The following is a 134,934-nucleotide window of genomic DNA, read 5'->3' on the forward strand; positions in this document are numbered from 1 at the left end:
CGCTCTGTCACCCAGGCTAGAGTGAAGTGGTGTGATCTTGACTCACCGCAACCTCCGCCTCCTGGGTTCAAGAGATTCTCCTGCCTCAGCCTCCCGAGCAGCTGGGACCACAAGCACCTACCACCACTCCCGGATAATTTTTTTTTTTTTTTTTTTTGCATTTTTAGTAGAGAGGGGGTTTCACTATGTTAGCCAGGATGGTCTCAATCTCTTGACCTCATGATCCGCCCACCTCGGCCTCCCAAAGTGCTGGAATTACAGGTGCCCCCCATGCCTGGCAGCACTATTCTTATGATTGCATCCATGTCATGTTTTCTCCAGCCTTTGGGATCTTCAGTAATATCAATACTTAACAGTGATTTTATGCTAATTTAGAATAACTTAAAGGGTAGAAGAAGCCATGGCTGCCTGGATGGCAAATGTGTCTCTTCTTCTGCCATTGGCTGGTGTAGGTGGAGTGGCTTTACCTGTCACTTGTTTCAAGAACTCAATGAGATAGCTTTGGGAGCATATGCAAATGTATGCAAATTGCACACAAATTTATATAAAACAGCCTTTTGTGTGTGCCTCCGCAGGTACTAGAGAGAATTCTGGTGGCTTTATACCATTCTACCTTTGGATTATGCCATTTTCTATTCTGCTGTCTCAGCAAGACTTACCTGGAAGGAGGGAGGTGCGTGCACGTGAGTGTGTGCTCACGTCTGCAGGATGGGCCAGGGGAGGGCAGGGGAGGCCAGTCATGACAGCAGAAATACTGCTCAGCAGCCAGCATGACAGCGGAAATACCGCTCAGCAGCCAGTCATGACAGCGGAAATACCGCTCAGCAGCCAGTCATGACAGCGGAAATACTGCTCAGCAATCAGATATGTTTGCTGAGCAGTGTTTCAGCTGTCAAATTTTTATTGATCCAAAATAAAATGTAAAATTCCAGGCTCTGAGGCCCTACCTCTAATCAGTCAGTCCATGCGATCAACAGCCCCCTAATAACCTCCCATCATTAGATAACCCTATGCGGTAGGCCCCAAGGGCAGCAAAAGGAGTACAGGAAACTTGCCTTTGGGTTTGAAATGTCAGGTATCCTTAGGGCTACTCAGCTGCCAAAGGGTGAGTAACCAGCCACCCACCAGCGGTTTTTGTAAAATGGGCACAAAGATGCGGGCCGACCAGCCCCCGACACAGCTGCTCTGAGGCTCACTTGAGAGCATGGGTGTGAGGGGTCTCTGCAGTGTTGCATATGGCTGTGACAGTGCTCAGGTCACCATCGTTATTATCAGGAGGGGAGATTATGAGCAAGGAGGGGAAGTCCCGAGGCCACCTTCTGCGGTATTTGTGGGGTTAAACAGATCATCACAGCAGCAGCATCACAGAGACCTGCGCCTCTAGAGCCTTCCAAGGCAATCCTGACCTCAAATGCTTTGTCTACCGATCATTCCACATGGCAGAGGTATTTGCTTGTCACACATGCGCTCATTCATTCATTTGGCAAAGATGCCTTGAGCACCTGCCCTGTGTGGTGTCCTATGCTGGGTTCCCGGATATAAACACGGAGAAGACATAGTCTTTGTTCAGGAGGACCTGTTCTTTCTCATACTAGAGCCGAGTAATAATCCAGGAAGGGACAGAAATACGTTATCAAGAGATACCACACTGCATGCGAGGGACAGTAACACAACGGAGGAAAGATACAAGGGAGGAAGCAATTTGGCTGTACCTGGGAAGGTCAAGGCTTTACGGAGGAATGCAAGGCATTTTTGAGAGTGAGCAGGGGCCTGCCAAGTGGACTGGCAGGGAACCCTGTGTGCCGGGGTAGAGAAGCATGAAGCTGCATGGCCGTATGCTCCGAGATCTGATTCGGAAAATACGGTCTGCTATGTCAAGATGTGGCTTTCTCCAATCATCCTGGCCCAGACATCCCTGACTCCTCCAAATGCCTGTGACATTTATTAACCCACAGTACTTGTTTGGCAGTTACTGTACAGAACAAGTCCTTCCTGTGTGTGGCCTGTCTCTTCAAGGAGGTTGTGAGTCACCTGAGAACTGAGGCTGTCTACTCTATCTTTGTCTCCTGGGGACCCAGTTGAATGCCTTCCTTTGGAATATTAAGAAGGCAAGAGAAGTTTTTTTGCTGGAGGTATCCAAATGGATGAGAATGTTCCCACCTTCAGATGGTACTAGGTATTGAGAATCCCACAGGTGCTATGCCAAATGCTAATTTGTCTATTATCTCATTGAATCTTCACGATAACCCTATGAGGTAGATACGGTGAGTCCCCGTTTTGCAGATGAAAGGTTTATGGCGATGACTTCACTTGCAGAAGAACAGCAGCTCAGAAAGGATGGAGCCAGGATCTGAATACGGGCTAACTGGCTCAAGGGCCAATGTTTTTAGCTCTGACTCTACCCAAATGTACAGCTTCTATTTTGATATACTTAATAACACTATATGAATTCGAGTTTTAGAGACCAAAACCTAAGTCCCAACTCTAATAAAACAGTGGTTATTTCTTCTTGTGGCTGCCTCTTGAGCCCTGAGCTCCTTGAGCATGAGGCTACACCTGTGCCCTCTCTGTGCTCCATACCTAGCATAGCACTTATTCTCCTGGAATGGAGAATAAAGGGGACCAGGGAATTGTTCAGGGTAATTCTAGAAGGACTTCCTGGAGGAGGCCAAATTTCCTTAAGCAAACTGGGAACATGGTGAGAGGCAAGCCAGGAAGAGGGTATGCATAAAGGCACAAAGGTGGACGTGATGACATCATTGATGGGGTGCCGCATGCTTTTGATGAAGAGGAACTAGATATGTGTTTGGGGGAGCCCCAAACTCCCAGGCTACTTCAGGGGTACAGTTGGAGTGCTTTGTGCTCCCCATGCAAATCTCATTCCTTCCAGGGGAAAGAAACCAAGGCCGTCTTTGGAGGAATGAAGTTCCTTGCTCTACCAGAAACGATGAATGAGCTTCTCTAGGTGAGATGCTGCTGAGAAACTGGTAGCCTAGTTGACAGGCATCATTTACAGGTGACAATTAGTTAATTAATCAATTCTTGAGTGTTCTGGGGCTGATTCTAGGAACTGGGATGAAGCATTGAGCCTGATCTGGCACAATGGTTCACATCTGTAATCTCAGTACTTTGGGAGACTGAGGCAGGAGGATAACTTGAGCCCAGGAGTTTGAGACCAGCCTGGGCAACATAGTGAGACCCCCATCTCTACAAAAAGTAAAAAAAAAAAAAAAAAACAAAAACTAGCCAGGTGTGATAGCATGTGCCTGTAGTACCAGCTACTTGGAAGGCTGAGGTGGGAGGATCTCTTGAGCCTGGGAGGTTGGGACTGCAGTGAGCCATGACTGCCCCACTGCACTTCAGTCTGGGCAATAGAGTAAGAACCTATCTAAATAAATAAATAAATACATAAATAAATAAAAAGAAAAGAAAAGATAAAAAGATTGGCCCTTATAAATGTTCCATTTTAGTGGTGGAAGGTAGTGTGAATAAGTAATCAAACCAGCAAGCTGGGTAATGCCAGGGAGTAATAAACATGTTGAAGCCAGGAAAAGAAGGGAAGCAACTTAGGGAGACAAGGGAGAGTGACTGGAGAAAGATAGGAGTGAATGCCAGTTTGGGGAGGTGACATTTGGGCTGAGAACGCCCAAATGACCAAATGGCACCAACCATGCCAGGAGCTGGGAAGGAAGCACTGCCAGTGGAGGGCACAGCAAAGGGCAAAGGTCTGGTGGTGGAAACAAACATGAGGAATTAGGTGTATGAAAAGCCTAGAGTGTGGTGAACCAAGAGAAGAGGGGTCCCAAATCAGGGGGTTAGGGGAAGGAACATGGAGCCAGGTCACGCAGGATCTGGTGGGCTCTTGTTCCAAGTTCCTTTAGTGTATCAGTTAGCTATTGCCGTGTAACAAATTACCCCTTTTTAGCAGTTTCATACAAAACACATCTCAAAGCTCACTGTTTCAGGAGTCTGGGCAGGCTTTCTCTGGGTCCTCTCCTTCAGGGAGTGTCACAGGTTGCAGTCGAGGTATAGGCTGGGCTGTAGTCTCTCTGGGTTAAACTGGGGAAGGCCCCACTTCAAGCTCCCGTGGTTGTTGGCAGGATTCAGCTTCTCAGGGGGCTGTCGATCTGAGCACCCCCAACCCTGTTCCTCACCATGAGGGTCTCTCCAACAGAATAGCCTTCCTCATCAAATTGTGCAGGAGACAAATTGTTCAGGGCGATCACATAGTCTGCCGGCAAGACAGAACCTGAACACAGAACTGAGCTGCATTGCCTCTGCCATAGTCTATTTGTTAGAAGCAAGTCATAGGTCCTATCTCCACTCAAGGAATAGCTGGCGGTGGGGATCATTGGGGGTCATCTTAGAAGGCTGCCTGCCACTCACAGGAAGTCACTGGAGGTGTCTAAGAAGGGAGGTGACTTGATCTGATGTGTATTTTCAAAGGGTCACTTTGGCTTCCTTAAATATTGTGTGGGTGGGGGATGGGCGAGAGTGGGAGCCAGCTGGCCAGCCAGGGGCTGCTATAAAAGATGATGCCAGTTTGGGCTCAGGAGGTAGTGGTGGAGATGCAGAGAAGCAGAGCCAAAGGGGGTTTGCCAGTGGATCCAGAGAGGGTCACGTAACGAGGAACTGGGGATGACTCCCCAGCTTCCCAGGGCTTGCAACTCCTACCTATGGGAGGATGGCACTTTGGATTCTTGTTTTTCTCCTCCTGGGACAGGGCAAAACTCTCTCCACCCTTCTTCAACCCTACTCAAGGTCACACATTTTCTGGATGGCTGGCCAGCATTAGGAGCCCCGGTTGTGAGCAGAGAACAGATGTCTCCTTGTGCCAGGCTGAGGGACTGACCCTGTGTCCTCCGTCTCATTAGCCTGCCCATGCTCAGACCAACCAAGCCAGCAGGCCAGAAGGAGGGAAGCCGCTCCCCTATAACTGTGATCACAGAGTCAGCCAGAGCTGGAGAGGGCTCGGGGGTGTAGGGGTGTGTGTCTGTCTCAAATGGGCTACACTTGGAGCAGAGAGTGGTTCAGGGCAGGGAGAGTTACTACAACTGACCCTAAAATGTTAGGGCATCACTAGTTAGTATATTCCAGAGAAATAAACACGTAAGTTCTTTATCTGAAGAATATCCGTCTACATGAAACCTTTATTTGCTCCATGTGGATAAATAGATCATCATGCAGTTACCATTTATTGTGTTTCCACTACGTGTCAGTTTCACTGCTAAGCCCTTGACAGACACCTCATTTCATCCTCATGACAACCCAGTGAAGTAGACATTAGTATTATCCCATTTCCTAGATGGGAAAACTGAGGCTTAGAAAAGTTAAGTAACTTGCCCAAGATCTGTCTAATTTCAAACCCATGTGCCCAACGGCTACCACCATCCTGGCTCCCATTTATGCTGGTGGAAGATTCATTTCCTGCTGCCAGAGGCGAAACTAGAGGCGGGAGTTTTTCTTCTAAAACGTGGGTCCAGGCTTGCTCCAGAGAGTAAACTGCGTTGAGAGAAGCGCTCAGTTTTGAGCAGTGCAGGCAGCAGGTGGTGCCCCCTAGCGGTGGTAGCTAAAAAGGGCAGCGGCCGTACGACGGGAACACGGAGTTGGAGTTGCTTGGGTTCAGTCAGTTAACGGGCTGGTGACAAAGACACAGCTGTGTCCGTGGAGCAGGGAGCTGTTCCGTCGAGGCAGGCTGCCCCAAGTCAAGGGCTAGAGCGTGTCTCCTTTCCTGGGGCCCATGGGATGTCCTCACGCTCCCTGGCCAGGTCAGCCAGGTGCTGCTCAGAAGTGAAACATGCCAGTAACGCAAATGACATCACCAAACACCAGCCATACTCTCATCATTCAAACCTGGTATTTGCACTTCAACTTCTACACATAAAATACTGGCAGCATCTTGTTTGTAACTCGAGGCATAGGATTTTGGCTAATATAAATGTCAGTCTGGTGACCAAAGGGGGATATTCTTATTATTGAATTTTTCTTGCTTACAGCAACCGGGCATCGCAGGGTGGGGTTTCCTGGGTACCGCCTTGCACATAGCTTCCCAAGGCCCAGCCTCATGGGGAATTGGACAAGGATGGAGAGTGAGACATGACGTGCTCTGTAGCTCAGAGAACACAGAGAGGAGTGAGGATTCCGCTGGGGTGGGGGTTGGGGAAGGCATGACATCAGGTTTTTAAATCATAGGGATACCTTGGGTATTTGCCACACTCCTGCTTTGAGCCTGTTGAATAGGAATTACAAGGTGTGCTGACTCTGAGAATACATACGGAAACAGAGCTGACAAGCGGAATCTCCCAAGCTTCCTCTCTGTTACCTGCAATGTTTGTTACCTGCAGTGTTGGCTGTCAAGGATGAGAGACTCCCTTCCTGGGGAGGGGTGAGTGGGTGAATTGGTGAGTGGCGCAGGTGAGGACTCAGAATGCCTGTGTTCTATTTCCAGCACCTGTCACTGACTCATATTGTGACCTTGCTGAAGTCATGGCTCTGTTTTATTTGTCGGGGGAAAAAATTAGAGGTGGCAAAGCTTGCATTTCCCCCAAGGAATGAGAGCTCGGGAATCTGAGATACCTCCCTGCTCCCCACAAAGCCCAACCATGTCTAGTTCTGCTGATATTAATGAAAAGAATGCTTACATTTGGATCCAAGGAACTTTGGGGGACACTTGAGGAAACAAGTCGTGCCTGCCATGGCAAGATTTGTGGCCACTTTTATCTGCAATATTTCTCCAAAGACCTTTCAAATCATGTTCCCAGGCCGGGCGCGGTGGCTCAAGCCTGTAATCCCAGCACTTTGGGAGGCCGAGACGGGCGGATCACGAGGTCAGGAGTTCGAGACCATCCTGGCTAACACGGTGAAACCCCGTCTCTACTAAAAAATACGAAAAACTAGCCGGGCGAGGTGGCGGGCGCCTGTAGTCCCGGCTACTCGGGAGGCTGAGGCAGGAGGATGGCGTAAAAACCCGGGAGGCGGAGCTTGCAGTGAGCTGAGATCTGGCCACTGCACTCCAGCCTGGGCGACACAGCGAGACTCCGTCTCAAAAAAAAAAAAAAAAAAAAAAAAAAAAATCATGTTCCCATACAAATACTTCTCCATGTGGCCCTCACGTTGTCTGTGGAAAGGAAGAAGAAAGGTATTTTTTCCTTAGTTTCAGGATGAGGAAATCAAGGCTAGGAGTGGTATTTCTCAACAGGTTTGTTACCGAGAGCCCCTCTTAATATTTTACTACCATGCATTCCCCTGTTTTGCAAGCCGTTGTCAACTAAATACTTGCATTTATTAAGTAGAAACTCATCTTTGTTTTTCTTTTTCTTTTTTTTTTTTTTTTTTTTGAGACGGAGTCTCGCTCTGTCGCCCAGGCTGGAGTGCAGTGGCCGGATCTCAGCTCACTGCAAGCTCCGCCTCCCGGGTTCACACCATCCTTCTGCCTCAGCCTCCTGAGTAGCTGGGACTACAGGCGCCCGCCACCTCGCCCGGCTAGTATTTTTTTGTATTTTTTAGTAGACACGGGGTTTCACCGTGTTAACCAGGATGGTCTCGATCTCCTGACCTCGTGATCCACCCGTCTCGGCCTCCCAAAGTGCTGGGATTACAGGCTTGAGCCACCGCGCCCGGCCATCTTTGTTTTTCTTAAAGTCACCTATGAATGCCAGTTCTGCACAAAAGGACTAGCGCTACCATTAAGTTCACTGCCAAGAATTGCAGAATTTAATGCGGGAGACCTCCTCAAAGATAAAGGCCTAATTTTCACCAGACTTTTTTAAATTTGGAAAAGACCTCCTCTTCATAGTATCTGGGGACCCGGGCTGAGAAGTCCCCAGAGAGATCAAGTGGCTTGTGAAAGATTCTGGGGCCAGGGCAGACCCAGGGTCTTGATTCATACAGGCCAGTTCTCCAGCCAACCAGACCACTTGGCAGAGAGGGCTCGTGCACACACTCAGACATACAGATACACGGCATGCACATGCAAGATGGCAGCCCAGCCAAATGCGGGTGTCATGAAACAATGATGCTAAGGGCTCAAACCAGTAATAGGTTCCCCTCAGTACAGGAGGGAGCAGCCAAAGCCAAGCCTGAGATTGGCAGAGTGCAACAATTCGGTTCAGGCTGCTTTTGCAGAGTTGCAAGGGTGGGAGATGTGTTTATTCTGCCACCTGCCTGCACTTTGTGTGACTCTTCTGTAATTTATGCATCATTTATGTAGGCAGAAGCATTTTCATCCACTCTGGGAGCATTCAGACCACTCCCCCGGGCACCTGCCTCTTTAAGAGCATGAGACCGGGGTGGGGAAGCTAAGCCCTTGAACCTGGGGATGGCAACCGCAAATTGCGCACCCTGGGAGAGTGGAGACAGAGATGGAGAACTCAGGGAGGTCTGGCTTAGTGGCCTGGAATGTAAGTAGGGGAAGAGCTGCAGGACTCCAGGTGCCTCAAAGCTTCCCCCTGGGTCTCCCCCGCCTCTTCCCCAGGGCTCCTGCAAATATGCTCATCTGTTGAGCCCTTGGCTCCATCCCAGTGGATCAGTGCTTTCATCCCATGGCTCAGAGGCATCAAGTCGGCCTGTACCTTTGGAAGAAGGCCGAGGGCTTAGCTTTATGGCTTCAGAATCCGAGGCTCCACCAATCCCCAGCGCGGCCAGGGGCCAGGGCAGGGTCTCCGGGGCCCGCTGCCCAACAGCTGTTCCCTGGGTTATTTTCGTCTAGTGGGAGTCTGTCAATTCCAGGCCATTTGGACCAAAATAGCCAACAGCAGGACAATCTCTTGGTAGCTCTGTGGGGACCCCTCCCCATACAGAAGTTTCTAGAATGAGAAGGAAGGGAGTTTGGCATGGGGGTGGTGAAGAGGGAATTTTCCTGCTGGTGTCGGAGGCTGATATCAGCAGTTCTTCACTGTCCTTTCATCTCAGCCTTGGCACATTCCCGACTGCCTCCCTAGGCTATCCAAGGTGGGGTTTTGAGGGGGAGAGAGGAAAAGATAATTTTTGAACTTTGTTATTGACTTCTTGGTCCTCCCTCAAAGCTGGTGAGATATATATTACCCCTTCCCATTTCACAAATGGAGCTACCAGGTTCGGAGAGGCAGAGGCACTGGTCTGAGGCCACACAGCTTGGAAGCCAGACCTGGTGACTCCAGGCCTCAGAGCCTCAGCGGCTGGACCTGTCAGACCCGCAGCTGATCCTTGCGTGGATGCCAGTTCCATCCAGAAGTTCGGGGCCAGCATGAAAGTGCTGACTGGCCCTGGCCTTCCTTTAGGCCACAGCGGGGGCCTTGGCAACCACCTGTCTCACTCACCCTCCGGCCTAAGATGGTTCAAGTGCAGGTGGGGGAGGGAAAAGGGAAGACCAGCCACTATCTCTCTCCTTGGAATCCCGGCCAAATTCAGACCAGCAGCCCCTGGCGCGGCACCCGAGAGACTGCGGGGATTGCCCCCGGAGCAGAGTCAGAGTGACCCAGGTCCCACTCCCTTCAGCGACATGGGGTGGCGTGCAGGGAGCGTGATTTGGCACCAGGCGGGCGCGAGGGGGCGGGGCGCACGCCCGGGACACGCCTTAAGGAAACCGCTCCTGGGCTTGGTAACTGAACTTAGACGTCAAGTGCAGCGCGGCGTCTTACTTCCCGATCTCGGAAATCAGCTGCCAGGGTGGGACTGCGTTTTGGCGACGGCCACTCGGCCCCCCCTACCGCTCCTGCCTCTCCCAAGGGATTTTTCTAGCGGGTTAATTTCCTGTCCGGGGAAATCCTTTGGTGAGTCCCTCGCCCCTCCTTCCCCCCCTCCCCTCTCCGTCCCTACTGTCCGGGCTCCCCCAGTCCTTCTGCGCCGCGCTCCATAGCCCTCGCGCGCCCGGGCGCACGCCCTCCCCGCCCGGGCCGCCCTCCGGCTCCTGGCGCCCGGCAGCCAGTGCCTCACCGCGCCGCCTCGCGCCGCCCCGCGCCAGGACTCGCTCCGAGAGCCGCCTCGGTGTCGCCGCGGCCGGCGCGGGCCCCCCGGCCATGCGCCCCCGCGCCCCAGCCTGCGCCGCCGCGGCGCTCCGGCTCTGCAGCCTCCTGCTGCTGCTCGCGCCCGGGCACGCGTGCCCCGCGGGCTGCGCCTGCACCGACCCGCACACCGTGGACTGCAGCGACCGCGGGCTGCCCAGCGTGCCCGACCCCTTTCCCCTGGACGTGCGCAAGCTGCTGGTGGCCGGCAACCGCATCCAGCAGATCCCCGAGGACTTCTTCATCTTCTACGGCGACCTGGTCTACCTGGACTTCAGGAACAACTCGCTGCGCTCGCTGGAGGAGGGCACGTTCAGCGGCTCGGCCAAGCTCGTATTCCTCGACCTCAGCTACAACAACCTGACCCAGCTGGGCGCCGGCGCCTTCCGCTCGGCCGGGAGGCTGGTGAAGCTTAGTCTGGCTAACAACAACCTGGCGGGCGTGCACGAGGCCGCCTTCGAGACCCTGGAGTCGCTGCAGGTGCTGGAGCTCAACGACAACAACCTGCGCAGCCTCAGCGTGGCTGCCCTGGCCGCGCTGCCCGCGCTGCGCTCCCTGCGTCTGGACGGGAACCCCTGGCTCTGCGACTGTGACTTCGCCCACCTCTTCTCCTGGATCCAGGAAAACGCATCCAAACTGCCCAAAGGTGAGCCGGGCCGGCTGGGCTGGGGGAGGGAGGGGGCCAGGGAGAGGCCCCCCAGACCCCAGTCTGGGTGCGAGGAGCCTTGGGTTGAGTTTGGAAGAGGAGGCTTGGGGGATCCTGAACTTTTCCTGGGTCTCCGCTGAGGAAGTGGGTGGAGAGGAACACATCTGGAATTCTTTGGAGTTTCTGAACCCCGGGGCTGGACTTCTTCCCCTGTTTCTCCAGTAACTCACTTTCCCAAGTTAGGGACCTTCCCGTTCTCGGGATGCCCCGGATCATCTCCCTGGGCTTTGGGTCCTAGGACTGGTGGGTGTGGATTACTTGTAGGTCTCTGGTAAGCAGAACGCAGCCTACTGTATGGGAAAAGGCCCTATTCTCAGTACCGTGCACGGGGAGTCAGCCAGTTCCATGGGCTTTCCAGCAGCCTCCCGAGCCTAACCTGGCCTCTCAGCTTCTCAGCTCCAGTTTGCTCTTCTGTCTAATATGGGTGAGGAAGATTTCTGATGAGGAATAATGGCAGCCCATTAAAAGCCAATGATGCAGTAATGATTTGTAGTTCTCTGTGGCTTTTCAGCCAGATGTGAAAAAGCTGAACCAAAATGTAGTGGGCTGGTGCCCCCTTTGCTTTCCTGGTGCACCCTTCCAATGGCAGCATGGGCATACATACCCGCTTGGCAGACGGGAACACCAGGACAGAAGGAGTTAAGGGGCCCCATTAAGGCCCACAGGAAGGGAGCAGGGGTGGAGCTGAGAAGGAGGGGACCCCAGCATCCACAGGGATTGTACCCAGAGTGAGGTGGCAGGTGGGTGTCCTTCCCCCAAGTGGATTCCAGCCTTCCACTTGTGACCCCGTGAGCACCAGTGCCCACAGTGACCTCTCAGAGCTGAACTCTGTCTCCCACCTTGCTCCCAAGATTTCAGCAGAATTGGAACCGCAGCTGCAAGGCACACATCATCAAAGGTGACATACATGCAGATTTAGCTTCAGAATATCTTTTTTTCCCCCATTTATGGAGAAATCGAGGATGCTGTTCATCTGTGTGCTGAGCTCCTGCATTCATATCTTCATTCCCAACTGTCATCAAACACACCCCACGCTTCGGGGCGCTCACTACTCAGCAAAGGCAGGCCCCTGAGCCAGCACTTTCAGCCCAGGCTGGCTGAAATTCCGAAAACGATCTGGCCTGCAGGGTGCAGAGTCCCCACCTTTAAACTGTGTCCTCATCCACTTGTCTGGCTCCCCAGACCCTCCCCACCAGTAGACTCGGTCCTGGAGACAGGAGTGACCGGATGAAGAGCTCACGGTAGCATGGGGTGCACCTCAGTCCTGCTTGCTTCCGCCTTTCGTTTTCAGTGGGGTTGGCACCATTCACCCCTGTTGTGGGTTGGGTTGGTTTATTGGCTCCAGTTGTCTTCCAAGTGAAGGCAAGGTGTTATGAAGTCGGGAGCTGTGGGTTTGTCTCAGTTCTGCCGTGGTGGCTGTGACGTTGAACGGGCCACTTGTCCCATCTGGGCCTCAGTTTCCTCATCTCTAGAATACTTGAGTTGACCTCTAAGATCTCCAGAGAGCCCTGGATTTGGAGTCTGAAGACATGGGTTTAAGTCCTGGCCTAAAATCTGGGGGACTCTGGGTGGGTCACTCCAGTTTTTTTTTTTTTTTTTTTTTAGACAGAGTCTCGGTCTGTCACTCAGGTTAGAGTGCAGTGGCACGATCTCGGCTCACTGCAAGCTCTGCCTCCCGGATTCGAGCCATTCTCCTGCCTTAGCCTCCTGAGTAGCTGGGACTACAGGCACCCGCCACCATGCCCAACTAATTTTTTGTATTTTCAGTAGAGATGGGGTTTCACTATGTTAGCCAGATGGTCTCGATCTCCTGACCTTGTGATCCACCCACCTCGGCCTCCCAAAGTGCTGCGATTACAGACGTGAGCCACTGTGCCCGGCCGGGTCACTCCACTTTTTTAAGCTTCACCTTCCCTTTGAGTGAAATCAGGATATGGGTAATGCTGTGTAGTCCATCCGACCCAGTGGTTGTCGGGATCCAAACAAGGTGATGTGGGTGAGAGTAACAAGAGCAATCGAAGCAAAATGTTCCTCCTCCTGCTCTCTGTGATGTGGGGAAGAAACTGGACTAAGATGGGAAAGATTGGAGGAAGGATGGACAGGTTCAGAGCAAGGAGCCGTGTCCAGGGCCCTGGGAACAGGGGTTGGGGGTGTGGCTTTGTCTCAGCCAGTAGGGAGAGGATGGACGCAGCTCCAGGGTACCTCGCAGGGTGCAGTGCCACGAGCAGCTCTGATCTCACTGCCACTGTCCATGCTGTGTGGCCCGAGAGTGTCTCCTAAACTGTGAGCCAGATGCAGGGTGGGTGGTGGAGGTCCCAGCACATACCTTGAAGTGAGACCCACATTCAGGTTTGGACTCAGGTTTATAATCCTAGGCAAGTCCCTGACCTCTCCAAACCTCAGTTTCTCTGCATCTGGATTCAGAATGTGGTAACGGTGTCCTCTGCCATGCTTGCTGTGAGATTTAAATGAGATCATCTCTGTAAAGGACACTGTCTTGCTTAGCGTGCTGTAGGTGCTCAATAGGTGTTCATCGCCCCCTCCCACCTCCTCCTGCATTTGTGCTTTTTCTACTTTTCACAGAGACAGCTCAGAGCCCAGACCGGCGCCAAGCTGCTTACCTTCAAATCCTGCCTCTACTTCTTACTGATTGTGTGATCTTTTTGTACCCGTTTCCTCACCTGTAAAATGGGGCTGATACAGTACCCACCTTCTAGGCTTGTTAGGAGGGTTAAAAGGGCATTATTTATAAAGGACCGAGAACAGTGCTTGGCTTACAGTGTGTACTATATCAGTGTTTTAATTGGCGCTGTTGTTATTATCCTGTTTTGACTAAAGAAGTGATGTAGTTTGCCTTAGATCACACAGAGAGTTAAACCCAGAGCTGGGGGTGCACCAGGATCTCCTGGCTCAAAGCACCGCCTCCCTGAGGACCACCCACTTCCTGCCAGAGAAAACCAGGCTCCATTAGGGTACAAGTTCCGGGGCTTTCTAGGCAGGCCTTCTGCCTCTTCCAGGGGAGGAAATTGAAGGAAGGAGCAAAGAGGAGCCTGCCCTTGCTTTCCCTTGCCTCCCTGCCCCCTTGTCCCCCAGATAAACAAGACAGAGCCCAGAGCGTTCTCCCTGTGACCTTGTCTAGCTGTGACAGTTGCAGACATTGTACTGTCTGCCAGGTGAGCCTCCCCCTGTGGCCACAGGGCTGACGGGGAGCACTCAGCCCCAGAGCATGCAGCAGAGGGGAGGAAGAAAAGGCTGTCAAGGCCCAGTGGTACCCTCCGTCCAGGCCCTTCCATGGTCCGGGGGCTGGGGGAATCTGAGTCTGAGGACTGAGGAGGAACTGCCTTGCTGGTGGGAGGAGGGCCAACGGATGCCAGAATACCCAGCAGCCAATCAGCAAAAACCAAAACACAACAATGCAACAAACCAAAACACCCAAGATGCCCAATTAATGTTGAATTTCAGATAAATGACAAATAATATTTTAGTATAAGTAGGTCCCATGTAATATTTGGGACATATCCAAAACGTTATTTATTGTTTTTCTGAAATTTAACATGAACTGGGGATCCTGCATTTCATCTGGCAACCCTACCACCCTATCTTATGGGTACAAGCCGCCTTGTAGTTTACAAGTGCTGTCTCTTTTAATACAACAGCAGTGCCTAGCAGGTACCTTTACCTACAGCTCACCCAACAGGAAACCAAAAGAGGTACAAAGAAGTGAAGAGGTTTGCACAGGTTACATAATGGCTGAGGTGAGCTTGAATTCAAGAGTGTTGAACCCACACCCAATTCTTTCTGATACGCATAGAAAACGAGAATGAGGCCAGGCGCAGTGGCTCATGCCTGTAATCCCAACACTTTGGGAGGCCTAGGCGGGCAGACCACTTGAGGTCAGGAGTTTGAAACCAGCCTGGTCTACATGATGAGGCCCCCGTCTCTACTAAAAAAATACAAAAAAAGTTAGCTGGGAATGGTGGTGGGCACATATAATCCCAGCTACTTGGGAGGCTGAGGCAGGAGAATTGCTTGAACCTGGGAGGTGGAGGTTGCAGTGAGTGAGCCAAGATTGTGCCACTGCACTCCAGCCTGGGTGGCAGAGTGAGACTCTGTCTCAAAAAAAAAAAAAAAAAAAAAAAAAGAGGGAAAATGAGAGTATCCCCAGCACGCCCCGCCCCTGACATCACTGATCCATTTGGATGACAGTGGCCTAGTCTGGTGGTTCTCCTGTGAGACAGTGGGGTGGGTTCCAGGCAGTTTAGGACAGTGTATCACCAAAAGGACAGTGATGATCTCTTTTTTTTTTTTTTTTTGAGATAGAGTTTTACTGTTGTTGCCCAGGCTGGAGTGCAGTGGTGTAATCTCGGCTCACTGCAACCTCCGCCTCCCAGGTTCCAGCGATTCTCCTGCCTCAGCCTCCCGAGTAGCTGGGATTACAGGCATGCGTCACCACACCCGGCTAATTTTGTATTTTTAGTAGAGACGGGGTTTCACCATGTTGGTCAGGTTGGTCTCGAACTCCTGACCTCAGGTGATCGCGCCTCAGCCTCCCAAAGTGCTGGGATTACAGGCGTGAGCCATCATGCCCGGCTGATCTCTTTTTAAGTATTAGAAAGGGCTCCAGATCTGGAAGCCAAGGCAGAGCGGGAGAGTGAGGAGGGCTCAGAGGAGAACAGGAAGCAGTGCAAGGACACTGTCTTCACCTGGCAGTGATCTTCAAAGCCTTTCACGTCGTCCCATCGTCTTCTCTGCATAGCAGCCCAGCGAAGTGGGCAGGAGATAAAGACACAAAAGGAGCACCATGGTGTTTCTCAAAGTGTCACCTGAGAACCACCTGCATGAGAATCTCCAGGGGGGCTTGTGTGAAGTACAGATTGATTCACAGGCCCCTAGATCTATGACTGAATGAGGGCTTGGGGGTAGGGGGCTGAGGCCTGGGGATCTGCATTTTAGCAAGCTCCATACCTCCAGGGGATTCCTATGCATGCGAGAGCTGGGGCTTTTCGCTGGCTCTGTGGTGCAGTAACTCACTCACTGTGGGACTGTGTATAAGTTGCCTGTCTTCTGTGCCTTAGATTTTTCTCTTATAAACAAAGAGTGTAGGTAGGAAGACCATAAGGCTCCTTCCAAGTCTGAAGTTCTACAGTTTTAGGGAAGGGGAAATTGACCTGGTTTTAAAAGTTAGGAAGTCGAGGCCCCCAGGGGAGGTGACCTCCAAAGACCCCTCTGCTGGAGTTCAGGGGGCCGTAGTCTCTGTGCATTTGGGAGGGCAGAGCTCTTGGGTGCACTGGGGCTCTGGGCTCATGGGCCTGAAATGCTGTCACAGTGTGGAAGGACTTTACACATGCTGTCCCTAGCCCTGGTCCTGGGCCATAGGGAGAAAATGCCGCTGGGTTTGAGAAACCGAGGCCAGTGGGCATGAGGCTTGGTAGGGGTCATTGGACTCTGGGCTTGGCTTTGGAGGGGCACAGGGCAGCTGACACAGCCCACAGCATGCCTGGGAGTGTATCACAGGAGGGGTACTTGCAGGTGTCAAGGTGGGAGGCAGCATTCACCCAGGCACCCTCTGGCACCTCCCTTTCTAGCCGCAGCCACGTGTAGCCTGAAGGTCACAGCCTACAGCACCAGGAAAGAGATTCGAGCTGATTCTCTCGCTGTATGACCTTGATGCACGGAGGTGTAGGGAGGGCAAGGCTGGGAGGAAGGATGGACTGGGGCGGAATTAAACAGAACCACATGTCATGCCTTGGGTCTGTGGTGAACCCTGGCTCCTGGGTGGAGACAGCTTCCCAGAAAAGATCCACTAAAGAGCGTCTGGAGCATCTGAGCATTCAGGGGCTTGGGTGCCCCATGGGGCAGACCCTGAAGGCACCATCCTGTCTAGGAAGGGCATCATGGCAGGCAGGTCACATCATTTAACCCCATCAGCTTACCAGGCCTGACTTGGGACTTGCTGGGGGAGCCGCTCCCCATCTCCCTGAAGCTCCACTTCTGTTTTCTGATGTCAGACCCTATGAGGGCCTGGGTTGGTCAGAGGAATGAGGAGTTCTTGTCATACTGACAGCATAAATGGTATTTCAGCCTAAGGGACAAACCCGGTGCTTGCCTGAAGGTCACGCTGGTCCTTTCTCCCGGTGACTCTATTTCTTTTTCTTCTTTGAGAAAATAAAAGCAGCTTTATGTTCCTGTTGATAAAAATAACAGGCTCCTGTTATTAAACTGGGGAAATGCCAAAAGTATCATGAAGAAAATAAAAGGTATCCAGAATCCCCTTGCTATTAGAGTTTTGCTATATTTTATTCTAGTTGTATTCTTACATATATGTATATTTAAACGATTGATATTATTCTATACATTCACAAAATGATTTTTTTCTGTTACTGAATTGGGAGCATTTCCTGTCATTACAGTTGTCGGAGGATTTAACTTGAAATGGCCTTGAGAATAGGTCATTTTATAGATTTATGAATTGGACCCATCCCCTGTTGTTAGAAGTGTGGGTTTGTTTCCTTTTATTTTTTGTACGTAGGCAGTGCTGAGCTGAATATCCTTACACATAGAAAGTCTGTGGAAACCTCTGGTTATTTTATTTGGGGTAGAAACACAGGGTGAAAGTCTATGCTTTTTTTTATTTTTTTGAGACGGAGTCTCGCTCTGCTGCCCAGGCTGGAGTGCAGTGGTGCGATCTCAGCTCACTGCAACCTCCGCCTCCCGGGTTCAAGCTCTTCTACTGCCTCAGCCTCCACGGTAGCTGGGACTACAGGTGTCCACCACCACGCCCGGCTGATTTTTGTATTTTTAGTAGAGATGGGGTTTTACCATGTTGGCAAAGCTGATCTCGAGCACCTGACTTCAGGTAATCTGCCCACTTTGGCCTCCCAAAGTGCTGGTATTACAGGCGTGAGCCACCGAGCCCAGCCAAGTCTATCCTTTTTTTTAAACCCCTGAATGCCTTAATGGTGCCAGCTGCCTGGCACCATTAGCAGAGAGTACAGGCGCAGCCACACCTTTCCCATTGTTTGTGTTTGTTTGTTTTGAGATGGAATTTCGCTGTGTCACCCAGGCTGGAGTGCAGTGGCATGATCTCAGCTCACTGCAACCTCCACCTTCAGGTTCAAGTGATTCTCCTGCCTCAGCCTCCCAAGTAGCTGGGATGACAGGGCGCATGCCACCACACCCAGCTAATTTTTGTATTTTTAGTAGAGATGGAGTTTCACAGTGTTGGCCAGGTTTGTCTCAAACTCCTGTCCTCAGGTGATCCACCCACCTCGGCCTGGCAAAGTGCTGGGATTACAGGCGTGAGCCACCGTGCCTGGCCCCCAACATTTTTTATTCTCATTTTTAAAAAATGTTTTTCAATTTGCTGGGCAAAGCGACAACATCTCCTTATTGCTTTAATTTGCGTTATTTGCTTACCGGTCAAGTGAACATTTTGCGTGTGTTTATACCTGAGAGCGCCGTGTTCCTGGGCAGAGGCTTACTGAGGTCTCAGTTTTCATGCAAGTAAAAGCTGTCTTGCTGTTGATGAGTCGGTACATGTCCTGTGTGCCACAGTCCACTGCATGTTTAACTTGTCTCTTAGAGTTGAGTCACTGGGGTGTCACCTTTCTCACCATTATCAGTGTCCAGGAGCCAGGTGCCAGCTCTTATGGGCACTGTGGTCTGGCTTTCTGGTGCCAAGCCAACTGCAAGCTTCACCTAAGGCAGCCTCACTGAGGGGTCTGCCTTAGTTGCTCCCTGGAGAGCTCCCACAGGGTCATCCTACTCTGGCCTCAAAAACCAGATCTTTCTGAAAATGTTCCACTCATCCAGTTACTCTATCAATGAACTCAAAGGGACCCCTTTTTGCTGAACAACATAAGACAGTGGACAGATAGCCCCAGGGGAACCCAGGAGGGGATTTGGTTTGGAGAGGACAGTATCACCAGTAGGTACAGCAGGCAAGTTCCAGCCGACTCAGTTACCCAAAGTGTTAAGCCCTTTAAGCCAAGTGGCTGTGTGGTTCCTGCTGTCCTAGCGTCTTGTGGTCTGGAACATGGTTTGCAGGGATGAGGTGCTTGCCCGGCCTTATCAACCTTCGGGTTGGTGCGGGCTGTGAAAATGCATCAGGGCCAGGCGTGGTGGCTCAAGCCTGTAATCCCAGCACTTTGGGAGGCCGAGGCGGGCGGATCACCTGAAGTCAGGAGTTCAAGACCAGCCTGGCCAAGATGGTGAGACCCCATCTCTACTAAAAGTACAAAAAACTAGCCGGGCACAGTGGCACACACCTGTAATCCCAGCTACTTGGGAGGCTGAGGCAGGAGAATCGCTTGAACCTGGGAGTCGGAGGTTGCAGTGAGCCGAGATCGTGCTACTGCACTCCAGCCTGGGCGACTGAGTGAGATTCTGTCTCAAAAAACAAACAAACAAAAAAACAAAAGCATCAGGACGTCCAGCCTGCTGCTGTCAGCCGCACCCTGCGTAGGAGACTAGGAGGGTCTCAGTGGGGCTGTGGGAATGAGCGAGCCAAGGAATGCACATTCCTAAGCGTCATCCAGGGACAGGCCCAAATCACTGGCCTTTGTTTTTGTTTTCAGCAAATACCCCTCGGTGACTTCAGTCAGCAAAGCATATCTGGATTGCCTTCAGCCAAGGCAGGGCCCAGAATGCACGTTCTCAGGTTTTCTTTCCGAGATTGGGTTGTTGTGATCTTGGTCAAATCCCTGGTAGCCTCCTGCTATGCAGGAGGGAGGGAGCGGCTACTCTGCCCCCATCTGCGGGAGTGGTGCTAGGAGGGGAGAGGAGTCCTGGAGAGGCGCTGTGATGTTCTTCCCTCCTCTGCTAGGCACAGCGGGCGTGGCTGATGGACAGAGTTCAGGATGCCGAGGCCACAGGTCTCAGTTTAACCCCAGCTGAATTGGACAGCTTTGCTTATCAATTCACAGAAACAGAAACCAGCGTCATCTGGAGTAAGCAAATAGGAGAGTTACCCTTAAAGACGCAGGTTTGGCCGGGAGCCCTTGGTCCTCAACAGTCAAGCCCCAGGAAGTCGTGGGAGCAGAACTGAGGCACAGGAAACACAGCACCCCCTTTCCTCGCTGATATACTTGTCTCTGCTTCTCATACTGTTTTTTCTTTCTTTGTTCCTCTTTTCTCTTCTTCTTTCTTTCTTCTTTTCTTTTTTCTTTCTTCCTTTATTTCCTTTCGTTTCTTTTCCCCTCCCTCCCTCTCTCTCTTTTCTTTCTCTCTCTCCTTCTTTCTTTTCTTTCTTCTTTCTTTCCCCCTTCCCCTTCCCCTCCCTCCTTCCTTCCTTTCTTCCCTCCCTCCCTCCTCTTTCTTTTTCTTTCTTTCTTTCTTTCTTTCTTTTTCTTTCTTTCTTTCTTTCTTTCTTTCTCTTTCTTTCTTTCCTTCCTTCCTTCCTTCCTTCCTTCCTTCCTTCCTTCCTTCCTTCCTTCCTCTTTCTCTCTTTCCTCCCTTTCCCCCTTCCTTCCTCTCCCCTCCCCCTCTCTTCTGTCTTTTGACAGAGTCTTGCACTGTTGCCCAGGCTGGAGTACAGTGGCACAATCTCGGCTCACTGTAACCTCTGCCTCTCAGGTTCAAGCGATTCTCGTGCCTCAACCTCCTGAGTAGCTGGGATTACAGGTGTGTACACTACCACACCCAGCTTTTTTTTGTATTTTTAGTAGAGACGGGGTTTTGTCACATTGGCCAGGCTGGTCTCAAACTCCTGGCCTCAAGTAAAGTATCCCCCTTAGCCTCCCAAAGTGCTGGGATTACAGGCCTGAGCCACTGTGCCCAGCCTCATGCTGTTTTCTTATTTTCTCTTTGTGTATTGATGGGCTTTCTCTGTTTTCCTATCCGTATGGCAAAGAATATGTACTGTGGTTACCATGGGTCTGGGGCAGGGCTGGGCAGCCACCCCCAGGCGTCCATGACTGTCTGTGCTTCCATTGAGCTCTCTGATGGCAGATAAGTCCCCTGATGTTCCTGGTCCTCAGTGTCCCCTGGTCAAATGTAGGTGATAGCGTCTCTCCTTTGACCTCAAATGATAGTCATATAAAGAAGCTTTTGAGCGATTTCCTCCATCACCACGTATAGAAGCTGTTATTATTTTGTCTTTGTTTAAAGCATAGAAATGTGGCCAAATAGACCAGATACGTATACAGACTTACAAAACCCACTGAACTAAGGAATTGCCTGTCAAATCCCAAACGTATGACAACCCACGCAGACAGCAGGATCTGGGAAAGCACGTCCTCCCCGCGGCTCTCGCACTTCGGAGGCTGCCAATCAAGAGTCCCCTGGCGTCCCATCTTCTCCATCCTCCCAGCTGGATATGTGGTAAATGTCAAGGTCAGGTAGTCAGGACCTCGAGGGAGCTATGGGCCATTCAAGATGAAGGGGCAGCTTCTCAAAGGCCAATAGAAACCGAACAGACAGGACCGTGGTCCCAATCATGGCTCCAACGTTAGCTCCCGGTGGGATCTAAGAGTCACGTGCTTCTCTCGGCTTCACCCTTCTCATCTCCCAGAGAGTGGATTTTCCCAGATAAGGAGTGAAGGAGTGAGACCTCAGATGCCCCTGGGTCCGCTGGGTGAGGTTAGCAGGAGAAGCAGCCGGTTGGAGTCAGCAGAGAATATAGGTATATAAACAATTCAGAGAGGGCTGGGTGCGGTGGGATCATGCCTGTAATCCCAGCACTTTGGGAGGCCGAGGCGGGCAGATCACCTGAGGTCAGAAGATTGAGACCAGCCTGGCTAACACGGTGAAACCCCATCTCTACTAAGAATACAAAAAAAAAAAAAAAAAAAAAAAAAAAAAAAGCCAGGCATGGTGGCAGACGTCTGTAGTCCCAGCTACTCGGGAGACTGAGGCAGGAGAATGGTGTGAACCCAGGAGGCAGAGCTTGCAGTGAGCCGAGATCACGCCAGTGCACTCCAGCCTGGGCGACAAAGCGAGACTGTCTCAAAAACAAACAAACAAACAAACACTTTGAATGCTGGCTGAACTCCAAAACGTGTTCCTCCCACTGGCCACCAGTGGTAGGTGACCAAAAAGGCCCCTGTTCGTTCTGATGTAAGCTGAGCTGGGGCCTCTTGTGCCAGCCTCCTGCAGGGCACAGGATGAAAGAGTCTGAGGCTCCCAGCAAAGGTCCCCTGGGTGGGTTCCTGTGGCAATGTCCCACCACCCCAGGATATCTCTTTCAAATCAGGAGGTGCAAGAGTATGTTCCTGTCTTCATATGAAAAAATACCTTCCTCTGTGCGTTATTGGAAAGAATAGCATTGCTTTTTCATAAGACCCCAATGAGATGATGTGTGCTTTTAGATGTTACCATCATAAGTGATCATCTACATCAGAAGTGAAAGTTGAGGTGGTCGCCTGGAGGGGACAGAGGGCTTAGAGCCGAGGGTCAGGACATCCTTGTTGACTTGACAGGTCACCTAACTTCCCTGGGTGTTTGTTCCCTTGCCTGTCATCCTGAGGGTTGTCAAGAGGATCGAGGAAACACAGATGTGAAAAATCTTTAGAAGAGAATGGAGGAGCGCTTGCAAATGAGGAGGGCTCGTGTTAGCCCAGTAAAATGACAGTGGTTTATAGACCGTTCCTCATCTCCCCTTCCAAGTCACATGGCAAGCCACAGAATAACAACAGGGCAGCCAGACAAGGAGAGAGGGTGATGGTCCAGGCCACAAGAACTGCTTGCTGATGGGAAACCCCGGCTCCAGCGTTCATTTGTGTGTGCACGAGTCAGAGGGAGGAGGCGGTGAGGGGGTGAGGAACCCTCTTGGCCAGTGCCTCTTGCCTTCTTGGCCAGGGAGCAGCAAGGCTGGGGAAGCAAGCGGGGGCAGGTATGGGAGCCCCGAGGTCAGGGGAAAGAAGTAAGTTCCCTAGAAAACTGACCAGAGGGATAGATAGACAGCCTAGTGTCAATAGTGATTTTCTCTGGGTGAAAAGGTGGTTTTATTTTATTTTATTTTTTAAAATAATTAATAGACTTTGGCTGGGTACGGTGGCTCACACCTGTAACCCCAGCACTTTGGGAGGCTGAGGTGGGCAGATCACCTGAGGTCAGGAGATCGAGAGCAGCCTGGCTAACATGGTGAAACCCCATCTCTACTAAAAATACAAAAAAAAAAAAAAAAAAAAAATTAGCTGGGCGTGGTAGCATGCACCTGTAGTTCCAGCTGCTGGGGAGGCTGAGGTGGCAGAATGGCGTGAACCCGGGAGGCGGAGCTTGCAGTGAGCTGAGATTGCGCCACTGCACTCCAGCCTGGGTAACAGAGCAAGATTCTGTCTCAAAATACATAAATAAATAAATAAATAAATAAATAAATAAATAAATAAGCCCGGCGTGGTGGTGGGTGCCTGTAGTCCCAGCTACTCGGGAGGCTGAGGCAGAAGAATAGCGTGAACCCGGGAGGTGGAGCTTGCAGTGAGCTGAGATCGCGCCACTGCATTCCAGCCTGGGTGACAGAGCTAGACTCCGTCTCAAAAAACAAACAAACAAACACAAAAATGAGCCGGGCATGGTGGCGCACACCTGTAATCCCAGCTGCTAGGGAGGCTGAGGCAGGACAATTGCTTGAACCCAGGAATTGGAAGTGGCAGTGAGCCAAGATCGCACCACTGCACTCCAGACTGGGAAATAGAGCGAGACTCCATCTCAAAACAAACAAACAAAAAACCCCCCAAAAAACAAAAAAACCCAAAAATTATCTGGGCATGGTGGCGCGCACTTGTAATCCCAGCTGGTAGGGAGGCTGAGGCAGGAGAATCGCTTGAACCCAGTATTTGGAAGTTGGAGTGAGCCGAGATCACACTACTGCACCCCAGCCTGGGCAACAGAGTGAGATTCCGTTTCTAAATAAATAAATAAATAATAGACTTTGTTAAGAGCAATTTGAGGTTTATGGAAAATTCAGCAGACAGTAAAGGTTTCCCTTTACTCCTGACCCTGCAATTTCCCCTATTTTAACATCTTACATTAATATGTCACCTCTGTACCGTAAACACCTAAGTACTATCTATAGTATATATACTCTATATATATGCTGTATATATTCATATATATATTACTATGCCACATACTATTTAGTATATACTAATACATATGCGTATATATATTAGTATGCCACATCTGTACCATATATTGCATAAACCAATGTGACCGTGATTATTCACTGAAGCCCACAGCAAGTTTACATGAGGGTCCACTCTGTGTTGCATATTCCATGGGTTTTGACAAGTGGATTATGTCATGTCATCCTTCCCAATCATAGAATCACACAGAATAGTTTTACTGCCCCTAAAAATCTCTGTGTCCCGCTCATTCATTCCTCTCCCCTCCCTCCTCAACCCCTGGTGACCACTGATCTTTTCGCTGCCTCTAGCTTTGCCTTTTCCAGAATGTCGTATCATTTAAAATTGCTCTTTCGTATGCCTTCTGGCGTTCACTTTATAACCTTTTATTTTAGTATAACACTGTAAACCAAAAGGTATCTGAGACAGGTCTCAGTGAATTTAGAAAGTGTATTTTAGCAAGGTTCAGGATGTGTCTGTGACACAGCCTCAGGATGTCCTGACGACATGGGCCTAAGGTGGTCGGGGCATAGCTTGGTTTTATACATTTTAGGAAGACATGAGACATCGTCAATATATGTTAGATGTACACTGGTTCGGTCCAGAAAGGTGGGACAATTCGAAGTGGGGAGGGGGCCTCCAGGTCATAGGTAAGTAAGAGACAAACAGTTTCATTCTTTCAAGTTTCTGATTAGTCTTTTGCTGAATGTGCAATTTATAGGAATAGTCACTTATGCCACAGTCTGTCTGAGTGAAAGAGTAGGTTAAAGGAAGCAATCAGATGGGCATTTGTCTCATATGAACAGAGAGATGACTCTGAGCTCTGCCTGCCCTTTGTCCACAGAGAATTTTGTTGTGGGCAAATTGTGAGGGAGGTATGTAGCTTTTTTCTTTTCTTTTTAAATCTTGTAGCTTTTTTTTTTTTTTTTTTCCCGAGACAGAGTCTCACTCTGTCGCCCAGGCTGCAGTGCAGTGGCATGATCTCGGCTCCCTGCAACCTCTGCCTCTCAGGTTCAAGTGATTCTCCTGCTTCAGCTTCCCAAGTAGCCAGGATTATAGGCATGTGCTACCATGCCTGGCTAATTTTTGTATTTTTAGTAGAGACGGGGTTTCTCCGTGCTGGCCAGGCTGATCTCCAACTCCTGCCCTCAGGTAATCCGCCTGCTTCGGCCTCCCAAAGTGCTGGGATTATAGGCATGAGCCACCGAGCCCGGCCAATCTTTGTAGCTATCTTATTTAGGAACAGAATGGGAGGCAGGTTCACCCTACACAGTTCCCAGCTTGACTTTTCCCTTTGGCTTAGTGATTTGGGTGAGATTTATTTTTCTTTCACAATACACATACGGAAAGCGTGCATACCTCCTGCAGGCAACCTCCCGTGGGTCGCACTGTGGTCTGGAAGGCCGCACACAGCTCCAGTCCTGCTGCCTCTCTGCCTTACATAACTGCCCGCTCTCCTTATCTCTTCAGGCTGGGGCCGTAAGACCACCCCGCCCACTGGCCTGAGCCCTGGGGTACCGCAGTATCCCTGTTGACTTTCTAAATCCAGTACACACCTTTGTAACCAGCCCCTTTGTTAGACTCTGTTCAAATAATCCTGTTTGAGTGGGCCATGCCGGGATCCTGACAAAGGAAGCAAATTCCTGTAGATTTCTGAGCAAGGAGCAACGGAAAAGGATGCTCTGGGTTGAATTGTGTCTCCCTGTCACCCCCAAGTTCATACCTGGAAGTCTTAACCCTAAATACTTCAGAATGTGACCTGATCCTATTTCTGTTGTTTAGAAATAGGATCATCCGGCCAGGCACGGTGGCTTATGCCTGTGATCCCAGCACTCTGGGAAGCTGGGACGGGTGGATCACTTGAGGTCAGGAGTTTGAGACCAGCCTGGCCAACATGGTGAAACCCCATCTCTACTAAAAGTACAAAAATTAGCCGGGTGTGGTGGCAGGCACCTGTAATCCCGGCTACTTGGGAGGTGGAGGCAGGAGAATTGCTTGAACTTGGGAGGCGGAGGTTGCATAGTGAGCTGAGATCATGCCACTGCACTCCAGCCTGGGCAATAGAGTGAGACTAGTGAGACTCTGTCTCAAAAAAGCAAACAAACAAACAAAAAATGCAATAGGATCACCGTTGCAGATGTTAGTCTGAACTCAGTATGACTGGTATCCTTATAAAAAGGGGCAATTTGGACAGACATAGCGACCGACACGCACACCGGGAGAATGCCATGTGAAGAGGAAGGCAGAGGTGGAGGTGTTATACCTACAAACTAAGGAAAGCCGGAGATTCCCAGCAAACCACCGGAGCCAGTGGGGAGGCCGGGAACAGATTCTTCCTACAGCCCTTGGAGGGAACCAGCGCTGCCGATGCCTTCATCTCAGATGTTCAACCTGCAGAATTCTGAGACAAGCATTTCTGTTGTATAAGCCACCCAGTTGGTGGTATTGCATTGCAGCCACCCCAGGAGACACCTGCAGGGTATAATGCTAACAGCTCATGTATCAGAGGCAGGGAGTGGTTTACAGCCTCCAGAATGGGTTCAGCCCTCAGGTTTTGTTTGTTTGTTTGTTTTTGAGTCTTGCTTCGTCACCCAGGCTGGAGTGCAGTGGCACAATTTTGGCTCACTGCAACCTCCACCTCCCAGGTTCAAGGGATTCTCCTGCCTCAGCCTTCCGAATAGCTGAGACTATAGGTGCGCACCACCACACCTGGCTAATTTTTATATTTTTAGTAGAGACATGGTGTCACCATGTTCGGGCTGGTCTTGAACTCCTGATCTTGTGATCTGCCCACGTCGGCCTCCCAAAGTGCTGGGATTACAGATGTGAGCCACCATGCCCTGCCTCTCAGCCCTCAGATTTTATAATATCCAAATAAGTTGCTTTCCTTGGTTTGCATGTGGGGAAATAAGCACTAAAACACAAACTGGGCTCTTTTTTTATTTTTATTTTTTGGTTGGGGGTCCTCTCTGCTTCCTGCCCCAGAGCAGGCTCCTCCCCTGGCTTCATTTTGTCAATTATCTGCTCGATTCCAGGCGCTGAGCTGAAAACTCTTGGACTGAGTGGCCTGATAGAAATAGAATGCAAGCTGCAGAGATAATTCCAGATGTTCCAGCAGCCATATTTAAAACAGAAAAATGAGCAGATGAGATGATCTTGGATATTTTATTTAATCCAGCATATCCAAAATGTCTTTTTGTGTGTATATGTGATGGAGTTTTGCACTCTTGTTGCCCAGGCTGGAGTGCAGTGGTGCAATCTCGTCTCATGGCAACCTCTGCCTCCAGGCTTCAAGCGATTCTCCTGCCTCAGCCTCCTGAGTAGCTGGGATTACAGGCAAGTGCCACCACACCCAGCTAATTTTGTAGTTTTAGTAGAGACGGGGTTTCTCTGTATTGGTCAGGCTGGTCTCAGGTGATCTGCCCTTCTCGGCCTCCCAAAGTGCTGGGATTACAGGCATCGGCCCAAATGCTCGGCCCAAAATGTGATTTCAACTTGTAATCAATAGAAAAATTAATCATGAGCTATTTTTCCTTTTTTTTTTTTTTTTATATGAAGTCTTCAGAATCACTCCAGTTTATGTGGAGCAATTCCCCCAGAGAGGAAGCCAAGGTGGTCACCAGCCAAGAAGTGGCAGAGCTGAGGTGTGACTCCAGGATCTTTGTTGCTAACCATTTTGTGGCCCCTGAAATCTCACGTCAGAAACTAGAGTCTCTTAGCCATGAGCTTCCACTCTTGCTTCAGGCTAAGAACCAAACTCAGTGAGTGTTCCTGAGTCAGAACCCTGACTTGGAGGGAGGTAAATCAAAGGTAACTTGACCATATTAGTGGAAACCAGAGTGGATTAAACACGTGTTAAAAACAAATTTGACTTCTACCTTCTCCTATGAGAGCTTTTTCTGGAGCAGTGACCCCTCCCTGCTTGTCAGATATCAAGTCATGTTCCTCCTCGGCTCAGAGCTCTCCAGGGGCTCCCGTATCATGAAGAGCAGAAGTAAAAGTCCTTCCAGCGGCTCACAAGGCCTCCTGTGATCTGTCCTCCTCCTAGTTCCTTTCTGATCAAATTTCTTGCTCTTCTCCCTTCATTCATGCTGGTCTGGGCACCCCAGATTCCTTGTCATTCCCGAAGCTCATCAGGTACTTCCTTACCTCAGGGCCTTTGCACCTGCTACTTCCTCTGCCAGGATGACCTCCCTCTGGGTGTCAGCATGACTAGGCCCCTCCCTCCTCTCAGACCCTTTCTCAAATGCCACCTTATCCCTGAGCCGCAGCCCCATTGCACCCTGTACCCCACTGCCTCTGGCTCTCCTTCCCTGTCCCCCTGCTCCTCTTCTTTCTGTTGCACCAGTCCCTATGGGTCATATTATACATTTTACTCATTTACCCATCATCTGTTTCACTTAGTTATAGCCACAAGAGCATGGCCTTGTCTGTTCTGTTCAGTGTTTTAGCCACGGTGCTAGGACCACGCTTGCAGGTGTTCCATACGTATGCGTTGAAGGGATGAATAACATGGTGGGTGGATGCTGAGCCAAGGCAAAGGGAGGAGAAATGGAGAGGAATAGGCCTCCAGGACTGTCCCTTGCTGAGAGAAGCCAGTATGGTCAACTGGTTCTTGCTGGAGTGTTAGCAACTTGAGGCTTAACCAGAGATAAATGCAGTAAAGACAGAAGGGGGCTGAGTGAGGTGGCTCACGCCTGTAATCCCAGCACTTGGGAGCCTGAGGCGGGAGGATTGCTTGAGCCCAGGAGTTTGAGACCAGCCTAGGAAACATAGTGAAACCCCATCTCTACAAAACAAAATTTTAAAAAATAGCTAGGTTTGGTGGCACACACCTGTAGTCCCAGCTACTTGGGAAGCTGAGGCAAGAGGATCACTTGAGGCCAGGATTGTTTGAGGTTACAGTGAGCTAGGATCTTGCCACTGCACCCCAGCCTGGGTGACAGAACGAGACTCTCTCTTTCTCTTTCTCTCTCTCCATTATATATATATAATATATATAATATATGTATATATAATCATATGTAATTTATACATATGATATATATAATGTATATATTATATATTATATATAATATTATATATAATATTATATATATATCTGATAAGCACTGTTGATCATTGAGGCATGAGTCTGTATAGACTCTCAGACATGGTGATGCTTGGATAGGGGTGTTCGGAGAGTAGGAAGGTTGAGGCCCCCAGACCCCTTCTAATCACAATTTGTAAGCCGTTACCTGGGTTTCCAGTTCATTATAAAATGTCAGACACTCTTTGTATTCGGAGAGTAAGACTGTGCTGATACAGGACAATTGATGTTCAACTCTCAAGAGTAGAGACTTGGAAGAACATAATGCCTGTCTACAGGCGCCTGAGGGGCTGTCACTGAACACCAGAGACTTGTTCTGACCTCAGAAGATGGGCCCATGATTGGGAGCTACGGGGAAACAGAATTCGATGTACCATAATGAGAACTGTCTAACCGCATTAGGGCTCTGAAAATGGGCTGCCTTTGGGAGGTAATGAGGTTGCCATCACTAGGGGCATTCGAGCAGAGTCCAGATGACCACTTTTTAGTGGTGCTGCAAGGAGCATCACGTATCAGGTAGGATTTCTGCCCAGGGTGCTTGAGTCCTGTGATTCTTTCTGGGGTTCCTATTCTGGTTCTGCTGGCCAAAGGAGTAGGTCTTGAAGGAGGGTCCAGGGTGCTTATAAACCAGTGACTGTGCCTCCTTTGATACCCAGAGCAGTCACTCCTCTTCCCTCCCTCCCCGTCTCCACCACGTTCCTTTCTGAACCTAAATAGACAGAGCCCTTAAGCCTGCAGCAGAGGACATGCAAAGCTCCCAGCCTCTTGCACGTCTCAGGTCTCATTCTGCTCACACCGGATCCTTGTCAGAAATTGGATCACCCACCAGCAACCAGAATCGGCTTCTAAATATGTATCACGTACATCTAGTTTATGTTCAGCTACCCTTGAGCCAGAATACTGACCTTCTACAGCTCTTCCTGTGGACCTGTGCAGCCTGGGCTCCCAGACACACTGGGGCTATCCCACCGTGTATGTCACCAGCTCATCCTCATTCTTTCCTTCATGAATATTTGTCTTGCGTCTGCTCCATGCTTCAGAGAGACTGCTTCCAGGATCTTTGTCCCTGATTCTTCTGTGGTCTCAAATCGCATAGCAGAAACTTGTATCCCCACCCCCTTGTGTCCATGGCTCCTGCTTTAGGCTGAGAGCCAAACTTAGCTTCCCTGCTTCAGAACCTGGCCTCGTAGGGGCTAAACCAAAGGTGACCTGAACATATAAGCAGAAACCAGAGCAGACCAAACACCTGCCGAAAGCAAATTTAAGTCCAGCTGCCTAGGACATAGCGAGGCCGACCATGGCTCTGCCCTCGTGGAGCCAACATTCCAGAAGACACATGTGTAGACTGTAGGGTCACGTAACCTGCCTTTCTTCATTTTCAGGTAGGAAACCACAGCTCAGAGAGACCAAGTGACTTGCACAAAGTCACACAGCGAACTAGTGAGAAGCCGAGGCAAGAGCCAAGCCCCCCAGTTCCTGGTTCAGCACTGCTCCCCTCATATTGCATGGCACCCCTTAGAGGGATAGATACATCACAGTGGCTAGGAACACAGACTTTTGATTTTGATCCATCATCGTTTAAATTCAGTGCCTTTATTTACCAGCTGTGTGAGCCTGGGCAAACTGCTTCACCGCTATGTGCTTCAGTTTTTTTATGTATAAAAAGTGAACAAAAATAGTCACAAGGCCGGGTGCAGTGGCTCACGCCTGTAATCCCAGCACTTTGGAAACCAAAGTTTGGGAGGCCGAGGTGGGCGGATTACAAGGTCAGGAGATGGAGACCATCCTGGCTAACACAGTGAAACCCCGTGTTACAAAAAAATTAGCCCGGCGTAGTGGCTACAAAAAATACAAAAAAATTAGCTCGGCGTAGTGGCTAGCGCCTATAGTCCCAACTACTTGGGAGGCTGAGGCAGGAGAATGGCGTGAACCCAGGAGGCGGAGCTTGCAGTGAGCCGAGATTGCGCCACTGCACTCCAGCCTGGGCGACAGAGCGAGACTCCGTCTCAAAAAAAAAAAAAATTCACAAATCTACCATGAGGGCCAGAGAGAGAATCCCTGTAAAAAGCCTACCACATTATATAGCAAGGAAGAAATGAAAAATAAATAAATAAATAAAGTCTAGCACAGTGCCTGGCACACAGAGCACATCAATGCCACTGTTATTGTCACTGCAGTCAGTCAGTGTTAACACTCAAAGGACCCAGTTCCTGAGGCTCACACTGAGCCACAGATGTGTCTCAATGACGAACTGCTGAACATGGGTGGAACTGAGAGTGCGGACACCTGGCTCCTGGGCTCAGCTCTGCCACTGACTCACTGTGTGACCTAGGGGTACGTGTGAGTTTCTTATTACTGCTGGAACAAACGACCACGTTGTAGGGCTTCTAATGACACAAACCTGTTATCTTCCAGTTCTGGAGGTCAGATGTCCAAAATGCGTCTTTTTTTTTTCTTTTTTTTTTTTTGAGATGGAGTCTCCCTCTGTTGCCCAGGCTGGAGTGCAGTGGCGCCATCTCAGCTCACTGCAACCTCTGCCTCCTGGGTTCAAGTGATTCTCCTGCCTCAACTTCCCGATTAGCTGGGATTACAGGAGCGCGCCACCACGCCTAGCTAATTTTTGTATTTTTAGTAGATACGGGGTTTCACCATGTTGGGCAGGCTGGTCTCGAAGTCCTGACCTTGTGGTCTACCCACCTCAGCTTCCCAAAATGCAGGGATTACAGGCATGAGCCACTGTGCCCAGCCCAAAATGTGTCTTACAGGCTAAAATCACAATGTCTGTGTCCTTTTGCCTTTCCAGGTTACAGGGTGCCGGCACCCCCCGGCTCTTGGGCACCTCCCCGTGACCTCTCTTTACATCGGCATATCTCTTTCTCCCACTCTGATCCTCCTGCCTCCCTCTTATAAGGACCCTCGTGATTCTATCAGGACTGCCTGCAAATCCAGGATCATCCCCCAATCCCAAGAACCTTAATCTAATCACATTGGCAAAGCCTCTTCTGCCTTGCAAGGCAGCATATTCACAGATTCTGAGGATTAGCATGTGGACGACTTAGAGGGTCGGTCTGTATCTCCTCCAGGGAAGTAACCTCACTGCTGTGTCCCCACCTGTGACAGTAGAAGGTCAGATAATGGTGACGTCTCCTCCACCTGTGTAGCTCATTTCTCATGAAACCTCCCCTTGTCCACCCCAAAGGCCCCACCTCGAGGTCACTTCCCCTACCACAACTCTGGCCCTGGTGACAGCAGTTGCTGCAGTATTGAACCCCGCTAAGACCACCAGGTGCAGATATCTGCTGCTGGGAACCTAGGTCTACCATGGCCCTTGCTGCTAGAAAAATTATATATACAGAAACAAAACAAAAAAAAAAAAGCAACTTGATTTCCGACTTGCCAGGAAAATCGGAATTACTTTTATTGGTAAATAGTTTTGCAGCTATTTGAAGCGTAGAGAGCACTTCGTGAGCTGAGGCTGAGATGCTGGCATTCACAGGAAGATATCCCTGGAGTAACTCACACACAGCACAGACACAGAGGGAGAATCCCCATCCCAGGGACAGCGTGGCTCCCAGGGAACTCCCAAGAGACACAGGCCTCACGTGGTCAGAGGTTAGGCCTGGGTCAGAGGAGAGAGGGGAGTGGCAGAGCAGAGATGCGTTACATCTTTGTGATACAATTGTGAACGCTATGTTATGTTGGCTTGAGATCTGCTGGGTCTACAGAGGCGCCAGTCAAACAGGTCCTGGATGAGTAAGAGAAGAATTCATAGAGTTTCAGGGCTGGGTAATAGTATGTTTTTTAAAAGTGCCCCCCCGCTTTTTTTTTTTTTTTTTTTTTTTTGAGATGAAGTCTCGCTCTGTCGACCAGGCTGGAGTGCAGTGGTGCGATGTCTGCTCACTGCAACCTCCACCTTTCAGGTTCAAGCGATTCTCCTGCCTCAGCCTCCCGAACAGCTGGGATTACAGGCACCTGCCACTACCACGCCCGGCTAATTTTTGTATTTTTAGTAGAGATGGGGTTTCGCCATGTTGGCCAGGCTGGTCTTAAACTCCTGACTTCAGGTGATCCACCTGCCTCAGCCTCCCAAAGTGCTGGGAATACAAGCGTGAGCCACCGCACCCGGCCAAAAGTGCTTTTTATAAGAATGAAAATTTTCTCTATTTTTTACATTATATTTTTCCTCCTATTAAATGTAAAAACAACATATTGTCTATCCATGAAATGGATTATTGTGCAGCCTTAAAAAGCAAGGGAATTCTGACATGTACTACAACATGGATGAACCTTGAGGACATTATTCTACGTGAAATTAATCACAAAAGGACAAATATTGTATGATTTCACTTCTATGCAGTACCTAGAATAGTCAAACTCATAGAAGAGAAAGTAGAATAATATTTGCCTGTGCCTGGGAGGAGGGGGAATGGGGAGTTAGTGTTTAATGTGGACAGACTTTCAGTTTGGGAAGATGGAAGGAGTTCTGGAGGTGGATGGTGGTGATGATTGCACAACGATGTGAATGTAACAACGCTAGAGAAACTCTCCACCTGAAAATGGCTAAGATTTGGCTGGGTGCTGGGGCTCACGCCTGTAATCCCAGCACTTTAGGAGGCTGAGGTGGGTGGATCACCTGAGGTCAGGAGTTCGAGACCAGCCTGGCCAGCATGATGAAACCCCGTCTCTGCTAAAAATACAAAAATTAGCTGGGCATGGTGGCACACACCTGTAATCTCAGCTACTCTGGAGGCTGAGGCAGGAGAATCACTTGAACCTGGGAGGCAGAGGTTGCAGTGAGCCGAGATGTCACCACTGCACTCCAACCTGAGTGACAGGGCGAGACTCCGTCTAAAAAAAAAAAAAAAAGAAAATAGCTAAGATTTAAATATATCATCTTAGCCATTTTCAAGTGGACAGTTTGTTTCTCTAGCATGAAGCTACCTTCACATTGTTGTGTTATAAATTTTACCACAATTAAAATTATTTTGGGGGCCGGGCATGGTGGCTCATGCCTATAATCCCAGCACTTTGAGAGGCCGAGGCGGGCAGTTCACGAGGTCAGGAGATCGAGACCATCCTGGTTAACACGGTGAAACCCTGTTTCTACTAAAAATACAAAAAATTAGCCGGGCGTGGTGGCAGGTGCTTGTAGTCCCAGCTACTCTTGAGGCTGAGGCAGGAGAATGGCGTGAACCCGGGAGGCGGAGCTTGCAGTGAGCCGAGATTGCGCCACTGCACTGCAGCCTGGGCGACAGAGCAAGACTCTGTCTCAACAACAACAACAACAACAAAAATTTGTTTTGGCCAACCTGGGCAACATGGCTAAACCCTGTCTCTACAAATAAATACAAAAAATTAGCCAGGAGTCACACATGACTGTCATCCCAGTCACTCAGGAGGCTGAGGTGGGAGGATCGCCTGAGCCCAAGAGGTTGAGGCTGCAGTGAGCTGAGATCATGCCACTGCACTCCAGCCTGGGCGACAGAGTAAGATCCTGTCTAAAAAATGAAAAATAAAAATTTTTGAACTGGATTTAAAAAATACCCCAAGGCAGGGCATCTCACACTCAGCACATCTGCTGTGTGAGTGAGGCTGGCTACTTCTGTGTTGTGGGTGCTGTCTTGTGCAGTATGGGATGTTCCATGGCATCCTTGCCTTCCACCTTCCAGATGCTACTGGTGCCCCACCCAGGGTGACAACCAAAAATGTCTCCAGACATCGACAAATCCCCCTGATGGGCAAGATCACCCCCAGCGGAGAACCAATGCCCTGAAGGGTTGTTGGACAAAGGGGTTGAATGGTAACTGGGAAGTACTCATTGTAGTTCCTGATAAATAGCAGGAGTTTCTAGAAATGTTACTTCCCATTAGGATGCCTGCTTGACAGTGTCATGGGAGGGGACGCACACCCCTGCATATCCTGAGACACATAACACGTCTCTGCTTCCAGCGTGCCGGTGAGCCCACCATTACAGATGAACTTGGGACCATGGAGACTTTAGAAGGGCAGGCCTGGGAGGGAGCCACAGTGGGTGCCTGACCATCCAGAGGCCGTGTGGAGCTCTGAGCACCATGACAGCCTATGGGAGGTACGAGACTCATGGACCATTCCTGGATTTCCTCACACTGCCTAACCAGAAGGTTCTCTCTAACCAGATCATCTGTAGTCACCAGACACAGGTTAGTTCCCTAGTACTCAGCCTAGGGCTCAACTCATAGGAAGTGTTTATTTTGGATGATGGAGCGGGTGGGGGTGGGGGTGGACATGGGGAGGTGATGGGAGCAGCAGTGGCAGGGATGGTCGAGATGACAGGGGTGATTGTGACATCAGTGGGAATAGTGGAAACTCTTGCTTCCTTCCCAAGAATATAATTATCTATAAGGCCAGGTGCAGTGGCTCATGCCTATAATCCCAGCACTTTAGGAGGTCGAGGCAGGCAGATCACTTGAGGTCAGGAGTTCAAGACCAGCCGGGCCAACATGGTGAAACCCCATCTCTACTAAAAATACAAAAATTAGCCAGGCATGGTGGCAGGTGCCTGTAATTCCAGCTACTCAGGAGGCTGAGGCAGGAGAATGGCTTTAACCCGAGAGGCAGAGGTTACGGTGAGTAAAGGTTGCACCAATGCATGCCAGCCTGGGCGACAGAGCGAGACTCTGTCTCAAAAACAAACAAAGAAAATTCTATGATCATCCTCTGCTCATTTATTACCAGGGGAAGGACAGATTATAAAAATCACATGAACGGTCAGTCGGTTTTCCTTGCTTATGTGTGTGACTGATGTCAGGGTTTTAAGATGAGGGGTGGGACTCAGGCTAGCGTGTGGCATTCAGACACAGGTCACACCCCTGGTGCAGGGTCCCCGTTACTGCACTGCCCCTTCTACAGGACACACTCTGTGGAGCCAGGACAAGCCAGGGTGAACCCTTGACCCAAAGCTGCAGATGCAGCTTCCTCTTAGCAAAATCAGCTTATTACTCAATCAGACGAAGTGTCTGCGGTGGAGGCGAGATGGGAGTTTAATTGGGAATTTTTGCCCGATGCCACTGTCGATATTTAATGAAAGTGGTGGTGGAGAACACAGGTCAGCACTATCAGAAATTAGAGCTGGTGTTCCTGGCACCCGTGTCCCCAGGAGAGGAGCAAGCCCTGCGGTCCCCTCTCAGCTGCCTCCTTACGAATAATATTTTTCTGCGGCTTGAAGCAGCTGCAGCAGCGACTGTAGCACGTGCAGCTTCCCCAGATGCTCAGGGCGAATTAAGGACCTGGTGCCTGGGCAGAGCACTACACAGGGAGTCAGGAGACCTGGGTTCCAGTCTAGACTCCAAGTGACCTTAGACAAATTGCCCAAGTTCTCTGGGCCTCTCATCTGTAAAATAAGGGAGAGGGGTAGGGAGGGAGGGGAAGTGAGAGATACCAAAGGTGGCTTCAGATCCTCTATGATACTGTGAAACCAAGGCTGGCTGTGGCCTGAAAGGCCAAAAAGCCGCTGTTATTTCCTGGGCCTTTGGGATTGGAGTTCCTGGAGGCTGGCAGGGAGGGCAGGGGAAGGTATTCTACCAGCATAGGCTGGGCTCTCTTAGCCAGGGAGGGAAGGCAGAAGAGAGTGACGGGGAGTAGTAAGCTCTTGCCAAGAGCAGAGGGACCAATGCCCAGTGGTCCCTGGAGAACCTTCCATGTTGGTCCTTCCTCTAGGCCATGGGAGGAAGAACCTGCCTTCCCTGAAGTTGTAGCTGCAGTAATGGCTGCAGGATATTTTATTGTGTAGATGAGCCACGATTTACTCAGTCCCGGGAGGTTTCCAGTTTTCTCTCCTAGAAGCAATGCTGCTGTGAACAGCCTTGCCCACATTCTTCATGATTTCCCCAAGACACATTCCCACAAGTTGAAGTTTGTGGAAATGGGTGGGGTTGGGTGGGCTGGATCCACCGTATTTCTCTCCAATTCCCCCTTTGCACGACGGCCTCTCACCTTGGGAAGACTTGCAAAGCTCATGTCACAGCTCCTGGGCAGGCAGTTCACAGAAGGACACATCCAAGTTTCCACTAAGCACGTAATACAACGTTCAGCTCTCCTGATAACCAGATAAATGCAAACCAAATCAACAATATACCCTTTCATGGCTTATCAGATTGATAAAGATGAAAGAGTGACAAAATCCAGTGTTGGCACAAGTTCAAGGACTCACCCACAACCTTCAACTTGTGGGAAAGTATCTTAGGGAAATAATTAAGAATGTGTTCAGCCAGGCGCGGTGGCTCATGCCTGTAATCCCAGCACTTTGGGAGGCCGAGGCGGGCAGATCACGAGGTCAGGAGTTCAAGACCAGCCTGGCCAACATGGTAAAACCCTGTCTCTACTAAATATACAAAAATTAGCCAGGCATGGTGGCAAGTCCCTGTAATTCCAGCTGCTCAGGAGCTGAGGCAGGAGAATTGCTTGAACCCGGGAGGCGGAGGTTGCAGTGAGCTGAGATCCCACCACCACTGCACTCCAGCCTAGGTGACAGAGCAGGACTCCGTCTCAGAAAAAAGAAAAAAAAATGTGTGCAAGGCTGTTCATAGCAGCATTAGTTCTAAGAGAGAAAACTGGAAACATGCTGGGGTTGGGTAAGTAAATCATGGCTCATCTACACAGTAAAATACCCTGCAGCCATTAAAAATGATATAATTATATTTGTTGAATGGAAAGATGTTCCCAGTATGGTTATCCGACAGAGTGGTGGAGTATATTTCTACTTGGTAGTTTTATGTACATACATACACACACCACACACACACACACACACACACACACACACACACACACACACACAGTCTAGAAAGGTATAAGCCAAGTGTTAACTGTTTTTTTTTTAATTCTACCTTCTCTTTGATTGTTTTTATTGTCTCAGTATATATGTGAGCTTTGCCTAATAAGTGGAGTTAGGAAAACAAAAATATATTTTTAATGACAAAAAGTGCTTACCAGAGCCTGTTGTTAATCTGAGTTACGCAGTTCCCAGGAGGCCAGACGAGGGGAAAGGCCCTGAGAGATCCTCTGGCTGCAGGCCTGTTTGTTGGCAAGGGGCCGGTCCGGTGCAAGAGATTAATCTCAGTCTAACATCCGCTGTGTCACTGTCTATTTCTGGAGAATGGCAGCTCCTCACCCTCTCCAGCTCAGGTGTCAGCTGCTGGGGAGAAGGCATCACTCAAGGGGAGGGAGTCCAGACAGGTGGTGACAGGCAGGCCACCGAGCCGCCCTGCACAAGGGAGATGCCTGTCTCTTCTGAATGTGCCCTGGAAGAGAAGGAAGTCGTGGTTATAAGGGGAGGGTGCTGCGGACCCTGTTCTGCCTAGGCCGGAATGAGATGGAGCCCACTTTGGTTTCAGTGGGTTGGAGGTAGACCCATCACAAGACGAAAGGTAGGAGGTCAACTTCCCACTAGTTGAGCCTGCCCATTGTGGGGAGGTGAGCCGCATGACTCCCGCTGCCTGCCGAAGCCCTCGTGTTTTATAGAACAGCAGGACCCAGTTAAATGATCTGTGGCTGTGGGACAAAGGCTGACAGTTAGGACAGGAGCCCAACTCGTTCTTGAATTCCATTGTCCTAGAATCCATCGGTTGGGTGTCTTGAGCATAAACAGAAGCCAACTCTGTCTAATGTAGGGAGGGAAGGAATTTGTTGCAGGGATGTCAGATAGTTCACAGAACTGAAAAGAAGCCTGGAGAGGCAGGCTCAGAAGAGAATGGGGTAGCTCTGCAGGTGGAGAATGCAGAACGAATGGACAGTTTCTCCAGGGCGGGGCTGCTGGCTGGACTGAACGGGTTCCAGCCTTCTATTCAGTCAATCCACCCAAGACTCACTGTCCTGGGACAGACAGACTCTGGCTCAGTGTGGGTTGGGTACCAACCTCTATGCCAGGAGAGGGCCACACATTTTAAGAAAGTTAAGCTAGGTGCAGTGGCTCACACCTGTAATCCCAGCACTTTAGGAGGTTGAGGCAGGTGGATCACTTGAGTCTGGGAGTTCAAGACCAGCCTGGGCAACATGGCGAAATCTCGTCTCTACTAAAAATACAAAAATTAGCCCGGTGTGGTTGCGCGTGCCTGTAGCCCCAGTTACTTGAGAGACTGAGGTGGGAAGATTGGTTGAACCCAGGAGGTGGAGGTTGCAGTGAGCCATGACCATGCCGCTGCACTCCAGCCTGGGTGACAGAGTGAGACCCTGTCTCAAAAAAAAGAAAAAGAAAGAAAGAAAGATGGAAGGAAGGAAGGAAGGAAGGAAGGAAGGAAAGGAAGGAAGGAAGGGCACCAAGACATATTTAATGGGTGAGAAGTGATTGCCCCAAAAGAAGTTGGGAATTTGCCTCAGGAGAGATGAAGGGGGAGAAGCCAGGGGGCAACAGGTGGCTATGAAATATGTGATACCTATAGTGGGTTGAACTGCATCCCCTGAAAAGGCTTGTCCAAGTCCTAAGCCTTGGCGCCTATGAATGTGACCTGTTTTTGGAAAAAGGGTCTTTACAAATGTAATTAAATGAAGGATCTGGAGATGAGGTCATCCTGGATTGAGGGTAGGACTGTCCCAAATCCAATGGCAGATGTCCTTGTAAGGGAAAGGCAGAGGGAGACTTGCAAATTGGAGACTCAGAGCAGAGGCCGTGTGGAGACAGAGGGAGAGGCAGGCATAAGCCAAAGGATGTCAAGAACCACCAGAAGAGTTTGAGACCAGCCTGGCCAACATGATGAAACCCCATCTCTACTAAAAATACAAAAATTAGCTGGGCGTGGTGGCAGGCACCTGTAATCCCACCTACTCGGGAGGCTGAGGCAGGAGAATCGCTTGAACCCGGGAGGCAAAGGTTGCAGTGAGCTTAGATTGCACCACTGCACTCTCAGCCTGGGGACACAGCGAGACTCCATCTCAAAAAAAAAAAAAAAAAAGAGGAACCACCAGAAGCTGGAGGAGTCCAGGAAGGATTCTCCCCAGAGCCTTCGGAGGGAGCCCAGCCTGGCTGACACCTTGATTTCAGAATCCTGGCCTCTAAAACTATGAGATAATAAATTTGTTTTAAGCCCCTCAGTTTGTGGTAATTTGTAACAGCAGCCCAAAAAACAAACACAGCATTCAACCCTCCTAGAATGACCTTTTAGTGCTCTTTGCCCTGAGTACTCCAGGCTCAGGCCACCAATGGAGGTAGCATGGGCCCCAAACCAGGTTGACAAGACATTGTGCAGCTTTGGCATCATTATAGGACCCTCTGGGTCTTAGTGTCCTGGCAATAACTTGTGCAAGCATTCTTCTTCTTTTTTTTTAAGACGAGGTTTTGCTTTTGTTGCCTAGGCTGGAGTACAGTGGCGCAGTCTCGGCTCATCACAACCTCTGCCTCTCGGGTTCAAGCGATTCTCCTGTCTCAGCCACCTGAGTAGTTGGGATTACAGGCATGCACCATCATGCCTGGCTAATTTTGTATTTTTGGGTATTTTTGGTAGAGACGGGGTTTCTCTATGTTGGTCAGGCTGGTCTTGAACTCCTGACCTCAAGTGATCTGCCTGCCTCAGCCTCCCAAAGTGCTGGGATTACAGGTGTGAGCCACTGCGCCCGGCCTGTGCAAGCATTCTTAAGGCAACAGGAAAGGGTACTGGCTAACTGCATAGGCACTAGAGTGAGATCACCTGATTCTAGATCTTGGCTCTTCCATTCTTAGCTGGATAACCTCAAGCAGGTAACATAACTGTTCAGTTTGCTTATCTGCAAACCAGGATCCTCCCAGGACCAGCCGCAGAATTTGTTTTGTAGACGAAAGGCGTGCAGGCAATGCAGGGTGCTTAGAAGAATATCTGGCCTATGGTGAGGCTGCAGGAGAGGCTGGCTGATGCATCTCCACTCTGTTTCCAAAGATCAATGAGAATTTCCGCCTCCCAAGAGAGGAAAGCATGAAAACATACACAGCTTCTCTCTCCTCCAGAGAGTTGCAAGTTACCTGCTGGTGAATTTGGGGAAAAGAACTTTTGTCCTGGAAGGCAGGGGCCTGTGCCGGTCCAGCACCATCGGCCACTGGGGATCCACCTGTCTGATAGGGGAGCTGGCTTCAGAACTCCTTTGTGGCCACACATCTAAGCCATGTTCTCTGATCCTGTCTTTATTCATAGGTTGATTCAAAAATATCATTTACAAGTTCTAGTCCTAGGTATACAGCAGGGAACAAAACAAAATGCTGGACCTCACATAGCCGACCTGGGGGTGGGGGAGGAGCAGGGAGGCAGAAAATAAATACCTACGCAGAGAAAACTAAAGAAGGAAGGGGGAGATGGAGGATGATGGGGTGGGGAGAACACCTGCTTTGAATGGAGGCAGGGAGGCCTCTTTGAGAAGGTGACCGCCTAGAGTCGCCTGAAGAAAGGGAAGGAGTGAGCCAGGCAGAGCAGGCAGGTGCAGAGGCCGCGAGGGCACGGCCTCTGCCGGGGTGTTTGAGGAATGGCGAGCAAGGCAGAGTGGAGGGGTTTAGCAGGGATGATATGGACTGTGGATTTCATTTTAAGAGAGATGGGGAGCCACTGAGGGTGGTTGAGCAGAGGAATGACTAGAGGTACTTATAATAAATCTCTCTACACACACACACGCGCGCGCGCACACGCACACGCGTGTTCGCTCCCTCTCCCCTCTCCTCCCCTCACCTCCGCACTCCTCCCTGCTCCTCCACTCCCCGCTCCTCTCCTCCCTGTTGGTTCTGTTTCTCTGGAGCACCCTAACACGGGCACCATCCTCATATATCTGGAGTCAGATGCAGGCTCAGTCTGCAATTTCAAAAATCTGAACAATGCTAACCACAGGGTTCTTGAGTACGTGTGTGGTCAGGTACTGTGGTGAGAGCTTTTCAGATATTCCCTTGTTTCATGTTCACAGTGTCACCTCCAGGTGGCACTCAGGGTGGCTAGGCCTGGCCCAGGGTCACACAGGCACCAGGAGGTACAGTGGCCCAGCCTGGGGTCCGTCCTAACCCTAACATGGGCAGCATCTCTCCATTCTGTTTTTCGGGGCATCCAGGAAGCCCTTCTGACAAGGGTTTCCAGAAACTGTGCTCCCTGGATGCCCCATGGCTTCACCCAGCACTTTGGGAGGCCGAGGCAGGTGGATCACCTGAGGTCAGGAGTTCGAGACCAGCCTGGCCAATATGGTGAAACCCCATCTGTACTAAAAATACAAAAATTAGCTGGGGGTGGTGGCGTGCACCTGTAATCCCAGTTACTCGGGAGGCTGAGGCAGGAGAATTGCCTGAGCTCGGGAGGCAGAGGTTCTGGTGAGCCAAGATCACACCACGGCACTCCAGCCTGGGCTACAGAGCAAGACTCTATCTCAAAATTAAATAAATTAATTAATAAAATTAAAAAGATACTGTGCCTCGAAGGGGCTTGTTGGGAGGGGCTGGGCCAGGCTGGTGCAGCCCTGGGTCTCGTGCCTGGGAGAATGGGAGGCACGATGCAGTGGCCAAGCTGCAGAGCCAGACCAGCTGGGGTCAGGCCCAGCTCTGGTATTTCCCTGCTGCATGGCCCCGGGCAAGTGACTTGCCCTCTCTGTGCCTCAGTTTGGTCAGCCGTAAGATGTGGATATTTGCAGTGGCCTCCGATCGGGTTGGCCTGAGGAATAAACAAGATGAGTACGTTCTGTGAAGCTTCAAGTGTGCCAGGCACACACCAGGTGCTGTGAAGTATTGGCTTTCGTTCGCTATTCTTAACTTAGACAGCTGAAGGGACGGGTCGGGAAAAGAACATTCCAAGGTCAAGCAGGAACATTGCAGGGATCCCATCCTTACCTCCACATGCCACCTGCCAGCCCACCCTTCCACTGTCCTGCTGATCCAGCCCCCAAAGCCCCCTCTGGGCTTGCCCTTGACCTCTCCTGTGGGGCTTTGCACTTTCTTTTTTCTTTTTTCTGAGACGGAGTCTTACTTGGTAGCCCAAGCTGGAGTGCAGTGGCGCGATCTCGGCTCACTGCAACCTTTGCCTCTGGGGCTCAAGAGATGCTCCTGTCTCAGCCTCCCAAGCAGCTGGGACTAGAGGCGTGTGCCACCATACCTGGTTAGTTTTTTTTGGTATTTTTAGTAGAGACGGGGTTTCACCATGTTGCCCGGGGTGGTCTCGAACTCCTGAGTTCAGGCTATCCACCAGCCTCGGCTTCCCAAAGTGCTGGGATTACAGGCGTGAGCCGCTGTGCCTGGCAGGGCTTTGCACTTTCTACTTTAAATGTTCTCTTTTGTGCCTGTGTCCTGATGCTTCTTCTGTAAGACCTAAGCTCCATGAGGCCAGGGCCACCTCTCTCTGTCTCTCTCTCTTCCTCCTTCTCTCCCTGCCTCCCTTCCATCCTCCCTTCCTTCCTTTTGTATCCTGAATGGCATGTAGCATGAAGCCTCACCTGTTTCGCTAAATACATGAATTAAAGGAAGCCATTTAATAACTAAATGTCTATTTATTGACTAAAAATAGGTCTGTCTTAGAAGGTTACTATCTTAGTCTTCTCAGGCTGCCATAAGAAAACACCATAGATTGGTGGCTTAACAAGCAGGCATTTATTTCCTCACAGTTCTGGAAGGTGGAAGTCTGAGATCAGGATACCAGCAGGGCTGGGAGAGGGTCCTCTCCGTCTCTGGAGAGGGCCCTCTTCCTGGCTTGCAGATGGTCGCCTTCTTGCTGGGTCCTCACATGGCAGAGAGAGAGAGAGAGAGAGAGAAACAAAGAGACAGAGACAGATTGGGAGAGCTCTCTGGTGTCTCTTATAAGAATACATTAGCCGGGTACAGTGGCTCACGCCTGTAATCCCAGCACTTTGGGAGGCCGAGGCGGACGGATCACGAGGTCAGGAGATCGAGACTATCCTGGCTAACATGGTGAAACCCCGTCTCTACTAAAAAAATACAAAAAAAATTAGCCAGGCATGGTGGTGGGTGCCTGTAGTCCCAGCTACTCTGGAGGCTGAAGCAGGAGAATGGCGTGAACCCGGGAGGTGGAGCTTGCAGTGAGCCAAGATTGCGCCACTCTACTCCAGCCTGGGTGACAGAGCGAGACTCCATCTCAAAAAAAACAAAAACAAAAACAAAAAACAAACAAACAAAAACACCATAAGAACACTAATCCCTGGCCAGACGTGGTGTCTCACATCTGTAGTCCCAGCACTTTGGGAGGCCAAGGTGGGTGGATCATTTGAGGTCAGGAGTTTGAGACCAGTCTGGCCAACATGGTGAAACCCCGTCTCCACTAAAACTACAAAAAAAAATTAACGGGGCCTTGTGGCGCACACCTGTAATCCCAGCTACTCGGGAGGCTGAGGCAGGAGAATCGCTTGAACCCAGGAAGCAGAGGTTGTGGTGAGTCGAGATCGCGCCACTGCACTCCAGAGTGAGAGTCCATCTTTTGCGGGGGTGGGGAGGAAGAACACTAATCCCATCAGGACGTCCACACCCTAATTACCTAATCTCATCTAACCCTCACTGCCTCCCAGAGGCCTCACCTCCAACTACCATCACACTGGGGGCTAGGGCTTCCACATCTGCATTTTGGGGATCTAAATGTTTAGTCCATAATAGCCACCTAATGGCTGGGCCTGGTGGCTCATGCCTTTAATCTCAGAGCTTTGGGAAGCTGAGGTGGGAGGCTGGCTGGAGGACAGCAGTTCGAGACCAGCCTGGGTGTATTAGTCTGTTCTCATGCTGCTAATAAAGACATACCTGAGACTGGGTGATTTATAAAGGAAAGAGGTTTAATGGACTCATAGTTCCACATGGCTGGGGAGGCCTCACAATCATGGTGGAAGGCGAATGAGGAGCAAACTCATGTCTTACGTGGTGGCAGGCAAGAGCACAGGTAGAGGAGAACTCCCCTTTATAAAAATGTCATGGTAGTGAGACTTATTCACTACCAGGAGAACAGTCCGAGGGAAACCTACCAACCCCATGATTCAATTGTCTCCACCGTAACAGTTGGGGATTATTATAATTCAAGGTGAGATGTGGGTAAGGACGCAGCCAAACCATATCACTGGGCATATAGCGAGACCCCATCTTTAAAAAAAAATTTAAAAGTCTACACAATAGCTGCATACTTAGTAGAGCATTTCAGTCTAAAGCAGTGATCCTCAACTGAGGTGACTTTGTCCTTCCCAATCCAGGAGACATATAGCAGTGTCTAGAGACAGTTTTTTTTTTTTTTTTTTTTTTTTTTTTTTTGAGACGGAGTTTCGCTCTTGTTATCCAGACTGGAGTGCAGTGGTATGATCTCAGCTCACTGCAGCCTCCACCTCCTGGGTTCAAGCAATTCTCTTGCCTCAGCCTCCCAGGTAGTTGGGATTACAGGCATGTGCCACTATGCCCAGCTAATTTTTGTATTTTTAGTACAGACAGGGTTTCGCCATGTTGGCCAGGGTGGTCTCGAACTCCTGACCTCAGGTGATCCACTCGCCTTGGCCTCCCAAAGTACTAGGATTACAGGCATGAGCCACTGCACCGGGACTGGAGACAGTTTTGATTGTCACACTGGGTGGGGTGTGCTGCTGGCATCTGGTGGGTGGAGGCCAGCAGGGATGCTGCTAAACATCCTACAGGACACAGGACAGGCCTTATGTCAAAAAATGATCCTGTCCCAAATGTCAGTAATGGCCAAGTTGAGAAACCTTGGTCTAACCAAGGGTCCGCTAGGGGAGAAGACGGGACCCTGGAATCTGCCTATGCCAAGTCCAGAGTTGTGCTGTTGGCTTCACAGCCTTTCTAGACAGCTTTTGTAGCAATACCCCCCTCAGCCTTGTGCTGGGCTCTGTCTGCCTGGCAGACTCTCTTTGTCCAACTCTTCGTATTTCTCTGCCCTTTGTGAGCTATGAAAGCTCATCAAGTCAGTGGATCTTATTATGAAAGCTCCACTAAGCACTGCCGTTCCAAAGTCCCCACCCCGGTGGGCTTGTGTGCACCATTTTCCAAACAAGTCCATTTCTTCTAGCCACACAGAAATGTGAGATGACATTTTCTAAAACTGTCACTTTGCAAAGATGCCAAGATGAGTCTCAAGGCACCAGAACTGATTTGGGAAGTCGTGGCTTGCAAAGGTTGGATTTAAACGGCAGGCGCTGTGGGCTTACGTTGTTGGGTTGTGGTTGTTTTCCGGTTGATACCGCTTCCTGAAGATGAGGATTTCTAGAAAATTTCTCCAGCTAAATAATGATCTGTCACTTGTTTGGAGGCTGCAGATAATCTGCTGGCTTTAGAAACTGTCTGTGCTTCACACAGTCTGTTGGTGTCCATCTTATTTATTTTCGTAACGTTTTTGGCTGGGGTGGGCTGTTAGGAGGCAGGTTGATTGCTATTTTTCCATTTTTTCATTGAAGACATCAGTGTCTGCAAAAAAAAAAAAAAAAAAAAAAAAAGCCCAGTGTAACTTTGTTTTAAAGTGCTCCTGTTTTTATTTTTATTTTTGAAAAGATAAATCTCTCCTGTTTTATTCAAATACATTTAAAATTCTCAGAAGTAGGCAGAAGTTTGGCCTCTTTAAGAAAAAGAACCAGTCAAAAACAGTAATCAAGTGTAAATTGAGGAGGCCTGCAGAGCTCTGGTCCAGCTAATTCCTTGGGTATATAAAGCAGACACTGATTCCGGCAAAGAAGGGAACGGCAGAGTCTTGTTGCTAGGCAATGGTTCCCATGGGACAGAAGCATCGATGGGTTGGCTGTAGACTACATAAAAGATGGCGCAGGACAGAAGGAAGGAGGATGCTCAGACACTATTCCTCCATCTTCAGTTTCTGAGATGGAGAAGAAAAGACACACAAACCCCCCCAGGGTGGTTGCAGGCTTGCTGTGTAATTAGCAGGGTTGCTTTTTGCAGGACAGAAGCCTGCTAATTAGCGAGATGTGAAGACATCATTTCAATTTTCACATGATGCTGGAAATGGGTTAAGGGTCAGCTTTTTGAAACCTGGAAGCACTAAAAAAGAGAGTAGGTGAAGGTTTTCCTGAGAGTTGAACGAAGCCAGAGGCACGCCGTGGCTGAAGGCAGTTGAGCTTCATGTCAACATGGCGGCCTTGCATCTCTCTGGCTCTTCTCACTGGGAAAAGGGCACCTTGTTAATCAAAGGATAAGAGTAAGCTTCCACAGCCAAATGGCTGAGTTCAAATCCTGGCTTCATCACTGTGAAGCTGTATTGCTAAAGTCAAGCTATGCAAATGCTCTCAGTTTTCTCATTCATGAAATGGGCATAATAACAGTACTTAACCTCATAAGATTGTTGTGAGTAAAAACGTGTGTAGCAATTAGAACAAGATCTGCACATAGTAAGTGCAACATGACCATTAGTTACTACTACTTTATTTTTCTCTCCTCTTCCAGATCAGAAACAAAAGATCTGAGCTCTTTATGCATTCTAATACCATTCATTCTCTTATTACTGAGGTTTGTAAAATCATGGGCATCATTTGAATTTGAACATAGCTTGTATTGTGTATCAGTCAGGATGATTATGCTTGGTAACAAACAGTCTTCAGCAGCTCTGTACCACATAAGCTATTTCTTTGGTTCATGTCCAAGGAGGGCTGGTAATAGGGATGGGGAGGGGTGCTCTGTTCATAATATTTATTCAGAGACCTTAACCATCAGGGGCTTCATCTCAACACATGCTGTGTTTCTCACTTAAGCTAATGCTAAATTATCCTATGTTCACTAAGCTACCCCTGGCTACATTGTGTTCCCCAAATGCTGAGCTCTTTCCTAACATTTTTTTTTTTTTTTTTTTTTTTGACACAGAGTCTCACTGTGTTGTCTGGGCTAGAGTGCAGTGTCATGATCATAGCCTCAGTCTTCCAGGCTCAAATGATCCTCCTGCCTCAGCCTCCTGAGTAGCTTGAACTACAGGTGTGTACCACCACACCTGGCTAAATTTTAAATTTTTTGTGGATACAGGGTCTTGCTGTGTTGCCCAGGCTGGTCTCGAACTCCTGAGCTTAAGTGAGTCTCTCATCTTGGCCTCCCAAAGTGCTGGGATTGTACACATGAGCCACCACACCCGGCCTCTTTCCCAGCTTCTTGTCTCTGCCTAGAGTGTTCTTCTCATGGCTGGTTCATCTCATCCTTTCAACCTTAACTGAAATAATACCTCCTGGCCATCCCTTCTAAAGACAATTATTTGTCCCAGACTTTCTTTATCATTCTACCCTGCTGTTTCATCCTACACATTTTACATATGTCTTGAACTATTCATTTATTGTCTAAAATGTAAGCTGCATAAAGGCTTTGTTTTGTTTCCTGCTGTATCCCCAGGGCCTAGTACATGGCAAATACTCAAAAACATCGGTGGCATAAATGAATGTCTATCTTGTTGAACTAGAATTTACACTCTCTGAGGGGTAGAGGACTTAGTTGCCTTGTATATCACCAACCCCTTGGCCCAGGAAAAGTACAAGTTCAAGCCTGGGCAACATGGTGAAACCCCATCTTCAATACTTCCTTTTTTTTTGAGATGGAGTCTCACTCTGTCACCCAGGCTGGAGTGCAGTGGCGCGATCTCGGCTCACTGCAACCTCCGCCTCCCGGGTTCAAGTGATTCTCGTCCCTCAGCCTCCTGAGTAGCTGGAATTACAGCCACACACCACCATGCCTGGCTAATTTTTGTATTTTTTAGTAGAAACAGGGTTTCACCACATTGGCCAGGCTGGTCCCGAACTCCTGACCTTAAGTGATCCATCCACCTCGGCCTCCCAAAGTGCTGAGATTACAGGCATGAGCCTCCACACCCAGCCAGTACATCTTATTAAATGAATAAATGAGCATATGGAGAGCCACCTCTCATGGTGCCCAGTTTCTCACCTCTCAGGCAGGTCTCCCTTTTGATTCATATGAGTAGATGAAGGGTACAGACTCCACCTGTCTGTCATTCTCAAAGCTGCCTTCTACCGCACGTGGTGGCCGGTGGGATTCCCTAAAAGCGGTAGTTTAGTGATAAGGGAACCGTCCTCGGGAGGTGTCTCTAAAATGTTATAAGCCCATTATGCTAGGACACCACCAGCTGACTGGCAGCTTCTGTCACTGTCATGTGATGGCAGCCATGGCAAGAAAGCATCACTTTCCTGTGTCCGCATCACCTGCATCCCTGGCGCTTCTCTTCTTGGCTTTCTTCTCCTTTCTCTTCCTTTTGGAGACATAGTGGCTACAGGCCAGGTCTCTGGAGACAGATTGCTTGACTTGTAATCCAGGCTCAGCCACTTACTAGCTGTACAGCTTTGGGCAAGTTACATTCCCACTCTGAGCCTGTTCCCCTGTCTGTAAAATGGGGATGATAATGGAACATACCCCCATGGAGTGGTTGGAAGGATTAAATGAATCGATATAGCCAGATGCTTAGAGCAGTGCCTGGCCTGTGGTAAGGTCTACGTAGCATGTATATGTTAGTAATTATAAAGTTCTTGCTTAGCACATACTCACTTGTGGTCTTTTTCTAGGCTGGAGGGTTTGAAACATCTTCATAAATTAGTCAAACACTCTTCAAGTGAACTTGGGAAGACAATCCTAACATGCAACACACAGTTTTGAAGGGCTCCTCTGAGGCCAGGTGCAGTGGCTCACACCTGTCATTCCAGCACTTTGGGAGGCCGAGGTGGGCAGATCACTTCAGGCCAGGAGTTTGAGACCAGCCTGGCCAACATGGTGAAACTTCATCTCTACTAACAATACAAAAATTAGCTGGGTGTGGTGGCGCACACCTGTGATCCCAGCTACTCGGGAGGCTGAGGCACAAGAATCACTTGAACCCAGGAGGTGGAGGTTGTGGTGGGCCCTGATCGTGCCACTGCACTCCAGCCTGGGCAACAGAGCGAGACTCTGTCTCAAAAATAAGTAAGTACATAAATTAAGAAAAAAAAAAAGGGGGCTTCTCTGGTCCTAGTGGAAGTGAGTGTCCTAGAAGTTCCCAAATCCCTTCCCATCCTCCTCTTGACAACTAGAAAATAATGCTTCTTGAAGTGGGCCTCAGGATTCACACAGCATCAGAAACACCTGGTTATTAAAAATGCTTATTAAACATACAGAGTTTGGGGCCCCACCCCAGACCTACTGAATCAGATTCCCCATGGGTGGTGCCTCGGAACCTGCATTTTAACAGTCTTTAGGTGACTCCTAAGCACATGGAAGCTTCCTCCAAGCTTCCAAGTACCAAGTACTATTTGAAGGCCACCTTCAGATACATCCTTATGTTCTCCACCCCTGTCAAGGGAAAATCCTTTCGGGGTTGTGGGGTTCCCACAATGCCATGCTAACTCCCCTTTCACTTCCACTCAGAGGACAGTGAAAAGGAGGACAGTATCTAACTTGGAAAATGGCACTACCAAGTGGTGGGTCCATCCGCTAATTGGCACTGACCCATCCCACTGTATCTGCCCCAACCTCCACTCCCTGCTACTAGCCGGGTCTGGATTAGGGTCTACAGAGGTCCTAAACCTGAAACAGATAATGGTGCCCTTCCATCCCCGCACTGAGTAATTCAAAATCAAAAGAGTACTAAACCTGGCTGGGCGCAGTGGCTCAGGCCTGTAATTCCAGCACTTTCGGAGGCCGAGGTGAGTGGATCACCTGAGGTCAGGAGTTCAAGACCAGCCTGGCCAACATGGTGAAACGCTGTCTTTACTAAAAATACTAAAATTAGGTGTGGTGGTGCACGCCTGTAATCCCAGCTACTCGGGAGGCTGAGGCAGGAGAATCACTTGAACCCAGGAGGTGGAGGTTGAGGTGAGCCGAGATCATGCCATTGCACTCCGGCCTGGGCGACGGAGACTCCATCTCATAAAAACAAAACAAAGCAAAACAAAGCAAAACAGAAAGAGGCCGGGCGCGGTGGCTCACACCTGTAATCCCAGAACTTTGGGAGGCCAAGGCGGGCAGATCACAAGGTCAGGAGATTGAGACCATCCTGGCGAATACGGTAAAACTCTGTCTCTACGAAAAATACCAAAAATTAGCCGGTCGTGCCGGCAGGTGCCTGTAGTCCCAGCTACTCGGGAGGCTGAGACGGGAGAATGGCGTGAACCCGGGAGGCAGAGCTTGCAGTGAGGCGAGATCGCGCCACCGCACTCCAGCCTGGGCGACAGAGCCAGACTCCGTCTCAAAAAAAAAAAAACAAAAAAAAAACCCTGAAAATAGGTCAGTGAAGACCAGCACGTTCCAGTTTTTCCCATGGTGATCACTCTAAGGCTTTTTTTTTATAGTTTAAATTCCATTTAAATTAGTCTTTTTCCCCCCTTTATTTTTGGGAGGATGCTTGCATATTGCTAGCTTTGTAAGCACCGGCCTTGTCAACTTTTAGGCAACCTTGAGCTGCAGTCTAAACCCCTCTCTCCTCTGCCTGCCTTTTCTCAGGCCTTGATGAAATCCAGTGCTCCCTGCCCATGGAGAGCAGGAGGATATCCCTGCGCGAGCTGTCGGAGGCCAGCTTCAGCGAGTGTAGGTTCAGCCTGTCGCTCACAGACCTCTTCATCATCATCTTCTCCGGTGTGGCTGTGTCCATCGCGGCCATCATCTCCAGCTTCTTCCTGGCCACTGTGGTGCAGTGCTTCCAGAGGTGTGCACCCAACAAAGATGCAGAGGATGAAGACGAGGACGAGGATGAGTGAGCCACCTCCTCCCTCCCGCTCCTTACTCTCCAGCACCGAACCAGAAGCTCTCTCCAAGAAGAGAGGGAAATGCTGCAAATGGAAAAGCACTGGCCACTGTCCGTGAACGGAACAGAGCCTGTTCCGTGTCTTGGCCCCTGGGTACACCTGCTGGGACCACCAATCTCAGAGTTTAGAATCAACAGAGCAGAGAAGCCCAGGAAGGATGGAGGGAATTATTCCTGGAGCATAACCTGCCTCTCAGATTGAGGTGTGTGTTGGGGGAGAGGATGACCCAGTCGGGCTTCATAGCTGATGACTAAAAGCCTCCCCCAGGAGATATGAAGACTGGTAGCTTTTCAATGGCAAAGACGATTTTGCGCCACTCTTTTTCTGACCTGTACTGGGAGATCATGAAGCATCTGCCTTCCTTCAAATTCAAATGATTCAAATTCGGGTCATTCACCACAAGAGCGAGAACTTTGATCTTTATATAATAGGCCTCAGCAACCTTGGGATGTTATACTGAGAACTAATAAACTCGTGTGCAATAGACACAATGTTTATTTCCCCCCAAATTTTATATGTTGAAACTTAATCCCCAATGTGATGGTATTTGGAGGTGGGGCTTTGGGGAGGTGATTAGGTTTAGATGATGTCATGAGGATGGGGCCCAAATGATGGGATTAGTGCCCTCATGAAAGGTGGCCCCAGAGAACTCCTTCACCCCTCCAACACTTGAGGATGCAGCAAGAAATCAGCCGCCCATGAACCGAGAAGCAGGCCCTCACCAGAACCCAACCATGCTGGCACCCAGATCTCAGACTTCCAGCTTCCAGAACTGGGAGAAATAAATAAATATCTGTTGTTTGTAAGCCACTCAATCTCTGGTATTCTGTTATAGTGGCTGAAATGGACCCATGAAGAAGCTAAGAACTGGCCAGAGGGTGTCTGTTGTTAATTTTGGTAAGCTTGTTGGGAAAACTTTGAGTTGACATAACTCAAACCCTGATCTTTATCCTAAGCAGTAGCGACTTGTAGAGGAAGAATTAGTTGCTTTGTACCGTTGTGATGGTCTCTCTGCTCAGCATCATTTTTCCTTCTGAAGTACAGACAGGTTGTTCTCCATCACCCGCTTCCTGAGTCCCTTCCCAGCTACTCTCTATGTTGGCACAGTTCTGGACTCATCATCTCCAGATCTTTGGGTAAACTTGCCTGGAGGCCAGTATTCCACGCAGCATGTTGCATTGGATCAACCAAATGGTTAAACAAACAAACAAAACAAAACAAAACACTGGGACTTAGCCTCTGAAAAACTCCCATCAGTGGCCCTTAGGGTGTATGTGACGTTGCTTTGGTGCCCAGGCTATGACAGGCAGTGTTTTCCAGGATGTGGAATGCAGCACTTTGGTTCAGAGACAATACGAAACAAACAAGTCTTACGCCCCAGTGCGCTAATACAAGATAGCTTGTGTTAGCAGCATTGGATGAGGCTGGGGGCTAAGACTTGGATGAGGGGCTCACACCAACTCTCGAGATATTTTTGAGAATCATTTCTCCATTGTTTCCTATCATATGTTCCTGTTTCTTTCCTCCATTGCTCCCTTCCATCTTTGCCCTCATAAATAGCTATTGAGTGCTTGCTAAGTGCCAGGTACTGGTGCAGGCACTGTGGCTATGCATTGGATAGGAAACACAGGTTCCCTGCTCTCTTGTGCTTTACATTCTTATGGGTAGAACACACACACACACACACACACAAACCAGGGAAACAAAACTACCATTGCAGGTAAAGTATCATGAAGGAAATAAACGAGGTCCGTTGACAGAGAGTCACTGGGAGAAGACACTCCAGCGGAGGCAGTGGGGTGTGTTAGGGTTCTCCAGAGAAACAGAACCAACAGCAGACAGACAAAGAGATTTATTGTAAGGAATTGGCTCAGGAGATGATGGAGGCTGAGAAGTCCATGATCTGCAGTTGCTGAGCTGGAGACAGGAGAGCTGATGGTGTAGTCCCAGGCCAAGGGAAGGAGAAGACTCAGCTCAGCAGTCAGGTAGAAAAACAGTGGATTCTTCCTTCCTCCGCCTTTTTGTTGTATTCAGGCCCTTATTGGATTAGATGAGATCTGCTTTACTCAGTCCACCTGTTCAAATGTTAATCCCATCCAAAAACACACAGACACACTTGGAAATAGTTTAACCAAATATCTGGGCACCCCATGGCCCAGTCAGGTTGACACAAAATTAACCATCACATCGTAGAAGGCCTATGATTGGGTGGCTTTTGGGCTGAGTCCTGCTTCCCCCTTCTCCCGCCTCCTAACCTCCTCCCTTCTTGCCTACTCTCCCACTCTCTTTCTCCACTCTTCTCCCCTTCGGCCTAGAGGAGACTCTGGGTCACCCCTCTGCTCCCCAGCATTGCAGTCTCCAGTGGAAGAGACCCCTGACTCAGGAGGGCTACCTTCTCACAGAGACCCTGGGCCAGCGGAGAAGTGAGTGGCATCTTCCAGAACTCCATGGTAACCTCAGCTCCTGTGAGAGCCCCATCTATGGTCTGTGACCCTCGGTGCACATACTGCTCCCCCTGGGAGTTTTAGATGCAAGACACACAATCTAAAGTCAGCACCTCCCCAGCCTGGCCACAGATTCAGCTGAGATCTACGTGGGGTTGGAATTGCTGCCGTGGCCTGCTCCCTACCCCAGGAGCACCACTACTGAGACTCAAAGGCCTGAACCCAACTGGGTTTTGGCCCCCGCCAAGGTCATAATATGTACCTCCAAGAGTCCTGGGGACGTGGTACCCTAAGCTGGGGAAATAGCACTAGACCCTTGTTCTAGTAGGTTCTAGTGAATGAATTCCCATGTAATGAGTCTGCTTTATTCCTTCTGTCTGCCTCAGGTGATTCATGCTGGTCAGCAGGTTCAGCTGTTTCCTTAGAAGGCACGAACCCTGCGTGGCACAGGGGCCAGGGTTCCTTCACAGAATAAACGAGTGAGCAGGGGAGGGGCAGTCATTTCTGCTGGCTGTACCAAAGAATTTTGGAGTGAACGTGATTCTTGGGAAGAAGAGAAGCTTTAAAAGATGTCCAGTTAAAACAGTCCTTTACTGCCTGCATATAACATTTTTATAAAACATTGAGAATACGGGGGACCTGGGAGTGGGGAGGATGTGCAGTCAGGCCCAAGAAAATAAACTGACCAGGAGCCACAGCTCAACTGGGGAAATGCCATTTGAGACGTGACACTGCACAAACAATAGGCAATGATTTAGAGCTCTCTGACTCACCATTGGGCCTCAAGTTATTGCCGTTATTAACAGCGACAAGGCTACACACCAGTTTAGGGTCTCCCACATCTCCAAAAGTGTCATTTGGGTCTCCGCTCAAACATCACTTCCTCAGTGTCAGCCTTATCACACCACCCTGTATTATTTTCTGCACAGCTCATACCACGATCTGATCTATGTGTGTGTGCACGTGTTTATTGTTTTCCTTCCTGGACTAGAACTTGAACTCCCCAAGGGCAGACTTGGGCAGCTCATGTGCCCAGCATTTAGAACCATGTCCAGCATGGTCGGGTGTGGTGGCTCATGCCTGTAATCCCAGCACTTCGGGAGGCTGAGGCGGGCGGATCATGAGGTCAGGAGATTGAGACCATCCTGGCCAACATGGTGAAACCCCATCTCTAGTAAAAATACAAAAATTAGCTGGGTGTGGTGGCTCATGCCTGTAATCCCAGCTACTCAGGAGGCTGAGGCAGGAGAATTGCTTGAACCCAGGAGGCGGAGGTTGCAGTTAGCCGAGATTGTGCCACTGCACTCCAGCCTGGGTGACAGAGCGAGACTCTGTCTCAAAAAAAAAAAAAAAAAAAAAAAAAAAAGAACCATACCCGGCACATAGCAGTGGGACAGCCAGCATAGGTATTGGTTGAAAGAGCAAGCAAATGGTTTGCCACACTAGCTACCCCACAAACCTGAGGTCTATGTACACATCCTTACAACTCCAGGTAAGAACCACTATCATCCCAGTTTTGTAGATAAGGAAACTGAGGCTCAGAGAAAGTAGGTAGATTACAGGAAGCAACTGAGCCCAAAAAGACTTGTGGCTATTGGACTCCAAAGCCTGTGCTCTTGGTTCTGCTCATAGTTCATGTGTATTAGAGGCATTCTCTGTATGAGATGCTGGACCAAGCCTTTATGCGGATTTCCTCCTATAAACCACTCAGATTGTATGAGGCAGGTACCATTACTACCTAGTCTTTACGATTCCATCATTTCCATTTTGCCATTGAGAGAGCTGGTTTGGGTCTGGGAGTAACTTGCCGGGGGGATGCAGTCTGTCACTGACAGAGTGGGATTTGGCCACAGGTGCTCTGACCCCTGCATGCACTGCCTCTCTTAGCCACCTGCATTCCCTTCTTAGGTCAGCAGGTGCAGGCCTGGCAAGAGCAGCGTGGAGGGACATGTTTCTTGAGGCTGCATGCTAAGCTTCTGGAAAAGCAGCCTGCAGTTGCCATATGCACCCAAGATGACTTTATTCCAAGCCTCAAATCCAACATCTCAGGTCCCCCCAGTGAAGAGTCAAAACCACCAAAATGTCTTACTGTCTTGCTCTCAAGACCTTATGACTAGAGGATTCCAACATCACAATCAAATTCATCAGTAATGAATGCTATGATGACAGCGGATACCACTAGTACAGCCCTTGGACCTGGGCAAGAGGGGCGCTATCTTGGGTCCAGTGCTTTAGGGGGCCCTGCTCCAGTCCTCCTCCAGGCTTTAGGGGGCCTGGCTCCAGTCCTCCTCCAGGCTTTAGGGGGCCCTGCTCCAGTCCTCCAACTGTGCTCTTCCCTAGGGAGGAAGGAATCCATGGCCACCCACACATGTCCCTTTCTAGAACATTTTCTGGGTACTTGGGGCCCCCGATTTCTGCCAAAAATGATTGCAAGCTTAGATGTGGGCATCTTCCCAGCATCCCTGCTTTAGAGCAGGCTGAGTGGTCACACAAGATGGTGGCGGGGAATGTGAATAGAGGTTGGATGTGAGGGTGGGATGTCCACACAGGTGTGCATAGACCCCTAAGGTGCAGGATGGAGCTGGGGGTGGGAAGAGAAAGGGAGCAGGTTCCAATCAGCTCGGCTGTCCCCACAATGCCGTATTCTGCAGCAGATTTCCAATAATATAATAATTTACCATCTAAACCTAGTCTTCAAAGTCATTAAGAAGTTACTTATGTTGGCCGGGCATGATGGCTCATGACTGTAATCCCAGCACTTTGAGAGGCCGAGGTGGGCGAATCACCTGAGATCAGGAGTTTGAGACCAGCTTGACCAACATGGAGAAACCCCATCTCTACTAAAAATACAAAATTTGCTGGGCGTGGTGGTGCATGCCTATAATCCTAGCTACTTGGGAAGCTAAGGCAAGAGAATCACTTGAACCTGGGAGGCAGAGGTTGCTGTGAGCCAAGATCGCACCATTGAACACCAGGCTAGGCAACAAGAGTGAAAAAAAAAAAAAAAAAAAAAAAAAAAAAGGTACTTTTGTCAAGGTAACTGGATAGAACATTTTTTAAAAATTTATTTTTATTTTTTGAGACAGAGTCTCACTCTGTCACCCAGGCAGGAGTGCAGTGGCTTACTCCTTGGCTCACTGCAAGCTCTGCCTCCCAGGTTCACACCATTCTCCTGCCTCAGCCTTCAGAGTAGCTGGGACTACAGGTGCCCACCACCACGCCCGGCTAATTTTTTTGTATTTTTAGTAGAGACGGGGTTTCACTGTGTTAGCCAGGATGGTCTCGATCTGCTGACCTCGTGATCCGCCCACCTCGGCCTCCCAAAAGTGCTGGGATTACAGGCGTGAGCCACCGCGCCTGGCCAGAACATTTTTTTTGCAGTTTATGTGTATGTGTGACTTGTAAATATTTAGATATCAGCATCTGGAGGGCATTTGCACTCTTGTCCTGGCTTCACAGATGTTCCAGGTGACTCTGGGTACCACAGCAGGGACCAAGGGGGTGGCCACACGCCCTGGCTCTGGCCCCAGGATGCAGTAACACTTCAACCTTGCAATGCTGGTCCAAACTAGGCTTTATCCTGGAAGAGGGACTAAGAAATGCATGTGCGCAGACCGCTTTCCCTGGTGACAGACAAGGGTTTGCATGGAACATCCATGCTGCTGTTGCCACTGCCTCCTTTCACCCTCCCTCTCCTCCCCAGTGTCCCTACAGGCTCAGATGCTCAAAGTGACAGGCACCAATCTTAGGTGCAGTCACTGGCTGGGGGCAGGTGGTTTTCCAACTCTGTTACATTTAACTGGACCCAGAGCACATCCAGGCTCTGAGTCTCATTAATATCCTGCTACCGCTCAGAGCCAGCCACCAGCCCCGTGCCTTGGCCATAAACTCCTTTTTAGTGGCCTCTAGCGGCCTTGAGTGTTAAGTAATTTATTATTTGCAAAGTGGTCTGTCTATTCAAACACCTGTATGGTGAAACTTTCCCAAAGCAAACCTCTGTGGGTTTCATTTGCCCGCAATCCACAAGGTATCTTTTTGTTCTTTAAGTCCCCAGACCAATAAACACACATGCAAACTTTACATTGTTTTTCATGGAAAAGATTTTTTTTTTTTTTAATAAAAAGGAGCAGTGTTCTCTACTGTTTGCAAATGCAATCTATTTTTTTTTTTATAAACATAACTTTCCAGGGTGCAAATGAGTTATTATATTTCGGCTGGAAAAAAAATACAAGGTACTTTTAGGGTAAAACTTTATACCCACATTCAGGACCAGTAGTCATGAACTCATTTGCTCTCTGTAGTTCCACTGGAACCCAAGCTGGGAGTTGGTTTTCCGAGAATCATTCTCTCAGAGTTTGACACTCAGCACAGAGCTCTCATCCCTGTCTGAGTCTCTGATTGTGAATAACCACAGCAGGAAGCAATCGCCTGTTAACTGGTCTCCCACAGAGCCCTTCAGTGGAGCGTCCCCTCTATCCTCACAGCCGAGTGGCCTTGGACATGCTATGGATTCTCTTAGGGCCACAGGTCCTCCTCTGGTAAACAGTCACACTGATTGCTTGGCAGTCAGTGAGAGCACAATGAGGTAATGAGAGGGACTTCCCTGCAAACGTGGGTTCCCTTCTCTCCTCCTCCAGAATCCTGGTGGTGCCTCCTTGAGGATTCACAGGTGGATGGAAGAGGATGCAGTGGCAAGAGGACCCTAGCCTCAGAGCCCAATTCCCAGCATCAGATAACAGAACGGAGAGCCAGCAGCCTGAAGACCTTAGTTCTCATTTGTACTGTTTCATAATTAGTCCCCAGGCCCCCCTGCTGTTGGCTTAATGACCCAGCTGCACTGCAGTGCTTGAGAATCTGCATAAATGTCAGAGGCGGCTTTTACACACGTGACCCACACGCCCCAGAGTCCACTCACCTGGGCATACAAATGAGGCCATATGAATGTCCAAATTATGCTGTCCTGGTCATTCAACCACCTGAACGCAAGATTTCACCCCAGTGAAAGCACACCTTCCCACGCTCCACGCTCCATGCTCCAGCCCGTGGGCACTAAGGACTTCTGGGGATGGGGAAGCTTTCTTGGGCTTGAAGCCAAGCGTCACTCGTGTGCAGGGTACCTGCTGAGAGCTCACCCTTACCCTGGGGCAGTATGGCCTCCACCGGCCCTCTTGGGGTCCCCTTCCTGAAACTGTCCACCCTGCCCAGGTATTTATTTATTTATTTATTTTTGAGGCGGAGTCTTGCTCTGTTGCCCAGCCTGCAGTGCAATGGTACAATCTCGGCTCACTACGACCTCTGCCTCCCGGGTTCAAGCGATTCTCCTGCCTCAGCCTCCCCAGTAGCTGGGATTACAGGCGTGCGCCATCACACCTGCCTCATTTTTATATTTTTAGTAGAGACGGGGTTTCACCATGTGGGCCAGGCTGTTCCCAAACTCTTGACCTCAGGTGATCCACCTGCCTTGGCCTCCCAAAGTGCTGGGATTACAAGCGTGAGCCACAGCACCTGGCCCCTGCCCAGGTGTTTAATCCCAAACTGCCAATCCCTGGAGGTGCCCTCATAGAATGAGCTTCCTTTTGGTTCGTACTCACCCCACAGGACCACAGTGTTTCTCCTGGAAACAGGGACAGTGTCCCCTCCGCGAGGTCAGCCCTACTCCCTAGGCCAACCTCAGGGCCAGATTTCCTCCTATCACCCCAGTTTCCCCATCGCTCCAGTCTCTTCTCTGGACATCAAAACCTCCCTTTCATCAGCCTCCTCCACTCAGGTTAATCAATGTAAGAAATGAGGTTCCCCGGGGCAGGGAAGATCCTGAAGCCACAGCAGCCAGCCAGCTTCCTAACTCCAGAGCAGGCTCAGGTGGGACAGTGCATGGCTGTGAGCCTGCACCTCTGCTCCTTCCTGATCGTCAGGGAGGCTGCAGGGTTCTTTCTGCTGGTGACCAGAAAGCCGTGCACTCCACACATCCTTAGGAGCTGCTGCCTGAAACGGCGAGGAACGCAGGGACTGGGGCACCACGGGACATCTCCCCTCCTCCCCATGGAATCCTCTGTCCCCAGAGATGCCCTAGACTGTGAGCTCCATGAGGTCAGGACTAATGGATGTCACTCCTCAGTAAATACCAAGCCTTGATTCAGGCTTGGCAGACAGGAACCCTCGATTAGAGCATGAACTGAGGAACACGGACGCAGCTCCTAACCTGCAGAGGGCCATACCGTGTGGCGTGCCTTAAGGAAGTAAGTCCAAGGTGGGTTGAGGAGGCATGGCAGAGTCCAAGCTGGGGCCCAAGCTAGAGTTGATTGCAGTTGATCTTTTCAGAAACCCACAACGATTGAAGTGGTTCTAATAGAATATTTGGAAGTAGTGTTACCCAAGTATTAGAATAGCAGAGTAACAAAATATTCAAGCCGAATATCAGAGTATTCACATTCCACTTGAGTATTTAGGGGGCAGCTGAGCTGGGCCCGCTGCCCACCCAGCCGGCCCTTAGGTTCTGTAGTGCTGTCATGAGAGGTCCCAGACTTTGCCAGCCTGCCCTGTCCCTGTCCCCATCACTCATGTCCTTCAGCCGTGTCCTCCTTCGGTTTCTGACCCAGGCCTAGTTTGCTCCAGCCAGAGGGTCCTGGTACCTGGACATCCCCTTGCATGGGATGCTTTCCCCAGAGATCTTTGCTCCTTCTAGGCCTCCAGGTCACTGTCTTGGCTTGGAGAGGCCTTCCCTGCCCGTCCCTGCCAAAGAAACCCTCACTTGTTGCCACTCTCTGTAATGGTTAATTTTAGGTGTCAACTTGGCTGGATGAAGGGCTACCCTGGTAGCTGGTCAAGCATTACTTCTGGGCGGGCCTGTGGGTGTTTCCAGAGAGACTGGCATTCGAGTGAGTGGGCTGAGTAAGGAAGACCAGCCCTCAGCCAGGGTGGGCAGCCACCATCCGATCGATTGAGGGCTGGGACGTAACAAAAAGCCAGAGAAAAGGCAAATTCACTCCTCCCTCTGGCTTCTGAAGCTAAGATGCTTTTTTTTTTTTTTAATCTTGCTCTGTCGCCCAGGCTAGAGTGCAGTGGCGCAATCTCAGCTCACTGCAAGCTCCGCTTCCTGGGTTCACACCATTCTCCTGCCTCAGCCTCCCAAGGAGCTGGGACTACTTGGACTACTGGGACTAGGCGCCCATCACCACGCCCTGCTAATTTTTTGTATTTTTTATTAGAGACAGGATTTCACCGTGTTAGCCAGGATGGTCTCGATCTCCTGACCTCATGATCTGCCTGCCTCGGCCTCCCAAAGTGCTGGGATTACAGGTGTGAGCCACCGCGCCCGGCCGCTAGGATGCCTTCTTATCCTACTCTTAGATATCAGAACTCCAGGTCTCTGGCCTTTGGACTCCAGGACTTGCACCAGTGACCCTCAGGTTCTCAGGCCTTTGAACCTGGACTGAGCCACAGTATCAGCTTGCCTGGCTCTCCAGCCTGCAAACAGTCTACTGTGGGACTCTTCAGTCTCTTTACTCCCATGAGCCAATTCTCCTAAAAATCTCTCTCTCTCTCTCTCTATCCATCCATCCGTCAGTCATCTATCATTTATCTATCATCATTCTATCATCTATTATCTGTCCATCCATCTATCCATCATCTGTTATCTATCATCTGTCTATTGTCTATCACCTATTGTCTGTCTGTCTGTCTATCTATCTATCTATCTATCATCTAACATCATCATCATCATCTATTTACCTATCCTATTGGTTCTGTTTCTCTGGAGAACCCTAATACACCCTCTAATGCATTGTCACCCCTGTTTGTCTTTACAGCATTCACGACTGTGTGGGCTTCGTGGGTTTTGATTGCTTGCTTGTATACTGTTTTCCCTTGCTAGATTATAAACCTCAAGAGCAAAGTCCATGCCTGTCTTGCTTACTCTGTATGGCCAGAGCCTAGACCTGCCTTGAACTTGGCAGGAGCCTGATTAATATTTGTGAAGTGGATGGTGAGTGCGTGGATGAATGGATGGATGGGTAGGTGACTGACCTGTGGATGGGTGGGTGGGTGGATGAGTGGGTGGGTAGATAGATGGGTGAATGGGTAGATGGGTAGGTCATAAATGTCCTATCCTTTCCAAAGATGTGAAAGCCACACATAATGTGTAAGAAATATGACCAAGGAAGGATTTACAAGACTCATACTGAGCTCATTAAAGAAAAATTCCTCTTCTTCATCTTCCCTGGGGCACAGTTCTGAACCCAGGGCTGTAGCAACAGCAGGAGCCATTTGTGGTGTTTCCTTTCTTAGCAGTTGCCTATTCCTGTTGTACCTCGGGCTGCTGGTTACAGACGCAAACCCCAGACTTCACAGCCGCCTTTCCTGTGAGAGGCTGGGGGAATAAGCCCCTCAGTTGGATCACCATGTCTGGTCAGGCTGCCCTCTCCTTTCTGAGCCCTCCCGCCTCCTTGGCACTGCCAGCCTTGGCATCGGTGGCTGGGTACTGAGTGATTTCCATTTGTGACCATCTGACCTCTAATTACTTCTGTTAATTACTTGGACAGGCTTTCTGTGCCAAAAGGGCTTAAAACCCAGGGACAGCGGGAAGCGGATGTCCTTCATCTGTCCTTGTCCGCCACCTGTCCCTGGAGGAAGGAGGCGGTACACGGTGCAGGTTATTCAATTTCCCAACGATCTGTTCTCTCTCAGATTCTGAGCCATGACTGAGGTCCGTCTGTCATTCTGATAGGTTCCCTTGAAGAGCTTATTCTTTGACTAATCCTGAATCTTCTGGTGACTGATTGCCTGATGGGGGAAACAAGTGTGAGAGCAGGAGAAGGAGGGGGGGGGATGGGCCTTGTCATCTGTGCCCTGCGGAATTAACCACTTCTGTTGTTTTGGGGTCCCCTCTCTGGTTCTTACATCCAAGGAAAGGCCAGCGTGGAGCAACCCAGCCCACGGTACAGAAGTTCAAGCGTGGCATAAAAACCTACAGCTTCCACTACCAGGCACAGTGGCTCACGCCTGTAATCCCAGCATTTTGGGGGGCGGAGGCTGGCAGATCACTTGAGGTCAGGCGTTTGAGACCAGCCTGGCCAACGTGGCAAAACCCTGTCTCTACTAAAAATACAAAAATTAGCTGGGTGTGGTGGCACACGCCTGCAATCCCAGCTACTCAGGAGGCTGAGGCAGGAGAATTGCTTAAACCCAGGAGGCAGAGGCTACAGTGAGCTGCAATCATGCCACTCGGGAGGTTGCGACAGGAGAATTGCTTGAACCCAGGAGACGGAGATTGCAGTGAGCCAAGATTGCCCCGCTGTACTCCAGCCTGGGCGACACAGCGAGACTCTCTCAAAAAACAAAACAAAACAAAACAAACACCCACAGCTCCCACTGCCCCTCAAACCATCACCTGATGCCCGTGGTACCTGTCCCCAGCCCTCCAGTGCTTCAAGGGAGGGTGTAACAGGCACCCATGTTATTTGAGTCTTCACTTTCCCCCCATTTCCCCTATTTGTCCTGGCTAAATCCTCCTTATCCTAGATGCTTCTGACTTGAGACTCCTTCATTCATTCATTCATTTGTGATTTATTAAGTATTAACCCATGCAAGGGACTGGTCACAGAGCAGCAAACAGGACACACAGTTTCTAACCACAAGCATCTTTCTATCAGAGAAGACAAATAAACAAGCGCTCGCAACAAATGTAATGAGTTTCGATAGGAAACATGGGCTGCTTGGGGAGCCTAGAACTGGGACCATCTCAGGGTCAGGGATCAGGAAAAGGCTTCCTGGAAAGAACTGCAGAACTCTCAGCACATAACTCGATCCAAACACCTGCACTCAGAGACAGCTGAACTCCAGCATGACGCCAGCACCTCCTTGAGATGCCTGCCTAGGAAAGCCCAGGGCTGCCAGTCCAGCAACTGACATAGGACCTGGTCTCCCTTTCTTAGAGCATTTACTGAAAGGGGCTAATGATAAACTCTTTTTTTTTTTTGTCCCTTTGAGATGCATTTGTATCTCCTGCAACTCAGAAGTGTCTTTCTCCAGGACTTAACAGCCACTTCTTGAAATGTAATCAGGAAGGATGGCACCTCCAATTCCCAGACCCTGTAGGAATTAGAATCCTGACTTTAGTCATTGCCAGCCTGAAGACACTGGCCTCGTCACATTCACATCGACCAACCTTTTGTGATTTTTCACTTCTAGGTTCTACTAAGCCCATCTTTCCAAACTCCCTCACTCTGCCTTCGGAACACCCAGTCCCCTCCGCACAAATCAGGATGGAGCTCAGCCCTTTCGGCCACTGTTTGGATATCATCTATTTTCACTGCTTTAACTCACACCTGGCTTTGTTTCTCTTTGGTGCTGTGGGAGGGGCATTCTGTCTGAAGCTGGAAAGCTGGGCAGCAGTTAGTCCGGCTTCGTGGGTGAGTGTGAGGCACAGAGGCAGGGCAGGCAAGAATATTCCAAATAGAGAATAAGGGAGAAGTCAAAAGAGACTTGGACAAGCTGGAGTCAGAAAGGGGAGGAGGTCTTTGGTCCACCCTATCGGCGCAAGGCCGTCCTAGCTCTTTTTATCCCCAGTGACCGCCTCTCACCGAGGTGTCAGGAGCCTTTGGCCTCACTGGAGCTGCTCCCAACCCATCCAGCCTCCTTCCCTCTTCCCGATCAGCTCTACCCAGTAGGCTCTCAGCCAGCCCTGCCCTGTCCCTGTCCCTAACAGAGTTAGGCTGGGCACGATGGGTCACACCTGTCATCCCAGAACTTTGGAAAGCTGAGCTGGGTGGACTGCTTGAGCTTAGGAGTTTGAGACCAGCCTGGGCAACATGGCAAAACCCCATCTCTACAAAAAATACCAAATTTAGCTGGGTATGGTGGCATGCGCCCATCCCAGTTATTCGGGAGGGTGAGGCGGGAGGATGGCTTGAGCCCAGGAGGTTGAAGCTGCAATGAACCATGATCGTGCCCCTGCGCACCAGCCTGGCCAATGGAGCAACACTGTCTCAACCAACCAACCAACCAACCAAAAACCATTCCTTTGGAGCACTAGGAAGAGTAAAAAAACTCCAAATCTAGTTATGATTCACATACCATAAAGTTCATCCTTTTAAAATGTACAGTCAATGGTTCTTAGTATTCACAAGGTTGTGCAACCATCACCACTGTCTGATTCCAGAACATTTCATCACCTCAAAAGAAACTCCTACCCGTTAGTAGCCACCCCCATTCCCTGCTTTCCCCAGCCCCTGACAGCCACTAATCTATGACAACCACTGTGTCTGTGGACTTGCCTATTCTGGACATCTGTGAATGGAATCATATAGTACATGGCCTTGGGTGTCTGGCGTCTTTCACTGAGCATCACGTTTTCAAGGTTTATCCATGTTGCAGCATGGATCAGTGCTTCCTTTTAACCAAAATTTATTTTTAAATTTTTATTTATTTACTTTGAGACTGGGTTATAACACTGGCTAATTTTTGTATTTTTGTTAGGAAAGGGGTTTCACTGTGTTGCCAAGGTTGGTCTTGAACTCCTGGGCTCAAACCATCTGTCCACCTCGGCCTCCCAAAGTGCTGAGATTACAGGCGTGAGCCACTGCACCCGGCCAGCACTGCCTTCTTATGGTTGAATAATACTCCATTGTGTGGACAGACCCCATTTTGATTGCCCATTCATTAGCTGATGGGCGCTTGGATTGTTTCTGCCCTTTGGTTTGTGAATAATACTGTTGTGAACGTTTGTATACATTTATTTTTATTTTTGAGACAGGGTCTCACTCTGTTACCTAGGTTGAAGTGCAGTGGCATAGTCTTGGCTCACTACAGCTCCAATCTCCCAGGCTCAAGCGATCCTCCCACCTCAGCCTCCCAAATAGCTGGGATTACAGGTGTGCCCCACCATGCCCTGCTAATTTTTGTAATTTTGGTAGAGTCGAGGTTTCACCATTTTGTCCAGGCTGGTCTTGAACTCCTGACCTCAAGCGACCCACCTGCCTCAGTCTCCTAAAGTGCTGGGATTACAGGTGGGAGCCACCCCACCTGGCCCACTTATGTACATATTGTTATTATGAACATATGTTTTCAGTTATCTTGGGTGTATATATGGGAGTGGAATTGCTGGGTCACACGGTAACTCTGTTTAATGCTTTGAGGAACTACCTGTTTCCCAAAGTGACATCACCGCTTTCCATTCTCACCAGCAATATTCGAAGGTTCCAGTTTCTCCACATCTTCGACCCCATTGGCTATGGTCCATCTTTTTGACTCCAGCCATCCTGGGGGTGTGAAGTGGCGCACGGCTACTTGTCCCTTCATCCTCATTCACCCCTCCCTGCTTCTGGCTTTGTGTACACAGTGGTACCAGACTCCTCTCCAGCTCCTCCTGGAGGATGGTGGGAAAACCTTGTAAGTTGAAGAGAATGCCTCAACTTCAGGGGCTCAGGTTGCAACCCCCGCTCTTCTTGAAGTGCCACTGAGAAACACTTCACCAGGGCAGGTAGCCCAGAGCTGTGAGGCTGTGGGTCCAGGTTCTTTCAGGTGAAATAGGCCCAATCATTTCAGCTGAAATGAGGCCCAGGTAAAGAACCTTCTGCTGCAGCATTTCCTGTCCTCATCATCACAACCTCTCTTTAGTGGAGAGTCTGGTCCTGAACCATGCCCCAACAGGGAGGCCAGCGCTCTGGGGAAAGGAAGCAGGTCTTAGAACACCTACTTTGACCCAGGTGGGGTGAAGATGGCTTGTTTTTAGGAGGGCAAGGCTTGAGGTAAGGGGGAGCCTGGTCTCAGCCAGGAGACCCACGGAAGGGATGCAGCTGCTTCCCCTCGGCTTTCTATACTCTTACCTGATGGCACAGGCATGCACTAGCATGTAACTCCAACCACAGGCGTTGCAGCAAATGGTTGCTCCAATTCACAGTCCCTGCTGGCAAGGTGTACACTTGCCCTGTGAAAGGGCTGCCCCCTGCTCACCACTGACTCTTCATATTTTGCTCCCAAATTGAGTTCCTTGATGCTATTTCCTGGGCTGCAGTCAAGACTCCTTATTTGCAAACTCCAGCCATGCTTGTGGCTCCTCAGAATTGGCCATTTGTGTCATTGGTCTCCAGAAAAGTGACTATGTTCCCCAGTATGGTTTCAGCTTTGACGTGTTCCCTAGGTCTTGTCACCTCCTGTTGTCTAGGTGGGAGCTCTCGGCTACTCCAAGTCAGCAGAGGGGCCTGAGATCCCTCAAAAGATGGGGGTATTCTTTAATGCAATACAGTAGGTCCCCCTTATTTGAGGTGGATGCATTCCAAGACTCCCAGTGGATGCTTGAAATTGTGGATAGTCGGCCAGGCACCGTGGCTTACGCCTATAATCCCAGCACTTTGGAAGGCTGAGGCGGGTGGATCACTTGAGGTCAGGAGTTCGAGACCAGCCTGGCCAACATGATGAAATCCCATCTCTACTAAAATACAAAAAATTAGCCGGGCATGGTGGCGGACGCCTGTAGTCCCAGCTACTCAGGAGGCTGAGGCAGGAGAATCGCTTGTACCTGGGAGGCAGAGGTTGCAGTGAGCCTAGCTCATGCCATTGCACTCCAGCCTGGGCAACAGAGTGAAATTCTGTCTCAAAAAGAAAAAAAAAAAAAATTGTGGAGAGTGCCAAACCCTAAATATACTAGGTTTTTCCCTATATCTATGATAAAGTTTAATTCGTAAGTTAGGCACAGTAAGAGATGAACAATGATAATCAATAAAGTAGAAAAATTATAACAATATATTGTAATAAAAGTCGTATGAATGTGGCCTCTTCTCTCTCAAAATATCTTAATATTTTCAGACTATGGTTGACTTCGGGTAACTGGAACCCCAGAAAGCTAACTCACAGGTAAGGGAGACACTGTAGCTTATTATAACTCAGAACCAAGAAAGAAATGAAGGAGGGCAAGCAGTGAGTCCACAGTGCCACCAGAGCGGAATCCAAGCTGCTTTGCTCTTCTTTCTGAAGTGGTGTATGTAAGGTTTTATTTACTTACTTGTTTACTTGTATGTTACCGGAGAGGGAGCGCTAGAATCGCAGGGAGGCAGAATTCTTTTTTTTTTTTCTTTAGAAGGAGTCTTGCTCTGTTGCCCAGGCTGGAGTGCAGTGGCGTGATCTCGGCTCACTGCAAGCTCCGCCACAGGGAGGCAGAATTCTAATACCATCCCCAAGATTCAGCCCCTGGTGTGTACACCCTGCCTCCCCTTGAGTGTGGGTGGGACAGACAATATGATGGATTTCACTCTCAGGATAAGGATGTAGGATGTGGCCAAAGGTGGAGGGATTTTGCAGCTGAAGACTTTGGGTCAATCCAAGAGAAGTTATCTTGGGTGAGTCTGAACTATAGGGTGAGCTCTGTAAAGGAAGATCTTGAAGAGAGACTGTCTCCTGCTAGCCTTGAAGAAGCAAGCTGCCTTAAGTTGTACAGCTTCGAGGAAGTGAATTCTGCCACTGCAAGCCTCAGATGAGATCCCAGCCCTGGCTTACCCATCAGTTGCAGCCTGGTGAGACCCTGAGCAGAGGGCATGGTTAAATTCTGCTGAGACTCCCCACCTTCTAAAACCAGGAGATGATACGTGGGTGTTGTTTTTTAAGCTGCAAAATGTGTAGTAATTTCATTAGAGCACATTAATAGATGGGGGGTGGGAGGAGAAAGGCATCTTGGTCAGAAGCCAGTGAGTATCAGGAGATTGGAATCAAAGACAGTGTCTGTTCTCTGAATGCTATTTGAAAGGATGGGGAGAGTGGATTAAGGAAGATTGACTGGGGCAGATTTTTGTTGTTGCTGTTGTTGTTTTTGAGACGGAGTTTTGCTCTTGTCGCCCAGGCTGGAGTGTAATGGTGTGATCTCGGCTTACCACAACCTCCACCTCCTGAGTTCAAGTGATTCTCTTGCCTCAGCCTCCTGAGTAGCTGGGATTATAGGCATACGTCACCACGCCCGGCTAATTTTGTATTTTTAGTAGAGACGGGGTTTCTCCATGTTGGTCATGTTGGTCTTGAACTCCTGACCTCAGGTGATCCATCTGCCTCAGCCTCCCAAAGTGCTGGGATTATAGGTGTGAGCCATTAAGCCCAACCTTTTTTTTTTTTTTTTTTTTTTAAGAGGCAGGGTCTTACTCTGTCACCCAGGCTGGAGTGCAGTGGTGTGATCATAGCTCACTGCAACCTTGAACTCCTGGGCTCAAGTGATCCTCTTGCCTCAGCCTCCCAAGCAGCTGGGATGACAGGAGCATGCCATCATGCTGCACAGCTAATTTTATTTTTTTGTAGACATAGGGTCTTGCTATGTTGCCTAGGCTGGTGCCAAAACTCCTGAGCACAAGCAATCCTTCTGCCTCTGCCTCCCAAAGTGCTGGGATTATAGGTGTGAGCCACCTCGCCTAGCCCTTAACAGCTTTATTAAGATATATTTGACATGTAAAAATGTTTAAAGAATATAATTCTCTATCTATCAATCAATCAATCATCTATCTATCCCTATGAAATCATCACCACAGTCAAGATCGTGACCATAGTCCCCACCCAAAGGCTTTCCTCCTTCCGCCCTGGAATCCTTCCCTCTTCCCCATCCCATCCCCAGACAAATGCTGATCTGCTTTCTGTCCCTATAGGGGATTTTAGATTTGCATTTTCTAAAATTTTTGTGAATGGAACCATAGAGTACGTTCTCCTATTCGGGCCGAATTCTTTCACCCAGTGTGACTATTTTGCGATTCATCCGTGTTGCTGCATGTGTCAATAGTTCATTCCTTTTTATTGCTGAGTGGTCTGGAATACTCTTTGACCTTAAGAAAGTCACTCGATCTCTCTGGGCCTCAGTTTCCTCAGTGGTAAATAGACACCAGATTCCTGAGGAACCACTACCTGCCTGTCTTTCTTCCTGAGATTCAGAATACTGTATACGTCTTCCAGGACCTTCCTGTCCAGCCTGGGATTTCTCCCTGTGCAGTTACTGCCTCAGAGTCTGAAAAAAATCTCCTTGAGATCTTAATTTGTGGAGAGAGAGAACGTCGGAAAGCCCAGGGTTCTGGGGCCCTCTGTGCTGGTCGTGACCTCACAGGCAGCAGCAGCTCTATCGCCCTGAGCGGTCGGGGTGCTGGGAGGAGAACTCAGCTCCAGTGTTGCAGACACAGAGGATCAGTTGCAATTGCAGGGTCGACTGCTGTCAGCCCTGCCCTCCTTTCTGCTGCGATCCTGCATGAGGACTATAAATAGTGCAGTGGGTGATTAGGGCTGAGAGTGGGGAGGCAGTGGGGGAGCAGCCCCTGCCCTAGAAAAGAATGGAAATATGTTGTTTTTAAAGAAAAGAAAGAGAAACAGAAACAAGAAGCACTTCTGGATCTCCTTGGCCAGCTTAACCCCAAGTCTTGTTTCTAATAGTTCCATGCAATTCCCATATGGAAAGGGAAGATAGCAATTTTTTTTTTTTTTTTTTTGAGACAGAGTCTCACTTTGTCACTCAGGCTGGAGTGCAGGGGCTCGATCACAGCTCACTGCAGCCCTCACTTCCTGAGCTCATGTGATCCTCCCACCTCTGCCTCCCAAGTAGCTGGGACTACAGGCACGTGCTGCCATGCCTCACTATTTTTTTCTATATTTTGTAGAGACAGGTTTTGCCATGTTGTTCAGGCTGGTCGTGAATTCCTGGGCTCAAGCAATCTACCTGCCTCAGCCTCCCAAATCGTTGGGATTACAAGCATAAGCGCCTCACCCTGCCAAGTCTTGAATAAATATTCTTAAAAAAAAAAATACAGCAATTAGTCGGGTACAGTGGGGCACGCCTGTAATCCCAGCTACTCCGGAGGCTGAGGCAGGAGAATTGTTTGAATGTGGGAGGCGGAGGTTGCGGTGAGCTGAGATTGCACCACTGCACTCCAGCCTGGATGACAGAGTAAGACTTCATCTCAAAAAATAAAATAAAATAAAATAAAATAAAATAAAATAAAATAAAATAAAATAAAACAACTAGAACTTCCAAAACAGAGAGGACACCTATTGATGGAGGAACCCCTGGCCCTAGAGTCACCCGGGCAAGGAAGCCCTTCTCTTGAACTGAAACCCCACCCCTTTCTGGGCTACATCCCTCCCCCTATCAGGGAAGCCTCACCTGCTGCTGGGAGTAGGGGCATTGGACGGGCTGTACCTATAAGGTCTATTTTTCAAGGTGTCCTGGAACTCCCTCCTCTGGGCATCTATGCCTGTGGTCTAGTTTGAGCAATCTCTGGCTTTCTTGCATAAGAAACCTTCGCTTTCAACAGTTACCCTGCTCCATCCCCGGGTTCCTGAGGCAAGAACAGTGGCTTTCTTTGGCCAGGACAAAGGCTGTCATCCTTCCGATTCATCATAAAGCCCACTAGTGGCTTTCTGACCACACGCTGGCACAAGTTCCTTCCGTTTGTCCAGAAAACAGGCATTGGGCATCTTCTCTGCTACAACTGGCACTGAGCAGCATCCCTGGGGCATCTCCGTGACATCCACATCTTACTTTCCATCTACCTTAAGAAAATGACCCTACGAATACAGGCTATGGAAGGCTTATGTCTCAGATTGATTGGAATCAGGATTTTAGAACAAGAAAGTTACTTCATTTCTAATTTATTCCCACATTGTTTTGCTGATGTGCAAATTGAGCATAAAGAGGTAAAATGACTGCGGTAAAGTTATAAAGCTGGTTAATGGTGGCTGGGCGCAGTGGCTCACGCCTATAATCCCAACACTTTGGGAGGCCGAAGTGGGTGGATCACTTGAGGCCAGGAGTTTGAGACCAGCCTGACCAACATGATGAAACCTTGTGTCTACTAAAAATACAAAAATTAGCTGAGCGTGGTGGCGCGTGCCTGTAATCACAGCTACTCGGGAGCTTGAGGTGGGAGAATCGCTTGAACCTGGGAGGCGGAGGTTGCAGTGGACCAAGATTGCACCACTGCACTCCAGCCTGAGCGACAGAGTGAGACCTTGTCTCAAAATAAATAAATAAATAAATAAATAACGCTGGTTAATGGTGAAGCAGGAGGAAAATCCCCGTGTATTACTCAGGATTCAGTCTGGCTACAAATAATAACAGACAAGCAAACAACAAAAAATATAACAGTGGCTTGAATGAGACAGAAGCTTCTTTCCCTCTCAGACTGGGTGGTCAGTAGAGGGCTTCTTGGCCACTCCACAATTCCAGGAGCCCAGGCTTTTTTTCACTGTGGCTCTGGCTTCCAGGAACCTCATGGTCCAAGATGGCTGCTTGTACTCCAGTCATCACGTCACCATCCTAGTCAGCAAGAAGAAAGAACTGAAGGGAAAGAGGGGTAGGGAATCCCCACTCCCTTTTAAGAGGACTTCCAGTGGCTCATGCCTGTCATCCCAGCACTTTGGGAGGCTGAGGTGGGTGGATCGCCTGAGGTCAGGAGTTGGAGACCAGCCTGGCCAACATGGTGAAACCCTGTCTCTATTAAAGATACAAAAATTAGCCGGGCGTGGTGGCAGGCACCTGTAATCCCAGCTACTAGGGAGGCTGAGGCAGGAGAATTGCTTGAACTCAGGAGGCAGAGGTTGCAGTGGGCCGAGATCATGCCACTGCCCTCCAGCCTGGGTGACAGAGTGAGACTCCATTTCCCCTAAACATAATAATAATAATAAATTAATTAATTAATTAAAAAGTTTTCAAAAGAGGACTTCCCCAAAGTTCCACACAACACTTGGGTTTCTTACTGTTTTGAACTTGGCCTTCAGGCCATAACTCCTTTAAGGGAGGCTGGGAAATGTCGTTTAGCTGGGGAGTTATGTGACTGCCTGAAATGTTGTTATTGTTGTGTTTCAACTGAGAAGAGGGGGAGACTGGGTATTGAGAGGCATCCAGAACTCTCTTCTGAGGTCTCCCATCTACCAGCCCCGAGCTGCTTTTATGACTCCAAGACTGGGCATGGGGTTTAGCATTTATACACAGAGGTGTTCGGTCTTTTGGCTTCCTTGGGCCACAATAGAAGAAGAATTATCTTGGGCCACATATAAAATACACTAATGGCTGGGCGCAGTGGCTCACGCCTGTAATCCTAGCACTTTCGGAGGCCGAGGCAAGTGAATCACTTGAGGTCAGGAGTTTGAGACCAGCCTGGCCAACCTGGTGAAACCCCATCTCTACCAAAAACACAAAAATTAGCCGGAAATTGCTTGAACCCAGGAGGCAGATGTTGCAGTGTGCCGAGGTCGTGCCACTACACTCCAGTCTGGGCAACAGCATGGGATTCTGTCTCAAAAAAGTAAATAAATTAATTGAATTAAATTAAATACACTAACGATAGCTGATAAGCTAAAAAAAAAAAAAAAAGTCACAAACAAATCTCATAATATTTTAAGAAAGTTTACAAATTTGTGTTGGGCCACATTCAAAGCCATCCTGAGCCCCATGTGGTCTGTGGGCCATAGGTTGGACAAGCTTGATTTAGGACATTATCGAACATAGTCCTAATGAGGTCATTGCCCTCTGTGCCTGCGTGTGAGGGGTCTGGGATTGTCAGCAAATGACAATGAAAACTAAGGGAAGACTGGAAGTGAAGCTGAACCCCAGACATAGTTACATAATATCCTAGCTTGCCCGATACTCTAAATAATAATATCACCTGTCGAGTGCCTACTATATGCATTATGGGTACTATTTAATTTGCCACAAAGCCCTGAAAGTACAATTATTATTTCCATTTTACACAAGAGACACAGAGAGGGTAAATAGCTCATCCAGTGTCACAAAGCTCGAAAAGGGTAAATCTAGATTTTTTCTTTTTTTTTTTTTTTTGATACAGAGTCTTGCTCTGTTCCCTAGGCTGGAGTGCAGAGGTACAATCTTGATTCACTACAACCTCTGCCTCCCAGGTTCAAGTCATTCTACTGCCTCAGCCTCCCAAGTAGCTGGGATTACAGGCACCTGCCACCATGCCCGGCCAAATTTTGTATTTTTAGTAGAGGTGGGGTTTTGCCATGTTGGCCGGGCTGGTCTCAAACTCCTGACCTCAAGTGATCCACCTGCCTCAGCCTCCCAAAGTGCTGGGATTACAGGCGTGAGCCACCATCCCCAGATATAGATCTAGAATTTAAACCCAGGTAGATTAAGCTCAGAGCTCACACACTGGTCTAGCACCTTCTAGTATTTTTCTTTTTGTTCTACTGCCTAAAACAACCAGCTTAATGGAGGTACAAGCAGATGTAGTTTCCAGATAAAAGACACAACTCCCAGTTGAATTCAAATTTTAAAGAATTACTGGCCTGGTGCAGTGATTCACGCCTGTAGTCCCAGCTACTTGGGAGGCCGAGGCAGAAGAATGGCATGAACCTGGGAGGCAGAGCTTGCAGTGAGCTGAGATGGTGCCATTGCACTCCAGCCTGGGTGACAGAGTGAGACTCTGTCTCAAAAACAAAAACAAAAACAAAAACAAAAAAAACTAACTTTTTTAGTATATCTCTTCCAATATTTAAGACATACTTATACTCATTGTGGCTTTACTGGATATGAAGTGAATCAAATTTGGAAGTGATATTTTGAATTTGAATTTGGTAACCCTGATCAGATTGAAAAGCAAAGTTATGAGGCCGGGCGCGGTGGCTCACGCCTGTAACCCCAGCACTTTGGGAGGCCGAGGCGGGCAGATCACAAGGTCAGGAGATTGAGACCAACCTGGCTAATATGGTGAAACCCCATCTCTACTAAAAATAAAAAAAAAGTAGCTGGGTGTGGTGGCGTGCGCCCGTAGTTCCAGCTGCTGGGCAGGCTGAGGCGGGAAAATGGTGTGAACCCGGGAGGCAGAGCTTGCAGCGAGCGGACATCACACCACTGCACTCCAGCCTGGGCGACAGAGCGAGACTCCATGTCAAAAAAAAAAAAAAAGCGAAGTTGTCTGGCCTTCGTTGCACCAGGCCTCAGTGTGGGCATCTGAAAGATGGGAGCTAAGGCTTTCTTAGTCAATGCACAGAAAAGAATCGTCACCCATTAATTCTGTGGAGTAAGGGCAAGGTCACGGAGTTCACACTTACTCATTAGGAACATTGCCAATAGGAGGAACTGTCTGAGCCAACTCCCTGTCTGAGTTGCTGGAGGAACCTAGGGGTTTATACTCTTGGATAATCTCAGATTGGAAAACTGCCACCACCATCTGGCCCTGAAAGCGTTTACACTCGGATTTGTTTGGTTCTTTGGTAGCCAGCTCGGAGATTTCTTTGCCGGACATTGAGGTTCTTTTTCTTCTTAGTGAGCTCACTGCCTCCCAGAGGTCGGCAGCAGGGAGAACACCAAGAGAATTCTGCAGACACTGTGGCTCCAGACAAACCCCTTGAGAGGCGGGGAGGGGAGGAACAGGAGATACCGATGACACCAATACAGCCAGTTTCCTCAACTGTGAAGAAAAGATCACGCATTCTAGGGCCGGGCGCGGAGGCTCACGCCTGTAAACCCAGCACTTTGGAAGGCCGAGGCGGGCGGATCACAAGGTCAGGAGATCAAGACCACGGTGAAACCCCGTCTCTACTAAAAATACAAAAAATTAGCCGGGCGCGGTTGTGGGCGCCTGTAGTCCCAGCTACTCGGGAGGCTGAGGCAGGAGAATGGCGTGAACCCGGGAGGCGGAGCTTGCAGTGAGCCGAGATCGCGCCACTGCACTCCAGCCTGGGCTGGGCGACAGAGCGAGACTCCGTCTCAAAAAAAAAAAAAAAAAGATCACGCATTCTTCCCACTCTGCCTAACTCAGCAAGATGGCTGTAAAATGATAGGGAACCACAAGGCTCTGTCCTGAGCCTCAAAACAGAAATAATATTGTAATATTAGCGAGGCAGGGTGGCACACCTGTAGTCCTAGCTACTTGGGAGGCTGAGACAGCAGGATCGCTTGAGCCTGGGAGGTCAAGACTGCAGTAAATCGTGTTTGTGCCATTGTACTCTAGCCTGGGTGTCAAAGGGATATCCTGTCTCATAATAATAATAATAATAATAATAATAATAATTTGTTCCAATTTTTCTGTACACGCACACAAATAATAACAACAGATAACACCTACTGTGCACTGAGCATGCATTGCTCTAAGTGCTGTGTGCAATTTGTTCATTTAATTCTCACAACAACACTACAAGGTGGATTACTCTATTTTCCATATTTTACAGTTGGGGAAACAGGCAGAGAGAGGTTGAGAACCTTGGCCACGGCAAGAAGGTCAAATCCTTTCTTCCTTAGAAATAACTGTTTAGAGGCTGGGCGTGGTGGCTCACACCTGTAATCCCAGCACTTTGGGAGGCCGAGGTGGGTGGATCACCTGAGGTCAGGAGTTCGAGTCCAGCCTGACCAACGTGGAGAAAACTTGTCTCTACAAAAAATACAAAATTAGCTGGGTGTGGCGGCACATGCCTGTGATCCCAGCTACTCAGGAGACTGAGGCAGGAGAATCACTTGAACCCGGGAGGCAGAAGTTTCAGTGAGCTGAGATCGTGCCATTGCACTCCAGCCTGGGCAACAAGAGTGAAACTTTGTCTCAAAAAAAAAAAAAAAAAAAAGGAAATAACTGTTTAGACATTAATTATTATTGTTACAATCACATCTACAATCCCCTTTTGAGGGTTAGGGTATCTTCAGAAGAGTCTGCAGAGGTCCAAACCTTGCAATCGGTCAAAGGGCAAAGGGTGTTTCGTGACCACTGACTTCTGTTGCTCTGGCTTCGAGCCCTGTGGGTAGCTCCTTCTGCATTGCCTCTTCTCTAGCTCTTGCTGAAAGCCATGCCTCATCCTGGGGGATTTGTTACACTGAGAATGTGGTCACGCCTGAGTCACACTGGCCGGCAGTTATGACAGTTCCGAGCACCAGGGTGACAGATGTGATGTTGGTGGCTTCTTTGTTCTCTGTTCAGAGGGTGACCAGAGCTCTGATTTATGACACCTAGCAGATACAGGGCCAATATCTAGTCCAGACACTCGGGGTGACCCCTGCATCTTGCTCTGAGTTGGAAGTGAAGGTCTTGAAAGTAGATGTTCACCTAAGGCAGTCACGAGAATGAACGGTGATAGGCACTGGATACTCTTCAAACGCTTTGTACAGAAGAGATCCCGGCTCCAAAAATCCAAGATGCTGGGGGTATTCACTGGACCAGGCTAGCCCTTAAAATCAATAGTCCTTTTCCTCTTTGCAAAAAGCTTTCAAATTCCTTTCTGCAAGCTTTAGTTGAAACTATCCCTCGATTCTCATGTGTTCATTCATTCAACCACTCATTGATTCAGTCCAAAATATTTATGAAATGCCCACCATGCAACTGCCTTGAAATAGTCATTTGCCGGCCGGGCGCGGTGGCTCAAGCCTGTAATCCCAGCACTTTGGGAGGCCGAGACGGGCGGATCACGAGGTCAGGAGATCGAGACCATCCTGGCTAATATGGTGAAACCCCGTCTCTACTAAAAATACAAAAAACTAGCCGGGCGAGGTGGTGGGCGCCTGTAGTCCCAGCTACTCGGGAGGCTGAGGCAGGAGAATGGCGTAAACCTGGGAGGCGGAGCTTGCAGTGAGCTGAGATCCGGCCACTGCACTCCAGCCTGGGCGACAAAGCGAGACTCCATCTCAAAAAAAAAAAAAAAAAAAAAAAAAAGAAATAGTCATTTGCCTAAACTAGTAAAAAAGAAAGTTTGGGCCAGGTGCAGTGGCTCACACCTGTAATCCCAGCACTTTGGGAGGCCGAGGCGAGTGGATCACCCGAGGTCAGGAGTTGGAGACCAGCCTAACCAACATGGTGAAACCCCATCTCTACTAAAAATGCAAAAACTAGCCGGGCGTGGTGGCGGGCACCTGTAATCCTAGTTACTCGGGAGGCTGAGGCAGAAGAATCGCTTGAACCCAGGAGGTGGAGGTTGCAGTGAGCCAAGATTGCACCACTGCACTCCAGCCTGGGCGACAGAGAGAGACTCTGTCTCAGAAAAAAAAAAAAAAAGAAAAAAAAAAAAGAAAAGGCTAGGCATGGTGGTTCACACTTGTAATTCTAGCACTTTGGGAGGCCGAGGTGGGCAGATCACCTGAGGTCAGGAGTTTGAGACCAGCCTGGCCAACATGGCAAAACCCCGTCTCTAATAAAAATACAAAAAATTAGCTGGGCAGGGTGGCAGGTGCCTGTAATCCCAGCTACTCAGGAGGCTGAGGCAGGGAGAATTGCTTAAATCTGGGAGGCAGGGGTTGCAGTGAGCTGAGATCGCACCACTACACTCCAGCCTGGGGAACAGAGCAAGATTCCGTCTCAAAAAAAAAAAGAAAAAAGAAAAAGTTTGTGCTTTGCACTATAGAATTAAAAAAAATGACAAGCCCCATGTATCTTGAATTTAGCCTGAATATAAATTATGATTAGAGATTACTGTAGCAGGACACTCAAGAGAACATAATACTCTGATTTTGAGAATGCAAAGGACTCAGTGAACAGTTTGCTTTTGTGGAGATCAGTAAGTCTGTGCATTCCAGTTACCATTTCATATTTATGTTAAATTTAAGTTTATTCTGTATGTTGTCTGTTCACCAAGAGAGGAACCTCCTTCTTATAATAGTAAAAATTTGTTATGATAGATGATGTAAGGACTGTGACTTACAACCTAGGAATGTTTGTTATAGGAAACTACATGTTATAGATTTTTTTTTTTTTCAGATGGAATTTTGCTCTTGTTGCCCAGGCTGGAGTGCAATGGTGTGATCTCAGTTCACTGCAACTTCCGCCTCCCGGGTTCAAGTGGTTCTCCTGCCTCAGCCTCCCAAATACCTGGTATTACAGGCATGCACCACCACACCTGGCTAATTTTTTTTTTTTTTTTGGGGGATGGAGTCTCACTCTGTCGCCCAGGCTGGAGTGCAGTAGCGTGATCTCGGCTCACTGCAAGCGCCGCCTCCTGGGTTCACGCCATTCTCCTGCCTCAGCCTCCTGAGTAGCTGGGACTACAGGCGCCCGCCACCACGCCCGGCTAATTTTTTGTATTTTTAGTAGAGACGGGGTTTCACCGTATTAGCCAGGATGGTCTCGATCTCCTGACCTCGTGATCCTCCCGCCTCAGCCTCCCAAAGTGCTGGGATTATAGGCATGAGCCACAGCGCCTGGCCTAATTTTTGTGTTTTTGAGATGGGATTTCTCCAGGTTGGTCAGGCTGGCTTCAAACTCCAGACCTCAGGTGATCCCCCTGCCTCGGACTCCCCAAGTGCTGGGATTACAGGCATGAGCCACCGTGCCCAGCCTATGTTAAAGATTTTTTTTTTTAAACCTGTGTATATGATTAGAGGTGTAAGACATTATTTATTCTAGAAGATTCTAAAAGCTTGACCTTAGTCACCAAGTTGATGATAATGAAGCCACTGACTGGTACCTCCCTGGTTCAGTTTTAATCAACTAGGATAAATGACTACATTGGCCAGGCATGGTGGCGCAAACGTGTGTAATCACATTTTGGGAGGTTGAGGCAGACGGATCACTTGAGGTCAGAAGTTCAAGACCAGCCTGCCCAACATGGTGAAACCCCGTCTCTACTAAAAAAAAAAACAAAAAACAAAAATTAGCCAGGTGTGGTGCTGTGCACTTGTAATCCCAGCTACTAGGGAGGCTGAGGCAGGAGAATCATTTTAGCCCAGGAGACAGAGGTTGCAGTGAGCCGAGATCATGCCACTGCACTCCAGCCTGGGCAACAGAGCCAGACATGCTCTCAAAAAAAAATTAATTTAAAAATGAAGACTATGGCCGGGCGCGGTGGCTCAAGCCTGTAATCCCATCACTTTGGGAGGCCGAGACGGGCGGATCACAAGGTCAGGAGATCGAGACCATCCTGGCTAACCCGGTGAAAAAATCCCGTCTCTACTTAAAAAAAATACAAAAAAAACTAGCTGGGCGAGGTGGCAGGCGCCTATAGTCCCAGCTACTCGGGAGGCTGAGGCAGGAGAATGGCGTAAACCCGGGAGGCAGAGCTTGCAGTGAGCTGAGATCCGGCCACTGCACTCCAGCCTGGGCGACAGAGCGAGACTCCATCTCAAAAAAAAAAAAAAAAAAAAAAATGAAGACTATTAGGCTGGGCGTGGTGGCTCACACCTGTAATCCCAGCACTTTGGGAGGCCAAGGCAGGTGGATCACCTGAGGTTGGGAGTTTGAGACCAGCCAGACCAACATGGAGAAACCTTCTCCCTACTAAAAATACAAAACTAGCCAAGCGTGGTAGCACACACCTGTAATCCCAGCTGTTCGGGAGGCTGAGGCAAGAGAATTGCTTGAACCCGGGAGGTGGAGGTTGTGGTGAGCTGAGATCGCACCACTGCACTCCAGCCTGGGTAACAAGAGCGAAACTCCATCTCAAAAAAAAAAAAAAAAAAAGTGAAGACTACATAACCCTCAGAAGTAGAAACATACCTGGATGCACATATTTTCATTAAATTTTTTTTGTTTATATTTATTTATTTATTTATTTATTTTTGAGACGGAGTCTCGTTCTATTGTGAGAAAAAAAATTTTAACCAGGCATGAGTTATAGTGCTGTAGGGAAGTTCAATGTTAATGAAACAACGATATATACTAAATAAGGTATTTTTAAACAGTAACATACATAAAACAAGGCTGTGTATTGATAGATAAAAATGTGACCAGAGGCTCAAAGAACCTAGCCCTATGTTTCTACTAGGGAAACAAGTATAATATTTCATAATTCAGTGTTCGAGATGACTTTATAAAACATGATGATTTTGGCCAGGCGTGGTGGCTCATGCCTGTAATCCCAGCACTTTGGGAGGCCAAGGCAGGTGGATCACGAGGTCAGGAGATCGCGACCATCCTGGCTAACACAGTGAAACCCTGTGTCTACTAAAAAATACAAAAAAAATTAGCTGGGCATGGTGGCAGGTGCCTGTAGTCCCAGCTCCTCAGGGGGCTGAGGCAGGAGAATGGCGTGAACCCGGGAGGCAGAGCTTGCAGTGAGCCAAGATCGCGCCACTGCACTCTAGCCTGGGTGATAGAGCAAGACTCTGTCTCAAAAAAAAAAAAAAAAAAGAAGAAGAAGAAAACATGATGACTTCAAATAAGAAGAACCAACTGTGTATATACACACATATACACGTATACAGATACACACATAACCCATTTAATCCTTACAATACTCCCATGAAAGAGAAATATTTAAGCTTATTTAACAGATGGAAAAAATCAGCTCAGAGAGGTTAAGTGTCTTCCCCAAAGTCACACAGCCAATGAGTGTGCTTCAACTCAGTTCTGTTCAACCTAACTTCTCCCTCTTGCCCCTCTCCAAGCTGAAGAGGTGGGATAAATTCAAAGAACAAGATGTAAGTAGCAAGGTGGAGAATTCTGTTCTGAGAAGCTAAGCATTCAGCCCTGCTGAGCAGAGGGACCTAGAGCCCCGTCTCCCCTTCTCTCTAGCCCCACCCTCTGGAGTGGGGCCCTAGAAAAAGCGAGCAAAGCTGCCTGGGCCCTGGCAGGGCTGGTTCCGCTGCGGGTGGACAGTTATATATAACCGAGAATTGATGGCTGCTGTCTCCTCTTTCTCCTTGTGCCTCACAGAAGTCCTGCAATCCTTCATCTTTACACAAAGCCAGCAGCTGGCAGCCCATCCCCAGCCTCAGGAGCTGGCTAGCAAGTCCCTTTACAAGCAAGTCCTGACAGAAAGAACAAAAAGATATTCACCATCGGAGAATATGCAAACAGCAGACAGCAAATGCAGAAAGAATTCATGATGTTTGGTCTGGAAGAAAAGACGCGGGGGAAACGTTGAGATAGAAGCAAAATCAGAAGAGCTGTGGGAAGCCCAGAGTCAGCAAGTAGAAGATGATGGCTCTAAATGATTCTAAGTATTCCTACTCACTGGGATTTCACCCTCCCAAAGGGAACCAGCTGCTCTGCCCTCTGGATTTCTAGGTGGGGTTGGCCATTGATGATTGGTGATATGGCAGGGTTTCTGCCTGAGCACCACCTGCAACATTACTATTATTATTATTATTATTATTATTATTATTATTATTATTATTTGAGATGGAGTCTCGCTCTGTCACCCAGGCTGGAGTGCAGCGGCACGATCTCGGCTCACTGCAACCTCCGCCTCCTGGGTTCAAACAATTCCCTGCCTTAGCCTCCCCGGTAGCTGGGATTACAGGAGCGCGCCTGGCTTAATTTTTATATTTTTGGTAGAGACAGGGTTTCACCATGTTGCCCAGGCTGGTCTCGAACTTCTATCCTCAAGTGATCCGTCCACCTCGGCCTCCCACCTGCAACGTTTTGCGAGGCAGCCCATTCCAACTGGGCCCCAAACTAATTGTTATAAATCACTATAGAGATGGGGCTGGGTTCAGGCCCTGGGGATTCATATTGCGCAGATCTCTTTAATTGTATTTATTTATTTATTTATTTTTATTTTTTGAGACAGAGTCTTGCTCTGTCGCCCAGGCTGGAGTCTAGTGGCACGATCTCAGCTCGCTGCAACCTCTGCCTCCTGGATTCAAGTGATTCTCCTGCCTCAGCCTCACGAGTAGCTGGTGTTACAGGCGTGCACCACCACACCTGGCTAATTTTTTAATTTTTAGTAGATAGAGACAGGGTTTCACCATGTTGGCCAGGCTGGTCTCGAACTCCTGACCTCAAGTGATCTGCCCACCTCGGCCTCCCAAAGTGCTAGGATTATAGGTGTGAGCCACCGTGCCTGGCCTGCACAGATCTCTTTAAACCCTGGTATTCTTCAAGTCATGTGGTTATAGACGTACGTGTTAGGCTGATGTCAGCCATAAAGAAGATGAAAATAATCATAATAATAATTACCTGGTGAGCTCCTGCTGCCACAAGCCAGGTACCTGTCACACAGCTTCCAAACCTCCATCCCAGACAAGCCCTTCTGTCCCTGTTTTTCCCTTGGGGAGCGCTTGTGCTCACAGGGGAAGCTGGTGCCCAGTGAGACACATCCATTCGGAGGCCACTATACCATGCTATCCCACCATCAACATCTAGAACCACCCAGAAGCCAAGAGCTCTGGAAAGAGTGGGCAGGAAGATAGAACTCCTTGGCAGTCCTTTGTTAGAAACAGCTCCTCTGACAGCTGAGTGTGGTGGCTCACGCCTGTAATCCCAGCACTTTGGGAGGCCAAGGAGGGCAGGTCAGTTCAGGTCAGAAGTTCGAAACCAGCCTGGCCAACATGGTGAAACCCCAACTCTAATAAAAACACAAAAATTAGCCAGGCGTGCCACGCCTGGAATCCCAGCTACTCAGGAGACTGAGGCAGGAGAATAACTTGAACCCAGAAGGCAGAGGTTGCAGTGAGCCGAGATTTCACCACTGTACTTCAGCCTGGGCCACAGAGTGAGACTCCGTCTCAAAAAATAACAACAACAACAACAACAACAACAACAAAAATAGCTCCTCCAGCTCCTGGAAATGAAAGGGGGACTATGGCTTTCTGCCAATGATTTCCAACTGAAATAGTTTTAGCAGAACATCACTAAAAAAAATCTTGAATAGAACTTGATGAAGAACCTTTGATGCAAATTGGAGATGGGGGACCCAATAGAATGGGCAGCCTCCTGGCACGTCCCTCATCTCCCTGTAAGGCGTGATGGTGATGTTGAAGAAAGCAATCCCATCAGCCACAATGAGACAACAGGCACCTGGTCCTGGGTGGGGGTGCTCATTTGTCTGGCAGTCTGGCCATCATCACCCTCCCTAGCTCAAGCTCTCCCTTGCTGGAACCGGGAGAAGTAGAGCAGCATCTTACCTGGTCTCCCAGCCTCCTCTATTCTCCTGTGTCTGATGAATCCGTCATCAAATCACTCTGTCAAACACAGCAGTGGAACCTTCCGAGACTCTTCCTGTGAAGGGTCAGATAGTCAATATTTTAGGCTTTGTCAACCATCTACTATCTCTGTTGATAATTTCTCATTTTGTTTTTACAACTATTTATTCTTTTTAAAATCGCTTTATCGTTGTATGATGGACATGTAAAAAGCTGTACACACAACTTTGTGAGTTTGGGAGTAAGTGTGAACCCGTGAAACCATCACCACCATCAAGGTCAGTGATATTTCTGTCACCTCTCTAAGTTTCCTCCCAGTCCCTTTATCATTACTATTTGATAAATATATAAGTAACATATATTATGTGATGTACAGGTTGTACAGGTTGTACGTGTGTGTGTGTGTATGTTAACACTTAACACAGGACTTACCCTCTTAGCAATTTATTTATTTACTTTTTGACACAGGGTCTGGCTCTGTAGCCCAGGCTGGAGTGCCGGGGGGCTATCTAGGCTCACTGCAATCTCTGCCTTCCAGGCTGAAGCCAACCTCCCACCTTAGCCTCCTGGGACCACAGGCGTGCACTAGCATGCCTGGCCAGTTATTTTTATTTTATTTTTTTTGAGACAGAGTCTTGTTCTGTCACCCGGGTTGGAGTACAGTGGTGTGGTCACTGCTCACTACAACCTCCACATCCTGGGTTCAAGTGATTCTCGGGCCTCAGCCTCCTGAGTAGCTGGAACTACAAGTGTGCACCACCACGGCCAGCTAATTTTTGTGTTTTTAGTAGAGACGGGGTTTCACCATGTTGGCCAGGCTGGTCTCAAACTCCTGGCCTCAAGTCATCCTACCTCCTTGGCCTCCCAAAGTGCTGGGATTGCAGGCGTGAGCCACCACACCCAGCTCAGCTAATTTTTGCATGTTTGGTGGGGACGGGTCTCGCCATGTCTCAGGCTGGCCTCGAACTCTTGAACTCAAACAGTCTGCCTGCCTTAGCCTCCCAAAGTGCTGGAATTACAGTTGTGAGTCACCTCGCCCGGACTTCTTTAGCACATTTTAAAGACACAGTACAGTGGTGTTGTTAGCTACAGGCACTACGCAGTATAGTAAATCTCCAGAACTGACTCGTCTTTGCATAATTGAAACTTCATCCCCTTTGACCATCACCTCCTCATCTCCCCTCCTCCCTAGTCCATGGCAACCACCATTTTACTCTCTGCTTCTATGAGTTTGAGTATTTTAGATTCTACATATAAATGAGATCATATAGTATTTGTCTTTCTGTGTCTGGCTTTAGTTCACAGGTCTTATTCCCACAGGCTACAGGTTAGATTTGGCCCACGGGCTGTCATTGGCTGACCCCAGGCCGAGAGAATAAACTGCAGTTTGAACCTGGCATTCAAGGCCTCCTGTGATCTTCCCTGAAGCCCCTTTTTGAGTTTTATCACAACTTACTGTCCTTTCCTGTTATGCCCAGACTGTTTGTTCCCCAAAGAAGACCACCAGAGTCCAGAGTCAAAGCCAAGCGGCAAGGATCTTTACTACAAGTTCGAACTTGGTCCCTCCTTTACACAGTATACAAGAGGGCCCTGAACAATGCAAGCGTTTGCTTTTTATAGCCCGAAAGTTGTAGGGGAACAAAGAAATTCTTTTGGCTCCTGCGCTTTCAGTAACCTTGAACGGCTGTCCCCTTATCGGAGACTTTCCAGGTGGTGTTTATACTGGGCTCAGGGAGTTTTGAGCCCGGGGCTGAGGAATGTGCCCAGCTCCTTTCATTCCCCCCTTCTCTTCAGGTATCTTTAGAGCCAATCTTGGGTCTTATAAGTCTGATTCTGTTTCAGCGTTTATAGGTTGGTATTGGGCTCTGAGGACCATGAGTTGTACAGTGTCAAATTTTTCCTTAACAAATTGTAAAATTCTGTTAACAACACAAGGTCCTACGGTAAGCAGAAATAGTAGACTTAGCAGGGGTCCAAGGAAGGGGGCTAACAGAGAAAACATAGAGGAATTCCACCATTGGTCTGCAGCTGAAGCAAACTGCCATGTTTTTACTTCAGTGCTTAACTTGCGTAACTGTTGGACCCGGTCCTCTACAAGTCCTGATTTATTTATGTAGAAACAACAGTCTTCTTTTAGAAATATACATGTACTACCTTTTTCTGCAGTGAGTAGGTCTAGGGCTCTCCGGTTCTGCAAGGTTACCTGAGCTAGGGACGTGAGCTGCCGCTGAAGGGAGGCAAGGGACTTAGCCGACTCCTCTATAGCAACGGCAAATTGTTGGTATAACTTGTCACTTTCTATGACGGTGTGACCTAGGGCTCCCCCCGCCAGTCCGGCCGCAATGAAGGATGCGGTGAGGGAGATTCTTGCAATGAGGGGGAGAAATATGGCTCGTGCAGGTCTTGGTCTAGGGTCTGGGTGAATAACAGCACTAGTCTAGTTACCGGTATACCTTAGGAACTCGCCAGCAGTTAGTAGAGTCAACCGGAGAACTAATGTGACAGGGAGACACAGTAGGTTATTAACAGAGGGACTAGGTAGGTTCTTAGATAAGGTTCTATTACACCAGAAGAATATGCCTGATGGAGCCCTTAAGGTGATATTAGGGGGCGTTGCAGTGATGCTGCAGAGGCTGGAATTGGTTTCTGAGAAACAGTAGGGAAACTTTTCTTGACTGGGGTTTAGGTACAGGGGCACGTTCAGGATAGGAGCATACGAGAGGTTTCGGAGGTTGTTAGCTTGGGCAAAGGTAGAGGATCCCTATGGCAGAGGGACAGTGGTTAGCGGTGGACGCCCTAGAGTGGCGCACAGAAAGCAGCCAGACAGGCTATTTGAAAACCAGTAAAATTTAGTAGAATTGGGCTGTTGCACCTGAGGAAGGGCAATCAGCACTGGCCAATAATTTTATGGGCTTATGAGGTTGCCCAGGGTGGGTTCGGTTTTTATAAAGCCAGAATCTTCAGACAAAGGGATTATGAGCTGGTTTTGTGATTTCTCCAGCGGCCACTAGGGCGACTAACGTTAGGGTTAGACTACCTAACTGCATGTTTGCAGTGAGCTATGCTGCCGGCGCAGGGTGAGTTTTAAGGGGTTGTTCTTAGCTCTGTCCACAGTCCACTTGTCCGGTGCTTTAGCCGCTGCCGTGATTGGTCCCAGAAGATCGGAGGTTGGGTCCACTGGCTTGACGTGGGTGTAGTGGATCCACGATGCGATGCCTTTTATCTTTAGGGCGGTGGGTGTGGTTAGGAGTACCTGGAGTGGTCCTTTCCACCTGGGTTTTAGGGTCTCTTGTCGGTGTCGCTTGACCAGGACCCAGTCTCCCGGCTGGTACGGATGGGGTGTCGGCGGGGGACTGGTCTCATATAGTTCCTTCAGCTTGGGCCAGATTTCTTGATGAATTTTCTGCAAGGCTTGTAGGGAAAATAAGAGTTCAGAGACATTTTCTGTTTCGGACTTGAGCAGATCATCTTTTAGGCCGGGAACTAAGGGTGGGGGTTTGCCATACATAATTTTATAAGGAGTAAGGCCCAATCTGTAAGGGGTATTACGGGCCCGGAACAGAGCGTAGGGGAGAAGGACCACCCAATTAGCGCCAGTCTCCATAGTCAATTTAGTTAAGGTCTCTTTTAAGGTCCGATTCATTCTCTCTACCTGTCCTGAACTCTGGGGCCTGTAAGCGCAATGTAGTTTCTAATTTGCCCCAAGGATGGAAGCCAAATCTTGACTTACCTTAGCGACGAAGGCCGGCTTATTATCTGACCTTATCTGGACGGGGAAGCCATACCTGGGGAGGATATCTTCCAGGATTTTCTTTGCTACAACCTGAGCAGTCTCTTTCTTGGTGGGGAATGCTTCAGTCCACCCTGAAAAAGTATCTACAAAGACAAGTAAGTACCGATACCCGTATTTTCCTGGCTTTATCTCAGTAAAATCTACTTTCCAGTAGATACCGGGCCTGGTTCCCCTGAGCCTTGTTCCTGTTGCAGCCTGGGATTGGGGGTAGGCGTTGTTAAGCTGGCAGACTTTGCAACTTGTCACGATGTTGCTGGCCATCTCGGCTGTATGTCTGAATTTGAGCTTAGAGCGTCTGATCAGGTCTATCATCCGCCGAGCACCCAGGTGGGTGGTTCGGTGGATGTGTTCTAACACTTGTTGTCCTAATTTTTTGGTAGGATAGTTTGGTCATTAGTATCAGTCCACCACCTATTCTGGATCTGTTTCAGGGGAAGCTTGTCAATCCACTGGAGATCTTGTTCTGAATAATCAGGGAAATATGGCAAGTCCCGGGGGCCCGGGTCAGGGAGCTGGAGTGCAAGGAGTTGGCTGGGAGCCTTCGCTACCTTTTTTGCAGTTTGGTCCGCCAGAAAGTTGCCTTGAGCAGTTGGAGTAGTTAGTTTTTGATGCCCTGGGCAATGCACAATGGCTAACTTTTCTGGCCTCCATAGGGCTGTTAGCAGGGCTAGGATTTCTTGCTTGTTTTTTATCTTTTTTTCTTTAGCCGTCAGTAACCCCCGCTCCCTGTAAATGGCCCTATGTATATGCGCTGTTGTAAAAGCATATCGGCTGTCTGTATATACCGTCAGCTTTTTCCCCGCCCCTAAGGTGAGAGCTTGGGTGAGCACTATCAATTCGGCCTTCTGGGCCGATGTCCCTGGGGGCAGGGGTTCCGCCCAGATTACCTTAGTCTCTGAAGTCACTGCCGCTCCAGCGTACCTCTGGCCCTGATGCATGAAGCTGCTCCTATCAGTGAACCAGACGAGGTCGGCGTCAGGAAGTGGGCGATCCTGCAGGTCTTCTCGAACTCCGTGCACCTGAGCTAGTATCTCGGTGCAGTCGTGGAGTGGGGCGTCCAGGTCCGGGTTGGGCAGCAGCGAGGCAGGGTTTAAGGTCGTTGGGGGCAGGAAAGTTATCCCAGGTCTTCATGGAGGGCTTCATCGAACAGGGTAGGAGAGTTTTTGAATCCTTGTGGCAGTCTGGTCTATGTCAGTTGGTCACTTATGCCCTTATCAGGGTTATTTTACTCGAAGGCGAAGAGCTTTTGGCTCTGAGGGGCTAAAGGCAAACTGAAGAAAGCATCTTTTAAATCTAAAACAGTGTACCATTGATGTTTAGGGTTTAGGGTACTCAGGAGGGTATATGGGTTAGGCACAGTTGGATGTATGTCCACAACCTTCTTATTGATTTTTCTTAAGTCTTGTACAGGTCTCTATTCTTCACTATTAGGTTTTTGTACCGGCAACAATGGAGTATTCCAGGGTGAGTGACATGAGCGGAGGACCCCTTGGTCAAGGAGCCGGCGGATATGCGGGGCAATTCCTTTCTTGGCCTCTAGGGGCATCAGGTATTGGCGTACCCTCACGGGGTCTGCCCCAGGTTTAAGTTCAATAAATAAAGCAGGACGGTGTTTTGCTAGTCCTAAGCCCCCCGTTTCCACCCAAGCTTCTGGATATTGCTGGAGCCAGGTTGCTATGTCCTGGTCAGGGGCCGTTTGCTCCTGGTGGAGCCGGTACTCATCTTCTAGGGTTATAGTTAGGACGGATACGGGTTGATTGTGGGAGTTGATCACGATGGGCCCCTCAGGGAGGAAATGGATCTGTGCTCCCATTTTAGTTAGCAGGTCTCTCCCTAACAGGGGACAGGGGCTCTCAGTGATAACCAGGAAAGAATGGGTTACATTCTTGGCTCCAAGGTTTACTGTTCTTTGTGTTGTCTATGGGTATTTTTTTAACTCCTGTGGCCCCTTGTACCCACGAGGACCTGGAGGATAATTTTCCATTAGTTTTAATTAAGACTGAGTGCTGTGCTCCTGTATTGACCAAGAACTGGACCGGGGACCCCTCCACTTGCAAAGTTACCCTAGGTTCGGGGAGGGGATCCGAACCCCGTCTTCCCTAGTCTTTATCTTGAGTGACTAGTACGGGTGTAGACCTAGGGGGTCCCTGTCCTCGTTGTTTCTTTTTGGGGCAGTCTCTTACCTAGTGGCCAGCCTCCTTGCAGTAGGCACATTGGTCTTTTTTTTTTTTTTCAGATAATCATGCCTTGGGGGGCCGCCTGGGTTGGGTGTACTCTGGCTGTAGATGCTCTTTCTGTACTACTGCTGCCAGGACCTTGGTCATTTTTTCAGTGGCCTTAAATTGCCTTTCTTCTGGAGTATCTCTGTTATTGTAAACCCGCTGGGCTATCTGAAGGAGGTCCTGAGTCCGCTTTCCTTCCAAGTCTTTTAATTTTTGGAGTTTTCTTTTAATATCTGGGGCTGCCTGATTTATGAATGACATTACAACAGCTGCCTGACTTCCTGGAGCCTCTGGATCTATGGGGGTGTACTGTCTAAAAGCTTCCATTAATCTTTCTAAGTAGGTGGCTGGGCTCTCTGTCTTTTCTTGCCGAATAGAATATATTTTAGCCAAATTAGTGGGCTTGCGAGCAGCTGCCCGGAGACCTGCCATTAGAGTCTGGCGATAAAGGTGTAGCCGTCCCCTACCTTCTGCCGTGTTGTAGTCCTACGCCGGCCTGGTCAGAGGAAAGGTCGCGTTTATGAGGTCGGGGTTGGCAGTCGGTTGACCGTCGTCCCCCAGGACCAGCTTTCTAGCTTCTACCTGTATTTTCTCTCGCTCCTCCGTGGTAAACAAGATTCGGAGGAGCTGCTGACAATCGTCTCAAGTGGGCTGGTGGGTGAACATGACACTATCCAGTAAAGCCAGTAGATCTGTGGGGTTGTCTGAAAACCGAGCACTCTGAGTTTTCCAGTTATACAGATTACTGGTGGAGAATGGCCAGTACTGGAGCCTGGGGATTCCTGTGTCATCTGGGGGTCCTATTTCCCGGAGGGGTAAAGCCACCGTGGAGTCAGGCGGCTGGGGGGGGGCTAGTCCGCGAAGTACGCCTTTGCGTCCGCCCCGCCGGCCCCTCAAAGTTACTTTCCCTTTCAGCAGGCCCGTGAGTGCCGGCTGCCTCCCCTCTGCCTGCTCTCTCCTGCTCTTTCATTCGCGCGCGCTCTCTTTCTCTCTGTCATCCCGTGTCCTTTCTCCTTCACACTCAGTCTCTTTTTCTTTCTGTCTCTCTCTCTGACTCTCCACGTCTGCCGTTTCATCCCCTTTCTCTTTCCGATTTCCCTTCTCACTTTCTCCCTCTCCCGTCTCTTATGGTCTCTCTCTCACTCATTTTCTTTCTCTCCCCAGTCTCACTTTCTGTGTCTCTTTTTGTAAAGGAATGTGGGTTAGAATCCCTGTAAAGGAAATCTGCGCCGGAAGCCGGGAGCCCGGGGACCGGGGCCGCAGGCACGGCGCTGAAAGCCGGGACCCCGGGGACCGGGGCCGAGCGCAGCGCCGGAAGCGCGCGCCGGAAGCCGGGAGCCCGGGGACCGGGCCGGGAGCGCGCGCCGGAAGCCGGGAGCCCGGGGACCGGGCCGGGAGCGCGGCGCCGGAAGCCGGGAGCCCGGGGACCGGGCTGGAAGTGCGCGCCGGAGGGCCGGGGTCAGATTCAGACCGCAAGCGCGCACCCGGGGACCGGGGTCAGATTCAGACCGCAAGCGCGCACCCGGGGACCGGGGTCAGATTCAGACCGCAAGCGCGCACCCGGGGACCGGGGTCAGATTCAGACCGCAAGCGCGCACCCGGGGACCGGGGTCAGATTCATCTGTTGCCCGGATCGCGAACACGCTCCCGGCAACTCAGATCGCAATTTAAATCAGAAGAGAGCCAGGGGACGTCTCCCACCGGTCTCCACTGGCTGTCCTATAGCGCGTCCGCCAGGACTGTGCCAGCCTCAGTTTCAGACCTCGCGAGTCACAGATTCAGATTCAGAACAGACACACAGACACAGACAGACAAACGGAGACGAGCCAGCTCACCTATCAGTAGATCGATCTTAGCAGATCCGTTGACCAGGGGTCTGGTGGGCTTGGGGAATCCCGGACGGGCCCCCAGATGTTATGCCCAGACTGTTTGTTCCCCAAAGAAGACCACCAGAGTCCAGAGTCAAAGCCAAGCGGCAAGGATCTTTACTACAAGTTCGAACTTGGTCCCTCCTTTACACAGTATACAAGAGGGCCCTGAACAATGCGAGCGTTTGCTTTTTATAGCCCGAAAGTTGTAGGGGAACAAAGAAATTCTTTTGGCTCCTGCGCTTTCAGTAACCTTGAACGGCTGTCCCCTTATCGGAGACTTTCCAGGTGGTGTTTATACTGGGCTCAGGGAGTTTTGAGCCCGGGGCTGAGGAATGTGCCCAGCTCCTTTCATTCCCATGCTACGTTCCTGCCAAACCTGAGAGCTCACACAACCATAACTTCCGTAGGGCTCCCTGCACTCTTCCTTCTCCCTGGAATGCCATCTGCCAACCTCTTCCACCCACTGAAATCCTACTCTCAAGTGCCGCCTCTTCTATGAAGTTTCCTGGATTCTCCTCTGCAGGGCTTGCTGCATGCAGCTGGAAATGCCACCCCCAAGAGTTGTGCAGTGCACAACCTGTACAACCAAATGCAGTGGCCTTCTCTACCCCTAGGTACAAGTAAGCTCTTTCTCTGAAACCAAACCAATAGTCCCATCGGTTTTTTTCTTTTTTGGATAAATATAGAAATAGACCCTTCTGATCTTATAGCTTGAAACTCACATTTGGTTTATCTGAGTTCTTTCCTCCAGTCTTCTCAAAAAAAAAAAAAAGTATAAAAGAACTGAAACTCACCAGATCACTAAATCTAGACAATGAGACTCTGGACCCCTCATTCATCATGATTGCTTCCTTGCCCCTCCCTAGTTCCTGTTTTCTTACACATCGCTACATTTCTTCCTTGCTATATAAACCCTTTGTTTTAGTCAGTCAGAGATGGATTTGAGACCCAGTTCCCATTTCCTCAGCTTCAGCACCTAATTGAAGCCTTTTTCCTTGGCAAAAATTGACTCAGTGATTGACTTTCTGTGCAGTGAGCAGTAGAACCTAGGCTGAACTCCTGATGTTTCGATAATACCTCCTCCAAACTTCAAAAATAATATTTATTTTATGAAGCATTATTCCTATCTCCATTCATCGTTGTCCCACATGGGTGTTCACCTCTCTACCTCCTGTTACTACACTGTTGCTTTACTGAGGCTACCTCCTCTAAGTACCTTGCATTTCTTCCCTTCACTTTTTTTTTTTGAGGCAGTGTCTTGCTCTGTCACCCAGGCTGGAGTGCGGTGGCATGATCTCAGCTCACTACAACCTCCGCCTCCCAGGTTTAAGCAATTCTGCTGCCTCAGCCTCCCAAGTAGCTGGGATTACAGGCATGTGCCACCACACCCGGCTAATTTTTTTTTTTTTTTTTTAGTAGAGAAGGGGTTTCACCACGTTGGCCAGGCTGGTCTCAAACCCCTGCCCTCAGGTGATCCACCCACCTTGGCCTCCCAGTGTGCAGGGAATGCACACGTGAGCCACCATGCCCAGCCCTTCTCTTTTTTTTTTTTTTTGAGACAGAGTCTTGCTCTATTGCCGAGGCTGGAGTACAGTGGCGCAATCTCAGCTCACTGCAACCTCTGCCTCCTGAGTTCAAGTGATTCTCCTCCCTCTGCCTCCCGAGTAGCTGGGATTACAGGTGCACACCACCATGCCTGGCTAATTTTTTATATTTTTAGTAGAGACGGGGTTTCACCATGCTGGCCAGGCTGGTCTTGAACTCCTGACTTCATGACCTGCCCACCTTGGCCTCCCAAAGTGCTGGGATTACAGGCGTGAGCCACCACACTCAGCCCCTTCCTTCCACTTTCTGTGTTGCAGATTGAAGTTTCCAAAAATGGCTGCAGTAATAGTTCTCACCCCCACATGCCCTTCTGCAACATGGCTCTGCCATGCCCCCATGGAGAGGCAGGTCGGCTGTGGGTGTGGGGTGGCCCTGGGACGGCTTTAATAGTATACTGAGAAGTGAGGCTGGGTCAGCTTTGCGGAAGGAGACTACCTGGCCTGGCAGGCTCTGCTTCTTGCCTCTTCAAATCTGGCATCATATAAGAAGCCCAGCTATCCTGAGACCACCAGGCTGTGAGAAGCCCAGGGGGTGGGGCAGACTCTGGTGGGTACAAGCCACATGGAAAGAGACAGGAAGAAACCTGGAGCACCAAGAAGCCAGACTCGTGAGCAAAGGAGCTCCCGGACACTCCAGCACTGTATACACCTCATGGAGAAGACCAGGCCACACACTAATGGCCCCAGTGGAGCCGTGCAGGCCTCTCCACAGGAGGCCCCAGACATTAAGGACATTAAGGAGCAGAGATGCTGTTCCCACGGGGCCACTCAAATTCCTGAAACGTGAGCGTGGACGGTCAGCACGGATGAATACGATGGGTGAGCCCCTGCCGTCCTAGAGCTGGCCATCTGGAAGAAACAAGAGTGTGCATCGTGGCAAACTGAGATACCGTGGAGGAAATCAACAGGGTGAGTGGTGGGAACAGTGGAGGTGGTCACGGAGGGCTTCTCGGAAGAGGTGGCACCGAAGCTGAGACCTGGAGGACCAGAAGGAACCAATGTAGTACAAGGAAATGTGAGGGATGGTGCAGGGAGAGAACTCCAGAGAGGAGAGGTCCCCTGGCTGTCAGCTCCCCAGAGCCAAGGTTGATGCAGACAATTACAGCTCCTCGTCCCAACTCCCACCCCAACCTCCAGCAGTGGGAGATTTTATCCAGAGATAGGCAGGCCACCTCTGTCTTGCTTGGAGGTGAGTTAATGTCCCTTGCAATGTGCTACCGTGGAAGGTGACAGCTCTTTGATTTATCTCTCTCTGACACTCCTCCCCATCTGTGACCAGGTAGCACCTTAAATAGACCTGAAGTGCATTTGGACAAACCAGCCTGCATACATATTTATTCAGAAAGCAGAAACCAGTAAGGAGCTATTCGTTAGCAAAAAGAATTGCTGAGAAACTGAAAGGGTTTGTCCAAATCCATGTACAAAGCGATGAGAAGCGGGGGGAAAAGCTGACTGCTTAATTAACTTACTTATCACACTGACCAGATCCTCTTCAGTAAAGCTCCAATAAATGACAACATGGAAAATCAATTTTGAGCCCCTGCAAAAACAAAACAAAACAAATTCCACCATTACCTACTCTTTTATAATGTTCTCTGATGACACCACAATATAGGCTGAATTAGGCAAAAGGGAGTTTAAAAAAAAAAAAGGCCTGGTTGTACGGAGCACTAGATTAGAGTTCTGAAAAAGCCAACAATTCTCATCTTTTTCTCTGACCTTGGAAATGGCATTTGACTTTTCAAAGTTAACGGTTCCCTTTAACTTCTGTTACTGGTGGAGGGTATCCAGGTTCTTGGTGTTTTGAACAAAGAATTGGTCAAAACGCATAAACAAAGCAAGGAATGAATGAAACAACGAAAGCAGAGATTTATTGAAAACGAAAGCACACTTCACAGGCTATGAAACAAGCCTAAGCAAAAGGCTAAAAAGCCTTGTTATAGAGTGTTCTGGGGTTTAAATACCCTCTAGAAGTTTCCCATTGGTTACGTGCTATACACCCTACGTAAATGAAGTAATGGCCCACTATCAGTCTGATTGGTTGCAGGAAGGGACCAATCAGAGGCTGAAGTGAAGTTACAAAATTATGCCTTATGCAAATGAAGATTTGGCCCACCACCAGCCTGACTGGTTACGGGAGGGGACCGTACTTTCCATTTTTCTTGGAAAATGGAAAGAGGTACTTTCCATTTTTCTTCAGCCACATGGAAGAAGACAGTGGGGGTGGCAAAGGGAGTAGCCTCTGGTCCTTTTGTTACTTGGGTGTGGAAAGTTGGGGTTTTCGTTTTGATTTAGTTCTAGGAAGTCATCATGAATCGGCCTTAGGTTCCCTGCCTCCAGACCACATTCTCCTGCCTCACATCCCTGAACAAACCTGGCGGATAAGGGCCGGCGCGCGGTGGCTCAAGCCTGTAATCCTAACATTTTGGGAGGCTTAGGCAGGAGAATCGCTTGAACCCAGAGGGTGCAGAGGTAGCAGTGAGCCGAGATGACGCCACTGCACTCCAGCCTGGGCAACAAAGCAAAACTCCATCTCCAAAACAAACAAACAAACAAACAAAAACCTCTTTACACCTTCTCCTCCCGTCTTTGCCTCTAAGTATCTCGAATTTACTTCTTTGTCCTGAACAGAGTCACAATAAAATCAAGGATTCAAACTAGAAGAGATGGATATGGTAGGTTATGTTCCATGCTTACTAAGGATTAAAAGTAATGCACATCTCCCTTCTGAAGGAAGGAGCAAAGGGAGATAAGCAGTAAATCTTCAAAACATGCTCTTCTGTTGTCATTTCTTTTTCCTGATGAATAAGGGGTCATACAAGGCTCAAAACTTTTCGGAGAAATACCGTGGGTAGGAGCCACTCATTAAAGTCAACTGGAGTAGCTGTGCTAACTTTCTCCCTCCAGGGACAAAAAAGGGATTTGAATGTTCAAGGAGGTTGAAGCCTCTGTCCGTAGCCACATCAAAGTAGGTCACGTATCTGCTCTAACAGATTCCACTGTCAAATAGGAAGCTGGCACCAGGCCCAGCCAATGATGGAAAGTTAATAGAATATTTCTCATGCAGGAGCCCCTGGATTGCATGAAGATGTTGAGGACATGGAGTCAGACCACGGCAATGTTAAGTGGAGGAAAAAGATACTTTGTTTTGACAATGAGTTAACTTTCAGCCTCCTGTACCTTTTCATGAATACATAAATGTTTAAAGAGAGATTCACTGAGAAGTGATTACCTCCTCCACATTGCTAATTTTTTTTTTTCTTTTAGGCGGAGTTTTGCTCTTGTTGCCCAGGCTGGAGTGGAATGGCTCGATCTCAGCTCACTGCAACCTCCACCTCCTAGATTCAAGCCATTCTCCTGCCTCAGCCTCCTGAGTAGCTGGGATCACAGGCGTGTGCCACCATGCCTGGCTAATTCTTTTTTTTTTTTTTTAATACGGAGTCTCACTCTGTAGCCCAGGCTGGAGTACAGTGGCACGATCTTGGCTCACTGCAACCTCGGCCTCCTGAGTTCAAGCAATTATCTGCCTCAGCCTCCTGAGTAGCTGGGATTACAGGCACCGGCCCCCATGCCTGGCTAACTTTTTTTGTATTTTTAGTAGAGACAGGGTTTCACCATCTTGGCTGGGCTGGTCTTGACCTCCTGACCTCGTGATCCACCCGCCTCGGCCTCCCAAAGTGCTGGGATTACAGGTGTGAGCCACCGTGCCCTGCCTAATTTTGTATTTTTAGTAGAAATGGGATTTCACTACATTGGCCAGCCTGGTCTCGAACTCCTGACCTCAGGTGATCCACCTACCTTGGCCTCCCAAAGTGCAGGGATTATAGGTGTGAGCCACCAACACCACCGTGCCTGGCCTCATTTTTTTTTTTAAAAAGTGTCTTCTTGAAACCAGTTTCCCTTTGCATGTCTCAGCTTTCTCCAATGGGTTGGCCCAGGCCCTAAACCCTGAAGTGACATTGACTATTGATACTACTGTTATAGTCCTTTGTCCTGAGAACCTAGTGTCTGCTCTCTGGTCACACAGCAGTGCCCACAGAGCCTTTCCCTCAGCCAGACACAGGTTTCCTTAGGTGCAGTGAACTTTACTGTCCCATCCAGATCTGCAGGACTAGGCACACCTAACTGCTATGGGTGTGGATTGCTAATGGTTCAGTGCCCACTCCCACTTCTAGAAGATCATCCTTGGCGGAAGTGAAACCACCTTACCAGGAAGGTTATGCAGCCTCACCTCCAGGCATCCCACCACCGTAACTCACTGACAAGGGCAGCCCCCTGGCCTGCAGGTGGGACCAACTCTGCTAAGATTCATGCTCCAGAGCTCCTAGGGGGTAAGGCTGAAGCTAGCTCCAGCTCCTGGGGGGTGAGACTGAAGCTAGCTCCAGCTGCAAACCTGCCATTGCATGGCTCCTTCCTCTGCCCTGTCCTGCACCACCACTGTCCCCAGCTCTGTTCTCCTAAGACCGCCCCTCCCCCAATAAATGCTGTGTACCTAATGTCTGTGTCGAGTCTAAGACATCCATATGTGCAGGCGCCTACAAGGGACCGTCACACTGCATAGTGATAACTCATCCTTGTTATCGTCCCAGCCTTCAAATAATTTGAAAACCTGAAAGGCTTTTGCAATTGAGAGCACATAGCCTGATAAGGAACACCTAGGGCCATTTTCTCCTCACTGGGGGAATTGTAGAGACCTGGCTGTGATGCTTCTCACTGGAGGAACAAGTGAAATTTCTCTCAAGTTGGATCAAGAGGCTTTTTGTAAACTCTTGTACCGGTAATGGCCACACAGAAATATGAAACTGAGTGGGACAAGACTGGACACTCCCAAGGGACAAAGGCAAGTTTGTCCAGTGGCCTGGGGAGGTGAACAAAGGGCTTCCCTGATACTGCTTGCTTCGTTTTTGGAAGTAGATTCCTCAGTGGTCTGAGGCCCTCATAATGTACCCAGTGCCCTGATATCTTTTTGGAAATCTCCATAGTGTCACTGCTTATATTCATATATTCCTTAGGTTATAAAGTAAAAATTCTGGCTTATGTTAGCATTAGTGGAATCATTTAACATTAAGAGGTTTTTTTTGGCTGATGTTAAATAATACAAGGTCAGAAGTTTTATTAATAAACAGCATTTTCCAGAAACCTATGGCAAATGTCATACTTCATGGTGGAAACATCAGAAGGTCTCCAGTGGCCGGGCACGGTGGCTCACACCTGTAATCCCAGCACTTTGGGAGGCCGAGGCGGGCGGGATCACCTGAGGTCAGGAGTTTGAGACCAGCCTGACCAACATGGAGAAACCCCGTCTCTACTAAAACTACAAAAAAATTAACCGGACATGGTGGCACATGCCTGTAATCCCAGCTACTGCAGAGGCTGAGCTAGGAGAATCGCTTGAACCTGGGAGGTGGAGGTTGCAGTGAGCGGAGATTGCACCATTGCACTCCAGCCTGGGCAACAAGAGTGAAAGCGAAACTGTCTCAAAACAAACAAAAAAAAAAACAAAGAAGAAGCTTTCCAGGCTGGGTGTGCTATAATATGTCTGTTGACAACACTGCACTAAAGATCTTAACCAAAGGATTTGAAATGGAATGAAGAAATAATGTAGATAATATGATTGTCTACTTAGAAAATCCAAAATAACCAGTAAACTTATTTGAACTAATAAGTCAGTTCAGCAATTCGGGCAGGTACAAAATCAACGTACAGATATTGGGAGCTCTCAGACATCCAATTCTTACCCAAATACCTAACAACAAATTTATGAATGCTGGATGAACTATAATACAAACTATTTTTTATTTTTTATTTTTTTTTGAGATGGAGACTCACTCTGTCATCCAGGCTGGAGTGCAGTGGCACCATCTCGGCTCACTGCAACCTGTGCTTCTGGGTTCAAGTGATTCTCCTGCCTCAGCTTCCCGAGTAGCTGGGATTACAGGCATGCACCACCACGCCCTGCTAATTTTTGTGTTTTTAGTAGAGATGGGGTTTCACCATGCTGGTCAGGCTGGTCTCGAAATCCTGCCCTTGTGATCCGCCTGCCTCGGCCTCCCACAGTGCTGGGATTACAGGTGTGAGGCACCGCGCCAGGCTACAACCTACTTTTAATGCATAGCTAGCCTATGAGAGAGAAAAAAAAGAAGCATTTTTGTGCTAGAACAAAATGAAGATTGCAACTAGAGTGGTGAGGAAGTGAACTAAAGTAATGTCTGCGAGGGGCAAGAAAAATATCATGCAGGGAGTCATTATGAGCCCAGTAATCTACGGGCATAGATTTTAATACCTATATAGGGGAGGGACAGGAAAATAGGCCAGAGCCTGCAAAGGATGGAGATCTGGACTTAATACCACTACATAAAGCCGGAACGTTGCTTTCTCACCGTAAGTGAAAGGATAGATTCTCCAAGTCCACCCATCAGTGCAGGGATGGTTCTGAGTGGGAGAAAATGTTTCCCCTTGTAAATCCAATCCTCCAGCCTGTTTTTGGGGTGGGTTTGGGCCTATTTTATATTCACTGTGTGGTCTAAGAAACCCCAAGATAAGAGTTAATTACAGGAACACTTACTCCAATTAATGGGATTAAATGTTGCCTGACTCTAGAATTTCATGTAAAACCAACTGAAATCTTTAAACTAAAGTCTATGGTAATTTTATCTTTTTGATCCATTGGTGACCATGAAAGGACCTGAGAAGACTGCTGGTGACCCTGAGACCCCTGGAGGAACACAGGAAAAGGTGCCACCAATCCTCTTTTTTTGAAAGGGATATACTGTCTTCCTCATGGAGCCCCAAGATTTCCAAGTCTCTCTCAGGTCTGAGCTCTACCCTCTGTTGCATTTGAGCTCCCTAATTTTTTTTGGCCTTTGGGACATCAGGGTTAGTTTGCACTGTAAGAGTGCTTGACCGTGAGATTACCTAGGGTGAGTTTGTACTGTGGCAAGGCACATGACTTCTGGATGACATGTGGATGACAAGTCGCTGACTAGGGCCGCATCCTTCTGCTCCCTCTTTGGAGACGTCTCCTGTGTGATTCCATAGAAGACTTGAATGAAGTCCCTAAGAATAGAGCGAGACAGAAATGTGGCTTGCACCCCATCTGTGACTAGTGTATGACCAGACAGAAATGTGAGTTGTACTCCATTTTTGGCTAGCATGAAAAGCTGCAGATATTTTTTTCTTCTTTTCAGACAGAGTCTCGCTCTGTCGCCAAGGCTGGAGTGCAGTGGCTTGATCTCTGCTCACTGCAACCTCTGCCTCCCAGTTCAAGCGATTCTCCTGCCTCAGCCTCCCGAGTAGTTGGGACTACAGGCGCCCGCCACCACACCCGGCTAATTTTTTATTTTTAGTAGAGACGGGCTTTCACCATGTTGGCCAGGCTGGTTTCAAACTCTTGACCTCAAATGATCTTCACCCAAAGTGCTGGGATTACAGGCGTGAGCCACCATGCCTGGTCAAAAGCTGTAGTTGTAAAGGAAATTGACAGTTGCTGTCATTGTTTAATACTGCAGGGAGGCATAAATTCCAGCTTATGGAAATCACAGGTATGTGGGTTCTTTTTTTTTTTTTTTTTTTCATATTTAGGTAAAAAAGCCTCAGGTTGTCTGACCTGGTCGGAGAGAAATTGGAAAATCATTGGCTATGTTGGTTGAGCAGCTCTTGGAGCCAAAAGCATCCCTGCTCTGAGAGACCCAAGATACAACATGAAAATGGGATCTCAAATTTATTTCTTTTTGTAATTTTTTGAGGCGAAGTCTTGATCTGCCTCCCAAGTTGGAATGCAGTGGCACGATCTCAGCTCACTGCAACCTCTGCCTCCCAGGTTCAAGTTTTTCTCCTGCCTCAGCCTCCCGAGTAGGTGGGACTACAGGTGTGTGCCACTGTGCCCAGCTAATTTGTGTATTTTTAGTAGAGATGGGGTTTCACTGTGTTGGCTAGGCTGGTCTCGAACTCCTGACCTTGTGATCCGCCCGCCTCAGCCTCCCAAAGTGCAGGGATTACAGGCATGAGCCACTACGCCTGGCTGGGATCTCTGATTTCTTTCTTTCTTTTTTTCTTTTTCTTTTTGGATGAAGTCACGCTCTGTCGCCAGGCTGGAGTGTGGTAATGCAATCTTGGCTTACCGCAACCTCCGCCTCCTGAGTTCGAGTGCTTCTCCTGCCTCAGCCTCCTGAGTAGCTGGGATTACAGGTGCCCACCACCATGCCTGGCTGATTTTTTTGTATTTTTAGTACAGACAGGGTTTCGCCACGTTGGCCAGGATGGTCTCTATCTCCTGACCTCATGATCCACCCGCCTTGGCCTCCCAAATTGCTGGGATTACAGGTGTGAGCCACCTTGTCCAGATCTCTAATTTCTAAAGAGCTGAGTACTCCACCTTCTGGTAGACCTGCCTTTTTTATGCATAAGCTTTCTGGCCCCAGAAGCTAAAAATACTTACAATAGTGGGGGAAAACAAACAAACGAACAAAAAGAACACCTCACTAAAGATAATTTAGGGCTGGGTGTGGTGGCTCACACCTGTAATCACAGCTACTAAGGAGGTTGAGACAGGAGAATCGCTTGAACCTAGAAGATGGAGATTGCAGTGAGCCAAGACCATGCCACTGTACTCCAGCCTGGGTGACAGAGTGAGACTCTGTCTCAAACAAACAAACAAACAAACAAACAAACAAAACCCCCCACAAAAACCAAACAAACAAACAAAATGGAAGAAATGTATAGGAAGTTGCGGCCGGGTGCAGTGGTTCACGCCTGTAATCCCAGCACTTTGGGAGGTCGAGGTGGAAGGATCACGAGGTCAAGACATCAAAACCATCCTGGTCAACATGATGAAACCCCGTTTCTACTAAAAATACAAAAACTAGCTGGGCATGGTGGCACGCGCCTGTAGTCCCAGCTGCTCAGGAGGCTGAGGCACGAGAATCACTTGAACCCGAGAGGTGGAGGTTGCAGTGAGCCAAGAGCGTGCCACTGCACTCCAGCCTGGTGACAGAGCAAGACTGTCTCAAAAAAAAGAACAAAGAAATGTATAGCAAGTCACAGAAAAATCTGGAAGACAGCACACTAGCACACACACTCTGGAGAGAAGTCTGGGAGAAGGAGATTAGAGGAGATGTTTGCTCTGTGTTTTTAGAATGTTTTGCATTGAGAATTCTGTCCAGAGGGAGGAAAAAAGGATGAGAAACAAATGAAGCTCGCTCACATGTACCTCTGTGTACCTCTTACTATGTTGGACTTTCTTATCTTTTTTTTTGGTATAGAGTCTCACTCTGTTGCCCAGGCTAGAGTTCACTGGATCACTGCAACCTTTGCCTTCCAGGTTCAAGCAATTCTTCTCCCTCAGCCTCCCCAGTAGCTGGAACTACAGGTATGTGCCACCACGCCCAGCTAATTTTGTAGTTTTAATAGAGACAGGGTTTCGCCATGTTGGCCAGGCTGGTCTCGAACTCCTGACCTCAAGTGATCCGCCTACCTTGGCCTCCCAAAGTGCTGAGATTACAGATATGAGCTACTGTGCTCACCCAATTGCTGGACTTTCATGGTACACATGGAGTGACCACAGTGACACAAGGGCTATTTTTTTCATAATCCAATTTATTTGTTGGATAATGTTGATGTACCCAAGTTAGCAATTTTTTTTTTCTTTGAGACGGAGTTTCACTCTTGTTGCCCAGGCTGGAGTGCAATGGCATGATTTCAGGTCACTGCAATCCCTACCTCCCAGGTTCAAGCGATTCTCCTGCCTCAGCCTCCCGAGTAGCTGGGTTACAGGCATGTGCCACCATACCCAGCTAATTTTGTATTTTTTTAAAGTAGAGACAGGGTTTCTCCATGTTGGTCAGGCTGGTCTCGAACTCTTGACCTCAGGTGATCTGCCCACCTCAGCTTCTCAAAGTTCTAGGATTACAGGCATGAGCCACAGTGCCCAGCTGATGACAAAACATTTCCCTGCATCACATGGTCAACAGCATTTGCTACCAAGTGCCAGGTTCCATGCTCAGCAATGGGACCACAGGACGATGGAGACAAAGTCCCTGACCTTAGCAGCAATATTTAACAAGTGGGATTGTCAAGAAAGAAAAAAATTCTTAGGCTAGGCATGGTGGCTCATGCCTGTAATCCCACCACTTTGGGAGGCTGAGGCGGGTGGATCACCTGCGGTCAGGAGTTCGAGACCAGCCTGGCCAACATGGTGAAACCTCATCTCTACTAAAAATATAAAAATTAGCTGGTGTGGGCCGGGCGCGGTGGCTCAAGCCTGTAATCCCAGCACTTTGGGAGGCCGAGACGGGCAGATCACAAGGTCAGGAGATCGAGACCAGCCTGGCTAACACGGTGAAACCCCGTCTCTACTAAAAAAATACAATAAACTAGCCGGGCGAGGTGGTGGGCGCCTGTAGTCCCAGCTACTCGGGAGGCTGAGGCAGGAGAATGGCGTAGACCCGGGAGGCGGAGCTTGCAGTGAGCTGAGATCCGGCCACTGCACTCCAGCCTGGGCGACAGAGCAAGACTCCGTCTCAAAAAAAAAAAAAAAAAAAAAAAGAAAATTAGCTGGTGTGGCAGCACGTGCCTGTAATCCTAGCTACTCCAGAAGCTGAGGCAGGAGAATCACTTGAACCTGGGAGGCGGAGGCTGTGGAGAGCCGAGATCATACCACTGCACTCCAGCCTGGGTGACAGAGTGAGACTCTGTCTCAAAAAAAAAAGAAAAAAGAAAAAAAATCCCTGTAAAACATACCATACCTGTACAATTCAGTAATCATCCTCCTCGGTATTTAACAAAATGAGTAAACTCACACCTGGATGTTTATAGCAGCTTTATTATTAATTGCCAAAACTTGGAAGCAAGGGAGATGCTGAATGGCATCTACTGAACGGTAGGTGACTGGATAAACAAACTGATCCATCCAGCAAACTATTATAAGGCCATAAAAAGATATGAAATATTCCTAGCTGGGTGCGGTGGTTTACACCTGTAATCCCAGCACTTTGGGAGGCTGAGGTGAGTGGATCATGAGGTCAGGAGTTCAAGACCAGCCCTTCAAGATGGTGAAACCCCATCTGTACTAAAAATACAAAAATTAACTGGGTGTGGTGGCCAGTGCCTGTAATCCTAGCTACTCGGGACGTTGAGGAAGAGAACCCAGGAGGCAGAGATTGGAGTGAGCCAAGATCATGCCACTGCACTCCAGCCTGAGCAACAGAACGAGACTCCATGTCAAAAAAAAAAAAAAAAAAAAAAAAAAAAAAAAAAAATCAAAGAAAGATTCCTAAATGCATGATTTTATTGTACAAGTGAAAGAAGGCAATGTGAAAAGACTCATCCTGTTAGATGTTCCAGAAAAGGCTTTTGCCTTTTTCTATAGAGACGGTAGAAAGTCCAGTGGTTGCCATGGGCTGGGAGCACAGTGGGATAAATGAGAAGAGGACAGAGAACTTTTAGGGAAACAAAACTACTCTGCATGATGCTCTAATGGTGGATACATGCCATTATCCCTTTGTTAAAATCCATAGAATGTAAAAACCAGCAATGATCTGTCATGTAAACTGTGGACATTGGGTGATAGTGATGTGTCCATGTGGCTCATCGATTGTGACAAATGCTCTGCGCTGGTGCGGATGTTGATCCTGTGGGGATGCTCTATATTGAAGGGGGAAGAGGGTAGATGAGAACTTTCTGTTTAGTTTTTCTGTGAACCTAAAACTGCTATTAAAAAAATAGGCTGGGTGTGGTGGCTCACGCCTGAAATCCCATCAATTTAGGAGGTCGAGGCGGGTAGATCACTTGAGGTCAGGAGTTTGAGACTAGCCTGGCTAACATGGTGAAACCCCATCTCTACTAAAAATACAAAAAATTAGCCGGGCATTGTGGTGGGTGCCTCTAATCCAAGCTACTCTGGGGCTGAGGCAGGAGAATTGCTTGAACCCGGGAGGTGGAGGTTTCAGTGAGCAGAGAGCACCATTGCCTCCAGCCTGGGCAACAAGCGTGAAACTCCATCTCAAAGTAATAAATAAATAAAAATAAATAAATGATAATAATAGGCCGGGCGCGGTGGCTCACGCCTGTAGTTCTAGCACTTTGGGAGGCCGAGGTGGGTGGATCACCTGAGGTCCAGAGTTCAAGACCAGCCAGACCAACATGGCAAAGCCCTGTCTCTACTAAAAATAAAAATAATAATACAAAACCTAGCCAGGCGTGGTGGTGCATGCCTGTAATCCCAACTACTTGGGAGGCTGAGGCAGTAGAATCGTTTGAACCCTGGAGGAGGAGGTTGCAGTGAGCCGAGATCGTGCCACTGTGCTCCAGCCTGGGCGACAGAGTGAGACTCGTTCTCATAAATAAATAAATAATCTGAAGTCTGGGCACGGTGGCTCATACCTGTAATCCCAGCACTTTGGGATCGCTTGAGCCCAGAAATTCAAGACCAGCCTGGGCAACATGGTGAAACCTGGTCTCTACTAAAAATACAAAAATAAGCCAGGCATGATGGTGCATGCTTCTTGTTCCAGCTACTAGGTGGGCTGAGGCAGGAAGATTACCTGATCTTTGGGAGGTCAAGGCTGTAATGAGCTGTGATCATGCCACTGCACTTCAGCCTGGATGACACAGTGGGTCCTGGTCTCAAAACAAAATAAAATAAACTCAATATTTTAGAAAACCTGTAATGCTTCTTTCCAGTGCTAAAATTGTATTATTCTAAGTATATTTTAAAGAATAAACGATTATTGTTCAGTGTCTTTAAAATTAGTTTTAAAAATATCTTTCGTTTTGAGAATCCAAACTAAGGTAACCATTTTTTTATTCTTTTTTTTTTTTTTGAGATGGAGTTTCGCTCTTGTTGCCCAGGCTAGAGTGCAATGGCGTGATCTCAGCTCACTGCAACCTCCGCCTCCCAGGTTCAAGTGATTCTCCTGCCTCAGTCTCCCGAGTAGCTGGGATTAGAGGCATGTGCCACCATGCCCGGCTAATTTTTGTATTTTTAGTAGAGACAGGGTTTCTCCATGTTGCAAGACTGGTCTCAAACTCCTGACCTCAGGTGATCCACCTGCCTCCTAAAGTGCTGGGATTTCAGGCATGAGCCACTGCGCCCAGACTGTTTTTCTCCCCCGAGATGGAGTCTTGCTCTGTTGCCAAGGCTGGAGTACAGTGGCATGATCTTGGCTCACTGCAACCTCTGCCTCCTGGGTTCAAGCGATTGTCCTGCCTCAGCCTCCTGAGTACTTGGGATTACAGGTGTGTGCCACCACGCCTAGCTAATTTTTTGTATTTTTAGTAGAGATGGGGTTTCACCATTTTGGCCAGGCTGGTCTTGAACTCCTGACCTGGTGATCCACCCACCTTGGCCTCCCAAAGTGCTGGGATTACAGGCGTGAGCCACGGCGCCCGGTCGTTAACCATTCTTAAAATATTACATTGCATTCTTTAGAAGTTCTATGTCTTTAATATACATAAATGACCACACAAATATTTATACTCAAATAGTATTTACATAATAGTAAAATTTTTAAAATACCATAAAATATAATCCTTGCAACCCTAAATTACACCATCTGGTCTGATCTACCAGCAGATGGCAGTCGAGACCCACGGATTGGAAATTTTGCTCTTACAATCACTAGAAATGAATCAAGTCCTGCACTGCCCACCCTGCCGCCTGCTGGCTCCTGCGGCTCTGCTGTTTGGAGGAATCATGATGAAATTGTGGTGGCGTCTACAACCTGAGCCCCACCGCATGCCCTGGGTTCTTGTTGCCTCCCTGTTACCAGGAATCAGAGGTGAGAAGGAAAGATGAAAAATGCGGCTGGGAGCGGTGGCTCATGCCTGTAATCCCAGCACTCTGGGAGGCCTAGCGGGGTGGATCACAAGATCAGGAAATTGAGACCATCCTGGCCAACATGGTGAAGCTCCGTCTCTACTAAAAATACAAATACTAGCCGGGCGTGGTGGCGTGTGCCTCTAGTCCCAGCTGCTCGGGAGCATTGGGCAGGAGAATGGCTTGAACCCAAGAGGCAGAGGTTGCGCCACCACACTCCAGCCTGGTGAAGAGCGAGGCTCTGTCTTTAAAAAAAAAGAAAAAAGAAAAGAAAAATGAAAAATGCTGGGACTTCTGCTGAGAAAAGAGAACAAGATGTATTGATCTTATGCCAGGCCCCATGCCAAGCCCTAAACATGAGCCATCTTATTGGATCCTACCAGGGTCCCATAAACTGTTGGACATCATCATCCTCATTTTACAGGGAACCTGAGGCTCTTCAGGGAAGGTCACTCATCACCCACAGGCACTTGATCGTTCTCCATCCTTGGATGATGTGCGATTCCAAAACATGCTGCACCAGTCTCTTCCTTGATGGGGAGAGAGAGGAGGTGTTGTGAGAAAATCTCTCATTGATCCGGCCATAGCTCCCCAAAAAGATGAAACTTTTAAAATGTCAGATGGAAATATTTTAAAGTGTTTGATGCCTGTATAGTTTTAGTATTTTGCTTAAAGGGAGTGTGGCTGTCTTTACTGGCTACAACCAGTTTAATTCAAGAAGGGCTGCTAGTCATCAGGGAACAAGTCAAGTGTTGGTGCCTCCCAGAGGCTCTTCCTTGATAGGGCTCTAGAGGGGGGCCATTATGAGAAAATCTCTCATCGATCTGACCCAGCTCCCCAAAAAGATGTAACTGTTTTTTTTTTTTTTTTTTGAGACGGATTATTTGTATTTATTTATTTTTTTCTTTTTTTTGAGACGGAGTCTCACTCAGTCGCCCAGACTGGAGTGTAGTGGTGCGATCTCAGATCACCGCAAGCTCCGCCTCCTGGGTTCACGCCATTCTCCTGCCTCAGCCTCCTGAGTAGCTGGGACTACAGGCGCCCGCCACCACGCCCGGCTAATTTTTTTTATTTTTATTAGAGATGGGGTTTCACCGTGTTAGCCAGGATGGTCTCGTTCTCCTGACCTCGTGATCCGCCCGCCTTGGCCTCCCAAAGTGCTAGGATTAAAGGCGTGAGCCACCGCGCCCGGCCTGTATTTATTTTTTTGAGACAAAGTCTCGCTCTGTCACCAGACTGGAGTGCAATGGCACGATCTCGGCTCACTGCACCCTCTGCCTCCCGGGTTCAAGTGATTCTCCTGCCTCAGCCTCCTAAGTAGCTGGGACTACAGGCGTGCACCACCACGCCCAGCTAATGTTTGTATTTTTAGTAGAGACGGGGTTTCACCATGTTGGTCAGGAAGGTCTCCACCTCTTGACCTCGTGAGCCACCCATCTCAGCCTCCTGAAGTGCTAGGATTACAGGCATGAGCCACCGTGCCCAGCCTAGATGAAACTTTTAAAATGTGGCATTGAAATATTTAAGAAGCATTACTGTGGGTGCATCTGAGGCAAGAGAATCGCTTGAACTCAGGAGGCAGAGGTTGCAGTGAGTGGGGATCGTGTCACTGAACTCCAGCCTGGGTGCAGAAAGGCCTAGGTTTTAGTTTTTAGGTGTCCAGAAAAATGAGTTGGATATATCTACCCAAATAGGCAGGTATTCAACAGCAGCACTGATCTAACTCCAGGTCATAAAATGACCTGTTGCCACAGCGAGAGCAGTAGTCAGTACAGAACAAGATCCTCTTGGGCTCCCTTAAATCCCTCACTCTCCCCATCAGCTCAGCCCCAAGTTGGGCAAATCTGCTCCGGCAGAGAGTACCACCAGCATCATAACTCTCCCGCGGGGCAGGATACAGCTCCAGGCATAAATTGTCCAATCTGATTGTGTGGCACAGCAGGTTCTCCAGGGTGGCCATGGAGACGGGATTTCCACGGAAGCTGAAGGTGGTGAGCTCAAAGCAGCGGCTCAGGGCAGGCAGGATGGTGTTGACTTGGGAGTCTACGATGCCACAGTCATCTAAGTCCAGGTACTCAAGGGTGCCTGCAACTTTTTCTAGCAGAACTTGGAGAGGCACAAGGCTGAAATTGGCCAGTCTGATGCCAGTCAGGTCCAGGGTCTTTAGTTGACGGATGCTCGGGCACTTGGACAGATGCCTCAAGTCTGATTCCAAAAGCACACAGTTAGTTATTGCGAGGATCTTTAATGAGGTCTTCAGACAGCTGGGGAGAGAGAGCAAGAAGTTAGTTCTGGGGAATTGTAGGGGTGAGTTGAGGGTGGTGGGGAATGTCAAGGTGAAGGACGAAGACCATTTTGCCCAAGCCCAGGGTCATTCTGATTGTCTGGTCAACACTTAGGATGCTGCGTGATGAAGAGCTTTGCCACTGAGATCAATTCCATTTTAGGCCCAGCACAGTAACTCACACCTGTAATCCCAGAACTTTGGGAGGCTGAGACAGGCGGATCACTGGAGGTCAGGAGTTTGAGACCAGCCTGGCCAACATGGCAAAACCCTGTCTTTACTAAAAATGCAAAAAGTAACTGGGCATAGTGGCGGACACCTGTAATTCCAGCTATTTGGGAGGGTAAGGCAGGAGAATCGCTTGAACCCAGGAGGTGGAGGTTGCAGTGAGCAGAGATCATGCCACTGCACTCCAGCCTGAGTGACAGAGCGAGACTCTGTCTCAAAAGAAAAAGAAATAAAAATTCCATTTCAGGCTGAGTCTTTTCACCATCATTTATAGGAATGGATCAAGTTCACAGAATCCCTAAAGCTCCCTTTCCTCATCTGTCAGGCAGAAAAACACATTATGTGGGCTACAGGAGCCCAGTGGAGATGCAGGCATCAGGACAAATCCAGGCAGGATCCTGCAACATCAGCTGGGGTGGGCAGGCTGCAGGAGTCCCTGACATGCCTGTATCATCAGCAAACCGTCTATCTCTTTCATCATTCTTTGTGCCTGCTCCGTGACCCTCTGTTTCAGAATCATGCATTTCTCAGGTAATTAATTTACCTGGAACTCAAAACAACCATTAGGACAGGGAATTAGAGATGGGTAATTCATGTTCACCAAGCTGTTGAGCACAGAGCTTATATTCTGAGACGTGCAGGTTTGCTGAGCGTTCCCCTCTTCAGTGCCCACTTCACTTCCCCACTTCCCATCATCTTCTTAACAATTATCTTGTTTTTTGGCCAGGCGTGGTGGCTCAAGCCTGTAATCCCAGCACTTTGGGAGGCCAAGACGGGCGGATCACAAAGTCAGGAGATCGAGACCATCCTGGCGAACACAGTGAAACCCTGTCTCTACTAAAAAATACAAAAAACTAGCCGGGCGAGGTGACGGGCACCTGTAGTCCCAGCTACTTGGGAGGCTGAGGCAGGAGAATGGCGTAAACCCGGGAGGCGGAGCTTGCAGTGAGCTGAGATCCAGCCACAGCACTCCAGCCTGGGCGACAGAGCAAGACTCCGTCTCAAAAAAACCCAAAAAAACAAAAAAACAATTATCTTGTTTTTGGGTCGGGTGTGGTGGCTCACGCCTGTAATCCTGACACTTTGGGAGGCTGAAGTGGGTGGATCACCTGAGGTCAGGAATTTGAGACCAGCCTGGCCGATATGGTGAAACCCTGCCTCTCCCAAAAATAATTAACCAGGTGTGGTGACCCACACCTGTAATCCCAGCTACTCAGGAGGCTGAGGCAGGAGAATTGCTTGAACCCGGGAGGCAGAGGTTGCAGCAAGCCGAGATGACACCACTGCACTCCAGCCTGGGTGATAAAAGTGAAATTTCATCTTAGAAAAAGCAAAATTATCTGTTTATATTTTTTATTTATTCTTTTATTAGCATGGGTCTTTGCTATGTTACCCAGACTGGTCTTAAACTCCTGGGCTCAAATTATCCTCTTGCCTCAGATTCCCAAAGTGTTAGGATTACAGGCATGAGCCAACATCCCTGGCCTATTTCTCATCATCTTAACTTAGACACACATCCTCAGGAAGAATTCACAAATGCACCCTCACTAAATCTGAACCCTCCAGTAGCTAGTTTCCTAGCATGGCAGCCTCTCTATAGCATCTACCCCAGCTGATTCCTCTGTCTTCATTGGGATGAATGTGTGATACCCATTTCAGGACAGAGCTTCCAACAGGGAAATGCACTGACATTCTAGTGTCCCCTTTACTGTTACATCCTCATAGGCTGGCTCACAGTAGATGCCCACTGTAACAAGAAAGGCTCTGCTGTGGTCTGCAGAGAAAGCTCACCACCCTTCCTCACCTGAGCAGCTGGTCCAGGTGGCCTTCAAGGAAAGAAACAGAGTTCATATAAAGCTTTTGGAGGTAGCACAGCTTGAGGAACTGAGAGGTGAACTGGGTAACAAACTCCTTCTTCTTCTCTGGGGAAATGTAGTGAGAGACGTCCACATCAGAGAGAATGAGCCTGTGAAGATTCCTCATCTGGCCCAGGTAAGGGGTAAACTCTGCCAGGACGGGTAGTGTCCAATTGCAATTCACTTCCACCTCCTGGATACAGTCTAGGTTGACTATTTTCAGGATGTTTCTGATATTGTGGAAGGGCATTCCCAACATTTTCAGCTTCTTACAGCACAGGTGTAGTAAACCTTCCCTCTGCTTGACCCATAGAAAGAGGCAGGTGAGGCATTCATCCAGAGTCCTGTTCTTGAGGCAAAGGTCTATGAACACTGTCAAGGGCTGCTGTCCTCTCATCCTTGGACAGTGCTGCACTGGTTTTCTGTTCCACATATCATTTGGTAAGCACCCACTGGCCATGACTTCAGACCAAACCATCCAGAAGTTCTCACTGACATCCTGTAAATCCAGCACTTGAAGTTTCCACCTCCTGTGGAAAAATAGAAGAGAAGCTAAGAATGTAAGGACTCACTTCTGAACTTATACTTCACATCCTGGATATCAGCTCCTCTCCTCCTCCTCCCTGCTTCTTCTCCCTCTCTCTGACTTTTCTCCACACTGGTTTACCCTTGAATCCTGCCCAGTTCCACTGTTTTTTGTTTTGTTTTTTTTTTTTTTTTTTGAGATAAAGTCTTCCTCTGTGGCCCAGGCTGGAGTGCAGTGGTGCAATCTCAGCTCACTGCAACCTCCAGCTCCTGGGTTCAAGCAATTCTCCTGCCTCAACCTCCCAAGTAGCTGGGATTACAGGTGTCTGCCACCATGCCCAGCTAATTTTTGTATTTTTAACTCATTCGGGGTTTCACCATGTTGCGAGGTGAGGCCAGTTGGACTTCCTGGGTCGAGTGGGTACTTGGGGAACTTTCCTGTCTTACATGAGGATTGTAAAATGCACCAATCAGCGCTCTATAAAATGCATCAATCAGCAGGATTCTGAAAGTAGCCAATAGTGGAGAGTATTGAAAAAAGGGCAATCTGATAGGACAGAAATGGAACATGGGAGAGGACAATAAGGGAATAAAAGCTGGCCACTCCAGCCAGCAGTGACAGTCCACTTGGGTTCCCTTCCATGCTGTGGAGACTTTGTCTTTATGCTCTTCACAATAAACCTTGCTACTGCTTATTCTTTGGATCTGTGCCATTTTTAAGAGCTGTAACAATCACTTCAAGGTCTGCGGCTTCATTCTTGAAGTCAGCGAGACCACAAACCCACCGGCAGGAACCAACTTTGGACAAATCTTGGGGGCTCGTCCAGGATCTCACCACATGATGAGTACCATCAGACCCCTTTCACTTGCTATTCTGTCCTATTTTTCCTTAGAATTCGGGGGCTAATTACTGGGCACCTATCAGCTGGTTAAAAGTGACTAGCGCAGCTGCTGGACTAAAGACATGGGTGTCAGGCTTTCTGGGAAAGGGCCTGCTAACACCCCCTGACTCTTTGGAGTTGGGAGCATTGGTTTTCCTGAAACCAGCTTCTACTTTTCCTGCATTTCTGGGCTGAACTGAGGGTCAACAGACAGGAAAGCCATTCAGCTCCGGGGTCCCAACAAAAAAGTTGGTTAACCCTGAAGCCATGAGTGGAGCTCTCAAAGTTACATTGCCCAAGTGAGACTTGCCCATCTATCCTATCTACCCTGACCCTTGCCTCCTGGGTCCTAATGCCTGTCAGACAAACTTCCTCCCACTTCTTTTTCCGAGGCTAGTCCTGCATCTAGAAACCACTTCCTGTCCCTGGTGCTCTTCTAGTTTCTTCTATAAGGATTATTTCTAATATAAATTTCAAGACACTGTTCCCTTCTTTAGGCACCTAGGCTCACCAATCAGAAAGACAATTTTTGCCCACAGCCCTGTTGTGAGGGGGACAATCTGGAATTTTAGGATCCCTCCTCAGACTAGCAGGTCTAACAAAGGCTATTCCTGAAGCTAGGATATGGGGAGCCTCAGAAATTATAGACTCCAAAATTGAGGGGGATAGCCTTCCTAGTCATATGATGAGAAGTGAGGACAAAAGGCATCACTCTTCCAACCCTGGAGATCCCTTCCCTCCCTCAGGGTATGGTCCTCCACTTGAGAAATATCATCTTTATAAGACAAGGGTAGGGTCCCAATATCAACAGGAGAAAAAGCTTAGGACTAATTAGCAGGTTTTCAAGAATGCATTGGTAAGGGCCACTAAATCCGACCTTTCTTGGTCCTCTTTGTCGTTTAAGAGGAATGGCAAGGGTGCAGGTTTTTGAGAATGTGTTGGTAAAGGCCACTAAATCCAACCTTCCTCAGTCCTTTTTATGGTCAGGAGGAAAACAGGTGTTTCCGCTGCTGCTTCGGTGAGTACAACTATTCCGAACAGCAGGGTTCAGGGACCATTGTGGGTTCTTGGGTGGGGGAAAAAATAGACCAAAATCGCAGGTGGTTTTTTTCTGTTTTAGATAGGAAACACTCAGGCATCAACAAGCTCACCCTTGAAATACATTCTAAGCCATTGGGACCAATTTGACCCACAAACCCTGAAAAAGAAGCAGCTTATTTTTTTCTGCACTACAGCCTGGCCCCATTATTATCTCTCTGAGAGGGAAAAATGGCCACCTGAGGGAAGTATATATTACAATACTATCCTGCAGCTTGACCTTTCCTGCAAGAAGGAAAGCAAATGGAGTGAAATACCTTATGTCCAAGCTTTCTTTTCATTGAAGGATAATCCACAACTATGCAAAGCTTGCAATCTACATTCCACAGGAGGACCTCTCAGCTTACACCCATATCCTAGCCTCCCTACAGCTCTCCTTCCTATTAATGATGAGCCTCCTCTAATCTCCCCCACCCAGAAGGAAACAAGAAAAGAAGTCTCCAAGGGACCACAATCTCCCATCCCAGGCTATCAGTTATGACCCCTTCAAGCTGTAAGGAGAGGGGAATTTGGCAATTCAGGTACATGTCCCCTTCTCTCTCTCTGATTTAAAGCAGATCAAGGTAGACCTGGGGAAGTTTTCAGATGATCCTGATAGGTATATAGATGTCCTACAGGGTCCAGGGCAAACCTTTGACTTCACTTGGAGAGATATCATGCTATTGTTAGATCAAACCCTGGCCTTAAATGAAAAAAATGTGGCTCTAGCTGCAGCCTGAGAGTTTGGAGATACCTGGTATCTTAGTCAAGTAAATAATAGAATGACAGTTGAAGAAAGGGACAAATTCTCTACTGGTTAGCAAGCCATCCCCAGTATGGATCCCCACTGGGACCTCAACTCAGATCATGGGGACTGGAGTCGCAAACATCTGTTGACCTGTGTTTTAGAAGGACTAAGGAGAAATGGGAAAAACCCCATAAATTATTCAATGATGTCCACCATAACTCAGGGAAAGGAAGAAAATCCTACTGCCTTCCTCAAGCACCTATGGGAGGCCTTAAGAAAATATACTCCTTTGTCATCTGACTCCCTCAAGGGTCAATTGATCCTAAGTTTATTACCTAATCAGCTGCAGATATCAGGAAAAAAACTCCAAATGTTAGCCTGGGGCCCTGGACAAAATTTCGAGGCTTTATTCAACCTGGCAACCTTGGTGTTCTATAATAGGGACCAAGAGGTACAGTTCAAAAAGGAAAAACAAGATAAGAGAAAGGCCACAGCCTTAGTCATGGTCCTCAGACAAACAACCCTTGGTGGTTCAGAGAGGACAGAAAATGGAGCAGACCAATCATCTGGTAAGGCTTTTTTATCAGTGTGGTTTGCCAGGACATTTGTCCAATGAGAAACAAGACACCCCCTCACCTATGTCCACTATGCCAAGGCAATCACTGAAAGGCAAACTGCCCCAGAGGACAAAGGTTCTCTGGGCCAGAAGCCCCCAACCAGATAATCCAACAACAGGATTGAGGGCACCTGGGGCAAGCGCCAGCTCATATCATCACCCTCACTGAGCCCTGCGTAAGTTTAACCATTGAAGGCCAGGAAATTGACTTCCTCCTGGACACTGGCACAGCTTTCTCAGTGTTAATCTCCTGCCCTAGATGGCTGTCCTCAGGGTCCATTACCATCCGAGGAATCCTGGGACAGCCTGTAACCAGGTATTTCTCCCGCCTCCTCAGTTGTAATTGGGAGACTTTGCTCTTTTCACATGCCTTTCTTGTTATGCCTGAAAGTCCCACACCCTTATTAGGGAGGGACATATTAGCCAAAGCTAGAGCTATTATCTATATGAATATGGGGAACAAGTTAGCCATTTGTTGTCCTCAACCCTGACTTGAGGAGGGAATCAACCCTGAAGTCTGGGCATTGGAAGGACAATTTGGAAGGGTAAAAAATGCCCGCCTAGTCCAAATCAGGCTAAAAGAACCCAACACTTTTCCTTATCAAAGGCAATATCCCTTAAGGCCTGAAGCTCGTAAAGGATTGCAGGATATTGTTAGACATTTAAAAATTCAAGTCTTAGTAAGAAAATGCAGCAGTCCCTGCAACACCCCAATTCTAGGAGTGCAAAAACCAAATGTTCAGTGGAGACCTAGTGCCATCAATAAGACAGTAATTCCTCTATATACTCATCTAGTAGGATGGCAACCAGAGGCAGAAACAGCCTTCAAAACCTTAAAGCAGGCCCTAGTACAAGCTCTAGCCTTAAGCCTTCCCACAGGACAAAACTTCTCTGTATATGTCACATACAGAGTGGGAATAGCTCTTGGAGTCCTTACTCAGACTGTGGGAGAACCCCACAACCAGCGGCATGCCTAAGTAAGGAAACTGATGTAGCAGCAAAAGGCTGGCCTCACAGTTTACGGGTAATTGCGGCAGTGGCCATCTTAGTATCAGAGGCTATCAAAATAATACAAGGAAAGGATCTCACTGGACTACTTATGATGTAAATGGCATACTAGGTGCCAAAGGAAATTTATGGCTATCAGGCAACCACCTGCTTAGATACCAGGTGCTATTCTTTGAGGGAATGGTGCTTCAAATATGCACGTAGTGACCCTCAACCTGGCTACTTTTCTCCCAGAGGATGGGGAACCAATTGAGCCTGACTGCAAACAAATTGTAGCCAAGACTTATGCTGCCTGAGAGGATCTCTTAGAAATCCCCTTAGCCAATCCTGACCTTAACCCATAAACCGATGAAAACTCATTTGTGGGGAATGGGATACGAAGGGCAGGTTATGCCATGGTTAGTGACGTAACAGTACTTGAAAGTAAGCCTCTTCCCCCAGGGACCAGCCCCCAGTTAGCAGAACTAGTGGCACTTACCCGAGTGTTAGAACTGGGAAAGGAAAAAATAATAAATGTGTATACAGATAGCAAGTATGCTTATCTAATCATACATGCCCATGCGGCAATATGGAAAGAAATGGAATGCCTAACCTCTGGGGGAACCCCCATTAAATAACACAAGGAAATCATGGAGTTATTGCACACAGTGCAAAAACCCAAGGAGGTGGCAGTCTTACACTGCTGAAACCATCAAAAAGGTAAAGAGAAAAGGCAGAAGGAGACTGTCAGGCAGACACTGAGGCCAAAATTGCTGCCAGGCAGAACCTCCCATTAGAAATTCCTGTGGAAGCACACTTGGTATGGAACAACCCTCTCCAAGAGATTAAGCCCCAGTATTTCCCGACAGAAACAGAATGGGGACTTTCATGGGGGCATAGTTTTCTCCTCCCGGGGTGGTCAACGACAGAAGAGGGAAAGGTACTCATACCCGAAGCCAGCCAGTGGTAAATACTTAAGACCCTCCAGTAAACTTTTCATATGGGTATTGAGAGCACTCATCAAATGGCCAAATCCCTATTTACAGGGCAAAATCTCCTCCTGACCATCTGACAAGTAGTCAAAGCCTATGAGGTGTGCCAAAGGAATAATCCCTTGGTTCATCATAAGGCCTCTCTGGGGGAACAAAGAATAGGGCACTATCCCAGAGAGGACTGGCAGTTAGACTGGTTTAACAGAGAGTGGGTTAAGTTGAGAGTCTTGTAGAGGTATATAAGTTTTCAATTATTATTGTTAGACTTCACGCATATGCCTAAGTCAAGGGGATTTCAATACTTGTTGGTCTGTGTTGATACCTCTACAAATTGGAGAGAAGCCTTCTCCTGCAAGACAGAGAAGGCTCAGGAAGTGGTTAAAGTCCTAATTCATGAAATAATTCCTAGATTTGGGCTTCCCCAAAGTGACAATGATCTGGCTTTTAAAGCCATAATACCTCAGGGAATTTCCAGGGCCCTAGGGATACAATATCACCTTTACTGCACCTGGAGGCCACAATCCTCAGGGAAGGTTGGGAAGGCAAAAGAAACACTCAAGAGACACTTAAGGAAACTAACACAAGAAACTCATCTCCCATGGCCTACTCTCTTGCCCACTGCCTTGTTGAGAATCCAAAATTCTCCTCACAAAATGGGGCTTGGTCCATATGAAATACTGTATGGACAACATTTTCTCACAAATGACTTCCTACTTGATCAGGAAATGGCCAACCTGGTCAAGGATATAACTTCCTTGACAAAATATCAACAAAACCTTAAAAACCTACCCGATGGATGTCACAGAGACAAAGGAATAGAGTTGTTCCAACCGGGAGATCTAGTGTTGGACAAGTCCCTCCCCTCTACCTCCCCATCTATGAATTCCTTGTGGGAAAGACCATACTTGGTAATTATTTCTACCCCTACTTCAGTCAAGGTGGCAGGAGTGGAATATTGCATTCACCACAGCCAAGTTAAACTTTGGACACTCCCTGAAGAACCTATGGGACCCTCAGCTCAGGAGTCCCAAGATCAGCCAGATCAGCCTCAATACAACTGTGAACCACTGGAGGACTTGTGTCTCCTATTTTGGAAGGAAACATCCCAGACTAAAAAGGCTCCTACAACTGATCCTGAGGAAAAACCCCTTCCTCCTTAAAAAGATAAGTGAAGGCCAGGCGCGGTGGCTCCCGCCTGTAATCCCAGCACTTTGGGAGGCGGAGGAGAGCGGATCACGAGGTCAGGCGATCAAGACCATCCTGGCTAACACGGTGAAACCCTGTCTCTACTAAATATACAAAAAATTAGCTGGATTTGGTGGTGGGTGCCTGTAGTCCTAGCTACTTGGAAGGCTGAGGCAGGAGAATGGTGTGAATCCGGGAGATGGAGCTTGCAGTGAGCCGAGATCGCACCACTGCACTCTAGCCTGGGCAACATAGAGAGACTCCGTCTCAAAAAAAAAAAAAAAAAAGATAATAATTGAAAACTTATATACCTCTACAAGACTCTCAACCCACTTTCTGTTAAACCAGTCCAATCCTTCCCCGGCAAATGACTGTTGGCTTTGTATCTCTCTATCAGCCACTGCTTCGTTGACGCTCCCATTACCGCAAAAAACTGGGTCTTTACTAACTTAACTTACCACCCCCGTTATGAAGGAAAAGACCCTCTCCAACTTCTAAATATGCAATCATTAGCCGACTTCCCCATCTCTGATAGGACCAAAAATACCCTAACAGGATGCACAATCCAGTTTTTATGCTCTTACATTTCCAACCTCACCTGTTACATGAGCAATGAAAAATCCATACGCGGCCCTGTAACCATGAATACCGTCTTAACTTTCCAAGTCCCTTTATCCATCCAACCCAATCTGTTATCAGGCCTGCCCCTGGGGCATACCACCCCATCAGAGTAATTACACCCTACAGCTTCAAGTCCCCATTGATCATAGTGACTTCTGAGTCACCCAAACAGCTCCATTCAGATGGCTTGTCTGCTTCTCAGGGACCCCAAAAGCCATCACCTCCTCCCTGCTTAACAAACAGTCCGGGTTTGGTAATGGCAAACATACTCCCTGCATGACCATTCACCCCTAGACCCCCCTGCAGCAATGCCCCCACCACTAGTGAATGCCTTCTCATCCCCTCTTTCAATTACTTTCTTGAATGCTTCCTAGTAGATACAAAATTTTTATTCTCCAATGAGAAAATAGAACACAGGGAGCCACTCAGTTTGCTCCCAACGCCCCTTTCCAGCCGCTCACAGGAGCTACCTTGGCAAGTACTCTAGGAGTATGGGAAACTGAAAACAACAAACTCACACTGCTTTTTAACGTACACAACCAGTTCTGCCTACCCAGCCAAGGCATATTCCATAAGAATATGGAATTTCAACCTATATCTGCCTCCTCACTAACTGGACAGGCACCTGCACCTTAGTCTTCCTAAGTCCCAACATTGACATTGCCTCCAGGAAATCAGACCCCATCAGTGCCCCTCAAAGCTCAAGTCTGTCAGTACAGGGCCATACAACTAATAACCCTACTTATAGGGTTAGGAATGGCCACAGCTACAGGAACCAGAATAGCTAGTTTATCTAATTCATTATCCTACTACCACACTCAAAGGATTTCTCAGGCAGTTTGCAAGAAATAACAAAATCTATCCTTACTCTACAATCCCAAATAGACCCTTTGGCAGCAGTGACTCTCCAAAACCGCCAAGGCCTAGGCCTCCTCATTGCTGAGAAAGGAGGACTCTGCACCTTCTTAGGAGAAGAGTGTTGTTTTTACACTAACCAGTCAGGGGTAGTATGAGATGCTGCCCGGTGTTTACAGGAAAAGGCTTCTGAAATCAGACAACGCCTTTCAAACTCTTATACCAACCTCTGGAGTTGGGTGACCTGGCTTCTCCCCTTTCTACAGCCAGTGACACCCATCTTGTTATTACTCGCCTTCGGGCCCTGTATTTTTAACCTCCTTGTCAAATTTGTTTCCTCCAGGATCAAGGTCATCAAGCTACAGACAGTCTTACAAATGGAACCCCAAATGAGCTGTACTCACAACTTCGACCTAGAACCTCTGGACTGACCCACTGGCCCTTTGACTGGCCTAGGGAGTTCCCCTCTGGAGGACGCTACAACTGCAGGGCTCCTTCTTTGCCTCTATCCAGCAGGAAGTAGCTAGAGCGGTCACCACCCAGTTCCCAACAGCAGCTGGGGTGTCCTGTTTAGAGGGGGATTGAGAGGTGAGGCCAGCTGGACTTCCTGGGTCGAGTGGGGACTTTGGGAATTTTCAAAGAGGATTGTAAAATGCACCAATCAGTGCTCTGTAAAACACACCAATCAGCAGGATTCTAAAAGTAGCCAATCATGGGGAGGATTGAAAAAAAGGAACTCTGATGGGACAGAAATGGAACATGGGAGGAGACAATAAGGGAATAAAAGCTGGCCACCCCAGTCAGCAGTGGCAACCTGCTTGCTTCCACGGCAACCTTCCACGCTGTGGAAGCTTTGTCCTTTCGCTCTTCACCATAAACCTTGCCACCACTCACTCTTTGGGTTCGTGCCATCTTTAAGAGCTGTAACACTCACCACGAAGGTCCGTGGCTTCATTTTTGAACTCAGCAAGACTACGAACGCACCGGCAGGAACCGATTCTGGACACAACGTTGGCCAGGCTGGTCTCCAACTCCTGACATCAGGCGATCCACCTGCCTTGGCCTCCCAAAATGCTGGGATTACAGGTGTGAGCCACTGTGCCCAGCCTACTTCCCACTTTCAGTGGTGCCTTTCAGTGCCACTAGAAGAGAGGTTCCTGTTACCTCAGTGGACCCTGTGTGGTGAGCAGTCCTTTCCCTGAGGAGCTGGGCAATGGCCAAGGCCTCTCTGAGCTTCCTCACCAGCACCATCAGAAGCCTGTGGGCCCCCCTTGGACCTCCTCACTCCTCATGACCCAGCTGTTCCTTCTGTTGCACACCTGGGCCCTCCCCACCAGCCCATCTGGGCCACCTCACCTGAGACGAACCCTCTGGGTAACCAGTGCATCAAGCCCATCGAGCACAGCTTGGAAGGTCTCTGGGCAAGGCCTCTTCATCAGAGACCCCAGAGGAAGGCGGAGGAAAGGCCAGGCCTGCACCATCAGCTTCAGGGCCTCACAGTGTCTCCCGCTGAAGGCCTCCATGAACAGAGGGGGAAAAAGTTCCGTGGGCAGCTCCTCCAGGGTGGAGATGGTCAAGGCCTGGTCCCTCAGCAGGCTCCACCCCGCCAGCTCCAGGAGTCTGGGTGGAGTCCGGATGCGCATCTTCATGAATCTGCAAGGAAAAGTTCCAGAGGACAAATGCAGAGAAAAGGCAATCTCATCTTCTCCCAGGGCCAAAGTCACTGCTCTGGCGAGGGTGAAAGAGTCCTCAGTTTACTCCAATTCTACTCTGTACTCATGGCCACAAAGCCAGCATTCTGCCTCTGCTGCATCAGCATGAGCGTCTCCCAAGCAGTGAGGAGGCAGGACCCGCACCAGCCCTTCCTCTCTATCCAGTGCTCCATCCAGTGACTAGTGAGCCTGGAGGAACCTGAAAACTAACCCCTCCCACCTTTGGGGGAAATTTCTAATTACTCAAGGTTCTAAAACATTGGGAATGGGAGTGTCACAAGCCTACGTGCCTACGTTCCCAGTTCCTACAAATTAGCTGGTTGGGAACATTCACGGGGCATCCCTAGAATGGGTTCCATTTGTTTTCTTTTCATTATTTAAGCTTTCTTTCTTTCTCTTTCTCTCTCTCTTCTTTCCCTCATCCCTCCCTTCCTCCTTTTTTTTTCTTTTCTTTTTTTGTTCGACAGGGTCTTGCTGTGTCACCCAGGCTGGAGTGCAGTGGTACAATCTCCGCTCAGTGCAGCCTTGACCTCCCAGGCTCAGAGGATTCTTCCACCTCAGTCTCCCAAGCAGCTGGGACCACAGGCATGCATCACCATGCCTAGCTAACCTTTTAGTTTTTGACGTTTTTTAAAGACAATGGGTTTCCCTATGTTGTCCAGGCTGGTCTTGAACTCCTATAGTCAAGCAATCCACCCGCCTTGGCCTGCCAAAGTGCTGGGATTACACACATGAGCCACCGTCCCAGCCTCATTATTGAAAATTTCAGTGGGAAACTTTGAAAGCTATGTGACAGTGTTATGCATCATTCGCAAGACAGAGATGTTTGCATACACACCTCTTACACATATTAAAAATGAACCATTAAAAATGGCTGGGCATGGTGACTTATGCCTGTAATCCCAGCACTCTGAGAGGCCAAGGCAGGCAGATAGATTGAGGTCAGCCTGGCCAACATGGTGAAATCCTGTCTGTACTAAAAATACAAAAAATTAGCTGGGCATGGTTGTACACACCTGTAATCCCAGCTACTCGGGAAGCTGAAGCTGGAGAATAACTTGAACCTGGGAGGTGGATGTTGCAGTGAGCTGAGATCGGGCCACTCCACTGCAGCCTGAGTGACAGAGCAAGACTATGTCTATATATATATATTACATAGAATGTAATTACATAATATATATATATATTACATACAATGTTTTAAAACTTTTATTGAAGGGGCCGGGTGTGGTGGCTCACACCTGTAATCCCAGCACTTTAGGAGGCCACAGCGTTTTATCACCTGAGGTCAGGAGTTGGAGACTAGCCTGGCCAACATGGTGAAACCCCGTCTCTACTAAAAAAAATGCCCACAAAAATTAGCTGGGTGTGGTGGCATGCACCTGCCATTGCAGTTACTTGGAAGATTGAGGCACGAGAATCGCTTGAACCCAGGAAGCAGAGATTGCGCCACTGCACTCCAGCCTGGTTGACAAGGTGAAACCCTGTCTCAAAAAAAAACTTTTAGTAAAAAGGAAAACCTAACTTGTAAAATCACAATACCCCAAAGTCTATGAACTATAATTTAAGGGCACACAAAATCACAAAATATGTATTTAAAATGTCAAGAAGTCTGGGTGTGGTGGCTCACACCTGTAATCCCAGCACTTTGGGAGGCTGAGGTGGGTGGATCCCAAGGTCAGGAGTTCAAGACCAGCCTGGAAAACAGTGATATCCCATCTCTACTTAAAAAAAAAAAAAAAAAAAAAAAAAAAAAAAAAATTATCCAGGCATGATGGCGGGCGCCTGTAGTCCCAGCTACTTGAGAGGCTGAGTCAGGAGAATTGCTTGAACCAGGGAGTCGGAGGTTGCAGTGAGCCGAGATCACCCCACTGCACTCCAGCCTGGGCAACAGAGTGAGACTCTTTCTCAAACAAACAAATAAACAAAAAACAAAAACACAAAAACTTCTTATCTAAGACTTTTGAAACAGCAAAAACCAAAGCATAAATCAAAATGTTGAGGATAAAGACAAACCTGCATTTAGAGAAAAATTCAAAGCCAAAATTCATTCATCTGATAAAACAGATAGGATAATTCTTTGTGCCATCTTGGGCTGCCTGAAACCATCTGAAGCTGGCTGACTGCAGATCAAATGGGAGTGTCTTTATGGAGGTGGTAACTTACCAGATCTGGACTCAGTGTTCAGGGTGCTTGGACTCCTCACAGTATCAAGAAGTAACTCCAGGCCTCAGGTCTCTCCCATAGATCTTTAGAGGATTTTATGGACCTTTCTAATCACATCACCCCTTTGCCAATCAGAAAACACCTTGGCTCGGCACAGTGGCTCACACCTGTAGTGTCAGCAGTTTAGGGGGCTGAGAAGTGTAGATCCCTTGAGGTCAGGAGTTTGAGACCAGCTTGGCCAACATGGCAAAACGCTGTCTCTACTAAAAATACAAAAATTAGCCAGGTGCAGTGGTGTGTGCCTGTAGTCCCAGCTACTAGGGAGACTGAGGCAGGAGGATCACTTGAACCCAGGAGGAAGAGGTTGCAGTGAGCTGAGATTGTACCACTGCAGTCCAGCCCGAGAAATAGGCTAGATTCATCTCAAAAACAAAAACAAAAAAAAAAAAAGAAAAAGAAAAAAGAAAACTACATTTGATTAGATTTCTTAAACTCCACCCAGTTAATCCTGATTGGATTTTTGGCTTTCTTCCAGATTAGCTGATGAACTTAAATATTCATCCATCAAAGTGAAAGATTTAGGGATAGGGTGAAAGTGCAGGACTCATTCACTGATTCACTCCACAAACATGGAGCTTTACTAACATGTGTCTTTCATAGTCCTGAGTGTGAGATAGGGAAGGGTTGAATCTCTTTCTGACATTAGACAGAAAGAAAAAACTTGAAAGTATCTTTGTTGAGGGATCCCTGGTCACAAATTTATCAAAATATTTCAGAGTTAAAAAAGTTGTACAAAGACAGAGATGACATTCCCTAAGAAAACACAATAGAAATCATCATGTATCCAGTGATTACCTGGGTGGTATAGTTTAATTTTTTTTTGGTGTGGTGGGGTTGGGGGCTGAGTCTCACTTCCTAGCCCAGGCTGGAGTGCAGTGGTGTCATCTCGGTTCACTGTAACCTCCACCTCCCAGGTTCAAGTGATTGTCATGCTTCATCCTTCCATGTAGCTGGGATTACAGGCATGCACCCCCACGTCTCCATTCGGGTGGAAGAGTTACAATGAGGATGTGATCGGTTTAAAATTAAGGTCAAAGATTCTCTGAAGGAAATCAGGCCAAAATTACCATGAAAAACTAGGTAGGATAATTCAATTACAATGAAAACTAGATAGGAAAAAGAAGGGTGGGAGCCGGGCAGGGTGGGGCTGATTGTTTTAAATGAAATTTGGGGAAGAAACCACGACATGTGAATATGTTGGGGGATCTTGGGAGATCTGTTGGGAACCTTGCAAGAATTGAAAGTCTTGTGTCTAGATTGAGGTTAAAAATTAAAAGGTTAAGTAGCTACAAAAGAGAAGATGTAGAATCTGAAAATTCAACATTATCCTTGAGGGGAGTGAGAGAGGTTCAATGTTTCCAAGAAGTTAAAGGGTGTTTCCTCCCCAAAGACATGGGCTTAGCTCAGCAAAGCAGTTTGAGAAAATTAAAGAATGTGAGGCCAGGCGTGGTGGCTCATGCCTGTAATCCCAACACTTTGGGAGGCCGAGGTGGGTTGATCACTTGAAGCCAGGAGCTGGAGACCAGCCTGGGAAACACAATGAAATCCTGTCTCTACTAGAAATACAAAAATTAACTTGGTGTGGTGGCTTATGCCTCTAATCCCAGCTACTTGAGAGGCTGAAGCATGAGATTCACTTGAACCTGGGAGGCGGGTTGTAGTGAGCCAAGATGGCGCCACTACTCTCTAGCCTGAGTGACAGAGCAAAACTCTGCTTAAAAAAAAAAAAAAAAAAAAAAATTAAATTAAATTAAAGGCAGCACAAGATGACCAATTAAACGCCACTATGGTGGTCACAGCCAAGTATAAAGGACTCCAGAGAAAAAGTCTCTAGTGTCAGGATAATCTGGTCATGGGTGGGCAAAAATTACCACTAGGACATAAGCAAATCTCAAGACAATTTTCATGCAACTCAGAAAGACTTGGTCACTGGTGGAACAATGCGGGCGCAGGCCGCCACCAAGTATAAAAAGAGAATTCTGTACAAGGAACACTTGTCAAAGCAAATCACTTTGCCCAAACTTCACATTCCAACAGAATTTAAGATTTCCTTTGCTCTAGAGATACTATTAAGAAGTGGAATGGGATCCTCAAAATTCTAAGGCATCCCAGACAAAGCTTCTGGGACTCCAACCAGCTATACATTCAAAATTCATGGTTATTCTCATATGCATTTTTAAACTGATGGGAAAATTACACACCCAGGATAATTTATGGCCACTGTGGGAATTATTGGAAATCTTTAAGACTGTTTTTCTTACAAAACCACAATTGTAGGATTAAACAGTCTGAATGGGATGCTAGTATGTAGAGGCCTCTCAACCCTTTCTCCCCTTTTTTGAGGGTTGGGGGGTGAGTTGGGATCTGCCTACTGATTTCAAGTAGTTGGATTTTTTTTAGCTGTTTGCTTAAGACTTTTTTTTGTGTGGGGGGGAAAGGTCTCACTCTGTTGCCCAGGCTGGAGTATAGCAGTGGTGGGAGGATGGCTCACTGCAGCCTCAAACTTCCAGGCTCAAGGGATTCTCCCACCTCAGCCACCCAAATAGCTGGGACTACAGATGCATGCCACCACGCTTGGCTAATTTAAAAATATTTTATGTAGATGCTGGGGACTGGTGGTTCATGGTTATAATCCCAGCACTTTGTGAGGCCAAGATGGGTGGATCACTTGAGGTCAAGAGTTCGAGACCAGTCTGGCCAACATGGTGAAACCCCACCTCTACTAAAAATACAAAAATTAGCCAGGCATGGTGGCAGGCAGCTGTAATCCCAGCTACTCAGGAGGCTGAGGCATGAGAATTGCTTGAGCCTGGGAGGTGGAGGTTGCAGTGAGCCGAGATCAGGCCACTGCACTCCAGCCGGGCCAACAGAGCAAGACTCTATTCCCCACCAAAAAAGAAATGTTTTGTGGAAATGGAGTTTTGCCATGTTGCCCAGATTGGTCTTGAAACCCTGGGCTCAAATGATCCTCCCACCTTGGCCTCCCAGTGTTCAGGTTATAGGCATGAATTACTGCTCCCACAGTTATAGGCACGAATTACATTTCCCAATTCTGAAATGACATAAAACGGCCGGGCACGGTGGCTCACGCCTGTAATCCCGGCACTTTGGGAGGCCGAGACGGGCGGATCACGAGGTCAGGAGATCGAGACCATCCTGGCTAACACGGTGCAACCCCGTCTCTACTAAAATACAAAAAATTAGCCGGGCATGGTGGCGGGCGCCTGTAGTCCCAGCTACTCGGGAGGCTGAGGCAGGAGAATGGCGCGAACCCGGGAGGTGGAGCTTGCAGTGAGCCGAGATCGTGCCACTGCACTCCAGCCTGGGCGACAGAGTGAAGACTCCGCCTCAAAAAAAAAAAAAAAAAGAAATGACATAAAGCAAAGCACATATCAAAATGTTTGAAATAAAGACAAAACTGCATTTAAAAGAAAAAATTCAAAGCTTCAAATTGTTCATACAAAAAAAAAAAACCAAAAAACCAAAAAAACAAAAAAACAGGATATAACTCTGTGCCTGCACTGTCACCATCCCACACGGGTTGACTGTAGATCAAATGGGCTTGTCCTTGTAGAGATTAGGGACTTACCAGATGTGGACTGAGTTTGCAGGGTGCTCAGACCTCAGGAAGAACCGAGCAGTAACTCCAGACTTGAAGACTTTGGGTCTCTCCTGTGGGTCTTTAGAAGCTTTTATTGACCTTTCTAATCACAATTCCCATCCACACCCCTCCACATATCCACTGCTAAATTCCAATCAAAAAGTGATATCTGATTGCATTTCTGAAGCTCCACCCAGTTAATCCTGATTGGGTTTTTGGTTCTCCACAGATTAATGGATTGAACCAGATATCCATTCATATCAGATATGATTCATTTCATGAATCAAGAAAGTGACAGCATTAGGGATAGGGTAGAAGTCAAGAATTCATTCATTCGAGGCTCGGTGGCTCAGGCCTGTAATCCCAGCACTTTGGGAGGCCAAAGGAGGTGGATCACCTGAGGTCAGGAGTTCAAGACCAGCCTGGCCAGCATGGTGAAACCCCGTCTCTGTCTCAAAATAAAATAATTGGCTGGGCATGATGGTGGGGGCCTGTAATGCAGCTACTTGGGAGGCTGAGGTGGGAGAATTGCTCGAACCCGGGAGACAGAGGTTGCAGTGAGCAGAGATTGTACCATTGCACTCCAGCCTGGGCGACAGAGGGAGACTCTGTCAAAAAAAAAAAAAAAAAAAAGAAAAAAAAAAGAAAAGAAAAAGAAAAAAGAAAAAAAAAAGAATTCATTCATTCATGAGCTCCACAAACACTGATGGAATTTTACTAATATGTGACCTTCACAGTCCTGAGTGTGAGGCAGGGAAGGGTTTGATCAAGATATTAGAGAGAAAAATAAAATCTGAAAGTAGTATTGTTGGGAGATCTTTGGCCACATCAAAATTATAAAAACACTTTACAGTGGCCGGGCGCGGTGGCCCACACCTGTAATCCCAGCACTTTGGAAGGCCAAGGTGGGTGGATCATGAGGTCAGGGGTTCGAGACCAGCCTGACCAACATGGTGAAACCTGGTTTCTACTAAAAATACAAAAATTAGCTGGGCTTGGTGACATGCGCCTGTAATCGCAGCTACTCAGGAGGCTGAGGCACTCCAGCCTGGGCGACAGAGCAAGACTCCATCTCAAAAAAAAAAAATGCTTTATAGTGAAAATAGATTTGTAAAAACAGAGGTGTCGTCCCTACAAAATCAGAATAAAAATCTCCATGTATCGAATGGTCTTCTGGGTTTTACATCACCTAATGTAGCAGATTATACACTCGTTCTGGTGGAAGGGGGGTGCCACTGAGGGCGTGAGTGGTCTCAGGGCTTAGGTTAAGACTTCTTTGGAAGAAATTCAAACCATACCTATAAACTTTATAAATTTAATCAGTGAAGAAGGGAGGGGGAGAAACCAAAATAAACCAAGCTCGCAGCGCACTCAGCATTCGTCATGAGGTCAGCTTGCTCTCCGACCTCTTCCTCATGGTTGCTGGCAGCCTGCTGTCCCCAAATCATGTAGACCTTAGATTACATGTTCCCCTTAACTGCCCTGCAGACAACAATTTAAGCATTGTAAGACATTCTTTTTCATTTGACATATTCTTTCAGGTTCTGCATATCAGGGAAACTACTGATGCCAGCTCATCTGAAGGGCCCTGCAAGGCACCAACTCACCAAAAAATGCAGTTTCAACATCCTGATGACTTCATACCTCTTACCGCCACCAAAATACACCAACTTTCCAGCCCCTTGCTATCCATGATCCCCTGAAAACCCTGAGTAATTCTTGGGGAGATGAATTTGAGGATCTCCTCCTAGCTTCTCGTTCAGCCACCCTGTGATCATTAAACTCTCTGCTGCAAACCCTGCTGTCTCAGAATGTTGGTAAGCTACTATGCTGCAGGCATAGGAACCTGATGGTCCTGTAATAAAGTCTTGTCAAAATTACAAAGGGAAGTGAGGGTGGGGGCTGGTCAGGGTTGAGCTGGGTTTTTAATGGGATCCTGGGAGTGAACCAAGACTTGGTAAACATGTTGGGGGTTACTGAGTGGGTGGAGGAGGAATCGATCCAACATTGCACTGATACCCCTTTGGTTTTGATCCTTAAGAGCAAGGATGAGTCTTTCAAAACAATTTATATAATCTTCCTTATTTTTCCTTTCAAATCTTTGTCTTCTTTTACCTCCCTGGATAATCTCACATTTATTCCCATTGCTTTGCTCATTTCGTAATAAAAGTCCTTATTTTTTTATTTTTATTTTTTTACAGTCTCTTTCTCTGTTAAGCAGACCATATATTTTGTCACCACACAAGATGAGTAACCTGGTTTTGTGGAGAGAAAGGGTCAAAAGGATCCCATTCCGCACCAGAGCTGGGGGTGATATGAAGGTTATGGTTATTCTTTGTCATACCTGCACCTGCATATTGCCAGTGAAAACCTGCAGGTCACACTGGGCAGGCTTCCAAATTAACCACCTGTGGAAGGTCTTAGGATTGGCTTACATCCTGTCCCTGAGTAAAGAATCTGATCGTGAGTTCATGAGTGCCTCAAACTCTTCAAGTACTGGTGAAGGCTTCACCTACAGACGGTGAGAAGGACACTGATTTGATTCTGATCATGAAGTTTTACTGGTTGTCTTGCAAGGAAAATATTTTAGCCTATTATGTTGTCACCTAAGGCCAATGATGGTAGCCTCTGTATTACATCTTCCAATGGAAAGGACACATTCAAAAAACAACTCTATTTGAGGCTTGCCAGGTCAAGAAAACAAAAACAAACAAACAGAAAAACCAAACTGATATGAGGAGTCCCATTCCCTTCTTTTAACCTTTCTCACAAAAGCATTCCAACTTGTAACAGACTTTGGTACACACCCACTTTGTCAGTGTGTCTTCCAGGTCGATCCTCACATTTAGTTTCCAATGAAGCTTTATTAATTATTTCTGCCTCAACAGCTTTAACTTCCATTGACACCAAGTTGCATGGTAATGGTTTGGATTGGGGTGGGAAGAAAAAATATTTCTATGAATTTTATAAAGTAATCCTCACATGCCATCTCCATTGAAGAATGAATAGGCGTCAGGCGCCAGGCGCGGTGGCTCATGCCTGTAATCCCAGCACTTTATGAGGCTGAGGCGGGCGGATCACAAGGTCGGAGATGGAGATCATACTGGCCAACATGGTGAAACCCCGTCTCTACTAAAAATACAAAAAATTAGGCAGGCTTGGTGGTGTGCTCCTGTGCTCCTGTACTCCCAGCTACTCAGGAGGCTGAGGCAGGAGAATTGCTTGAACCCGGGAGGCAGAGGTTGCAGTGAGCCGAGATTGTGCCACTGTACTCCAGCCTGGGCAAGAGTGAGACTCTGTCTCAAAACAAAAACAAACAAACAGGCCGGGCGCGGTGGCTCACGCCTGTAATCCCAGCACTTTGGGAGGCCGAGATGGGCGGATCACGAGGTCAGGAGATCGAGACCATCCTGGCTAACACGGTGAAACCCCGTCTCTACTAAGAAATACAAAAAATAGCTGGGCGAGGTGGCGGGCGCCTGTAGTCCCAGCTACTCGGGAGGCTGAGGCCGGAGAATGGCGTGAACCCGGGAGGCGGAGCTTGCAGTGAGCTGAGATCCGGCCACTGCACTCCAGCCTGGGCTACAGAGCGAGACTCCGTCTCAAACAAACAAACAAACAAACAAACAAAAATATATATATTTGGAGTGTAGATAAAACTGTATTAGAGGAAAAATCAAAGACTTTATCTGTTCATCTGAAAAACAGGCAGGAGAATTCTCTGTGTCGCCTTGACCTGCGATGTTGCCATCCTGACTGGCTTACTGTGAGTCATAGGAGTGCCCTTTGTGGAGGTCCCTGACTTACCAGATCTGGACTCAGTTTGCAGTGTGCTTGGACCTCATGGAGGTCACTCATTGGAGTGTGCTCTGGATCTCTTCCGGGGGTGCTCACAAGTTTTCTTGAACCTTTCTCATCACACCTCCTCTTTTTAACCACCAACTTCCCATCAGAGGGCGATGCCTGATTGGATTTCTGAAGTTCCACCCAGTTAAGCCTGTGAATTCAGGTGGCCATTCAATCCTTTGGATATCCAGTCATGAAACAGAAAGTGTTGGTATTAGGGTGCAAGTCAAGAATTCATTTAGATAATGTTGATCCAGCCAAAGGTCTGTGAACCATAAACCTTTCAAGTTTTGTTTTTCAGTCTAATCTCAGGAACAGATTGAACCCTTCCCTGTCTCAAGCTCAAAACTAGGAAGGTCACATATTAGAACAACTCCTTCTCCGTGGAGGGCATTAATGAATGAATTCTCGACTTCCACCCTAATCCTAACAAACACTGATGGAATTTACTAAGGGACTGACTGATAAGGAGGGTGGTGTGTGCCTGTAATCCCATTGAGGAATTCATATTGAGGAATTATTTTCTTATTTGCTGAGAATATTTTTAAAATCCTGAATGAGTCATTGAATTTTTTCAAATGTTTTTCCTACATCAATTAAGATGATCATTTTCTGGTGCTTTTGTTCTTATTTATTTGTTTAAATACATTGGTTGAATTCAAATATTCAACTGATTATGTTTTGTTTTGTTTTGTTTTGTTTTGTAACAGAGTCTCGCTCTGTGGTCCAGGCTGGAGTGTAGTGGCATGATCTCGGCTCACTACAACCTCCACCTCCTGAGTTCAATCGATTCTCCTGCCTCAGCCTCCTGAGTGGCTGGGATTACAAATGCGTGCCACCACGCCTGGCTAATTTTTGTATTTTTACTAGAGAATGGCTAATGGTGGTTAGCAAGGGAGGGAGTATAGTGAAGTGTGTGGAACCCCCTGCCCACCATCTTGTTCTCCTTGAGAACTCAGTTTTCAAGGATAACTGGGGGTCCCTCTTGACCAACAGGGGGTCTGTTTCTTCAGTCAGCGGGCTTAGAAATTCACTGTTATTTCTCATTTTCCCCCTGTTCGCCAAGATATGCCAGAAGCAGCATCAATGGCCAAAGTTTTAATTTGTCTCGTGGATGACAGGGTGGCGCAGCTACCTGCCTCGGTCCACCCAGCCCTTAGGTGGGACTCCTAGGGACATGAGATTCAGAGCCAAAAGACTTACAGCCAATTAAAGCACCCTAGGCCAGATGAGCATGGTGGTGGGCAGGCATGCATCAACCCTTAAAACCTTTTAAGCAACATAAGCCTAAAACCAAAGCCAAAAAGCAAGGTTACAAAACTGACTTATCTGTAAATTCTATGCATTGAGCTACTGCAACCTTGGTTTCAGTTAGACTTGTAGCGATTAGCTATACAAAACATAATTTTTTTGTTTTTTTTTTATAGTGTCTCACTCTGTCACCAGGCTGGCGTGCAGTGGCCTGATCTTGTGATCTCGGCTCACTGCAACCTCTTCCTCCCGGGTTCAAGGAATCTCCTGCCTCAGCCTCCCAAGCAGCTGGAACTATAGGCGCCCCCCGCCCACCACACCCAGCTAAGTTTTGTATTTTTAGTGGAGACAGGGTTTCACCATGTTGGCCACGAGGGTCTTGATCTCTCGACCTCTTGATCTGCCCACCTCGGCTTCCCAAAGTGCTAGGATTACAGGTGTGAGCCACGGCGCCCGGCTGTGCCCATTCTTGAGTTGGAGAATTTGAAATAATTCTGTCCCTCAAAACCAGCCCTTACAGTTTCATGCATCCACGTCTTCCACAATAATCCCTTGGCCTGGGGGGTGGGGCACTTCTGTAGTTTTAGAAGCAGTACATTGGCAATGCAGAACAGATCGGGCCCAGTGGGATTCTAAAACAGGGAGAGTCCCAGGCTTTGTTAAATCATTTCTAGTTTTCAGAATAACGTGATTCTGGTTTTCTCAGAGGAAATGAAAGAATGAGAGGTAAATAACATTAATAATTTCACGATCAAAAGTAAATTGGTGTGTCACAATGAAAAAGAAATCTATTTCATTAAAGAGCCAATTAAAAACAACATAAAGAAAAATATCACTCGGTTCTTCTTTAGAGAAGTATTGCAGCCAGGAAATAATTCAGGATTTAGCCCAACTTGTAGGCAAATAATAACTCAAAAACGAAAGTCACAGTTGAAATCTAGGAACAAGTGTATTATAGTTTTCCTATGAAACATGTTTTTTTCCTCTCTAGCCTCCGTTTCTGCCAAAGGAAAATTACAGTAAAAACAATTTGTGGGCCAGGCACAGTGGCTCACGCCTGTAATTCCAGCACTTTGGGAGGCCGAGGTGAGCGGATCACCTCCTGAGTTCGGGAGTTTGATACCAGCCTGGCCAACACAGTGAAACCCTGTCTCTACTAAAAATACAAAAATTAGACTGGACACAGTGGCTCACACCTGTAATTCCAGCACTCTGGGAGGCCGTGGTGGGCAGATCACGTAGTGGCATGAGTCACTATGCCGGGCACCAATTAAACTCTTTCTTTACTGTGATGCCATGGTGTCAGTGAGCTGGTTTAGTCTGCGCAGTGGGCAGGAAGGATGTGTCCAGCAATGACAGCAGTAGACATTGTTGGGAGATGGTCACAGGCTTTTGTCATGAGGCCCAGTAGATGCTCCACAGTGAACTATCGAGTGGAGAATGTGTTTCTACCAGCACCTTAGCTTCCATTCTACAATCTGTAGTCTTGGGCAACATTACTGGTTCCCATTTAGCACATCCAGTTAATATTGCTTGAAGGGTGAATGTACATGCCTCATGTTTCACAGTACTAGGTAGGGAAAATACTCTGCAGTCAGATACAATTTTTGGCTGGATGTGGTGGCTCACACCTGTAATCCTAACACTTTGGGAGGCCGAGGAAGGCATATCACCTGAGGTCAGGAGATCCAGACCAGCTTGGCCAACATAGGGAAACCCCGTCTCTATTAAAAAAAAAAATACAAAATTTAGCCGGGCGTGGTGGTGGGTGCCAATAATCCCAGCCACTGGGGAGGCTGAGGCAGGAGAATCACCTCAACCCAGGAGGCAGAGGCTGCAGGGAGCCAAAATTGTGCCACTGCACTCCAGCCTGGGCAACAGGAATGAGACTACATCACACACACACACACAAAAATTAGCTAGGTGTGGTGGTAGGTGCCTATAATCGGGAGGCTGAGGCAGGAGAATTGCTTGAACCCAGGAAGCGGAAGTTGCAGTGAAAAGAGATCGTGCCACTGCACTCCAGCCTGGGCTACAGGCTGTTTATATATATATATATATATAAAACATGTAGGTAAAAGAGTCACTACTACTTTACATAAAGTCTGTTTTATTTTAACTTGCATAATCTTATCAACCCCTTTATTTTAATGTACTGGTCTCAGGAATCTTTTTTCTTCTTTACCCCCAGACCATGTTGCCCTTTCTAGTGAAAAAGGATTTGGGATCCCTGAAGGGGGTTGAGCCCAGGGACTGGAATCCTTTGTCAATCTTTTCTTATTTATCTATCTCAACATTGCCCCAGGTGATTGCGGTCAACTAACTTCCTTCCTTCCTTCCTTCCTTCCTTCCTTCCTTCCTTCCTTCCTTCCTTCTTTCCTTCCTTCCTTCTTTCCTCTCTCTCTGTCTGTCTTTCAATCTCTCTCTCTCTCTTTTTTGTTTTTGTTTTTGT

General features: G+C 48.4%; 2 protein-coding genes and 2 long non-coding RNA genes across 6 annotated transcripts; 1 reads left to right on the forward strand and 3 right to left on the reverse strand.

Moving 5' to 3' along the window:
- The first annotated feature begins 9,589 nt into the window (after positions 1 to 9,589).
- On the forward strand, positions 9,590 to 81,842 carry LOC105473195 (leucine rich repeat containing 38). Of its 2 annotated transcripts, none has more exons than XM_011726854.2 (2): positions 9,590 to 10,626; positions 51,197 to 52,557. In XM_011726854.2, exons 1-2 carry the CDS (start codon positions 9,996 to 9,998, stop codon positions 51,448 to 51,450), a joined length of 885 nt encoding a protein of 294 aa, XP_011725156.1. In that variant the 5' UTR covers positions 9,590 to 9,995; the 3' UTR covers positions 51,451 to 52,557. The 2 variants fall into 2 exon arrangements, with proteins under 2 accessions (XP_011725156.1, XP_070956553.1); XM_071100452.1 differs by lacking the exon at positions 51,197 to 52,557 and adding an exon at positions 81,476 to 81,842 and having other exon boundaries at positions 9,967 to 10,626.
- On the reverse strand, positions 32,219 to 38,257 carry LOC105473194 (uncharacterized). Its single transcript, XR_982106.3, has 3 exons — positions 37,804 to 38,257; positions 36,808 to 36,910; positions 32,219 to 32,581 (listed from the first exon to the last, which is right to left on the reverse strand). It is a non-coding gene; the product is annotated as an uncharacterized lncRNA (long non-coding RNA).
- LOC105473196 (uncharacterized) lies at positions 53,414 to 70,135 on the reverse strand. Its single transcript, XR_982108.2, has 3 exons — positions 69,810 to 70,135; positions 60,142 to 60,284; positions 53,414 to 53,535 (listed from the first exon to the last, which is right to left on the reverse strand). It is a non-coding gene; the product is annotated as an uncharacterized lncRNA (long non-coding RNA).
- Positions 81,843 to 108,693: 26,851 nt separating the features above from the next.
- LOC105473192 (PRAME family member 20) lies at positions 108,694 to 121,504 on the reverse strand. Of its 2 annotated transcripts, XM_071072441.1 has the most exons (4): positions 121,214 to 121,495; positions 112,684 to 112,694; positions 111,308 to 111,889; positions 108,694 to 109,255 (listed from the first exon to the last, which is right to left on the reverse strand). In XM_071072441.1, exons 1-4 carry the CDS (start codon positions 121,493 to 121,495, stop codon positions 108,694 to 108,696), a joined length of 1,437 nt encoding a protein of 478 aa, XP_070928542.1. The 2 variants fall into 2 exon arrangements, with proteins under 2 accessions (XP_070928542.1, XP_011725155.2); XM_011726853.2 differs by lacking the exon at positions 112,684 to 112,694 and having other exon boundaries at positions 121,203 to 121,504.
- Positions 121,505 to 134,934: the final 13,430 nt, after the last annotated feature.

This window comes from Macaca nemestrina, chromosome 1, assembly GCF_043159975.1.
Source record: "Macaca nemestrina isolate mMacNem1 chromosome 1, mMacNem.hap1, whole genome shotgun sequence".
In the NCBI taxonomy this organism is placed as follows: Eukaryota; Metazoa; Chordata; class Mammalia; order Primates; family Cercopithecidae; genus Macaca; species Macaca nemestrina.

Bases quoted from the DNA above. Each gene is read 5' to 3' on its own strand.
- LOC105473195 (XM_011726854.2), top strand. From the start codon at position 9,996: ATGCGCCCCCGCGCCCCAGCCTGCGCCGCCGCGGCGCTCCGGCTCTGC. The intron at 10,627-51,196 runs GTGAGCCGGGCC...GCCTTTTCTCAG, and splicing joins CGCATCCAAACTGCCCAAAG to GCCTTGATGAAATCCAGTGC.
- LOC105473192 (XM_011726853.2), bottom strand. From the start codon at position 121,495: ATGAAGATGCGCATCCGGACTCCACCCAGACTCCTGGAGCTGGCGGGG. The intron at 111,890-121,202 runs GTGAGGTGGCCC...ATTTTTCCACAG, and splicing joins ACCCAGAGGGTTCGTCTCAG to GAGGTGGAAACTTCAAGTGC. The intron at 109,256-111,307 runs GTGAGGAAGGGT...CTCTCTCCCCAG, and splicing joins CACCTGGACCAGCTGCTCAG to CTGTCTGAAGACCTCATTAA.